The following is a 116662-nucleotide window of genomic DNA, read 5'->3' as shown; positions in this document are numbered from 1 at the left end:
GCTATAGTTGCATATCCAAATAATTCATCAAGTAACTCATCAACAGTGGGAATAGGGAAGGTATCCTTTATTGTGATGGTGTTTAGTGCTCTATAATCAGTGCAAAAACGCCATGTCCCGTCCTTCTTTTTAACCAAAAGAACTGGTGAACAAAATGGACTGGTGCTTGGAGTTATGATTCCCTCGTGCAACATTTCCTCCACCATTGTCTCAATTTGTGCTTTCTGACTATGAGGATATCGATAAGGACGAACCTTAACAGGTTTGCTGCCCGGAATTAAGGGAATAGCATGGTTGTGAGACCTGTCCGGGGGTAACCCAGTGGGTTTGTCAAACACCTTCCGGTAGGTGTACAAGAGCACGGACAAATCTGGATGAAGGTCAACAGGTAAGTCCAGCCATTGGTCCTGAGGGACATCCGGTGATTGAAATTGCAGGGCATAAAATTCTGCAATAGCATGGGTGTTACACATCCGTCTTATATGGTGAAATTGAGCTTGACTTGGTAATTTAGGTTTAAGACCATGCAATGTAACAAATTCTCCCTCCAAATAAAACTTCAAAGTCAGGGCACTATAGTCAGAAACATGGGGACCCAATGTAGCAAGCCAAGCAGCCCCTAAAACCAAATCTGCACCAGCTACAGTAAGCAAATAAACTGGCAACCGGAGAGTATGCCCCTGAACTGAGACTTTAAGATCCTTTAATAATCCTCCCGCCATGAGAGAATTGCCATTACCAACCAAGACGGGAAAGCTAGGAATAGGCTCAATAGGTAATTTCAAGTAATGAGCCAAGCGAGGTTGTAAGAAATTGTCTGAACTCCCACTATCAAGCAAGATTTGGACAGTCACACCATTTATAGAACCATGGAATCGCATAGTTCCTAATCCCGGGGATCCGTTCAGAGCATTGAAAGAGACATGATGCTCAGGGGAGATTTGAGCATCAGAGTCTAATACTTGGTCAGGAGGGTCAGATTCTAACAGTGGATCATCACCTTCATCCACCTGAAGTAGTAGGTATTGCTTGTTAGGACAACGATGGTTAAGTGAAAATTTTTCATCACATGTGTAACAAAGGCCCTTATCACGCCTTAACTGCATTTCAGCTGGAGATTTTTTTTTGATATTAGATGGTTTTGGTGGATAATTGAAAGGTTTCTGGGAAGGTGAGGGCAGAATGGCAGGTAGAGAGTTGGTTTTCTGGTTTGTGTTTAGATTTGCTGATGTTGGTTGATGTAGGTGTTTAGAATAGTTGGGGGTGAAAACGGTTTGGTGGAAGGGGTATATTTTTCCTCATAAAGCTTAGCAAGAGAAACTGCCTTAAGAAGAGAATGAGGACTCTGGGCAATCACATCACGCCGAATATCCGGTTTTAACCCACCAATGAAGCAATCTAAAAGAGCATCCACTGAAACTCCTGAAACTCTGTTAGCCAAAGCAGTAAATTCAAGATAATAATCATTAACAGAACTCAGTTGTGACAGCTTAAACAAGGTAGAGCGTGGACATTCAAATGGAGAAGGACCAAATTCCAACTCTAATGCACGAGTAAAAGCAGCCCAAGATTGGAATGGGCTATTCCGATTCACCATCTGAAACCAAGGAAGCACATCCTTGTCCATGTGCACTGAAGCAACTGTCAAACGTTGGGGATCCGAAGTGGAATAATACTCAAAAAATTGTTCAGCCTTGAATATCCATTGCAACACATTAGACCCATCAAAACGAGGAAAATCCAGTTTGATGTTTCGTACCTAAAAGGGTTGTGAGTTCCCCGCCGCTGATTTTGAGTTCGAGCCACCGATGGTAACTTTTTCAAGAGCTAATTCGAGCTGCATGAACCGTTCCGTATACACTTGATCCCGCTTTTCCATCAGTTCCAAAATCCTCTTGACATTAGAATCCAACTCCTTCAAGCGAGTATTCTCAGCCATGGTGGAGATGAAAGCACCAAATGTAAGGGAACCACAGTAAAAGGGAAAACAGATTCAAGCAACTAAGAACAAAGAGATCCTGTTTTGTATTGTGTAATCAGTATGGGTTTCTTACAATGTAGAAAGCTAACACTGATATGGTGAAAACAGATACAGAAATTAACTAACAGAGGTAAAGGAAAATAGACCAGTGAGGACAGAATAGAGAGAAATTCCCATAGAGGGCCAGAGGAAGAGGGAGAGGTCACACTTGTTCATTCCCCCTTTCTATTTCTCTCAATTTCTCTTATATATTTACTTAATTTCCCAAACATAACCCTTGAGTGCAGTGCTGGCCATTCTTTTTCTCCCACTTTTGCGATTCACCTTGATGGCCTCATCACCGTCCACGTGTCCCACTTGTGTAACAGAATTTGTGTGCACCACATTTGTCCCTCTTTGTTCTTTACTCGTTACACAAACCCTAATTTATTTACCCTTTCATTTATCAGGAACTTAGTCATGATGTTTACATTCTTCTTGGGTATATATAATTAAATATAGTGCTAGACCACATATATACCACCGTATGAGACTTTGTCCATTGGTGGAAGTGGAACTGGCATTAGATAGCAATTTCCAAAGGAAGATTAGAGTGAAACAAAATGTTGATGGTGAGAGGACATGACCACTCAAACAAAGTAACTCAATCAGAAGTATGAACCTTGACTCCACCGGTGTGAAGGGAGCCAGGAAGCTTCTGGATTGCAGTTGATTTGTCCTGGTTCCAGTACCATATATATCCACCATGAATGGCATGGTTAATAATAGATCAGTAGCAGATCCCACATCGGGTGAGAAAGCAAAGTGGTGAGGAGGTTTGGGTTATAAAAGTGAAGTGAGTACATATGTTTAACATAGTATAAATGAAAATAAATATAGTTAACTAATTTGAGTATTTGTATGCAGTTAGTGTTACATCCTTAAAATTTAATAATCCACCATCTAGCACAATTGGTAGATATCTAAAATGAGTAAAATCCTTAAGCATAATTTCTATGCCTTCAAATTTTAGTTGTTAGCGCTGCATAAGGGCAAGTTTCCGCCAAGTGAATTGCTTCGTGGATTGCTCTGAGGTGCATAAGGTGATCACAGCCAGTAGTGATGTCCATAACTATTGGCATGGGGAGGTGATTCTTTTAATTCAAGCAGTGTTAGCTAGAAACTGGAGTGTCTCGGTCACTCTTGTTCCCCGGGAACGAAATATGGTTGCAGATGCGATGGCGAAGCTAGCAGTGCAGGAAGGATATGATTGGAAGGTTTGAAAGCTTCCCCCGTCAATGGTGGTGCCTCTGCTTTGTCTAGATGTAGTTGGTTAGCTGTTTTTCTATTCCTCTTTGTAACAAAAAAGAGTTTGACTATTTGATACTATATATGGAGAATGATTTATTGAAAGAGATCTACTCATTTAATGTGATCTTCAAACCTTAACGAGATACCTTTAGAAACTAAAATCTAGTGATTCATGGAGTATTCTTTTAAACATGTATTTACCATTTTCTCTTAATAAATACTAACAAGAAACAAAAAAATCACAATTTTTTTTACCATATTTCTTAATTTGGGCCAAAAAATTTCAACCCACTTGCTATTAAACTTAATCATCAAAGTCAAAACGGTGCACTTCAATTGGTCTCTAAAGTCACACTATCTAGGGTTTAAAGCAGGTTGATCTCGCTCTACCTCGCAAGCAAAGCAAGTTCCTTTTTCCCCCAATTCTCTTCTTCCTCGCTTCAACTTTCGAGTTTCCTCTGTAATCACTCAAGGTACACCATTCTCATCATCGATTTTCTCACCACTGCAATCTTTCAATGTTAATCCACATTCGAATTTGCAGTAATCTGCGTTGATTTTGATTTTCTGCGTTAACAGCCGGCTGAAGAGGATCTTGGCCGTGCTCTCTGGCTCCCGCGCCGTCGTCGCTCGCAATCTGTTCCTGTTGCTGCCGTTTTGGTCTGTCCCGATTCGATCACGTCCTCTGCCCCTCTTTCTCTTTCTCTGGTCCTTATTTTTTTCCCCAAAAAGGGCCCTGAGTTTTCTCTTGATTCAATTCCGCAGCATTCACTTCCATTTCTTCTAATCTGCATTTGGAAAATTCGCAGTAGTAGATTTGTGCTTCCGCTCCGGTAAGAACCTTCAGCATCGTCAATGGGCATAACCGCAGGAATGGCAACCAAATTCGCGATTCTCAGGGGCAATGGGAGGAGCCTTTTAGGGTTCAATAGGTTGTTTCATTCGGTGCCTCCTTTAGCTGGAAGCATTGACATTGGAGTTCCCTCATCGCAACCGGTTTTGCCTGAGTTTACTTCCCCGAGTTTCTCTTTTGGTGATTCTATGGAGCTCATGGCTGTCCCCAAAAGGAAGGTAAGGAACCAATCTGACTTCACTGTCAATTTGGATTTCCTGAGATGTTCAATTTTACTGCTGGTGTGTCAATCATTAATGGAGTGTAGTGATTTGAGTGTGATAATCTGCACACTATATTAGCATCACCGTCGCCGTAATCGTTCTCAATATTGCATTTTGAATATATTTTTTATGGTTTTGTTTTGATGCAGATTTCTAAGTCTAGAAGAGGAATAAGAAATGGACCAAAAGCTTTGAAACCTATTCCTGTGCTTGTCCTGTGCAAGTAAGCTCTAGTCTGTTTCCTAATGATATTAGCTGTTATTGTTATGTTCTGGAAATATGCGGTGATTTCTCTTTATTAGTTATGATAGAGCTTGAGTGTCGAGTATTTGGGTGAAAAACAAATTCATCATAAATTGGTGGAATTGTCCTAGTCTTTTTTGTTTCCCCCTTCTCTCAAACCGACCTTTGTACCTATAGATATGTTGGATAGAAAAGAGAGGCTGCCAGGGAGGGGCGGAGTTTCTTTATTCTCACTCAGGGACTATGGTGAAAGACACTGTAGTCCATTGGCTCGTGTTAAGCCATGACAGGAGTGCAATGAAACGGTCGAGTTTCATATTTATGTTAACAAAGTGATGCTCATTATCACCATCGCCCTTGTATTCCTGCAATCTCTTCCACCATTAGTCAAACCTGCAAATAACAGTCAAGAAAAGAGAAGAATATGGAAGCATCCAGAGGCAGAGCTTCAGAGAGCCGCCTTACTGACTTCCCCAAGCTAATACTGTTGGGTTCTTGCTTGCTTGCCTAGTCACTCTTTGATCCTTAAATCTCACTAATTGAGATCCGTTACACATTGCTATGCCACATCAAAACAAAAGAATATATATAGTCACTAATATGCTATAGTTTTGTCTTTAAACCGTATGAAGCTATTTAGTCCCTAAAATTGTTTTTCTTTCTACTACTACTCAAACTATTCAGCGAAGTTAGAAATTTGCTCAGAATATCAACTCTTAATTCTCTGATACATATGTTGAAGGATGACTACATTTCTCGAACAAGTAGTTGTGACTTAAGATCGAAGTAGTACACTTACACCAGAGTACCTACATCTTGAAGGATGACAGCATTTCTTGACCTGGTAGTTGAGACTCAAGATTGAATCATTGAAGTAGTAGCACACCAGCACTTACACCACAGTACCTACATTTTAGTATTTAAGAACACTTTGATTTTCCCCATGTGTTGTAGGACAGTGAACCCTATTATTAAAAGAATCTTCCAACCAAACTGTTGAAAATTATAATCATTGGAAATATTGAATTTCGGAAGTGCTCTGTTTATTTTTAGTGTAGTGAAAATAGCTAGAAAACTGAGAATAATCAGAAAGATTAATTCAAAATGCACATGACCTACATTCGTAGGTTTACCCAGTATATGTGTATTAGATATGTTGTCTAAAGATAAATTCTTTTTCTGGTTTATATGTGAGCAATTAACTTCACTTCTTCTGCAGGGGTTGTGGTCGTGTCCGGCTTCCACACTACTACTGCTGTAGTGGGAAACCAAACCACGATCATACTGGTGAGCAGAATGGTCGAAACTGATCCACCTCTTTGTCATGGAGCACCATATGTTGGTTGATGGCAGAGCCACCGTATGTCTTGCTTATGATCATTAGTTACTTCATGGGATTAGCCATTTTCGTAGTAATGCTTTATTTCCATCTTGTATAAGCAATCCGATTGTAGGGTTGGAAGTTTTTGGCTTTAAAAGATAAATGCAATGGTGATGGGCAAAATTTATGAATTTTGAAGATGGTATTTTGCTTCCGTTGCTTTACCAATTGATCTAAAGGCTCACGTATAAATGGCATTGTTCTTTTGAAGCTGAATATATGTTGTTAGTGTTACTAATATTTGAACCAGCTAGATGTAGGAAATGAATCATATTTTCCTATGTAAACAAACAAAAATAGGAACCGCACCATTGCAAAAGCTTATTCATTGTAGGCTGAAGGACCTATATCATATTTATTAAACTCGATGTCCACCGGTTATTGGCAATTGCAACATCATCATTGCATGGGTGATGGGTTAATCTTAAAACCACTACCAGAGCTCATAATGACATGTGCAGCAAGGGTATATATCCTTGTCTAGTACCTCTGGATGGCGTATAAGAAAATTTGAGCTCAATCAAAGTCATCTATCTACATAGAACGAGTAAAACAGCATTGGTCCTTGAAAGTATAAAGTTCAGCTATTTTACTTCCTTAAAGAAGAAAATTTATTAAATGAAAGTTTTTTGAAGTATCAATGTAATGAACATGACAGTGATTTTCTTTCTCCATATAAAGATCAAATTGATCATAAAATTATACGACTGAAGATTCTTCAAGAACTTTTTTCTATGCACTTTCATGAACTAAAGTCTAAAATGACATTTTACTCGATAACAAAGTAATAAATTCTTTTCAAGAACTTCCTTTCCCTCAAATTAAAGAGAAATCCAGTAATTGCCAATTTGGGTTAGCGGTCTCAAACTTCGGGTTTAACTCTCATATCTCCATAGGTTGATAGTACGAACCCTTGCGTTTAGTAAAAAAAAAGGACAAACCCAATGAACGTCACACAAATCACTTCCTGACCTGAGTAATGGGCTATAGCTAAATGTTCCTCCAGCCAAAGTGGTCAAAGTTGTTCATATTCTCATGATGATCAATTTCAACAACACCTATCTCACAGTCTTCACTCTGCAACTTGCAATGCTGCACACCCTCGCACGCCTCATCATCCGCACCACAACCCCTCCTTCCAATGCACTCCTCCACAAAACCCTATCGACCACCGCGAAGGACGAGTACTTCGCCGCCATCCAACACGTAGCGAACATCGTCCGGCGCGACTTCTACCTAGAACGCACCCTCAACAAGCTCCGCATCGCCGTCACACCGGAGATCGTCTTCCGCGTCCTCCGCGCCTGCAACACTTCCCCCACCGAGTCCCTCCGCTTTTTCAACTGGGCTCGCACCCACCACCCCAATTACACCCCAACCTCCATCGAATTCGAAGAAATCATCAACTCCCTCGCCCGCGCCAACCTCTACCAATCCATGTGGTCACTCATCCACACCCACCACCGCATCCTCTCACTCTCCCCCGCCGCCGTCTCCTCCGTCATCGAATCCTACGGCCGCCACCGCCATATCGATCAAGCCGTCGAGGTTTTCAACAAATCCCCTTCCGTCTTTAACTGTCCTCAGGATCTCAACCTCTACAACTCCCTCCTCTTCGCCCTCTGTGAATCCAAGCTCTTCCACGCCGCCTACGCCCTCATCCGCCGCATGCTCCGGAAGGGTATCGCCCCCGATAAGCGCACCTACGCCCTCCTCGTCAACGCGTGGTGCTCCGCCGGGAAAACCAGAGAGGCGCAGCAGTTCCTCAGGGAAATGAGCGAGAAAGGGTTCACTCCTCCGGTCAGAGGCCGCGACCTTCTCGTGGAAGGGCTTCTCAATGCCGGGTTCGTCGAATCGGCGAAAGCAATGGTGAGGAAGATGGTGAAGGAAGGGTCAGTCCCTGACGTGGGAACCTTCAATGCTTTGGTGGAAACTGTTTGCAAATGTGGTGACAATGAGGTTGAGTTTTGTGCTGGTCTGTTTCATGAGGTGTGTAAATTGGGGTTGGTTCCTGATGTTAACACTTACAAGATCCTTGTACCTGCAGTTTCCAAGGTTGGGATGATGGATGAGGCGTTTAGGTTGTTGAATTGTTCGGTCGAGGACGGGCACAGACCGTTTCCTAGCTTGTATGCTCCTGTGATCAAGGCTCTGTGTAGGAGGGGTCAGTTTGATGATGCTTTTTGCTTCTTTGGCGATATGAAGGCGAAGGGTCATCCTCCTAATCGTCCGGTGTATACCATGTTGATAACCATGTGTGGCCGCGCTGGGAGGTTTGTTGATGCTGCTAACTACCTCTTTGAAATGACTGAGATTGGGTTTGTCCCCATTTCGCGCTGCTTTGACATGGTTACTGATGGGTTGAAGAATGCTGGGAAGCATGATTTGGCTCACAGAGTGCAGCAACTTGAAGTGTCTATCCGTGGTGTTTGAGAATTTTTTATTCAATTATCAATTGCGTTCGTACACTAGGTGAATTTCCTACCATGCCTTTCAAATAGCAATTGATTGTGAACAGAGAAAGCCATTCTTTCTCTCAGATGCAGAACCAGTTTTTTGCTCTCAAGTTCTGATGAGATGGGCTGTTGCAGTTCTGTGTTCTGATGATGGCATTGTGCTTATTAGAAAACTTTACACTTAATTGAAGTGAAGTTCAACAGCATCTTCATGGTAGAGATTGTTTAATCATCTTTGGAAGAGAAAAGTGAGTGAGCTGGTGAGAAATGAAAACTTGTAGAACCGTTATCTAGTTCATGAGGGGAGGAAATCATTTCTCGCTGGAAGATCATTCATATGTATCCATCTAAGATCCTAATTTTTAGCTCACAAGGAGGTTAGGCTTTTTGGAATTTCTGTGTTTTTCTCACAAAGTCAATCCACATGTAAATGGAGAGAGGCTGAATTGCAGATGAAGACATTATTTTTTCCATGTTAAAAAAAATCGATATTTTGTCCATGTGTTGGTGATTCATGCAAAGAACAGAAAAGGGAAACATCAGATAATAGAAGTATGTCTGATCATTATTTCAAGAGCAGCAATTTAGATTCTACTGGTGGTGAACTTGGTGCGGATGATACTATCTTAGGAGACAAGTGTTTGATGGAGGATGATACTGTGTCTCAATATTCAATCAGTCACATATCTCAACCTGATAATGAACTTAGCTTCCTTGATAATGATGGGTGGCTTGATTTTGGAAACTTTGAAGATATTGATAGGACGATGCTGTAAGAAATTCTCCTGTGTGACAAAAGTTTATTTGCCTTTTGCTTTGTATGAATGCCATTCAATTCATCATGATCATGATTTTCATAAATATCTGCATATATTACTTTGAAAATTGCAGAAATTGTGACTTAACTTTTGGAATGGGGAGCCTCAATAATGAAGAGGAGTTCTGCTGGCTCTCATCTTCACATGGAACTGAGGGATCTGATGATGCACTGAAATCTGACTTCAAGTTTTCATCTGCTGAAGCAAGTCCATTCAAAAGTATATCAGATAATAATATCAACCCAAATGAAAATATTGAAGGTCTGACAATTCATGATTGCAGCAGAAAGGCATCTCCTATTAATAAAAATCTGAAGTCTCAGATGAATGTCGACCATGATGCTGTTCCTGCTTCGTTATCAATGTTCAGTGAATCAGACATGATGTCCGGTGTTGAAGATGGCTTGGTGCATAAACCAAAGGTTGGAACCGTTTCTTTTCCTTTTTTTATTGTCAAAAAAGACTCATTTTACAACTTGGATTTCTAGTTTCTCAATTTCAGATTATATAGCTACAATTCTGTGTGGATTATTTAACCAAACCACACGGGTCGAGACATATATTCATACACAAAATGAACCTCCCAAAGGCATATGACACAATAAATTTGAGTTTGCCTCAAACCTTGTTAATTCTTAATGCCATTGAATTAAATTATTGAAGCATGGTATTACATGTGTATGCTATGATTTATGCACTAGACCTGATTGTGTTTGACATTTCAATGCTATATTGTCAAAATTTATATGTTTTAGAATTCAATTCAGTTGATATTTTGAAAATGTTAAGATCCCACATTCTCTAAAGATGTGACGAAATAGTCTAGACAAGGCTAAAAAGTCTAGATTTTTGGAAACTCGTGGGTAAAATAGCAATAAGTTATGTTGTAGGTTGTGATACCAATTAGAAGTTATACGGTCAAGTCTTTTAGGTATTGGGGGGAAAGAAATACACAGAATAATAAATTGAAATTGCTGTTAATGATATGTTGGATGTCATTACATGAGACAAAGTACTGACCTTTACATATACTAATTTATTATACTTTTAATCCTAATTAAATAAAGAAACAAATCATGAAATATAAAGAAATATGGAAACCTATCCTAAATATAATTGAAGATATTCTAAATTACTTTGAGATACAACCCAAATATGTGAAATGTTTTCCATATAGGTGCGTAGTAAAAAAATTCATGTGCGTACAGCCCAAATATGCGCGCAGTAATTTTTTAACATGTCCATCCATGCTTGGGCTTGACCTTTTTTGCTGTACTCAATTACGGCTGTTTTACCTTTTGGGTGTTTTGTTGCATTCATCTGGCTAATGCTTTATACTGAAGGTGAACTAATTTGACTGCCTGGTCTATTTAATTCAGGTGAACTTATAAACTGAAATGAATTGTCTCTTAATTTGTATGTCGCTTTATTGATAGATTGAAAGGAAGCTGTCAAAGCCATCAACAGGAAAGAGAAAAAACGGCTACCTAAATAATGGTGATTCTGATCACCCCTCTACTCATGTAGAGCAATATCCAAATCTGAAGCAATCCTTTGGAGACTCTTCCAGTGGAGTTACTTCTCAGGATAGCATCCACAAGCGCAGACCAAACACTGATTCTGAATCTTTAGGATGTATACAGATACAAACTCCCCTAATGAACGCAGAGTATAGTCATACTCATACTTCAAAATATACTTCCCTCCTTCCACCTTTTTCTGTATCTAGGTCTGAACATGATGGACATCCATCTCCTTCTTTCAAAGATCCATCATATGCATCAAACATGGACATTTCTCATGGTCATCCTTTGGAGGCTGCTGCCTTGAAAACAAATGATAACAGCAGAAATCCGTGTCTCTTCCATGATACAGAACTGCTAAGTGGGGGTTTCAAAAGTGAAAATATTCAAAGTTCTACGCCATTCAAAAGTCCAGGTCCAGCTCAGAAGGTAGGTCACCGGTTTGAAGATGAGAATGAAGGCCATAGTGAAGTTGGAGGAACTAGCATAGGGTTTTCACAAGAAATAGAGTCATCAAATGTGCAGGAAAATTCATCTATGAGCCCTGCACTGGATAAAGTTTCACATCAAACAAACAGCTTTTGCCAGCTGCAACAGATCATGGATCAGGTATTGGTGTCTCTTGGACTATGAAGTCAAAGTAACATGTCATACATCTAACTAATTTCAGTTTCTTCATGATAGATTTTCTTTTCTTGATTATGTTAATATTACTTCTCTAATCCTGCTTGGTCATATAAATGTTGTAAATATGGTGGTCAAGTCCTACTATCAACCAAAATTATGGTTTAAGGAGGATTTTATTAAGGGTGGTCCAGAATAAAGCCCGTTCTTTAAAAAAAAAGCTCTGTTGTGGTATTTGGCTTCCCCAAGTGAGGAGTATACCGAAAGGGAAATATATAGGATTATAAGAAAATCAACATTTGTGATTGTGATAAAATACATGCATGCATAATATATATATATGTATGTATATGAAACTGTTAAAATCTACTCTATTAACTTTCCAATCAATCATTGTAGCTACACACTTCTTTATTCTAAATTGCACTTCTCATTTTCGAGAAAACAATGTCCATGTTGCATGTTAAGAAAGTTCTTAGCGGGTATCCTCATTCCTGAAAATCAAGTTCAGTTTATTATACTCTTCTTTTGTTAAAATTGATTTTACTTGATTGCAGTTGGACATCAAAACCAAACTATGTATAAGGGACAGTCTATACCGTTTGGCTAAAAGTGCTGAACAAAGACATAATGATACCAATGCAAGTGGTCAAATGGGTGATGATGTTGATATGGCACAAGATGCAAACAGGTATTGCTCATTTTATTCATTTGTATATTTCTTGGTTTCTCACACCTCGACTACTAGGCAAAACCACCATTTACACATTGGAATCCTGATGCAAAAGAAAAATCATGTTTGCTAAACCAAACAAGTCCAAAACTTGGGAAAGGGGATCCTAATTACGAAAATTTATCCACCTTTCTCATCAAACTTGAATAAAGAATTGATTTGAATATTTCAAACACCCATGATTGCATTCCGTTGAAACTCTTGTTTTACACTTTCTTTTACTTGAAATAATTCCTGGTTCTTTCTTTAAGTTTGGTCTTAGAATGTGAGTCACCCTATGTACAACAGTTATTCGTGTGCACTGTTATCTACAAATTTTAATTCTTTTATCTAATAGTTGAAAACATATTTACCAATAACATTTTTAAAATATATTTTACTGGTACAATGGGCACTGAGTCAATTACTATTTCTCAATAGAAAGGAGAAGACAACATGTATTTTCATGTTTTGCACTTCATTCTTTGTTCTAGCTCTAGCCCATTATGGTTATCTATGGAAAATCGGTCTCTGAATTAATCCTTTCTGTTAGTTTAACACCTAGCTGTGTTCAGGTATACTGGATTCGCGAACATGGAAACTAATACAAATCCCATTGATCGGTCTATCGCACACTTGCTGTTCCACAGACCCTCAGTCAGATTCATCAATGTTGCCCATTAATGATCCTTTATCGTTCAAATCTAGTTCGACGGTATGCTTTCGTGAATAGCTAATATGCTTCAATAGTGTTTTTGCCCCCACTTCTATTCTCATTGGTTTAACTAACAGATGCATGGATTGGTGATCAACGCACCAATAATGACTGAGAAACAGGCTTGTCAAGAAGAATCTTCTGCTGGAGTAGAAAAGAACTCTTTAGTGGTAGCACCTAATGAGATCTGAATTTAACGTTGGCGTTATTGGCTTACAATGCTATGCTAAGCCACAAGATCGTGTTATGATGTGTAATTATTCAAAGCTTACTCAGATCCCTTAGTGATTAATGTTTTTGTATTTGATACCATTTTACTCATGTATAGTGTTGCTGATCATCTATTTAAGGTAGCGTATATGATGTAGATTGTAGAATAGAGGAGTGCTAGCAACACTCTCTTTTACTACATCTACCACTCTCTTTTACTACATCTACCACTCTCTTTTACTACATCTACAACTCTGCATGTAAAGATACATTTTTACCGTGCAGGCCGTTGATTAGTAGTCTCTTGTCAGCCTACTGAGTTTGTGGACATTTTCCAAAGCTGGGAAAATGAATCGATTCTAGAACTCGTATATACCATATTAGTTTTTCTTGTCGTGTAGGATGCTGTTGATTTCTTCTCGATTCTCCATTGGGTTTTCTTGAAACATATATGAAGCAGTATCACTCTGGATTAAGTATGACTTCTACACATACCATAAAAAAAGCTCTTCTACACTTTAATGCGATACACAAGATATGACAGACAAAAAAGAAAGAAACATGGTATCATGCTGTATTATCTAATTGGAACAAATTGAGAAATGTTAAAACTTTCATCTCTTTAATTTGGTTGAATAGAAAATAAAAAGAAAATGCCTATATTTGAAAACAATATCTCTACTAATTGATGAAAACTGCTGACAACAGAAAACAATAAAGACGTTTGGATAAATTAGCTAGTTTTCTCTCCAAAATAATGGAGAATAGATTTTATTTTTCTTTCATGTTATTTTCTTGTTTGCAACCAAACTTTTTGTTTATATTCAACAGCCGAATAAGATCCACTCTGACCAACACAAATCTAACTCAAATTACTAAAACAATATCGTTATCAGAATCGTATCTAGCACCTTGTACCTTGAAACTGTTAACAACAAATTTTGGCAATTTAACAGAAGCACCTTGTACTTCACCTTGTACTTCTCTTGAACTGTTGACACAAAGTTTGGCAATTTAACAACATAGTCCTAAACATCCACATGTCTCGCTATACCAGGTAACCTACACTGATAATGCTAATCAAACTGTTGCCTAAGGTGCATCTCTGTTTCACTCTTCCAGCTTGCATGAGATGATTGTCCCTTCATCCTTTTAGATTTTTCCTTGTCTTTGATAGTTGATCCTTTATTCTTAGTCTCTGTGCTAGGATCCTTTGGAGGGCGATCACCACACACAGGACATACCATCCCACGTGCATTGGAGAAGGTCTTAGGAATCCCACACTGCAAGCACATTCTGCAGAGAAACTGAATTAGTCAGACTCCAAGCAACAACAAAATATACATTACAGGCATATGAAATAGGACTATACTTCTTTAATATATTCATCAAGGTTACTCCAAGACCCGTTTGAAAGAACTTCTTTGAGCTTTATCTAATATCATAAATACTTAGGCAAGTGTTTGCAATAGCTTATGTAAGCTCATAACCTAATTGCTGTTTTTGAGCTTATTTTCATAAACTACTCAGATTCGCTTATAAACAGGCGCGTATACCTAACTATAATCTATTTTGAATTTATTTCAATAAACTTCTCAAATTAGCTTATAAATAAGAGCTTAATACCATAAGCGCTTAATTAAGCTGTTTACTCAAACACCCCCCAAGTCTGCACCTATAACAAAGGGTAATTGTAGTTATCCATTTGAAAGCTCATATCAGGTAACATTGCTCCAAGATACGCGAACTTGTGAAGGAGCTTTATGTACATACTACAAAAGTTCAGACAATACGCAGCACTTCTTGGTATTAAGAGTTATAATATTTATAGGTCTTTAATTACAACTCACTACTCACTAAGGAATAGATCATACCTCAAAAGATCTGCAGCATCTTCAGGAGTAGGATTGGTCACAGATGGCACCCGCTTGGTTTCTTCTGAGGTGCTCAAGGTAGTTGATGTTGGTGGTTGGCTACCATTGATATCACTTCTTACTCGCTCATGAATCCCAACTAGTTGAGGTTTTGCCTCTAACACCGCACCTATAAGAAATGTATCAATAAATACTATACTTTCAAAATGAATGGGAATGTAAATCAATACCCACTAACCAGATTAAACACAAAAAGAAGAGAAGATTCTTCTCTTCATTTTAATAAACTTCCAACTGAGTTAGCAACATCACAGTAATGTACTAATCCGTAAGAAAAAAAGAAGATTTAAACTGTCCATTTGGTTTCCCTGGTAGAAAGTGTATTTAACGAGTCAGCAACTTAAGCAATACGCCAAGAAGCATTTTGAAAGGGAAAGAGCCTGTTTAAATATGATCAGAAGCCATGCAATTTATTTATTAATTGAAAAAAGGCCAGATAATCTTCCTGAAAAAATCAAATTAGAAAAACGCAATGAGAAAAGAGCTATTCAATTGATAGTAATTCAATCCCTTAGCACAAGTTTGAATTTTTCATATTGTTGGAAGTCTCAACTCTCAATTGATGGGGAAAGAAAAACTTATAATAAGTAGGTTTCAAGGATTTTAAGTCTGATGTTCTTATAACTGACAATCTGTATATAAATCGAAAGGTTAATGCACTTGAGCTTAGGTATAAACAACAATAACGACAAAGTTTTTCTCACTGAGTGGGGTAGGCTACTTGGATGATATGAAGTCATAATGCTCTGTCATGTAGTAAATTTAAAGATAGGAATCTCAAAATTTCTCTTAATGATTTGACTTATAGTTTTTGCCTTCCTCCTCTACCTCGAGCTATAGGATTATCATCCATCTGGTCAACCTCCCAACTAGTGCATATGTGGATCTTCTAAATTACATGTTCGAACGACCTAAGGTGAGACTCTACCATCTTTTCTACAATGGGGTTACTCCAATTTTTGCTCAAATAATATTATTTCTTATCCTATCAGTTCTTGTATATTATCCAGTCATCCATCAAAACATCATTATCTCTGACTCTGGTTTTACTTATTTGTTGACAATCAGTTTCATACAACATTGCTTCATTTCTATCACAAATCACACCGAAGCATTCCTTCATTTCACCCACCCTGCTAGAATTCAATGGTTGACATCTCCCTCATTCTCCTGTCATTTAGTATAATATGATTTTATTAATTTTAAACCTAGCATTGTACATGACCAATACTTTAGGAGAAGAGGTCACCAATAAAAAAGTATGGCATTTCCAACATCTGTATCTTTTACAGCATTATCAGTTTTGTGTGTCTCATGGAGTGATCAATTACTGTACCAATCAACAAAGACTTTTATGATACGTATCATAAACAAACCTTACTCCTCCGTAATAATTGCACACCAGGAAATCATATCCACCATTCACATACATGATCATATTATCCTGGAGTTATAGCATGAGCAACCCCCATTATTTTTAATCCGCTAATTTAAGCCTAGCAACTAAACTTCTACAAGTAACAAATTAACAACCCAACAATCCAGAAAAAAAAATTCAATCAAGTGCAGAACAGCCACAGAGATTACCCTAGATACTCCACCTAGTTCTACACTACAGCAGGTTTTAAAGAGGCAACAAAAAGCTATCCAGAATCAGTCCCAGCACCCCATAAAAAGCTTGTAAACTTCCGTATTAATCCCTAAAACCCTTGAATATCAATCATATAAGTCCATAGACATCGGACACATTACTCTCTAAAAAGGACTAATATGGTCAAAAGAGAAATGTTTCGACGAATTCGGGGTTTACTTAAACAGCTTCATAACATTCACCATCCAAACCAAACATACCCTTTTACAATTAACACCACAAAGCCAGAGCTTAGTCATTGTATTGTACAAAATCATGAATGAATGAAAGAATACCTGAAGGTAAATCCTTCTTCACCTTGCGTTGCCTCCTACTGCCACGCCTCTCTTGTTCCTGTTCAGCTTCTTCTCTTACTGGATTATACTCCTCCACGCTATTGTTCAGGAACTGGGGTGGACCTGAAACCTCCATTACAGAAACAGAACAAAAATTATTCAAGAAAAAATAGAGCTCTCTACTGAAATTCGAAAGCATGCGAAAGGGGAATGAATGTTTATTACTTCGGAGAATGCGTCGAATGCGGAAGGAAGAGCAGAAGAAGATTGGGGGGGAAGGTGGTCGAAGATGGATCTGTCAGCAAGAGAGGGGTGGGCCGCCGTGGAGGGTTCACCGTCGCCGTCGTGGTCTTCGTCGGAGTTGGAGATGTAGGGTTGGTGGTGTTCGTCTTCGTCGGAAGAATAGCTTTGAAGAAGAGACAAACTCATCGTGTTTGGTACTTGTCACTGAGTAACACCAAACTCAACCCATAGCAGAAAACATAGGGCATTGTTGGAATGAAAATGGATCCATTCTTGAAAAAATAGAAGAAATTATCACATACAATTTTTATCTATTTTTATGTTTAGTTTTTTTGTTTTACTTCTTATATACATTTTTTTTTATCTCAATCCAACAATATTCTTTTGAGTGTTGAATGTTACATTAAATGAGTAGGTTAGTCTCGATTAGGGTGGAAATAAGTCAAGCCAAGCTAAGCTAGACTTTGCTTAGCTAAGCCTGACCAGCATTCTCTTTTTGTGGTCCAAGCCTAGCCTAGCCTGTAGCCTTTCAACGAGTTGAATTTTAAGGTCTGACTTGGTCTGTTATAAGGCTTAGCCTGACCTACAAGCTTACTTAAAAGCTTATTTGACATAAAATTTCAAATAAAGAAGATCAATTGGCAAACTGGCTAATAGGTCGAGGACTAATAGACCAGTGAGCTAATATGTCTTTTTATATATTATTGCATTTCATTTTCAAATAATAGACCTTGTATATTGCTCTCAAATAATATTATATAAACAAGTTGGTTGGTCTAGTCAAATAGGTTTTTTTTAATAGCTTGATATGATATTTTTAGTTTATCAAGCATTTTAAAAAGTTTATGTCCAACTTTTTTAATAAACAAATCAAGTCAGGTCAGGCCTCTGATGAGCCAAGTCGTAGGCCCCTAACAAGCCGCTTGGCTTGTTTCCACCCCTACTCTCGGTAAATAATTTTCTATACATACTACCTAAGATCGAACCTTGGACAAGGTGCTTAAGGAATCTAGTATCTATCAACCGTGCTAAATTTTATTGGTTTTTCTTTTTTTTTTATTTGATGAGTGAGAACTCATGAAACTATGATAAATGACTTTTTCATAATTCAAACTTGTATCAATATTAATTTAGTTTGTTTCCCTTTAGAGCAACATTTTATTGATTGCAAGAGATTTAATAAGATTGGATGCATTAATAAATACTTTGATTAATAGTTTAAAATATGCACAAATTTTATTTTACATCGAAAAGATAAATTATTACACCTTCAGGATTCATCTCTAAAGCTTCCCCTCCCATAAAAAGAATTGGATGCACCAAAAAATAGTCCAAAATTTAACCATTCAGTTCGATTAGCTTTCAAATTTTATTTCCAAAATTATAATGCTAAATTTCAGCAATCAAACAAAAGGATAAAAAAAATCCTCTTGTGAAAAAAAGTAAAAAAAGAAAAAAAAGAATTAGACGGCATGTTGGACTGAATTGACCTTTGAATACAGAGGTCCATTCCTTTGATTCATGATTTCGGTCTTTCTTCATTCTTCAACCAACCCCATTCCCTTCTCCGGCCACCGTACCCGACGGAGCGCCGTCTTACCCTAGCCGTACCTGAACGGCGGCTGCTTGGGAAGGTTTTAGCGAAGATCAATGGATAAAATCTTCAACAAGCTGCGCAATTTGGACGCATACCCAAAAGTCAATGAAGATTTTTACAACCGCACACTCGCCGGGGGAGTCGTCACCGTCGTCTCCGCCGCCGTCATGCTCTTCCTCTTCCTTTCCGAGCTAAGTATGTCCCCTCCTTCTCCAGCCTTTTTTTTCACATTTTTAGATGGTAGGATAGAACTTCGAATGCTTGCTGTTTTTCTAGTACCTGCTTGGAAATTTAGATGAAAGGATTTGAATTCTGTGGATTTTGACTTCTGGGGTGGTGAGAAAATCGTGTGAGTGAATTTATGCATTCTGCTTGGCAATTTTGCTGCATTAGATGAGGGAACTAAGAAAATATGTTATTTTTTTTGGATGTGTTGAATTAATGGTTGAGAGCATCAAGGAATGAGTGCTTTGATCCAATGTTTACTTTAAATCATGCAATTCATTGCAAGTTAGGGGGTTACCAAAAGGATGGGTTTATTTAGGCTTTAATTTGGGTGCTTTGGTTCATGTAACAGAGAATTTTTTTCTGATGATATGGAATTATGGACCCTGATATGTGATGTGATTAGTGTTATCAATTATTGGTGCAATGGTTTAACCAAACTCAATCAGTGATGCTCTGATTCTAGTGCTACTCTTTTATCCACTCAAGCACATTTTTCTGCTGTTATCGTAAGATAGGGTGATTTCTGTAGCTATTCATTTTTTTCTGGTTTTAGGGATGGAAGTTATAGACCTGATCTTAAAAGCATCACTAAAGTGATCTTATTTCTTATATGAAACATAGTGGCTATCTTTTCTTCATTACCTTGCTGAATATATGTTGACTACTGTCTTTCCCATTCAACTGTAATAATGTCGATGTATTGCCTTTTGATTGCAGGATTATACCTCTACACAGTTACCGAGAGTAAGCTTTTGGTGGATACTTCAAGAGGAGAAACCTTACACATCAATGTAATCATTGTTGTTACATTTGTACTGTAACTCTCAGTTTTATTCAGCTCTTCATATTCCAAGTCCACTCATGAATAATGGATTGTACGATATTATTTTATAACTAATTTAATAATTTGGTGATTTATTGTGGAGACAAATAGCATTAATGCCCTTATTCCTATTGATTTGTAAGGGTTTGATTGTTCTTCTAACTTCTTATTTCCTGTATGTTTGCCAGCATTAGTTTTAATATTATCTCAACTTTCCCAGAGTAAAAATTTGATTCTTTTATCTCTTGGACATGCAGTTTGATGTCACTTTTCCTGCTGTTCGATGTTCAATACTCAGTTTAGACGCAATGGATATTAGTGGGGAGCAGCATCTTGATATAGTATGTACCACTTTAGATTTGTTTTTTTGGTTCCAGTAATTCTAAATGTGTATGTATACATTTTGGTTCATTGAGTTGTTTCTTAATCTCTATCTTTCCTTGTCTCTCATGTTCATAGTATTCTTTTTAATTAGCATTTACACTTCACTGTTTCTGTTTGCAGAGACATAATATAATGAAAAAAAGAATTGATGCTAATGGTAATGTGATAGAAGTGAAGAAGGATGGAATTGGTGCAGCTAAGGTTAGCGTTCTTACTTAAGAAAGGAATGGCAATATGGATGATAGTATCATTGCGTATCAATGAAGCTCTTACGATGTGGGGAACTTGGGTTTAGTTTTTCATTGTATTGCTAAAGCTCTATGATAACTTTTCTTGAAAATTGCTTTCCTAACATCATATTTGTTCTCCTATGTCATTGATGTCATTCTTGCTGCTCAATGGTCGTAGGAAATTGAAGGTTCTCTAGCTTGAATGCTTTTGTTTGATCTGTGGTACATAAAAGCATACACATAGTAATGGATTGTCTGCTTTTGCAAAGACCATATGAGGCATTTGATCGCCTGATGTATTTGCTTTGATTAAAGTTTTCTCTTGAATATTTTTGTATGGTGGGCAAACTCTATTATATGAGGCTAGTGTTCTTGGAAACCTTGTTGTTTGATGGAGGAGTTGATATCCTTTTTATTTTCTTCATGTTTCTACTAATTCTTTATGTTTGTCGTTGAAAAGACAAAGGTTTATATTCAAGCATAACGAATTTGCTTTTTCGTTTCCTGCATATTTTTCCTAATGCAGATCGAAAGGCCCTTACAGAAACATGGTGGCAGACTTGGACATGATGAGAAGTATTGTGGTTCATGTTTTGGTGCAGAAGAGGTACATTTGATCATTTAAATCCCTTGATGTTTTGATTGATGTTAATTTAAATTCTTTTATGGAAAGGGGTTTCAGGGTTTTATTTGATAAAAGGAGAAATTAGTTTTCAAGGGATGTGGTGACAGAATTTGGTGAGCATAAACTACGAGAGAGGTTTTTTGGGATCTAAACAGGGCAGTCAAAGGTGAAAACTGCTACTAAGGCACTAACACGTTTTAATGCCTTTTGACCAGCACCATCCACATGCTCAAGCCTCACTGAAGGAAGGCATTTAAAAAGAATAAAACTTGTTACTCTTATCCATTAATAAGAGAATGTGTTTATTCTATTATCGAATCTGGACATGCAACAAAAAATGGAGTGTGTTTACTTTGTACATGTAACGGAAAACATAGTTTCTGCAAAAGAAAGAAAACGAATAAAATCAATAAAAATAAGTTATAAAGGCACCAAAATTGCTTTAGATTAGAAGAGTGGGTTGGAGAGTGATATTAAAGCCAAACAAGTATAGTATTTTCCTTTTGCTTTGACTGCATCACTGCAAAAGACAAAAGCAGAGTATGTTGTGGGTATTGCACCAAAATGATCTTCACTGTTATTTCTTTAACAAAAGGAATAACCATGATATATCATAATTGGACTGATTCTGTTAAATTTGTTTCTAGCCTAGGCAAAGGCTAGTACAAATATCCATGGAATTGCATGGTTGGAAGGCTGGTACATCAGTACATGACATTTTGGTTATCATAATAGCTGGGCATTTAAAGTCAGTAAATTCTATGTGATTGCACATCTGTAATCTTGTATAACTATTATTCTCTTCTGAGTTAGGATAGCCTAGTTGTAGATGACAGTTTAGCTCATTGTAGGGCCAACTGCCAAGTATCTGCTTGTATCCGACAATATTTATATGAGAATTCTCTAGCAGGAGTTTTGACTGCCATTTTCTGATTTTGACATTTTTCGTTGTATTCATGTACTTCAATACAGTTCAACTTACGCTCCCTAATTATTTCTTAATTTCTTACATGCACATGTTATCTCCTTCTCCCATGCAGTCAGAAGACCACTGTTGTAATTCTTGCGAAGAAGTTCGTGAGGCATATAGGAAAAAGGGCTGGGCAATGACAAATATGGATTTGATCGACCAGGTTGGCTTGATATTCTCATTCTATTACGTAATAAATAGTGGAAATGTCTGTGAATTCAGATGCCACACTTTGTCAACATTTTATTTATGTTATTGCTGTAGCATGTGTACTATACTTCATAAAAGCTTAAGAATGCAAGGAAGTGGCTAATAAATACAATGAGAATGTTCCACACTAGCTTATTCATCATTACCTTAGCTCATAATATAGTACCTTTTTTCGCTGAATGAATTCTGACACTTGTGTTAATTATATTTGATTCATGTACTTCGCACCCATGCTTGAATTTGCTTTGGGAATCTCCATGCACCATTCATCTTCTCGTTTTATAGGTTTAAGACTTGGGTTGGGTAAAAACTAAAAACTAGTTTAATTAATTGTCAACTGATTATTAGTTTGTTACCGTGAATTTTGTTTCATATTTTGAGTTTGATCTGAAGGTAACAGTCTAGTTTAAAGGAAAACTTTACCGCATAGTTATAAGACTTGCAATGTAGAATGAGATTGAATGTTGGGCAGTAAAAAACCAACAAGAAAGTAAACTTAGTGTTGCCAAAATAAGAATGCTAAGATGAATAAGTGGTTGCATGGGACAAGACAGGACTAAAAATACAACCGTCAGAGACAAAGTTAGGCTAGCTATCATTGTAGAAAAGATGTTATAGTCTCGTCTTAGGTGATTTGGACACGTGTGAAGAAGACCTATAGAAAGTAGAAACCCCAACAGGGAGGATTGGTCAGATGGAGGAGAGACCAATAATCAAGGGTAGAGGGAGACCAACTATAGGTCTCCTAAATTTGGGCTTGACCTAACTCAACCCTAAAAGCTAACGTAAGGTGAGAATTCTCTAAGCCTTTATAGGCTTTTATTTGGTTTTATCTCTAGTCAGCGTGGGACCTCAACACCCCCCCTCATGCCCAGGATCTGGAAAAGATGTGAGCTTCGGTAGATTTTTTTGAGAAATTCGTGGGCCCTGTAAATTGTGATGGAAAAGCTGTGGGTCCAAGTTGATTTTGAACTACTGTGGGTGGCCCAATGTTGGATATTTAGGATATGTTCTTAGACCACTTAAATTCGGGTTAGGAATTAGGATAGCTTTTGTGGTGTGGATTTCCCAAAGATTCTTATCAATTGGTATCAAAGCTTTCAGCCTATCTCTCAGCCGCAAACAAGCGGCGGAAGTGGTGATGCCTGCATTGGGTTCTCCAACTTCAACGATCTAGCTTTTGGGTAGAGTTAGACGGACTTAACCCGAATTTTAAGAGGGCCAAACCATTAAAAATGTAGAGGTAATTATCTATCTGTGGACTTAATAAATGACAAAACATTATTATGGTGTTTGATTTTGTTAGATGTGATATAAAATCATTCATGTGTCTCACCCAAGAGCCTATTGGACTTGAAGCATTGCCAAATGGCCAATACATAGTACCACTAACCTTGTGTTAAAATTCAACATTTTATTAGAATAATGGGGGCAACAAGGATTGAACTTCAGACAGCTCGGTCATAGAGGCTATGATAATATATCATGAACTAACTATGGCAAAAGCTTAAGCTATTGGGTGAAAACACATGGATGATTTTATATTATATTTCTAACAGATTCATCCAGCTGACCCTCCTAGTGGGAAAAGGCTTGGTTGTTGTATGGTCACAAATGTTGATTTGTTGCAGTTATGTGGTTTCTTTAATAGAAATAGTTAATTTCATAGATAAAAAATAGAAAGGGAGAGGACAATATAGTGGAAAATGAATATTCAGAGGCAGGGATATGTACTAGAGGGAAGGTTATACAGTTGTATAGTTGAATGAAATCACGTCATAATCAGCATCCTAATTTACACCAATTAATCACCTTTGATGTTAGAAGTCAAAATTTCCTTAACTCATAGGATGGTTCAATAGTTGTAGCAGTATAGACTTGCGCTTATAGATTTTGTTTTTCAACGATGTAAGTGTGTCCTAGTCTCCTAGGTTCCCTAATTCTTGATGATTAGTTGGAAGATCATTGTTTGTATTTTAGGAGTCTTCAATAGCACAAAGTCTTGAATTAAATAAAACAAGCATTTGAATTGTATATGGTGTGAAACATTTGGGTTTTTTGATAGGGTTTCCCTAATCTATAAATTGACTTTGCTGCATTTTTTGTCTCTTCTCTCTTTCTCGTTTTCTGTTTTGTTCTTTCATTAAGGAGTTGTTTAGGAGAATTCCTCATATCCTCCATTCTCTTTTTCTCTTTTTCATCTTAATGAATTTCTTCTTTTATCCAAATACAGGACACATTTTGTCCTTTTATTTGTGTGTGTGCGGTTTCTAAGTGGAAATCATCATTCAGTTTGAGATTGTTTGTCGAGCTAGACTATAGTTTTCTAACAATTAGTTTTGCTTTTAGTGTGAAAGAGAGGGGTTCGTACAAAAGGTAAAGGATGAAGAAGGTGAAGGATGCAATATCCATGGATCTCTTGAAGTTAATAAAGTGGCTGGAAATTTTCATTTTGCTACCGGGAAAAGCTTTCTTCAGTCAGCTATCTTTCTGACGGATCTGCTTGCTCTACAGGATAATCATTATAATGTATGACTGGATTTCTATCATTTCCCTGTTTGAATTTTTGATACTGTGAAACCTGTGATAAATTTCCAATGTTTTTCCCTTTGCTTGTAATCTCTTGATTAATTTTCTAAGTATGGTGTGTGATGCAGATAAGCCATAAAATCAACAAAATAAGTTTTGGTGATCATTACCCTGGGTTGGTAAATCCTCTTGATGGGTAATTTTCTTTCATCTCCATGAGAAGCCTTTATTTTCTGGTGACAAGGATTGCATAAAAGTTTTAACATACTGAGATTCTTGCACTTGGATCTAATGCCACAATGTAATTCTAATGTATGAAATAAACACTATAGCTAATAATAAATTTGACAACCAAGCTGTTACTCGTTGGATAGTGTGTGGCCAAATGACATTCTTACCCATATTCAGCCTTATTTGTTAAGAAAGGGAAACATGCATACTTTGGTGCAGCTTATCTTCAATTCAAATGTTTTGGATCCAAGATGAACCTTAAACTGGGCTCCACTAAATGAATGTGTTCTTCCCATTCTCTCAACATGTTGGACTGGACAAGGGTAATATAGACATTTGAGTGCATAAACATCCATTACCTTATAGCTAAGCTAATGAATCTATTAGGTTTTAGAGTACAACAACAATAACAATTAAGTCTTTCCCACTTGGTAGTTTGAGTAATAAATGCAAAACTCAGTGGGGAGTGCTTTACTCGAAATTATATTGTACCTAAAAATTGAATTTACTGAGAATTTTATATGTTATATACTTGATACATTTCTATTATCAAAACTAAGCTATTAGGTAAAGCACAAAATTGGTTATATATCCTTAAAGATACCCACTTATGCAAGAGTCTTTTGGAGTTCAAGTTTGGCTGAATGCATAGGTTCACTTAAACTTATACTGAGCTGTAATTGTTTAGTAGAAGAGTGGGGTTACTATGATTAAATTTCTGACAAGTTGGTTAAAGATGCTTTGATACTAATCTAGGACCAATTCTCCCAAATGCCTAAGCTGTTAGATTGAGGTATAAATTTGGCTTTACATCTCTTACAGTATGCATACTTTTGATGTAGCATTTAAATTTTAATTGCTATAGTGCAGTTTTGCAGCTAATATTTTGCAGAAATAGCAACTTTTTAATTTATTTCCCACTTTTTCATATACTATCCCTCAGTGATACTTAATTTGACCATGAGTGCGAAGTTATTTTGTCATGTATTGTAGTCACTATATAACAGCCTTTAAGAAGAAAATGCTCTGATCAAATTTTTTCTTGCCCCAACCATTTGAAGTCTCTTTCTTCTCCTTCTAATTTTTTGCAGGGTAAACTGGGTCCAAGGACCAACTCATGGCGTGTACCAGTATTTCGTAAAGGTTGGCACTATTAGGGAAATATTTTCCTCATTCAATTTTTTGCTTACATGTTAGTGTTTATTAACTAATTACTTGGTAGTGATTTTAAATCCAAGTAATATGCGTGTTTTTTAAATATGGTATTATGAAATATGTGCCTGATGATTTAGATGTTAGCTATTAGCTAAAGTATAAACTGTTAATTATTTTTTATGGAAATTTTAATAAAGTTATACACTTTATAATGACACTTCCAATATGAATTTCTATTATGTTATTGCCCTTGTCCCACTTGTAGTTGTAGATGCTGTTTTTGATGACATGATATTGATTCATTTCTTTTCCTTTTTGGTGAATATACTGCTTAATGCTGGCTTGTCTGTACACCTTTTTGTACTCTTTGCAGGTGGTCCCTACAATATACACGGACATTAGAGGTCGTGTTATACGTTCAAATCAGGTATTGTTAAATATCATAAATGTACTACTATTATTTGTTGTTGTTCATTGGATAATGCCTAAGTAGCATAACAAATGTTATTGCACAGTATTCTGTGACTGAGCATTTCAAGAGTTCAGAACTGGGTATTGCAATTCCTGGAGTTTTCTTCTTTTATGACATATCTCCAATCAAGGTAAACTACTTAATTTTACTTGTACCAGGAAATGAATAAAATTATCGATGTGTTTTCTTTTTCCCTTGACTGCACTGGAAGTTTGTTCTTTATACTTTTGTTTCATACTGCTAAGCACAACATGGTAGTTTTTGTCTTTCCAATAACATTACCTTCTGGATATTTCCTCACATATTGAATGAGGCACGTTTAGTTTGAGTGCTAAATTTTCTTCAATTTGCATGAATGGTTGATGTTCTGCATATAAAAGATTTTCCCATTGTACTATTTAATTATTGACCATAAATTGATTTGATTGCGCGTTATTCGTGATATTGAATTATTGATCTGATTGGATATCATCGAGATGTAATTTATACAATTGAATTTAATCTATTGGATTAAACCCCCCAAGAATTAATTGGAAATAGAAGAGAAATAAAACATCATTTTCCTGTCATGAACTCGTGCATTTCATAGTTGAATTCATCCCTCCTGTGTCATTCCTATTCTTAGGCTCTGTTTTGCACCTTTGAAGCGTTTGTTTATTTCAAAATTGTTAATAGAGATAGAGGACAGGAAAAGAAATATTAATCAAGGACAATAGCATAAAATATGCAGCCAGAGTCATATGATACATCGTCCCGTTCACCTCCATCTTGGAGTTTCATTTCTTTCTTAATTATATTATAACTATCATAACTAGATCTATCGATTCTATCGCACTATTAACAGTGGCCATTTTGCCAATGATCTCAATCATTTATTGAGGCAACTAAGTACAAAAGAGAACTGAAATAGTATAATGCTTCCACGGGTTATAGCTGAAGCACCTACCGTGATGTTAATGTCCCTAAATTATAATACATCAATGGTGATATAAATCTTTTTTTTTTTTTTTCGAATAGTAAGAGCCTAACATCATAATTCTGTTTGTGCATTTCATTCTACAGTTTAAAGAAAAATTGCACTTTGTTATTTGATCACTTGATAAATTGATATGCTTAATGTTACAGGTCAGCTTTAAAGAGGAACATATTCCATTCTTACATTTCCTGACCAATGTTTGTGCAATTATTGGAGGTACTTCCATGTTATTTTCTATCCACTACTTCCTGGGAAATCAACAAAATAAGGGTCACCAATTGTTTTCTTTTGAAACAAATGCATCAATATAGTTCTTGGTTCTGTGTTTTATTGCGATTTTTTTTTTATATTCTGGGTCCTAAGTCCAGATAAAAGAGGTGGGTTGTGTTAGGCAATCAACCAACTGAAACTTGGCAAAATAATTATGAATTGGATGGTTCAGAACAGTGTTAAATGAAAATAGTAGAATTAATATCTGGTATGAACTAGTTGGTATGTTAATCGTAGCATAACTGTTTGCTTAATCATTTGCTCACATGTGCTTGTGCTGTGACATCCACTTATCTGTACATTAGGGACATCTAATTTTTTACTTCATGTAACTCACTGAAAATGGATTTTCAACATTTCTGCGCAGGTATTTTTACTGTTGCGGGAATTTTAGACTCATCAATATATTATGGTCAGAGAACAATCAAGAAGAAAATGGAAATTGGCAAATATGGATAATTTGGTCACTGTTTCCTACATGGGTGCTCTAATTTCCTGATTGAGTTTGCTTATAACGTACTTGGTTGGTTGCTTTGGTGTATTGAGTATCCATTCATAATGTGATCGCATACGCATTGCACATAACGCTACGATTAGGCAGAGCTCTAGGTTCAGTTGGAGTGTATTTTTTTGGAACTTGAAAAGATCAGAGCTAAAGAGCCATGTTCATGGAATATCAAAGAATTTGAAGCTGTTTAAGTTAGTGTTCTAACATTTTGTCCTGTTCCCTCTTGTTTCCTATCTCCTCAATTGAACGTTCAAGATTCATAAATATTATTGGCAGTTAATAGAAAAAAAATTCTGCTTTTCTGCACATTTAATTTAGTAAAATTTGATACCAACTGAAGTTGATGCTAGGATATTGCTGGAACACCCAGACTGATGTGTTTTGGTGTTGGACTGGTTGAATTGATAAGACAAAACTAGATGTGAATTTCTAATCTAAAATTGAAAAACCTAGTAGTAATTTCATCTGGAAATTGACAGTTAAATACAAGAGAAGTTCTTTACCTGATGCAAGTCTGGAAAAAAATTGGAATATAGGAATCTCCATTATTCATCATCCTGCCAATGTTTGGTAGGGGATATGCGCAGGGACAGAACCAGGAAAAATATGTAACAGATATTTAACCTAATAAGCAAACTAGCAATGACTAATTAAAATATGCAGTCTAAATTTTTTGAAGGGGGGCAAATACCACATACTATTATATTAAGGAATTTATTTTATCTCTTGAGGGCAACTTCACTATTTTGTAACACCTAGTTCTGAACCTGAAAATGAGTCTTTTGAGAATGCATTATTTCGACAAATGAAGTCCAAATTTTGGTGCACTTATAGATATCATGTCCAATCTAGAAATAGTTGACTCTTCACCACGATGAGGTATTTGAGATATCACCACATTGGACAACAATATGACGAAATTAATCTTCCCTTATAAAATTTCTTACAACTTGTGTGTTTCCTCCATTATGTACTTGCTTCCCCCTTTTTTCTCCAAGCTTTCTCTTCCTTTGGAAGATAAATTTGGCCTCTATTTACTGCTAGCTTGTGGGATATGATAGTTGGACTACCAAACATCTTGGTCCATGGTTTTCAGTTTAAAATAGTATTTGGAACATTTTAAATCAGGATCAAGGTTTTTAATGCACATTCACTCAACGAAATGCACTTGTTGTACTGAGCGAAGTTGCTTTCACATTCACCCAACGAAAATCCAAACAAAGCAAGGTGACCATGTGAGTAGATCTACATTCCTTCATAATATGTCCAGTAAACGATTGATCTTCTACTTTAGAGGGAGTTATGTCCTAATTTTGGTGCACTTATAGATATAATAACAATCTAGAAATAGTTGACCTCTTCACCACAATGAGGTATTTGAAAGAAAGAGTCATCCCTTAGGTCGAGCTCACCTACGTACATGCATGAGCCCAATTTTAGCGCACATAACACCTCTATGCCTTCCGTTTGTGAGTATTGGTTCCTATGAAGTGTCTCTATTCTCTGTCGTATCTTGATTTTTCTTTTATAAACACTTCATGTTGATCGTAAGCTCTCTTAATACATTGGCTCTCTTAATACATTGGCGTTATATTTAGTTTGGGAGGAGTGATTGTGAAGTGAGAATGAAAGGAGAGAAAGTGGTTAGAAAAACAATAGATTTTTAGATTTTCTTTTGGCAGGAGAGAAATAAAAGAGAATGAAGAGAAATAAAGTGGTGCATAGTCTCTCCTCTCATTTGGTTAAATAGAAGATGGAAAAATAGTCAATTATAAATATAAAGATGTCATTCATATAAAACTGTATTATTGATATGTTTGCTATGAATATATCATATTTGTATAAATTTTTCAATATTATTCTTTAAAACTTCTTAAATTTATTTATTTAATTATAATTAATTGTTTTAACACAAACACCGAATGGATCTCATATACTAGTAGCTACTTAGAGAAGGAAGAGCATCCAAAGTTTGAAACATGTATCAAGCATTGAAGAAAGACACTCCCTCCTGTTTCAACCTTTGGAGTTTGGACATACAGTCTTTACTAGCCATTGGTGTTAAGAAATAACAAACAAACAAAAAATTCGAAAGAAAAAAACTCATCAGTGATAGAGGATAAAACAATAATATGAGAATAATTGCTCAAATGATAATAGAAAATTTCCTAAAAAAAAAAGAAACAAAAATCAATAGACATCAACATTGGCTGACCAGACATACTGGGAATCTGCTAGCATAAACTGCTATTTAGTCTCTATGAGAACCTGAATTCCTCCCTGAGTTGCAGAAACATTTGAAAGCTTCAACTTGACAGCTTCAAACTCTTCATTTTCCATCTCCTGGCTAGTTAACCAGACAGGTAAACAGTGATCAATCAAGTCCTGCCCGCAGGGTGAACCTCCCTTAAAATTCCGGGTTCTCCCAAACCTTGTAATTGTGGCTAGGTTAGAATCAGAAGGTTCCTCAGCATAACACTCCAATATTTCCCTGATGGCATTGCACCAGATAGGCCTAGCTACCTTGAGGAAATCATGCAACACTTGTACTGGAAGGTTCACACTTCCTAGTTCAGATTCATTGTGGCCTCCTCTGGCGTGATAATCTGACCCTCCGATCTTTAAAAGCCCGTAGGTGTCAGCCAGGTCACTATAAGCTGCACAACAAAAATTAATGCTGATATGCAAGAACAAATTAATAATAAGATCTTACATCTATTTGTACTTGATCATATAATTTCCCATCACACAATTTCACCTCAGGAGATCTAGTTGGGGGGATTTAACAGTAAATGAATGCTTTCACAGCACATATTGTTAATTTAATGACTACATATGGATAGCCACAGCCACATGCTTTCACAGTATGATGTAATATATGATTCATAATTATAAAATTAGCTTGGTGATTTGATGATCTCACATTTGATAGGTTCAGGTGGAAGACGGGCGGTACGCAGTGCACTCTGAACACTAGTATTTCCAACATATGTTTAATAAATTAGGATTCAAATTCGTAGGACAATTGACAGAAGTAGATCTACCCTACTTTTGGTTTATAAGGAGGTTGATAATTGTAAAGTCTAAAAACTAGGTAATAACATCATTTTGCAATTAATTAAACAAATGAGTAAATTAGCAATTGAGCATGTACCTGCCAACCTTCCATCACTTTTGTAAACCTCCATCCCATGAAGGCCAGCTTCTTTTAACCTCTTGACAATTGGAACCGGATTTTTCAATGCCCATGGATGAGCCAGAACAGCAACACCCCCAGTATGACAAATCATTTTTATTGCTTCCTCTACCACAGGTTCACTTCCCCTGAAACACAGAAGTCATAACCTTAACCATTTTTCTCAAGAATACATATAGTTACAACAAACAAGAAGAGCAAGCAACAGAATATTACGTGGAGTACGCGGGTCCACCATCAAAAAGATACCGAGCAAATGCCTGTTTGAGATTTTCCACACAACCTGCCTCAACCATAGCACGGGCAACATGAAGCCTTCCTGGGGCGACCCCTTTGCCTGCGATTCGGCAAACATGCTCCCACTTAAGAGGCAGTTTGAGTTTGTTCAGTTTTAAGACCATGTTCTTTGCTCGAAGATAACGTCCCTCCCTTATATTTGATAAAAACTTGTCCAGCTCCTCAAACCTTGATGGTCCAATACTGCTGTAATATGCTAAAATGTGAACTGGTTCCTCTGCTTCAGAGTCTCCACTGCAAGTGAAAATTGCACACATCAGAATTATTGGAGATAAAAGGTGTTAAACGCAATTGATTAAGACAATTTAGTTTAAACACAAGTAACTTGAGATTAGTGCTAATCCAATTAACAAGTATAAAGAATCTGAAATTTAAAAATTACCCCGGATAAAATATTGTACTAATTTCAACACCAGGCATTATCTTGATGCCGTATTTCCGAGCTGCCTCTACAGCCTCAGGGATGCCTGCCATAGTGTCATGATCTGTCAGAGCAAGAACTTTCACCTGTTATGAGCAAATGGTATTAATTAAAATTGAGCCTAACACTAAACATGGAAATCCTATTCAAAATTTATGCCTTAGGAAATCATATTTCAACATCATGTTTAGAAGGGATTTCAAATTAATTAGAAAATGCAATCCTTAAACATTGAAATGGATCTTCAATTTCAGCTGCACTCATTTTAAAGGCCTCTTCAATGTTGTTAATTTTCCATCAGCCATGCTCATACCATCTCTAAAGTAACCTCATAATCCTAATACTAATAAAAGGAATATTAGAAGACATCTCAATTCAAAATGCACTTGTTTCAAAGTAATGGTTTACATTTCTGATGAGAAGTCAAGCATACATGAGCCTGTTGTTTTTTCAAACCAAGAAAACCATCAAGAATCTATAAACATTGATCCATGGTCTGAATTCTTATTTGCAGATAATACAAAAAATTGGCAAAAATTGAAAGGTTAATACTAACACAATGAAATACTGACACAACCAAATACTCATTGTTAAGGATTAAACAGTCTCACACCCCTAATGTAGTCCTAATCCATGCAACTTTAATTGAAAAGTGACTAACTCAAACAAATTATATGCAATAATAGAATCAGACTTAAGAATCAAAACCCAACTTTAAATTATCAATAAAAAAAAACAGAACAATCTTATCAAAGCAAAGGAAGATTGAAACTTACGCCATTGATGTGAGCTCTCTCAACAAGCTTAGTAGGGGACAAGAACCCATCACTGCATTTGGAGTGTGAATGCAATTCAAAGGTTACCTTCTCTCCACCTCTTCCCATAGCTTTCTGCACCCCAAAATCATCCACAACACAAGAAGAAGCAGAAGAAGGAGAGGGTTGATCCAAGAACACCCATTCAGTCACAAACTTGAAGGCAAGAAGCTGCTCATGGGTCATCTTCTTCTTGCTACTGCTACTACCACCCCTGTTCTTGTTCTTGTTCTTCTTTTTCTTATCCTTGTTCGAATTGTTCATGCCCTGAACCGTGCAACCATCACCCATCACTGGATTGAGCTTGTTGCGCAACGCAGTGCAGAAAAGATTGAATTTTTGAAGGAATTTTTGGTTTTTTTTGTCCTTAAGCTATTAGGGTGAATTTGTTAAGGTGCATGCCCTTAACCTATCTGCTAACACAGAATAATGAAATATATATAGAGAGAACAGGGATATATATATATATATATATATATATAGAGAGAGAGAGAGAAGAGAATTGGGTAAAGAATTGACTCAATTGAGAGAGGGCTACTTACTTACCCTTATACTGAAGGGCAATTTTAGAGTCACAGGTGTCCTCATCCTTCTGCAAATGTCATTATGCCTTGACAGGTGTACTAATATACAATTAGGGTTAAATATGTTTTTAGTCTCCCTTAAAATAAGGATGAGTTGAATTTGATTCCTCTGAACTTTTTTAAGGACCCAAACCAAATTTTACAAATTGTATAGGGTCCAAAACTTATTTATCCTAGAAAATTATCTTCTCGACTCAAACAACTACAAGAAAACACGCAATTACCGGTTGTTTTCTTTTACCGACGACCTGAAAAATCGTCGCAAAATCTTATTGTAAAATTTGGTGGTAAACAATTTTTTTGACAGAATTAGTTACCGTCATATAATTGAAGACCAATAATTTTGGTAGTTAGTGATTTCTAAATTTGAATTTGTTGTCACCGATAACGGACTTAAAAATAATTTAGAAATGAGTTACCTACGGCTAAAGCTGTTAATGAAATTTTTTTAGGTTACTGATAATTTTGAAAATTGAAATCACCATCGGACGGTAATTTTTTAGGTTACCTTCTCATTCTCTTCTTCTGATTCTTCTAAATTATGAATAATGATAGTTTTAAAGCCCGCAACATGTATCTTTTAAGAATATCACTTTATAGAAGAAACTTTCATAAAGATAACATATTTATCTGTGGCTAAGGAAGTTTTTTCTTTTCTTTTTTGAAGACCAAATTAATTATTGACGGCCTAAACAGTTAATAATTATAGTTTATATTTTTATTCGCAAGAAAATAATTGCACATACCAAATCAATTACTAACAGACGACGGGACGACCTAGACCGTCGATAATTACTTCTGAAATCTAATCTTTTTTCTCACCAAATTTCTATGCTCATCCCATCAAAAAAAAAAATCTATGCTCATCCTCTCTCTTATTTCATAATCAAAAAATAACTTATATAATAAAACACATAAGTATATACATGCTTTAAATTACGAGTGTCGACACATGAGAGACTTAGACCATATACAATAGGGTAGTTGAATCCTTGTTTCAACTGTTGAATAGCTGCAATGGAGGTGTTGAAAGACATGTTTAATATTCAACCGGTTGAATACTTTCAACATGTTGAATGAATAGTAAGTGAGTCCACTTAATACACTTGACAAAATGTCATTGATGGTTGTAATTTTCATATTTTTATCTCATCCTAATTATTTGGGGTCAATTATTTCGTAGTAAATTAATTTTTTTTTCACCAAAATTCATCATTTTTTTTTGTCTATAAATGGAGACTTGGTTCATTTGATTTGGACACAGAAAAAAAATGACATTTTCCCCCTCTAGTTTTTCTATTTAGCCTCCAATAAACTCTTATTTGTAGCTCTAAACATCTTTTTAGTGAAATGGATCCCAACAATAACCTTTTTAACACCAAAAATTCTGTCAATTACCCTTTCAACTACCCAAATCTCAACAACTACATAATTCAAAATGAATATTCCAACCATCAAGGTCCCCAAAATATACCAAGTTATGAATTTTCTCCAAATTTCATCATGCCGTCATCTAATCCAAATTATAGTCAATATTATGGATCAGTGATGTCTTATTCATCTCAAACACCCCCTTGTTATTCTTCTACTCCAATAAAAAATGAAAAACATAAAAAAAATAAGAATATGAAATAAAAGTGGTGGGGTGAGGTGTTGAATTTTATTAAACAAAACCATTGTAGATTTGTAGTGAGTAAAAAATGAATGTGTGTTGAGTTATTAGGTAGGAGAGTGAGAAAATGATGTGAAGTGTAGAAAAATGAGGATGTTGAATCTTAAAACCATTATTCTTATATTAGCTTTTGTGTGTGAGAATTTGATTTGACAGCTTTTTTTCACAGTGTATTTAAACGTGCAAGTATATAACTTTGCAACTATTGAGCTTCGATGAAGCAAATACAAACACGTACGCACGTAGTAAAGAGCTTGTCCTCTTGCAATGTTGCACGGCAACCTTCGCCAGTTTTAGCTATGTCGTTTTCCTTAAGGACACTGCATTTCAAGATCTGGTTTAATTTTGCAGCTTTTTGTTGTCTATTAGTGACAACCAAATTGTCATGATTTTGTATAGCCACAGTTTTTGTCAGTACATCATTTTCAACCCCCACTCTTATTTGATGCTCTGCTTTCTCATTCAACCTTCACTGTACGTACTTCCTTTGGAGTCAGTTTTTTTTAATGGAAACAATTACAAAAATTTCTATAATTATTTTCATTAATTCTATAATCAAGTATGAAATTAAAACCAATTATATATATGAGAATTTCTTTGTGTGATAATGATCCGGAGTGAAAGAAACCTATGGGTATGATGTTTTTCTTTAAAGGATGTATATTAATTATGATGTTAATTCATATTATTGAGAAGTTCACATCCGCAAGATACTGTGCAGTTTAATTAATTGCTGCATCCTGAGTTCATTATTCATCAGTGGTATAATTATTGAAGGGAGTACAGTGTTTGGTCGTTTTTGCTTTTCCAGTGTATTGATGAGTTCCGTACATTGTAGCCTCTCCCTTTTGCTCTTTCTTATCCTCTTTGCAAAAGAGGCTCTTTGTTCTTTCTCTTTCTCATGTCCATACAAACCTATTAATGCATGCATGCCCCTCTTCCTCTTTTAATTTGTGGACTGCAACAATGTTGCTTGGGTCTGCCCCTCTTCCTCTTTTAATTTGTGGACTGCAACAATGTTGCTTGGGTCAAGGAAATGCATGACACGTTAGTCTCATATATATTTTCATTATGAAACTACTGCTAGGAACTTAATTTGCTATTGAATTTATGAAGGGGACTGCTCCTGATTTCCATGATAAAAGAGTTATAGCTTGTTTGATTGAGGAGCCTATAATTAATCACTTTTGGAGAAAAGTCACCAACAAGTTTAACCTTTGGATTGGTGCAACCACCAATCCAACCAAACACATACTTTGAATGAACTCACTAGCTTTCAATTGTTTTGTATTCTGTACTCTGCAATCTTCAGAACTGTGCTTGCATTATTTCCACTTTCTGAAAAAGATTAGTACAACCCCAATTTTTGGCTTAAGAGGAGAAAGATTACCATTTCAACTCATAGCATGTTTGGTTTATTTTACTTTAAGCTGTACAACTTATACCGATAGTTTCTCTGAGGCCAGGGTAGCAGTGGCCTTCTTTTCCTTATTGGAAAAATATTTCTTTTTTTCAAACCATAAGAATTCGAGTATTGATTCATGCTACTTCACTTTTTTTTATCTCATTTAATTTTCACTCACCTCCTCTTTCTATTTCTCTCTTCTGTTTCTAACACGTCATCCATCATATCTCTTTCTGTTTCTCACGAGCGTCAACGAAACATTATTTCAAGAATCTCATATATAAATAGATAAACAAACAAGGCAATTTCTTTCTTACCATTCAAAATAGAAGGCTACCCTTTTACTCTATTTTGCCATGATTTTAAGTGTAATAATTTTATTAAAAATACAACTGAGTTTTTTTATGGTCTAAAGAATGAACTGTAGGATACTGAATCATCTCATTTTTAGAGGGTACTGGAGCAATGATCAACAAATAATACACTTCATTTTTTCTTTATCCCGTTTATATATATATATATATATATATATATATATATATATATATATATATATATATATATATATATCACATTTTACATAATTCATTCTTTGCAAAGGCATCCGCCACTAAATTAGCTTATTTCTAGATGTACTTCAAATGAATTTGAGAGAAAACATTGACCAACCTTTAGATCTCTCTGACTTTATGTCTACTTAAAATTACAACTATAAAATGTGTACTCAACATTTTTCATAACGGCAAAGTTATGTGGTATCCTGAAATTTTTTTGGGTACGGTACCCCGACTAGATGAAATTGTAAAATTGAAGGGTGAAGAAAAGGAGAAGTTTAGACCTTTTAACTTTTGTTGGAATCTTAGAAGTCATGCCGGTTGTTGCAGCTCTTTTTAAGTTAGAATCTAGTGGTGGAAGTGAAAATGTATACGATGTTAGAACAAGAGAGTTATTGACCACAATATGGGTGAGATATGAAAATTGGTGTCTGGCAAACGACAAGATAATGAGATAATCTACTAAAATGCTCATGAATGATGGTGCTAGAGGCTTTTAGAAGTTGAAAAATTGAAGATAAAGAGGTTTTACATCATTTAAGGTATCGTACCCTCATTTAAATTAAGGTACCACAACAAACACCTTTCATAACATATAAATATAATTAAGAGTTCTATTATATATCAATATTGACTCATCCACATACCCAAATCGCAACATTACGTTTGACATATGCAAATTATGTGGAGTGTATTTAAAAATACATTCATGCAGCTTGGAAATGCTAGAGATCTCCCCAAAAGTGTTTATTAGCGAAGGGTAAAAACCCCGTTAAACACTTCTTATTAGGGCTGGGCAACGGTCGGATTCGGACCGAATCCTCGGATGTGGGCGGGTAAAATTCCTCCATTTTATCAATCCATTTCCGACCGAATTTAAGCAACGGGTAATTCGGATTTGGGTTGAACGGTCTCGGGTTAGGAGGGTGGGTTATGCAGGTTTCAGAACAAACAAAAAATTGATTTTTTTTCAGAGGAAGCAGAGAAGAGGAGGAGGTCGGAGGTTCCTTCCTCATACGCAGTAACCAACAACAAAACTTCATTACGAAAGGGAAGGGAGTGTGGAAACCTCGACCAACAACTGAGCCTGGTGAGGGACATCGCGGGCGGAGAAAGAAGGGGATATGTCGCCGTCATCGTCGGATCGCGAGTCCTGGATTTTCTGTGCCTGTGGAGGATCTTGGATGACGACGGGAGGGGAAGGAGGTCGCGGCGGTTCCGGTGGGGTGATGACGGGAGGGGAAGGAGGATTAGGGTTTCCCTTGTGCTTGTTGTGTGGCTGTCGTCAGCTTTGGTTCTGAGAGAGAGAGAGAGCATTAAGGATTTAGGGTTGTTACTTTTTATTATCTATGTGCCTATGGGCTGGGCTTATGACCATTAAAAAAAAATTATATATGGGCTCGGTCGGGTCCGGTCATCGCTGGACCAGGGTTTCTTGGACCGAACTCGACCGGTTCAACCTGTTGAACCCGATTTTACAACCCGATGGCCCGTTCACCCGTTTTGGTCCGCCTGTTTGCTGCGGATTGGGCTCGGTTTGGACGGTTTCGGTCCGGGCCGGTTTTTTTGGCCAGCTCTACTTATAGATAAAAGATGCGCGCATTCATTCTCACGCATTTTTCTTTTTCATCCCATTTTCACTTATTTTTTCTTCCTATTTTTTTTTTCTTTTTTTTATTACATTATCTTTTATATCTCTCTTTTCTTCTTATCTCATTAGGTGGAGGTGAGATAAAAATGTGAAGATAAGTTTTTCCCTATGTTTAATCTTCTGTTGTTTAGTCAAAAAAAAGTCCTCAATATCTGTACGGGTCTCTTGCAGCAAGTTATTATATCTAATGATAATAAAGCTGGAACCTGTGACGCATGTTACTTACAATGTTGTGATGTGAGTAAGATATCCATAATGTGTCAATTCTTAGTAATTAGCATGACAGGGCTAGAATAGATACTAGAGCAATGAAAGGAATTGATCACGAATTGGTGCAACACTTCCATGTCAGGGACAGTTATATGCAGGTAGTAGCTATGTATTATTAAGAGAGGAAGTGTACATTTTATTTCCCTCTGGAAGAAAGCATGCATCTGTTAAAAAATGGAGAGGGAATAGATCGAGAGGACATTATTGTTACAAGCTAGCTTTCTTTTGTAGGCAAGGCACCTGACAGAAGTTCGTTGCATGTGAGGATTTTGGAAATCAGTCTGCATTTGATCTGTGTATTGATCATATCAGCATTGTTTCCTGTGAGAATTTGTATATATGCATGTGGATCTGTTATTCAGTACAGTTCCATATTTAAAACCCTGCCCAAGCAGCTGTATCTTCACAACAAATTTCTATTTCACAACAATAATGAAATATATAGTCCGGGGGCTCGCAAGTTAAACCGGTGAGGGACAAATATCAAAACTAGCTCATAATACGGGTACGAAAATCAAATTTAACCCTAATTTAATTATTGAATTAACTTTTATTGAAATGAATTTAACAAAAAATAAAAAACAAAAATTCATGGGTTAAGATGTTTTTTTTATAGGCGGTTTAAAATGTTTTTAGTCCCTCTAAAATCAGGATGGATTGAAATTGGTCCCTCCATCAATTTTTTTATAAATTTAAACTCCAATATTAATAAATTATATGTGAAATTAATCATCATCATTAGAGTTCAATATGTTATCCTAATTATCTATTGTGTAACCGTACCCTCTTATTATAATTAACTCACCGCAAAGTTATTGTTAAATGTTCTACACTAACTAATAAGCAAACATCATCGTAAGGTGATCAGTAAAATAGACATGAAGTACATAGAGGTGTCATACGGATATTTCACTATGTATACATAGGAAATCGGAATATATAGAAGTAGGCATAAAACCTCCGCCAAGAGCGATCTATTCTTAATTCCCTATACGCATTCTAAATTGTTGATTCCATAATTGATTTCCCTTGATTGGGTTAGTAGTGATATGATTAGCTACGCCATATAGAATTAAGCATATAAAAGAGAAACACAATCATCAATTATAAAACTTCAAATCATATCATATATCGCAACCTCGAGAGAGGACGTTTAGCCAAGAATCATATACATCAAATCAAGCACAAATTCTAATCCAGGCTACAACTAGGGTCGGAAAATGAAGCATAATGTATTAAAATAAATGTATTGGCTTTGAAAACCAGGAAGGAGATCAAACAAGAAACCGATCAAGTGTCTAGTCCATTTAAAGAAAAATTCAGAAGAGGTTATGAAAGTAACTTATAAATTATGAAAATTAAAATAAATGAACAAGAGAAGCATTTAGCTATGATAATAACTTCAAAATTATGAAAATCAATAAATAAAACAAACTTTAAGATATGAAAATAACTTACGAAAATGAAAGTAATCAAAGACTCTGGACCACATAAGCCCTTTTTTTTTTTGTCAAAACAACATAAGTCATTGTACCTTCTAGATTGACGCTAACTGTTGAACAATAAAACTTTCCTAAGCGTGGCCCATGACTGAATTAATCACGAGCTTGGCCCATCTCTTCTATCAAAGGCACTGTAGACTGATGATTCTACATAAACCATTGTCTATTGAGTATTGACAAAAAAACAAAAAACTATTGTCCAGAGGTAATTGACTACTTTGCCATAGAAAAAGGATTGGTTGGATTAACAATTGATGTGGAGTTTGGAAAATCTATGTTCAGTGTCCGTATACATAGATTTTACCTTTTTCATGAAAGCTAGTGTGCAATTGGAAGAATTTTAAACACCTCCAAAAGAGAATAATGGGGCAAGTAACAAAGGAGAAGGAGCCCATGATAAACAAGAAAAACCCATCTATGTTGACGGCTAAGATATTTCTAACGAAGTTAAAGAAAATAACATCATAAACAACCAAAACAAAGCTCTAATATTGATTAAGACCTTTGGAGCCAAGTAGCCTACACAATCTTAAGATCCTTCAAGTCCAAAAGAAACAACAAATAGCAGGATTACTATGCTACTTCATAGCTTACTGCGATGTACCACAAGCATTCAAGAGTGAAGTAGATTTAGATCAGAGGTGCCAACATGTAAGAACAATGACAGAATTTGCTGCAACAAGTTATACTAGAAAACTGGCAAAGTGGAGTTCAATCATCTCTAATAATATCCTCATATCCTACAACTTCTTAAATGTCATAATGGAAACAAGAGTCAACCGCAAAGAAAATCCAGATTCTGATAATTAAACCTACATCCATATTGCATTCTGACCTCCAACATCTCCAGTGAAATCCAAGCAAAAAAAAAAGGACGCGATATTTTACCCAACTCATCTAGTGGTCATACAAGAATGTCTAGTCAGCTGAGCAGTCGTAAGAAGATAAGTTTAGGGTATTGGAGACAAAGTAAGAGTGGACTAATTGAGAAAAAAGATGAATAGAATCATGGCTAAGATGGTTAGGTCATGTGAAAAGAAGACCAATAGAAACTCTAGTAAGAGTAGATTTGACGAAACTACAAAGGCTAGCTTGATAGCCTAATAATTAGAAGTAGAGGAAGACAAAGAAAACCTCCTAGTGAAACCATCAAAGAGAACAATAATACCATCCTTCAGGGATCCTACCTCTAAAATTCCAAGAAATTTCTATTGCTAATAGCACAAAATACCTTATGTGTATAATATTCATGTCCTCCTTACCTCTCTAACTTTGTTTTCAATGGCATAAAATTTGCCAAGATAACAAAGGTAAATAGCATCAATAGTATTTAAGCGTCAGCCATCCACAACCATCAAATATACCATGCTAGTACACAAACAGCTCACATGCTCAACAACTGAGCAAATGGAACACAAGACCGGCCAACTAATCACAAATTGCATTGAACCAAGCAGCAACATATAAAAGTAAATATAACTTTACAATTAGTAATCAAAGCAAAATTTAACAGACTTCAAAGACAAATGCACACTGGGGACACAATATATGTTCCATAGACCAATTTATGCCCTTGTGCTAAATACCCTTTGCAATATATCATGTATTTGAACATCTTGGATATGTGAAAGTGGTAAAAAATTAAATGTGTTCAATTAGTGTATTGGTTTTTTAAAAATGCATACATTCCTCCATATTTACCCTTTGTCATTTTCTCTCACTAATTAATGGTAAGTGGTCATCAAAACTTGGGAATTGAAAACATATAATTAATGTGGAGGGTAAAAATGGAAGAGTACAAAACCTTTTGTTAGATTATTGTAACTAGGTCTTATATTTAGGAACTTCAAAATTTTGAAACTAGGTCTTATATTTAGGAACGGAGGGAGTACTATAGTAGTCCTTATCATATTGTCAATATCTTGATCAGACATAGCAACAAGTTGAATATATATAGGAACCCTAAACTAACCAAAAATCCATAAAGATAATACAAGAGAACCAGATTTTGCCGCAAACATTGACAATATGCATATAGATAGATACACAGTAACTTAATAACATTTGAATAGTGAGCAAATTATTCACATTAGCAAATCAAAACAACCTAACCTGACCACTATACTCTAGAGAAAATAAAAGCTCCATCAAAACTAACTATGAATCATAAAAAAAAACCTCATTCAACTTTCTCAATCTTGACAAGGTACTACTATAACATTTCACACCACACAGAAATAGCACAACCACATGCATTACAATAAACCAGGGGCACAACCAAGGCACAAGATAATTCCATCAACTAAACAAAGTTAAAACAGGTTGCTATCGCTCGGTAAAAACATTTATAACTTAAAATCTATAAAAGAAAAGCAATAATAAAATCCAGAACTATGAAGTTTCTATAATACAAAATCAAACTCTGCTTACAATCACAATATCCAGCTGAAAATGGTGTTGAACTGCTGCTACCCATAAACTATACAGCACAGCAGCAAGGACTCACTTTGAGACCAAAAGTATTTCAGGTTTCTTGACTTTGGTAGGGGTGTTGGGATTTGTAGCTGCAGCGGCGACTTTCGCGGCGTCCCTGGCCCTGTTATCAAGCTGAATGAGACTCCTGGTGGCAAGAATAGCCTGAGGAACCAAATCATGAGAGGCCCTAGCATACAAGCACCTAACAGCAAAAGATGCAGCATCCTTAACCTCTTGAGGGTTCAATGGGGCAAACAAACAGTGCCCCAAGATCCTCAACGCCGGTTGCAGAATCTCCCAAGGCAAAGGGATCCTATCCCCTTTGGCCAACCCATCAGAATCATGAATCTGCACCTTCCCCATCATTTCTCCAACACTCTCAATCTCAATCTCACGGTCACAACCGCCATTGCTACCACCACCGTCACCGTCGTCGTCAAGGGTCAGAGTTAAAGTGTTGGATGGGACGCGATCGAGGTCTCTCCGGCAGGGGCAGTCCTGGCCGGCCCATCCGGCGAGGAAGCGGCAGAATTCGAGCTTGGACCAGGAGGGCATATGAGAGATCTGGGAGAAGTAGGACTGTAACGCGGCGCCGACAATGGAGGCGCGCTTGGTGGATTTCACGGCGAGGAGGGGTTCAAGCGGTGGTGAGATCACAGCGACGGAGGAGGGAGCGTTAGCGTTGGAGTTTTGGGGTTTACGGAGAGGGGAATGGTAGATGGAAGGGAGAGAGAGGTCGGGGACGGTGGCGATGAGGGGTTTGCCGTTGCGGGATTTGGTCTCGGCGGCGTAGAGAGCGAGGAGAACAGCTTCGAAGCCGGAGAGCGAAGGCGGATCATGGTGGTTGTTGTCGTCGTGGCGGTGGTGGAGGCGGGAGAGGTAGAGGCCGGAGAGAAGAGGGAGGAAGGAGAGGACAACGAGGCGGAGGTGGGGGTCAGAGGAGAGGAAGGTGTCGTAGAGCCAGTGGCAGAGGGGGTCGGATTGGGAGCCGGAGAGGGAGGAGGAGACGGCGGAGTAGGCGGCGAGGGAGGAGAGGAGGGAGAGAGCGGGGCGTTCGGAGTCGGCGAGGGAGGAGAGGGCGGAGGAGTGAGAGTTGGGGAGGATGGTGGCGAGGGAGTGGATGCGGGAACGGGCTTTGGAGACGGATTCCCACCATGAGTGCATTGGGTCGTCGGTTTTTTGAGGGTTTGGGGTTCCGGCGGCGCTCATGGAGGAGGAGTTTGATGACGACGGAGATGAGTTGTTGCGGTGGAATTCCATGCCGTGTTGCGGTTACTGTTGTGATTTTTATACTCCTCTTCTCCACAACACACACACTGTCCTCTCTCTCTCTCTCTCTCTCTCTCAAGGGTGAATTGAATTGCAAGGCATGTGTAGTCTAGATCATGAACATTTAATACCTAAGGCTAAGTTAGCCTAGGGATGGCACCCGCGCGTGACGATGGCTTTCGTCCCAACACCCCTCCTTTGTCACCGTCATTGTTTATGGCGGAGTGAATTTTGTCTTCTCTATACCCTTCGAGTCCTCTCGGAGACCATGAGTGAATTGTGAAAAAACACTCTTAAGCTTAATGCCTATGGATGGCACATGCGCGTGGCGGGGCGGCTGACGTCTCTGCACCCGTCCTCTATCTCTGTCATCTTCTGCGGCGGGGTGAATTTTCGTTTCATTCGTACTCTCTGTTTTCCGACAAGTTTCCGTTGAGACTCCGAGCGTGTCATTGAAATATAATAAAATTGAAATTAAATATATAATTCAATACAAGCGATAATGCAATTAAATCTAATTCAATTACAAAAGTTTAAATAACATTAAATGAAGTTAATCACATAATAAGTGAAGTTTACGAAACAAGCAATTTAAAATATAAAGCTAATCGTTCAACTAGAACGTATTGAATTTAACACTTAAAATATTTTCTCAGACATTCAACATATCCAAATTGTAAAGTTTTCATTACAAGTGAGCAATTTCTCGCATGAGGTATGTGGTTGGTTCCGATCAGTGTATACATCACAATGTAAGGATAGGTCACGTGAGGGATTAAAAAGGTTATAATCTCACTCTTTATTATCTAATAAATCAATAGCAAAGATTTGGAGTAAGTTTTTTAATTACTCCAAGAATCAATGGATAAGGGTGGGACATCGAGAGGCAGGAAAAATGATCTCTACCCTCGTCCTTAACTTTTTATTGAGATGATTTTTGACATCATTCTCATCCGCATAAAAAAAATTCTCAAGAGCCCTTAACAAGGCATCATTTAGGAATCCTCAACTTGGAAATCGAGATTGTTTCCATCTGCATAAGAAAACTTCTCAAAGCCCTTAACAAGGCATCCCTGAGGAATCCTCATCCCATAGCGAGTCTTGTTGTTTTTTTTTAAGTTGCTTACTCATCCATAACTCCAATACTAACCTAAACTCTACCTTAACAAAAATATAAACTAATAAGACTCGCTAAGGAAAGATAAATTTACAAAAATAAATATAAACAAAAATATACAATTTTTTTTGAAGTTCTTTATCCCTGATGCACCATCTTTCCTTGGTCGGCCTCTCCTCCGACACTCCATCCTTGGAACCTGTTCCGCAACTACCAGGCCCTCGCCCAAAACACTGCTAGCCATAGAAAGGGAAGGGCAAGGACAAGGGCACGGAACCCCCTCACAACCACCTCCAATAAAGCCAATAACAGCGAGCTCCATGCTCAGTTCGAGAAAGAGAACCTCGAAGGGGATCCTCCTGTTCTTATAACCCAAAAGGGCAGCGCCTCCCTTGCAACCAGTGGCAACAGTCTCATGGAGTTTTCCTTAAAAACCTTGAACAATATGGGATAACCTTCTAGAAACTTCCTCCACACTTCTCCAAACTCCTTAAAAATAAGCTCATTTCGAGCTCCCCACAAATATCAAGCATCATACCAAAAAACAAACACCAAGGAGATCCTTGATGAAAGAATTTAACCTTAGACAAATTTACCGGCAACCACGACTCTCTCTCTCTCTCTCTCTATATATATATATATATATATATATATATATATATATATATATATATAGGGGAAACTAGTTGTATTTCTGTAGTGTTTCTGATTCAGGTTATGGTTTTATTATGACTAGGATGAATAAGTAATTCCATCGAAGATGGATTCCCCCGTCGGTGGAGCTTAATTTAGATGGTTCCTTTAATCCTTTGACTAAGCATGCAACCTATGGAGGAGTTATTGAGAATCATGATGGAGCTTTTAGTTTGTTTTTCAGCAAAGCTTAGTGAATACTTGATTTTGCAGGCTAAGTTATGAGGGCATTTTACATGGTCTCAAATTAGCTTTTGACATGGGTTTTATTAATGTTTTTGTGGATTCAAACCTAGAAGTGGCTATAAGTCTATTAAACAAGAGATGCTTGGACTCTCACCCTCACCCTTGTTATGCTCTAGTGAAGGATATTAATAGACTACTCAATCAAAGTTTAATGGTTTATTGAAAGTATATATACCCAAAAGCAAACTCAATTCCATACACCTTTGCTAAGAATGAGTTTAATAAGTTTTCCCCTTTTAAGACTTTTGATTCTCTTCCTACTTTTAGCTCGGTTGCCTCTATGTTTGATGCATGTAACTCCCTCTAAACAAGACAAGGATTTATGGTCTTTTAGCCCCATATTATCATTATTCATTACAAAAATATAAATCATTTTTACTTAAAATTTCATAAATATTTTGATATTATAAGACATTTCTTCCCCCCTACCTAACCAAGCCTTTTATAGGGTTTAAAGCTTTTATCTTTTTTTTTTTCACCTAAAAAATTGTAAATGATGACAAGAGAAAAGTGAGCTAATTTAATTTTCTAGTTGAACAAACAACGTTGGAGACTCCGTCCATGAATGAATGCAAACCTTGTTACCTTCGCCAATGTAATGCCCCCATCTTAGATAACAATAAACCAATGTACCCACAAACTGCATTTACAACTACCCTTTTCAACAGTGTAGAGTGAAGACCCAAAGCTCTTCAACAATGGCCGCCACTGCATTCTCCAGCACCACCATCTTCCCCACCTCTCCCACTTTCCCTGCTTCCCATTCAGACCCCAAATCTTCATCTCTCAGATTCCCCACCTCAAGATCTCTGCCCCTTCTCGCCACCGCCAGCAAACGACGTGTCACAACATTTTGTTCATCAGAATCTGCTGATGTCCCAAAAGAACAAACCCCAATTGAATTAAGTATGTCACATGATTTCAGCTTCTTTTCACTTTCCCTTTTTCTCATGATCTGATGGTTTTGCTGTTGTTGCAGGGTATCCTGCATTTCCAACCGTATTGGACATCAACCAGATTCGTAATGTTCTGCCCCACAGGTAAAACTTTGGTTTTCTAGTGGATGTGACTGCTTTTTCTTTTACCCCATTTTTTTCTTTCTGAGTTTAAATTTTGTTGTTGTTTTGGTGTGGTGTCATTCAGGTTTCCATTTCTTCTGGTGGATAGAGTGATTGAATACAACCCTGGAGTTTCTGCTGTGGCCATAAAGAATGTGACAATCAATGATAACTTTTTTCCTGGGCATTTTCCTGAAAGGCCAATCATGCCTGGTGTTCTCATGGTTGAGGTAACTAAAGACTATAATGAGGCCATCCTTTTTAATGTTTCCTTTCCATTGTTGCGTGCGTTTGTGAATATTTGATTGTGTAAGTATACAATTCTTTGCCACATGGCCTGTGATAAGCTGTATTTTTTATTGGATTAAATGTCTGCTGCTTGAATGAGTGTGTTTCAGGCCTCAGGGTGGTTTTGTTTAGTTGTATAGAGTCCGTTTCGATGCAGATCAAAGAGCACTAATTCGAGCTTATGTGTTTTTTTTCTAGTAGATACACTCCAATAAGTGCTCTTTAGTGAGTATCCAAACGGGCTTATACTTGGATAAAGGAATTGACTAGGCTCTGCTGCTTCATTTGAAACTTTAAAAACACATTCTAGATCAGCTTTTTTTTATAGACAAGATCTCTTGAATTATTGAAATGTCGGTGTGATTGCTTGTATTGAAATTTTGAAGCAATAGCAAGCGATTTTTCAATTATGGTTTCCAACCAGTGGCTAAGAGACGGTTATCAACTTTTCAGAATGTCTGGTTGTGATTAAAAAAAAAATATGTGCTCTATATCTATATATAAAATGTTAGGGACATCTATAATAGATGTTCCTGCCTAACTTTTGTTGCTTATATATGCATGATTGCTTTTGTGGTAACTGTTTGTAGTAGCAATACTACAATTATAGGATGTAGTTTTTCTTTATCCCCTCATTTTTCAAGAACCAATTTTCTCAGTACTAGATTCTACAACATGTAGTAAGCTCATATTTTGTTGTTTTCTTTCCTTTGTTGAAAAAGTACCCCTAAACTGAGGTTGTTTGTATGGTGAGAAAGTAAGGGAATTTCCATCCTTGGATTTCTGTGTACAAAAATTGCAAATTGCAGTATACTTTAAACTAAATCAACTGTTGTTAGATATAGACTTACTTGCTGACTTTATAGGAGTCTTATGCATATGATTATGAAAATCAGCATAGGCATAAGTCTTTTCTTTCACCTGTTAAAGGCAGTACACTTCCTCTGTGGCATTTCCTATGTTGGAGTATCAAGTATGGCAGTTAAACATGTATCACATTCCCATGCCTTGGGCCCTCATCTTTTTACTGGTCAAAATCAAAACCTGGTTTATTCAACAAAATTATAGTGAAAACCATATTTTGCATGATGTATTCTTTGACATTTTTAGACGTTTGAAGAAGTATGGTAAGATCAACTAGAGGGCAAGATAGAACATAGAAGATTACAAATCATCGCGTTTGCTTAACTTCCCATACCCTTCTAGGTTTAAATATCATAAAATGAATGAAATTGCTATTTAAATTTGGAACGATGTGTCTGGACTCTGGACCACTCGTGCAAAATTTGGAGCTGGAGATTGATGCAGTTGTAATAAACTTAATGTTTATAGAATCTCAATTGGTAATGAATCAAATATATGTGTTCGGAGGTTTTTGCTTTCGATGTCAATTTTCCTTCATATTTTATTTACTTGTCTTTCATAAGCATAAAATAACCAGGGATGCCTGCCTTGGTGTCTAGCTTAGGTTTGTTTGAAGTGTGGGCTGATTTGAATGCAAGAAAACATCGGTAAGAGTCCAATATCTGTCTGGTCTCTTGAGCTAATATTGCGCCATCATCTTGATTGGACCATGTTACTTAGTTGCATTCAATTTCTCTGTAGAATAATAGGCTCATTTATATTCAATACCCTGCTGCTTATAAAAAGAGTTTGTGTTGAGACAGAAAACAAAGTTTCTGCAATTTTCTACATTAGCTGATAATTTTGAGTACCTTGTTTTGTGCAAAATGCAAATAAAGGCCCAGTTCACCAGCGTTTTATAAATAAAAAAATGTCTACAGTTTATATTATAACAATCTCATAGAAATGAAGGGAAAATCTTACAAGGTTTCTGTTGAATCTTCTCTTGAAGTGGTGATGAATGTGAGTGGGTCTTTTATGCAGGCAATGGCACAAGTCGGCGGTCTGGTTATGTTGACACCTGAAGTGGGAGGTTCTCGTGAGAATTTCTTCTTTGCAGGAATAGACAAAGTGCGATTTAGGAAGCCTGTGATTGCAGGAGACACCTTAGTCATGAGAATGACACTTATCAAACTGCAAAAGCGATTTGGAATTGCAAAGATGGAAGGGAAGGCATATGTTGGAGGTGAAGTTGTGTGTGAAGGGGAGTTTTTGATGGCTATTGGGTCTGGAAGCGAATAATTTGAAGGGGAAAAAAAGATTTTACTGCATTTCTTTTATGCTTCTAGCATTCTTTGTGTTGTTTAACCCTGTGTTATTTTTATGGACAAACATAGTGACAAATGTGACCTTATGTACTTCTCATACTAAGCTTTGTTGCCTAGAATTTATTAATGGCAATCCAAGCTTTCAATTTTTTCCAATGTTACATGAGTATGACAAGATAATTGAAACTTTGTATGAAATTGGCTACATGTGAACATGTCCAACATGAAATTTTCAAGTATCCTCATTCCCTTTAACCCCAAGTGGTTTGGGAATGAAAAATAGCATGCTTGATCTTAGCTAAATTTAGTCTTTCGAGCTTATCGCTATTTGGAATGTAAACTCCGTCCTTGATCTTGCTAGCAAATCCCAATGGGAAATTTCCCCTAGGGTAGCCTTGATCACTAATAGCTTCTCTCTATCTGCAACTCGCACCTCTTATAACATGTCCAGATCGGCTTCTCATTCTTAGAATCAATTCTAAAACTAAGATGCCACTGAAGATTCTTCGCATAATTGATTGTGATTTTAAAATCATATGTAAAATGGTTTCTTAATATGCATGCTCATGCTCCATAGTGAACACTAGAGGCAGAGTTTCTGGTGGAGCCTTTCCAAAAACCTCTATTTGCTCCCTGTCCCATACTGCAATTGATTCCTTCCATTTTGGCTAAAAGTCTCTCATTCTTGTAGAAAATGTTTCCATAATGGTTATAATTCCATTCTTTGATCATACTCTGAAAAGTCTCAACAGCTTGCTGCCATGCTATCACTCCATGCCTCTGTCACTACATTAGTAAAATATTTGCCCACAAACCGCGAGGCCATGAATTGAAATGGTTTGTCCAATGCTCTAGTATCAGATTCTCCATTCTTAACAAAAATGCGTTATGAATTTATGATCAGATTTAGGCTCTTGTTTGTTTTTCCGTTGGTGAGAGAGCCAATGGACTTTCACGCACATTCCAAAGCATAAAAAACAACGGATATAAGCATAACAGAAAACGGATATAAAGGGTTAGATTTGGCAAACGCCATTCACAGTCACCCAACAAATTTTCAGACACACATGTTGGAAGGTGAGTAAGTGGGGATTTGGGTTTAACACCCCACCCATTAGGCCCCCCGCCCCACCTTGGGGGGCGAAATTACCAGAAAACCAGTTGATTAAAAACGGTAAATAATTACCCGACTCTATAACGGGTAATCATTTACCGATCGTGTTTAAAACATATAAACACGACAGTTTGGGTTTTGAAACCCATTATTTCAAAACCCAAATTTCCCTCCCTCAATCGCATCCTCTCTCAAAGCTCGGTTCCACCACTTCAATCATCTCAAAGGTCGGTTCTAATCATCATCAAAGCTCCCACAAAGACCCATTCCATTACATTCAAAAGGTAAGTTTTGATTTCAATGATTTTCACATTTGAAGTTTGAATTAGGTCAATGGTTGAACACTAGGGTAGTTGATTGATGATTAGAGGTAGGTTTTGTTGTGTTTTGTTGCCTGAAATTCCATGAAACGAGTACGGGCACGAGTGGGGTGCATTTGGGTCTGTTTCTGGGTTTACTGTAATATCGGAAAATCAATTTCCGATATGATAATGGAAAATGATTTTCCGATATGGTAATGGAAAATGATTTTCCGATATGACAGTATGACAGTGCAGACTTCCAAAATTTATTTCCAATATTTAACCATGGCATGTATTTAGCTTCCAGGATTACTTTGCTGATTTGTTGAGAATTGGAAAAGATCAAGATAGATTTGATGTGTTGTGATTAGGAAAGTTGTTTATTGTTTATTGGAAAAGATTAAGCGCTCAAATCATATGCTTCATGTGTTGTAATTAGGAAAGTTGTTTATTGTTTTTGTTTGCTTGTGATGATGGTTGCTTGACCTTAACACAGCTAGAAATTTAATTTAATCACATTCACATGCAAACTAACAACTAATTCTCTATATTTTCCTTTTCCTATGGTTAGTTGCTAAACGATTGATTGGAAATTTCCTGATTAAGTTAAAAAATGACTCAAATGATATGCTCATATGTGAAAATGCTTTACTTATTATGACAAGTATTGTTAAATTTGTTTGTTTTGCACAGATAGCGAGAATGAAGGGCGGGAGGAAGAGGTCACGACATGCTTCTACTAGTGAGGATCCAGCGGATCGACACGAGCGCTTGCATGCTTCTACCAGGCGCGGCGACCATATTGCAGCCACTCAGGCGGTAGAGGCTTCAGCTCCGTCTCCATCCCCATCTGCGACTCCGGTCGAGGCTCCGTTAGCTACCCCGGCTCCATCTGCTACTCCGGTCGGGGCTCCGTCAGCTACCCCCGCTCCGTCTGCTACTAGGGCTCCGGCTGAGCTGGACCCTGCTCCGTTGTCTCCGATGGCTGAGTTACCTCGTCAGGAGACATCTTCTTCTGAGCCTAGTGGCGAGGAGTCTTCTTCTTCTTCTGAGCTTAGTGGTGAGGAGGAGGAGCCTCTTATTCTGCAGGAGGAGATTGATGCTGCTGATGTTATGCCAGATGTGGTGCCAGAGGGCGGTGCAGAGGGCGGTGCGGATGACGACCTCATCCAGAGGGTGGCACCGTTTCCCGGGGGGCCTGAGGATCTGTCGCTTCTTGCGCATTATCCTGACCACAAGGCTCCTTGGACGTGGCAGGCACTTCTTCGCACAGACCCGCGGTACGTGGACCGTCAGACATTGAGGGTGGCCACTGTTGGGGGGAAGGTATGGAACCTCCCCTGTGATGGCGACTCAGAGGCCCACACACATGTGCGACAGCTGCTGCAGCAGACGGGTTTGTATCACCTGCCTTGGTGCGGGTTACCAGAGACAGACCCAGCTGTCGTACTGGCCCTTGTTGAGAGATGGCATGAGGAGACGAGTAGCTTCCACATGCCGTTCGGGGAGATGACTATCACCCTGGACGATGTGTCTGCTCTTCTCCATCTTCCCACAGGGTCGAGGTTCTACACTCCGGGCAGAGGGGAGCGAGACGAGGTTGCAGCGCTCTGCGCCCAGCTCCTGGGAGGATCTGTTGCTGCTTATCTGGCTGAGTTTGAGGCGGCGGGTGGCCAGAACATTCGGTTCATTACTCTGAAGACCATGTACACGTCTGCTATGGATGGTATGTCTTAATAATTACTTTATTAAGTTGTATTTATTTTTAGAGTATTATTAATAACTGTTAACTTAATTCATTTCATTGTAGGGGGACGCTATGAGGATGCTGCTAGGATCTGGCTGGTGAACCAGCTTGGTGCCACCCTCTTTGCCAGCAAGAGTGGTGGTTACCACACTACTGTCTACTGGATCGGGATGCTTGAGGACCTCGGTCGCGTGTCGGAGTACGCGTGGGGTGCGATTGCGCTGGTTTCGTTGTACGAACAGCTGAGTCGTGCATCCCGCAGGAAGACAGCGCAGATCGGTGGGTTCACCTCCCTCGTGCTGTCATGGGCGTATGAGTACATATCCAGCAGCGTCATTATCAGGACGGAGGTCCCCGGCTACACACAGGACCAGCCTAGGGCGCAGCGGTGGTCCACGTCTCGGATCGCGCATTCCGGACTCGATGAGAGACGAGTCATGCTCGATGAGCTTACAGTGGATGATATCACATGGACCCCTTTTGAGGACCATCGAGATGTTCGACCGCGGGATCCCAGGGCCCTCTATTCCGGCTACATCCGGACACCTTACGGCCGGTCTGTGAGCCGACATCTACCAGAGCGGGTTATGCGCCAGTTTGGCTTCATACAGGACATCCCTCGACACCCCTCTGAGATCCAGACGACGGGGTCCCTTGCTGAGACCACAGATGCTGCCTATGCTGAGTTTGAGCCGCACCTCCGCCCTCAGGGGATACCTGCTACATATCCGGGAGAGGCGGTGGAGGGTTACATGAGGTGGTATAGCAGAGTGTCACATGTGTTCATCATCCCTGAGGATAGGAGGGAGGAGCTTAGTGCCGTGGTAAGTTTGGATTCTAAACTTGTATATTATTTTTATTCATTCAATTGTGATTTTTGTTAATGAAATTATTTTTGTATATTATTTTTATGCAGTCTGCCATACGTAGGGGTGTGGAGTTGTTGGAGCAGTCCCTGGAGGTGCCAGGTGCTCTTGCTCCAGGGACACAGCCCCGGATCCTCACGGAGAGGGCGCTCGATCTCTTTCGACGGAGTTCCTTCGTTGGTACCCAGGGAGTTGCCTTTTCTGCTATTCGAGGAGCCGCAGCTGCGGGAGGCAGAGCTCGTGGAGGCATAGCTCGTGGAGGCAGACCCCGTGGAGGCGGAGCTCGTGGAGGCAGAGCTCGTGGAGAGGGTGATCCTGGAGAGGGTGTTCGTGGAGGTCGAGCTCGTGGACCCAGAGGTCGCAGGGGGCGGGGTCGGGGAGAGTGATTTTATTACACTTGTTATGTGGGATCCATTATTATGTATATGTTAGGACTTTTTATGTTATGTTATGACTCTTGCCTCGTTTTATTTACATGTGTTATATTTTTAGTCTTAATATTATGACTCTTATAATGAAAAAAACAGAAACAACGACAACATATAAATAATTCAAAGCATGTAGTAATCCATGACAATAAGTTAAACGGTTACACAACCAAATTAAACATAAGCAACACCGAAAACAAAATTATTCCTCTGTGATATCGATGAAGTCATGGGGTCCGCAATCTTTTGGGAATACCTTCACTAGGTTGGGCAATGTTATATTAAGATAACAAACAGTTCCTCTAGGTGCAAACACAGCAACCTGCATGTGAAATGTATACTTTAATTAAACCATGCTTAACTGTCCAAAAAATGAAGCAAGTTTCATGTTTAGGTTTCAGACCTTTTGGAGAACGAGAACATATCCAACAGTTATGTCATTCGCAAATTCACTGTGAGTAAATGCCTTGCGGTGGATGCTAGCATCAACAGCACCCGTGGGGTCCTAAATTTTTGAAATCGTTTGAGAAGTAAATTAGAACGGTTAGTCAAGGGGGACCAAAAACAAGGCCTTACAAAAGCAAGGACAAGACATACCTTGAGGGTAACTTTCGCATCTCCAAACCCATTGGGAGTGCAAGATTTGATAACAGCAACAACATTCTTCATCCTCTCAACGTTCGCTGTCAGAGAGCCCAGCGGAGTGGCTATTCCCCACTCTTGCAGGGCTGATAGCTAAGCATGTGAGTTGAAATCAGGATCGGTTTCGGTTGATCCATGATCTAGCACACGCCTCACGATTTCCTGGGTCGGAATGAGTGGTGTGTTAGGGGTGGATCTACGGGCATACATGGCAGCCTGGATGGCGCCAGCCGGGCCAGGAATGAGAGGACGAGAGCTGCCAGAGTTGTTGCTTTGACCTTTGCAATGGCGGAGGAATGGATTTGGGTCTTGTTCCATCGTGTAGAAAGAGGAGTAATAAGAAGAGGCAAGACACAATAGACAGGAAGATGAGGAATGAAGAGTAAGAAGAAGAGGCAAGACACAACAGATATTTATAGCTCAGGCGTGCGGTCAAAACATTTAAGGTGTACTGGTGGATGGTAGAAGAGTGGTTGGGGCTGGTGGTTGAGAGTAATGTCAGGGTTGGTGGTGGAGGGTAATGAAAATGAAAATGACAATGACAAGAGTACATCAAATTAACATTACCAAAAGTGCATCAAATTAACATTACCAAAAGTACACGCATGAACCTGCCAATCTACGATGATGTCTAGATTTTCATCATTAACAACAACCTGTGATAAGGGCCACATTCTACCAAATTACAGAGAGTTTACAAATTAATATTACACAATACAAGAACATTCAATCTGTGGTGATGTCCACATAGTCCGCATGACCACTAAAAGCACCAAGCCAAGCTTGGAATTGTGCATCATACATGCCTAAACGTGGACCATATAGGTTGCGCCAGTATTTGGAGGCAAGATCATTGTGCCATTCCCACTGGGGAGCAATAGTCGGCATAGGATGTCCAGGAGTTAATTGGAGCTGCATTTTAGAGAATAACCATAAAATTAGATAACTTCCACATACAAAAATTAATCGACAAGCTAGTAGGCAACTAAAATATTAGTGTATTTGGTCAAAATATACCTGTACCCAGTGATTTATCACATGTCCAATAGCTATAACAGAATGCTCATCTCGTGGGCCGGCTCCTATCAGTGGAAAGTATGTGTTACAACCCATAGAGGATAAGGATACGAGAACCAATTGGTACTTTGTGGCAACAAGGTATCCCATCTCTGGCAGTTGAAACCATTTGTCAGGGGTGGCCGGGTCACCAATAGGAAGAGTGAGACGATTATGTAAGTCATAAACAACATCTGTGCCCCACATCCTATTATACATTACCACATTGGTCTCAAGTTCTTGTATCAATGTAGCCCTAACCCAAGGCCAACCGTCCTGACCGGCGGAATGCCCCATTAATGCAGCAATGGATCTATAGTCACAGTTACCATCATCCTCAACATCTGTAATTGTGCCAATATATGGATGGAGAAAGGCTGGAAAGTTACACATGAAATGGCTTGTATCAGACTTCTTCACGCGCTTCTTCCTCTTTGCTGGTTGTGAAGACTTCTTTTCCTCTTTAATCTTCTTGTCTGTAAGTTCAAACGCTGAAGGATCACGAGTCAAGGATCCTATTGCTCGACCCTTGGGTTGTTTGCTCTCTTTCAACTTAGGAGTGCGGTTGGACTTTATCCGAAGCTCAGGAGTACATAGTGTACTCCTTTCAGGACAATATATCGCTTGAAGCTTCCTCCTTACCATACTCTGCCCTCCAGTATCCAAAGAATGGAAATAACGTGCCAGTGCCTCAACTTCTGGGTGCATCTCTCCATGGTTTAGTCCGCAAATATCTGAGCTGCCAGTATCTGCAACAGGTACATGCTCCCAACTTAGGCTCTTCCAGAATGGATGAATGGCCTCGTACGGAATCCTCTCATAATCTGCAAGTTCACAGACATGTTACATTGAATCACAAACATAAATAATTGGAAGTAGTTGAGAGGAGAGTGGTTGACCGGTAACCTGCAAGTTGACAACCGCAAGGTAGTCCATGAGTCTCTCTCAATAAGCAATCGCATCTGCCGCCGCAGGCTCGCATTCTTGTCAGTTCAGCATCAATGAGTTTCAGGCATTTGATTGACACAAATCCCCTAATATTTGTGTAGAAAGGGGTATTGAAAAGGTGATCAATTTTATTCATACTGCGCTCAAACGATGCTACTATCTCAGTGTGGCGATTGGTGGTCAAACTATGCGACGCATTCCATGATGTGGCCAGGTCACCCTTACTGTTCCGCAACATCAACTTCAAGCTGGCATGTGCACCTTCAGCCCTGCAAACCAACAACGCACATGTAAGAATTAATATTGTAATAATCTATGAAATGAAATACATATAACAAGTCATAACATAATTTTTGTACCTGTTACTTGTTGTTGTTCCAAAATGCATCACATGATTTGTCCATGCCTTGGCAAATTTCTGCTTGTGGACCAACCATGTAGTAGAACAATAAGTGACAAATTTCAACTTGTGTTTATGCTTGCACATGTTAAACAATTCAATCCAATGAACTTCAAATTCTGGAACTGTTGGAGCATCTACCAATTCGGCCCACTTGTCCATAACCTCTTGAGCAAAATCATCCGTGCCAACATACTCTTTGCACTTTGCCAAAACACACTTGTTGATGTGCCACAAGCATAGTAAATGGGTGGTGGTGGGAAGGCTTTGTGAAGCAGCACTCAATAAAGCAAGATCTCTATCCGTCACAATCACTCTAGGCAACCTGGATTGGTCGGAAATCAGAGACTTCATACACTCCAATGCCCAAATGTAGTCCTCTGTGGTCTCACTGCCAATGTAACAGAATGCTATTGAGTATGTTTTATCCGTGGAGGTCAGGTCAACAATCTCGAGCAAGGGTAGTTTGTATTTGCTGGTCTTGTATGTGCAATCCATGATCACTACATATGGGAATGTGTTGAAAAGTTTGACGGCATTCGGATGAGCCCAAAATATATCTCTAATCACTTCCGATCCGGGTTCATTTCGTTCGAAGTGAACATACTTCTCACCGTCCAACTTCTTCAGCAAGTATTGTATCTCTGTCAGTGACCCACGAACGGATTGTCTGAACCGCTTGCAAACACCATAAATTTGTTGGATGGTAGTTAAGTTTGAAGGATCTTTTTCCTTCAAGGACGCCAACATCTTTCTAGGTGGAACCCAAGTCTTAGCCTGATTTATCACGTCCTCCTTCGCCTCACTATTCAGTCTACCAGCGTAATTGTGGCCAACTAGTGACTCAGCTGCGAGATGGATGTGTCTACCGTCCATCACCTTCAACCACCAACCTTTATCATCTTTCGTACGTCGTCCTTTTAGCCTAAAAGGACAACCTGTCTTTTGTGTTGACGTTCCTTCAACAAGATCCGGTTCTCTGTAGGGAATATACGCACCATGCTTCTCACACCCCAAAATGACATATTCTTTTCTTCCCTTCGCACCACTATCAGACTTTGTTGTCACCAAAACAAAATTATTTGCCATAGAAATGTCGCGAACCCATTTCATAAGATCATCTTTCAAAGGGAAACGCTGTTTCAGGATAAACAAGGCATAAGGCATAAAACAAGGCATAAACAAAGCAAACAAAGCATGCAAAAATTTGTGCAATGAGTACCTGATCAGTATGATACAAATGAGAGACATCTATAGATATAATCGGAGGTTCAGCTAGTGATGGTTGCTCCTCTGGATTATCATTTTCCAATCCAGCAGCATGTATCAATTGTGATTCACCAAAGAAAAAGGACTCTGTCATCCCTGGAACAAAAACGGTAAATCAATAACCGACCCTATAACGGTAAATCAAATTCCGGTATAATAACGGTAAATCATAATCCGATACATTAACGGCAATTCATTTACCGATTCGATTCACGATTCAGCAGCCTAAATTACCAACTTAACTAACTAAACTAACTACTTAAACTAACAACTAACTACTTAAACTAACTATAAATAAAGTACCAAAGCTAACACCACTTACCAGAAGTTAAAAGCTTTCCCTTGGTGGTGGTGGTGGTGGTGGTGAAAATGTGGAGATGGTGGTGGTGGTGGGAAGGTGAAATGTGAGGGAGGAGTGGAGTAATGGTAGAATAAGGTAGTTTGGGCGAGTTATGGGGGGCTGGTGGGGGGTTGTTGGAGGGAGGAGTAATGGTGGAGGGGTTGGTGGAGGGAGGAGTAATGGTGAAAAGGTGATCAAACTGCCAGATTACCAATCGGTAAATGATATACCGATATCAATATAAGAATCGGTTAATGATTAACCGATATTGTTCTTCGTGTTCTGGGTAATGGGATAAAGGTGTTCATACTGAGGAACAATAACGGTAAATCATTTACCGATTGTTATCTTGACATCGGCAAATCATTTACCGATGGGTAGTTTTGGAATAAAAAAAAAATGCTGGGGCGCGTAGCCTAAAGGGTGGGGTGCCAAACCCAAATCCCTGAGTAAGTGGCATCCTCAAACCTCAATTGGCAACAATATATATGAAAGCAACTGGCTCAAATAAGTCTTGAGTCGTTTTTTTTATCCAACTGGTCTTAGGCCTTCTTTGGAATAACTTATTTGAGCGTATTTTATAACATAAACGTTTATATAAGTATTTGAGAGAACTTATGTAAATAGCTTATAATCTACCTATAAGTTGTTTTGAACTTATTTTTATAAGTTGTTTAGATCAGCTTATGCATAAGAGCTTATATTTACCAATAACTTATTTCAATAAGTTTATCAAATTAGCTTATGAATAAATACTTATCACATAAACACTTAGTGTCATAAGCGCTTAACTAAGTTCTTTATCCAAACACATCCTTAGTCTTTTTGGCTTGGGATTATAGCATGACGGATCAAGCCTGTAATCTGATATAAACGAAAGAGTGAACTTTAGTTGTTTGAAATATTAAACTTATCATAACTTAAAGTTTATTTGATTATTTGGTAAAACTTAATGAAAAAATAAAATGCAAGTGAGATGAAATTATTATTAATATTATATTTTTTAATCTCTCAACAATCTTACAAAGTAATTATATGTCCACACATTGTGTATGTCATATTTTAGTAATTTATTAAATCTGAAACTAAGATGTGGACATGCCACATAAAAAACATTCACTCTTTTTTATTTCATGTCACCTAAGCAATTTTAAACTGTAAGTTACAAATATGACAATCACTATAAGAATAACGTGAATTACTGTTGTAAAAAAACCTTCGGCAAGCCATAAACGTCATTGTTTAAGAGAAATTACCAACGGCCAAAGATATGTCAGTATTAAAATCCTCGGTATTATTTACCGACGGTTTTTGAAAAGTGATCGGTAACTTAGCATCGGTCATAACCGTTTGTATACGGCATAAACCGTCGTTAAGTTATCGACAACACAGATTGTTAAGCCGATTCGAACAAAAATAAAAAATAAAAAACCTTTACTAGAGATGAAAGTGTTTCATTGGTTGAGAAAATTTAATTTTTAATTTCTTGCACTCTTCATAACATCATAATAGAACTCATTTATAGTTTGATAAAAATTACCCATATTATTAAATAATATAATATAAATGTAAAGGCTTTCATTCAATTTCCATATTTAGTCCTTTTATAAATCAATAAAATAATAATATCTACTACATATAAAATTAGAAAAATGAAATATTGAACATGAGAATTATTTAATCACAATTGTAATTATTAATAATTATTCAATAAAAATATATCAATAATATGTAAGTTATTTTACACACACACATATATATATATATATTTATCATATTTATAAATAGAAATTCAAAATATTTAGACACTTCTAGATTATCTCATAGAATCTAGGTTTTCTCATTCAAGAAATGCATGTTTATATAACACACTTAAAATGTATGTTTACATAACAAACATATAATACATGTTTACTATCTATACATGTGTTTATCTATATAGTATACAAATATTCATAACATTTTATCTTATGAAATGTATATTTTTTTGTATATATTTAGTAAAATTAAAAAATTATATTATATTTTTTATTTCTAAAAATTCTTATTAATGAATTAATTAAGTTTTTTTTAAACAATATATTTATGTAGTATGAAAAAATAAGTTACTTGCATGATTTATTGTTAGTTCTATTTCTATGTAAGCTTTTAATTATTAGTAAATCCTATTAGTATTGACCAAATTAATGTTTTAACTTACTATTTTATAACTCTTAACAATTCATTTTTGTTTTGAAATATATTTAAATTTTACTAAAACAATTCAATATATGTCTGCGCAACTTGCGGGTCCAACATCTAGTTATAGTAGAATCCGAAGCCCTTTCCAAGATTTTACCATCAAAATACAGAGCAAATAAAAAAGAAGAGTCTCACAGTCAAATGTTAAAATTCATTGAAGGTAGCCCACCAACTAGAATACAAAATGCCTTTCAAAAAAAAAAAACTAGGAACACAAAATTAAAATAACCATATAGCTGATATTAGAGCCCGTGTTTGACAAAATTAAAATACAAAGCATTAAGCATGCCGTTACATATGTAATGAGATTTTCTACTTTTCCTACCTAAAGACTTTATCGGAGGAAGAAAAGTGACACGAATTTTATAACTATTGGAGGTAAAAGAAAGTGAAATCAAAGAAAGTTTTAACCTAAAAGAAAATAAATTTTTGACAAAAAAAAAACAAGAATATTTTTATTAAAAACGTTATTCAATTTCCCATACAATTATAATGCAAGTTTTTGTTTTTTTGGCAAACTAGAGTATCTTAAGCAAGTTGGTAAAGACAATCAATCTACATGCATTAAAACAAAATGCATTAAAAGATAATCGGAATTCTATATATAATTAAAAAATAAATAAATCCTAAGCCAAATCAAGATTAAGGAGATCATATAGCTATTGCTTAATAGTTTGAATTATATTGTTTATCCTTTCGGATAGATTTACTACTTATATTCAAAGCTTTCGAGTCAGGAGATTAATAGTCTACTACTTATAAAGCTTTATATTCAAGAGGCTCTTTAAGAGAATATAGTGGTTAAAAATCTAAAATGTTATCATAGTGCGTTAAAGGGGTAAGCTCGTTAACATTGAAGTTCTCATGGGGACCTGCAACCACAAGCAATTAATCTTTTTCACTTAATATTGTTTTTCGAAAAAGCAAAGATTTATTGAAATGAGAATGAGAGAAAAACTCTCATGAGTAGTACAACAAACAATACAAGGAAGAGCGAAGACATTACAACAAAGAAAAAATAAAAAACACATAATCATGCCAAGTCACTAGTAAGGAATACAATGACATCTAAAACATGAAGCGGAAGAAAAAACAAAAGGTAGAGAAACCAGCAAAGAAAGGAGACGTCAGAAGCCTTAAAACGATGTCAATTCATATAGAAAAATCAATAATCAAAGTGGAAAAATACACAGCCACAGTCATCGACAAACAAAGCATAATACCTATTATTGCATGAATAAACATGATATCAGAGTGTAATTCAGTTTTGAGGGTTAGTTAGATTTTAATAAATCAGTAAACATGCATTAGTGACAGCTCACTATAAATTGCAGTGTGACATACTTGATTTGTTGTGAATAATACACTCAGAATATTTTCCCACATCTTTGGTTTCCATTCTCTCTCTTTCCTCGAGTGTGTGTTTTCTCACCGTGTGAATACACTGCCTAGGTTCAGTGTTTCTGAGATACAATATCATCAACAAAGAAAGCACAGTACCCATGCAATAATAAATGGTCCACAATGAAAAACTCCTAAGGCTCCCAAAAGGGCATAATAGTTATAACTCTCTATAAGTACATCTAGAATTTAACTCCAAAATTGTCGAACAAACATCTGATACTTCATTAAAACTAGAGCTACTCCATCTATCTCTATGTTCCCTTCACAATTTGGTTTCCATCTTCACTGCTCAAGAGTGGTCAAATCCACCGACCGGGTCTCCTATACCATCTGATTCAACTAGGTTTCGTAGTAACAACGACAATGTTCTGTTTGTCCTTAATAATCTAATATGAGTATTTGAAATGTGCCGAGCAAGATGATTTTGCTAGGAGTTTCAAATTTGAAGCGACAACTCTACATTGCGTGCTTCAAATTCTCTCTTTATATATAGATAGATAGATTCTCATTTATTTTAGCGGGCAGAGATGGAGTCATGGAGGCGTAATGCTTGATGTATTTGGGCCCAGACCCCTCTCTTCTTCGGGCTTTGTCCCGTTTCGACAGAAAATAAAGATGAAAAATAACTTACAAAATGAAAACAGAACATTGTTTGTTTGTTTGTATAATAATCTTAAGTATGAAAGGTGCATGTCACCTAATTAATACACCAGTGTCGCCATCTACTTCAAGTATGGAAGAGTTTGAAAATAATTAACTTTGCCATATATAAATAAAATACACATAACACAGGGAAGTCCAAAATGAGCTCAGCTTTTCCATTTATGATTGTGGGGAGTTGCAGGTTGAGAAAGCAATAGGTTAAAATGACACAATTGATGTCCAGAACCTAAAGTTCATTGTATGCCTTTTGCATTTTTAGCATGCCATCATTGTCAACACATGCATGTCTTTTCTCTTTTGCTTTCAGAGGCACGCCACAACACATGGTATCATTAAGTGTTGTTTGTTCCTTTATGGCGAGGATTGTGGAATTAGCTTTTATAATCATAATTCTCATTATGCATGTGCTTCAGAATCCGAATCCCATGTACATATATAAGATTAGTCTAAATCACTTTAGCATCTAGTTTAAGGTTCGAATCTTGTGCAATGTGTATAGAAAAATATTTATTAGGAGAAGTCTACCAATTTAATGTGATCTTAGAGTGTTAGAGAATTAATCTCATGGCGACCAACTGTGAAATACCTTAGGGAAAAAAAACTCTAAAGCTTAGGTGGCCAATATTTTTTTTTGAATGGATGGATGGAATAATTGGCCCAATATTATTTTAACATGTGTGGTGTTGAAATTTTATAAGACACGTGTAAAATATTATTGGTCCAACTAATTAGGGAATATTACCCCATATTTATTTGGGGTTATTTTTATATAATTCCTCTTAACAACTATAGAAATAAATTCTACTTGTTTTATATTCATTTCATCCCTCATATTCGACTTTCCTTGTATGGAGAGGTCATGTATTTCAAGAGGCTAATTCAGTCGTTGGTGTCTTATCTAAGTATAGTTTTGGTTTTAAGTTTCTTGACTTTCTTCATGATTCAGTAGTTGTTTTTTTTGCTAGATAGTGCTTCTGCAATCCTGCTATCTATTATAGAGATCTTCATCCTAGGTTTTTAATTTTTAGTTCTTAGCACTATTCATGCGAACTCTGTCACATGTGTTTAAGCAATTATTTGCATATTTTGCTCAAACAATGAGTTTCAGTTCTTAGCACTATTCATCTGGGCACACAATACCATTATATTAATAATATTTTTTATTTTCATATATTGATTTAAATTTAAATGCTAACTCAATACTTAAATTAAATGAGTTGTTGAATGAGAGAGAAAAATAATTTTTTATACTAAGAACTTAAAAAGTAAAACTCCTTATATAAGAACTAGTTCTTATTTTTAAGAACTAAGAACTTCATGTCAGCTCCTTCCAATGGTTAAGAACCCAGTTCGTAACTTGTAAATAAGAACTAAGAACATTACATTGAAGATTATTTAATTGAACCATATTAAGGGCATGTAGTTGCGTTTTTTTGCTTTCAAATTTCTTTGGCACCCTATATAAAATTAATTAAAAGTGAGTAGGAGGATTAATGCTATGTTTGGTTGGAGGGAGGGGAAAGGAAAGGGAAAGAAAACACGGAAATCGAGGAGTGAATTTGGACTAAACCTTAGTCCAAATTCACTCCTCGATTTCCGTGTTTTCTTTCCCCTCCCTCCAACCAAACGAAGCCTAATAGTCATTGCACCCACCGGACCCAATCTCATAATTATATTGTGCATCTCAGCTGTTCAGATATTCTAGAACATATTTTGAAGTTTAAAACTCCCCCATGCCCCAATATATAAAATAAGAATAAGATTCGATGTAGCAACTAGCAACTCCACTCCATAGGACATGTAGCATGTTTGGAAAACATTTTAATTGGGGACCAGGACAATTATCATTGATGATCATCATATAGAACGGCTCATGCTCAGCCCATATCACTTTCTAACCCCTTTATTCTCTTTATTTTCAATAGAAAACAATTATTCATATTTGTCCAAAGTTTAATTGTTTCTTCAAGTCAATATCAATAATCTTTATATTTAATTTGTTTACTACAGGGTTTATCGATGTATAAACAATAATGTGTTTATTAGTAATTTCCTAAATTTGATCGGGGCATCATCAAATTATTGACCTCCCTACTCAAGTTAATTTTTTTTTTGAAATATAATGAGTGTATTCTTGTACTGTTTTAGGTATATCAAAAATCACTATAGCTGTTGAGGCTCCAAAAGTCATCAAGTTTAATTGGAAAAAAAGAAGAAGAAATACTAGTTGTCAGTTAAAATGATTGCCTCAGCCACGTATTGGCAGTTTTGACTATTGACTAACTAGTATCACCTGTTCTCACGAGATTAGCAATTGGAACTTGGAGAGCCCTTTCCACCGTGAAAATCATGCAAATTGGATGTTTAGAAATTACTACCTCTAATTCTATTTATAAGGAAAAGAAAAAATAATTAAAATTTGATACTATCAGAGCATAGTAATAGTAGTACAAGTTTGAAAATCAAGACGAGCTAAATTGAGGTGAATGGAAGCAATTTCAGAGCATGCATAGTAATAGCATGGTTTCATTTTATTCCTCACCATTCAATATCCAAATATTAATTGTCTCTTAAAGCAAGATATCAGAACGCTTACTGTCAGAGCATCACATATCACTCCACCTGTATGGTGTGATGGTGAAACTTGGAAGGTGAATTAACTTCATGACACGTGCATTTAGCATTTTTCACCCCACCAGATGCCGTGGCCAGATGGCAAGGTAAAAAGACCACCACTTTCTCTCCACAATGCCTCTCTACCCTATGCAAAAGTTGCAAACTTTTACTTGCCTACCCAAAAATCAAAAGATTCTAGTTTTGCCGCAAATATGCATAGTATTAATTGACATGAGATTCTTATAGCTTAAACAAATATCTTCAGCTTGAGTCCCTCTAAGCTCTATTGTGTTAAATATTTAGCTACCCATAATAATTTTTATCTACCTTGAATAAGATATCTCATTAGATTATCCATGTAATTTTTTTTATTTTAATCACAAGTAATTTCTTGAAGCAATCTTGTCTCATATGTGTCTAGTAAATGACAAAAATCTTTTTAAGAAGTAGGACAGTTAAAATCAAACTCCTAAAAAGCTATAAAACTATTGTGACCAATATAAGTTAAAAAAAAAAAAAACTGTTGTGACCAATATAATACATCTCATCTAAAATATTTTTTTTTTTACATCAGAATTGAAATATAAATTGCACCGAATAGAATACATCTTTAGACCTCTTCTGCACCAACATTTCATAACTCTTACCACTTTACCTATCATCAGGATATCTAATCTAAAACATCTCATCTAAAATAGTAATCAAATTTTAACATAATACATTTCAAAATGAAAAGCAAAAACCCATGATTTCCACTTTTCCACGCAACAAAACTACTTTACTTCCTTATTTAAGACCCTTCACCAACACCACTAACCTCAAGTCGTTAACACATTCCTCCTCACACACACACACTCTTGCACTCTCATTTCACATTCTCTCTTTCTCTCTACACAAAAATGACACCAAACCTCTCACTCCTCCTCTTTGTTGCAGCAATCTGCACCGTTGATCTCACACAAGGCGCCACACCACACACTGCCCCTGCACCCTCCGTGGATTGCTCAACCCTGGTGTTAACCATGGCGGATTGCTTGACCTTTGTCACCAACGGCAGCACCACCACCAAACCGGAAGGAACATGCTGCTCCGGCTTGAAGTCGGTGCTCAAGACTGCTCCGTCGTGTCTCTGTGAGGCTTTCAAGAGCAGTGCTCAGTTTGGCGTCATTTTGAATGTTACCAAGGCTACCTCTCTTCCTGCTGCTTGCAAAGTCTCTGCTCCTTCTGCTACCAAATGTGGATGTGAGTGTCTTCTGCTTTTTCCTCTTTGATTCTCACTTTTTTTTGTTTTCTTTTTAGTGTTTCTTTGTGAGAGATTTGTTTTGGATGAAGTGTGTTGTTGGGATGGTTTTTTTTTATCCTGGACCTCTCCACCCAACTCACATGTCACATAACTTTACCACTTAAGCTATCACTCGGGACGAGATGGTTCTGTTAAAGATAGTTTTCATTTGTATGCATTTTTGGCATGGATTATGCTTATTTTGCTCTTATTAAGTAATGTGATGACCAACACAACACATCTTGGCAAGTTGGTAAGGATGAAACATTTCTTCTCAGAAGATCGTGTGTCCACTTTTCTTAAGAAAGTTGTGTGTTCGATTTTGTATATTGATGTGATGGCTTTGTTGGTTGCTTGGTAAGCGATCACCTCTCTAAGCAGCGACATGTGGTTCAGGAGGCATGCCTTGACCGTGGTGGTCACTTGTGATTCAGGAGACATGCCTTGACGCCTGTGGTGGTCACATGAGGCTAAACCGACTGAAACTTTTATTGATGGAAAAAAAAGTAATGTGAAGCCATTAATTCTTGTATTAAGAAAGAAATTTACAAATACACTATGCTAGTAGGATTTTACATTTTTTTATATTAAATCTGTTAATTTTGCTTGCCTTTGTACTAAGTGACATATATACATGAGATGATCATAGTCCTAAATTAGATACCCTTTGAGTTTGTGTGAGTGTATAACATTTGATTTTGACTTGTGTATTTCACTAATTCATGTTGATTGAGGATTGAATGAGTTTTCTCCCTTTCTTGATCCATGTCATTTAATATGGCTTTTGTTGTTTTGCAGTGTCTGAAACTGTAACCCCTGCTTCTGCTCCTGGTATGTTTCTCACTTAATAGTTATTTTTTCCTAATTTATGCCATTTAAAAATCATGATATTTAGTTTTAAATATGTTGAATTTTACTCCACATTACAAGGGGAATCACATGCTTAGAATTATGTTTAGACCCTGAAATAGAAAAAGTTCAGAACCATATTGATTTTGTAGTTGTTGTCTACAGCCTTTGCAGTTTACAAAACTCTGTCCCTCTCTGTTTAACATCATTGGGTCTACAATAGCTTGTGCTACTTTGAATTCTGCAATATATGTTTCTGGCTTAAATAATTGTCAATAAACTATAATTTTTTTCTTATTTAGAGACAACAAGATTCTCATTTGGCTTTCTGTAACATTCTTTTACACATGCTTTTCATGCATTAACACTTTATCATCATGTGAAAATCTTGATCAAGCTAATATATGGTGATTTTTCTAATTGAATTATTATTAATCATTTCTTTCCAGTTGAAGGCCTTTCTCCACAATCTTCTGCATCTTCTCCTACATCTTCTCCTGCAGCCTCTGGGTTGAACCCTGCAAGTGAGCTAGCTCCTGCACCAGCACCATCTGTAGGGAACACTGCATCATCCCTGTTCCCCATTTCATTTGGATCCTTGCTTGTTTGCCTATTGGTAGCTGCAATCTCAGGCTTTTGAGATGATTGAGTTTCATTTCCTTTTGAGAGTAGAGACATCAGACATGACAGGGGGGGGGGGGGGGGGGGGCTATTTTGATGTTTTGTTTGGGTTTTACCACTAGAGGTATCCTCATTACGTGTGACATAAAAAGTAGATAAAATTCATTATGTGAGTGACTCAAACCTATTTTGAGGTTGTATCATCTTATTTCTTATATGTCTATTTAATTATATTAAAATGAGTAGCATTATTCTTACACACGTATAAGAATTAATATGCTAAAATGGAGTTCAATATATATAAATCTCTATATGGGATCATCCCTCTATATGATTAACATTCTTTTGTACTTTAAAAAGTAAAACAAATAGATCTATACCAATTTTTTTAACTAAATATTATATTAAAAAATATGTATTTATCATATTTAATTATTAAAATAAAGAGTTTAATTTTGATACATGGCGTAAATTTTTTCTCTAAAATAAAATGCATAGTACTTTTAAGATAAATTGGTAATAAAAGGAATGAATTATATTAGAGGGCATACTTGTATATAACTCTAGAAAGTTAACTATTTTTACTCAATTAATTTCAAGCCACTCTAGTAGATGACTTGTGTTCTTTAAAAGTTTGATAATAAATTGAATGAGTTTGAAAACGGCATATACTTGTAAATAGCTCCATAAGGTCAACTACTTTGAAGTCACTCTAGAAGATTAGAAGTTACCCTCTCTAACTTGTTTTCTCAAAATTCATTTGGGGATTGAACCCAAATTTCTCCCTAGCTATTTAATTGTGATTTTACCTAATTAAAATTGATTCTAATATTGCTAATAAGGAACTAGACATACAATAAAAGCATTAAAAAAAACACAAAACTAGTATATCTTCTGAGAGTAGTTGCATTTGTGAAAGAAATTGTTGTTTTTTGACTTTTTTTTCTTCTTGTGAAATGTTGTGTGCACTTCCGTTTGCAAAACTAATAATGTCTTTCTCAAATCTCAATCATGATCAACATAGTGACCACAACAACTTTTATTTGCAAAATTATTATGAAGAGAAGGGTATAGGTCCTAGTTCGAAGGAGGATTAGGTTATGCTCAACAATCGCCATCAAAGTTTTTGAGGTTTTTGAGACCCTAACGCGATTGTGATTGCAATTGTCACGCTTACATTTTCTCACAATTTTTCACAATACGAATAACTGGAATGCGACTATGGTACCATCCGTTACCGCGGCGCCATGCAATTTAAAACTTTGATGACACTACATGCACATTAGTTGTACCTACAAAGATCTACTTTTCAGGACTCAAATGATCTGTTCACTAGCATTATATTGCTGTGCCTTTTATCTTGGCCGAAAGGCATTGATGCATTGATCTGCTTTCTACTTTTCGGCGCGTGCATGATACTAAAAGATAGCAAAATGGAATGCAAGAATTTTTTCCACAAAGCATTAAAGGAGCCATTGCTTATTAAACTGGTCAATGCAAGAATATGTGGCATCATTGTGTTGATGTTAACTATTTTGTGGTCCAACCTAGCACCGCATAAACTAATTAATGCTGTTGCTATTGAAAGCATCTATTTGTTCGGTGCGTCAATTTCTGCCGTTGGTGCGCTCAATACTTGTCTATATTTGATTTTTTGTGTGATAATTGTGATTGTTTCAAACCCTCACAAATCATTCCTTTTATATTTTTTTTTACTTCATTTAAAATTTGTCACAAAATTTGTATGGGAAAATCATTTATTTCTGAAATACATTAAAGTTTAAGGGGAAGAGAGGTGAAAGCTATTAAAAAGACATGTGACCAGGAAGGGTGGAAATAGATTCCGAAAACACAGGAATTAGGAACAAACAACCTGAGCAGGGAATCACAGGGTAAAGTAGACAATAGTATATTGAAAGAAGGGTGGGAGGACACGTCGTCTAAAAAGATTAGTAAATCACGGTACAGTAAAAACACCCGTGAACACCGTTATTTGTGGCGGTTTGAAACGGCTATAAAATTGTGAAACTGCCAATAAATGCATTTTTTTCAAGGTTGCAAATTTGTGGCAGTCTTAAACTGCCATAAAAATCGGTGTCTGAACACCTTTTGGTGGTTCAGGAATCACCACCGTACATCGCCTGATTGTTGGTACGCTTGTAAGAGAAAAGAGACAACAACACCACAAGTCCACAAGACTAAACTTGAAAGTAATTGGGCCAAAGTAGTAAGAGCCCAATTGAGATAATAAACAGGGCTAAGAAGAAGAGAATGTTTGTTCTCTTGTAACCACAAATGGTTTTGACAAAAAAAAAGAAAAAAGGTTAAAAAGCATTTTTGGCCCCTGATGTTTCAAGTTTGTGCAAATTCTGCCCCTATCTATTTTTGTCGATGTTTCTACCCCTCATGTTTTTAAACAGTGCACCGTCTACCCAGACGATGCACTGTTTGAAAACATGAGGGGTAGAAACATCGACAAAAATAGAGTAGGGGCAGAATTTGCACAAACTTGAAACATCAGGGGCCAAAAGTGCATTTTAGCCAAGAAAAAACCACGAATGGTCATTGTAATAAATAGTAACCTTTTGTTAGAACAATATATTTTACGATTTTAGCTTCAATAAGACCCTTTCAAAAAAGCTTAAATAAGACACCTTGCCTTATCATTTTTTTCTTCCATATAGAGAGAAAAAACCTAGAAAAGTAGGAGGGGTAGTAAGAAGCATGAATAAAAGATGACACAGCTTGCATTGCAAGGATTTGAATCTCAATGCTCTCCTTATTATACATCAACTCATGCAGTTCCATGCCACAAATTGAACAAATTTAGCTTGAGTCTGATACTTAAATCATGAAAGAAAAATGATTGGATTTTCAAATCTGAAGAATTTTTAAATATGTAAGTTAATTTAAATACTTTTACATAATCATCTAAGCTTGTGCTGACAATCATTTGATAAATGTGATTATGTTAGTAATCAGTTGAGATTTCAAACTCATCAAAAAATATGACAAGGGATCAATAGATGTAAGTGTAAAACACTTGCAAATAGCATAAAAAGTTAAATTCCTACTGAACTATTGGGAATTGTATAAGATTAAATGGTTGTTTGCTAAAAGAATTTTTACATTAATTTGCTAAAAGAATTGTACATGAAAGAATCAATTGAACATTATGGTGACATTAATAGCAACAAACTCAGACAGAGCAAAAAAATTAGTTCTTGTTTTTCATGTTCTTGTCTTCATTCTGCTGCTCCCTGATCCCCCTTTCTGTCCCATGCGTCTGCGAGACCTTGTCTTCAAATTCAAATCATCAACCACAAGCTCCTGCCACATATTTCTCAATCCCTCATCCCTAATAATATTGGTTTCACTTCTGAAATCCAATTCAATTTCACTGTCATACTCTGCTCTAAGCAGGGGATTTGACAGTGCCTTGTAAGCTTCATTTAGCTGAACAAACATCTTAGTTGACTCCTCTTTCATGGAAGGATCATGGCACACATCAGGGTGGTACTGAAGAGCCATTGATCTGTATGCTCTCTTTATCTCATCCATGGCACTTCCGGGTTTCAAGGACAAAACTTTGTAGAGGTTTCCATGGGTGGTTTCTTCCTTTAGCTTTGTAGCTCCTCTGCATGAAATAGCAAAGTTCACCTGAGTAGTTCTTTGCTGTTTACTAGAGTGTGGAAAGGAATGAAGTGGCTTGGCAATGCTTAGGCTTGAGCTTAAGGATAGCACATACATTGCTTTAATTGATTGATTGTAGCAATCTTTGATTTGTGAAAATGTGTGTTGAAACTTGAGATTGGGTTCACTTACATTTATATATTTGACTTGTTAAGAAGGAAGGAACCTGGATGTTTCACTTACATTTATGTTATTAAAATTTAAAGGCTAAAAAACACTTTTGGCCCCTGATGTTTCAAGTTTGTGCAAATTCTGCCCCTACTCTATTTTTGTCGATGTTTCTACCCCTCATGTTTTCAAACAGTGCATCGTCTACCCCTCATGTTTTCAAACAGTGCACCGTCTACCCCTCCGTTTTCAAACAGTGCACCGTCTACCCCTGACGGAGGGGTAGACGGTGCACTGTTTGAAAACATGAGGGGTAGAAACATCGACAAAAATAGATAGGGGCAGAATTTGCACAAACTTGAAACATCAGGGGCCAAAAATGCTTTTTAGCCTTTAAATTATATTAGACAGAACACCCGACATTGTTGTGTGTAGACTGAAAGTTTTAGATATGTTGATTTATTCAAACTTTATGCACTCTCCTCATGGTGTGATACTTAAAGATAAGGAAGATAGAATTGTTTGTTACCATCTATCTATTTTTTTGACGGGAGTATGCTATATCCGGTGATCGTAAGACTAATCATTCATTTCATGTTCAGTGCACAAAGAAGTAGAGGTCTAACTAATGAGTTTTTTTTCATTTACAATGGTTTGGAATCGAACTCCAACCACTAATTACTTAAGAAATGAAGTTTTGAACAAGTATTTAATTTTATTGGTTATCTATTTTTTTAATGTTTTTCTATCTTGCGTAAGATGCATTAAAATAATTCATCAATCATTGATCTATTTAGTATAATAAAAGAAATGACTAATGAGCTCTTGGGGCCAGTCAAACCATCATACATAAAAGAACGACTGCATATGTATACCTAACATATGATTCATGAATGAATTATGGTGTTGGATTCGGTGGTACGGCTAAAAACTGTTCCACGGTGGTGCAGTTTAAAAATAGCCACTGGATATAATTATTTTAAAATTGAACGGTTGGGATTGATTGGAATCAAAATGTTAATTTACAAAAATATCCTCTTTACATATTACTCATCTACCCCATTGTTTTGATCTGAGGCCTCCTTCTCCTACCTCGGTCACCATGTTCGCTGCCAGATCTGGCTCCATCTCCCTGGGTTTGTGACGAACCCATCAACCACCCCACCACGCTGCAGCCTCTTCTTCCCAACAACCCTTCGGCCACAGCAAGGTCGAGGGCTCACCGTAAACCTCCTCCCACCACCTTCCATCACCCATTCCAATACTCAATTCAACACTACACCACCATTCCCCTTTTCCCCCAACCCTAACTAGCTAAATTTCTTCGCTCCCAATAACGAAGAAGGGAAAATTCGGGTTTTGCATAGCACGAATTGGAATACAGTGAGGGATGTGAGAGTGAAGAAGAAGAAGAAGAAAAGGGAAAATGGAGTCCACAATTTCAATAGGGGGTCGATTTCGTTTCAATTTTGCAGCAAAATCTTTGGAAAGTTTCAATTTTTTATGTACTCCTCTTAAGATGACTTAAAGATTCCTTTTTTTTTTCTTTCCCAAATGCCCTCAACGATGTTCAGATTTGAAAGCAATCTGAACCAACAATTTTAATTATGAGAAGAAAAAAGGGGAGTTTACTTTTTCTTACCTCAGTTTGGATAATTTAATCAGGGTTTTTTCTTCCTTCTGGTTTGGATAGTTTAATTATGTTTTTTAGAGTTCAAAATTATTTAGATTCTGGGCTTTTGCTGGAGGAGAGAAATGGAGATTATGAATTCATGCCTCTGGGCTGTAATTGAGAGCACAGTGCAGAGAGCAGGTGAAGAAGATGAGGATATTAATGTCCAAGGAATAAATAAAGTAAGGGTATTATTGTCACTACAATTTAAAATATCAAGTGTAGCACCGTGAGTCAGTTTTTAACTGACCCACGGAAGCCATCGTCGAAAGAATTATGAATAAACAATGAAATGTTAATTAATGTATAAGCAGCCTTGTTTGACTGTTAGTTATTTTTCCCCTTCTGAATTTTGCATTGTTCATCGATAGGTCAATGGGTGCATTTGATTTTATTGGATCAAAGGTAACATGCATTATTTTGAACTGTCTTGGAATATTGGAATCCCTTTAAGATAGCTCGTGACATTGAAACTTCCGCAAAAAATCAAAAGGAAGTTATATGTACACTTCACTTAGATCACTTCTACGCAATAATATTGATATTTGAAATGAAGGTTGCTATTCGTCAAGCATGTGCTTGAAAAGTGAGCAAACATATATATCTCTAAGATGTCAGGAACTAAGACACGAACTAGAATTTAGCACACCAATATAATAATATAAATTGTGTATCTCTTGAAAACACACAATGAGACTTGTCATCACTTGAAAAATTTACATGCAGTGAGATGCCATGCACATGTCTGCATTTTAGGATCATGAACTTCCTTTCTCCTTCTCTATAACTATAAGCTTTTGATAGAAGATTGTGCAGGTAGAGTTCAAGAAAGGAGACAGACCTGTTAGATCAATCAAGTCTATTTTTTACTCCCTAGTCTTAACGTTCTTAAGTTTTGATGATGATAAAAGGAGAAGTTATAAAAACTAATGCTCTTATGCTATTCAAAGTCTCTTAATTAGATACAAGAAGAAAAAGATCATATGTTGAGAAAGAAAGCATGCACAATTCTTAATGTCAAAGTCATATCAACTGACGTTAAAAAAATTCATATCAATTGAAGAAACGTCTACACTCTACAAGATCAAGCAACAGAAAGAAGAAAACTCGAAGTTCAGTGCAAACTCAAAAAGACAACACAAGCAGACGAAGATCCAAAAGCTTTATCGTCTGACAATGCTACAGAATCAAAAGCAAGAGGGGGAGTTAGAAGGATGAATAAAAGAGGACACAACTTGCATTGCAAGAGTTTGAATCTCAATGCTCTCCTTACTATACATACACTCATGCAGTTACATGCTACATTACAAACTGAACAAATTTAGCTTGAATCTGATACGTAAATCATGAAATAAAAATGATTGAATTTTCAGATTTGAAGAATTTTCAAATATTTAATTGAATTTAACCTTGATGCTAGCTTGAAATACTTAATCATCTAAGCTTGTGCTGACAATCATTTGATAAATGTGAATGTCAGTAATGGACTTGAGATTTCAAACTTACTAAATATTATGACAATGGATCTATAGATACACTTGGAAAGAGCATAAAAAGTTATATTGGGAATTGTATAAAGTTAAATGCTTGTGTGCTAAAAGAATTGTTACAATTGGGATAATGCTATATATGTGGAAATCACCCATGCTCAAACCCAAAGGGTGATATAATTACTAGAGTTAAATGTACATATGTAACAATCGTTGCTAAAACTAAACCAATTTACTTTTTGACATGAACAACAACAAACTCAGACAGTACAGAACAAGAAAACTAGTTCCTGTTTTTCATGTTCTGTGTCCTCATTCTGCTGCTCCATGACCCCCCTTGTTGTCCCATGCGTCTGCGAGACCTTGTCTTCAACTCAACCACTTGCTCTTGCCACCTACTTCTCAACCCCTCATCATCATCACAAACTTTCATTTCACTTCTGAAACCCAAATTAATTTCACTGTCATACTGTTCTCTAAGCAGGGGATTTGACAGTGTCTTGTAAGCTGCATTTAGCTGAACAAACATCCTTGTTGACTCCTCTTTCATGGAAGGATCATGGCACACATCAGGGTGGTACTGAAGAGCCATTGATCTGTATGCTCTCTTTATCTCATCCATGGCACTTCCGGGTTTCAAGGACAAAACTTTGTAGAGGTTTCCATAGGTGGTTTCTTCCTTTAGCTTTGTAGCTCCTCTGCAAGAAATAGCAAAGTGAACCTGAGAAGTTCTTTGCTGTTTACTAGACTGTGGAAGGCAATGAAATGTCTTGGAAATGCTTAGGCTTGAGCTTGAGCTTAAAGTTAGAACATCCATTGCTTTAATTAATTGATTATTGTTACTGATTTCTTTGACCTATGAGACGATTTGAGTGTTGAAAGCAGAAATGGGTTAATTTACATTTATATATGTGACTTGTTAAGAAAGAGCCTGGATGTTTCTCTCTGTAAACACGTGATATTATATTAGTGGGCAGAATGTTGAAGCTTCAAAGCAATTGAACGTTTTAGGTGCATGTATGTTGAATTAGTCATAGTTCATGACTTCATGCACTCTCGTCATGGCGTGCATATAATTTTGTTGGAAAATGACTTGAGAAATGCCATATATGATGGGTGTGATATGATTATAAGAATAGTAGAAAAAAAAAAACTAACTACTTGTAATGTTTGAAAGTCTAAGTATCATTATAATTTTTGTTTCATTTTTATTTAAGCTTATATGTAATTAATAGGGGCAGTTTCAACTAATGCTGATCTTATTAGGTGAGTTAAATGTAAGTCTTTTATAAATACATATTAAAGCCGGCCGACAGTTTTTCTTATATTAGATTAATGCATTCGTCCCCCTCACCCTAATTTTTTTTTTAGAATAGTTTGTTACTGATATATATTGTTTTTAATGTCTCATCAATCATTGAACAATGTGAGTATAATAAAAGAAAAGAGACCTGTTTTGGTCAGCCAAACTAAATCATCATACATAAAACTATAGCATATATGTATATGTAACATTTGATTCATGGATAGAATATGAATAAAAAAATCAAATGTAAATGTACAAGCAGCATTGTTTGACTGTTAAATTTGCATTGTTCGCCGGCGGGTCAAAGGAAGCATTTGATTTTATTTGATAAAATAATCAATCATATATCCCTTGGCGTTGCAAATAATAGTATATAGAATTTCTTTATAAAATGCACACCAAGTCAGGTACTTTCCTAGGAAACAGCCATCTTTCACGACCAATTAATATATCGAGGTTCCTATGGATTAATTTCAATTTTTTAAAATAGAAAATAGTTTTTAAAAATTGTAATCAAATAAACTCTTAATAAATCTTATTTATAAACTATTATTTTAGCCTGAACAATACACGAAAACATTTTTGTTGAACATGATTACTAATCTTATTTTTTGCAAACTAATCTTATAATTTAATTTTAGTCCACCGGAAAAAAATAAAATTTTGTGGGGTCATTTTTATAATTACTATATGTGTTTTACAGCCACTACGTACACGTCATCTTTTCATTAAATGACTAAATTAAACCCGCTTAGAAAATCATGAATTAATTTACCTATTTATCCTTAAAAGAAACTATGCTACGTCCTACGCAGTCCTTACAATACCCACTACTCACTCACTCTTACACATTAAATACACTCCATAATGAGCTATACACTCTGGCTAAAAAGTACATTAAAGAAGTTATATGAGGGTGACCATGACCACCTTGGGTCCTTGCAGGGGCTCAGCCTCTCGTTAGTGTTATATTGCTGTTAGAAGAATTAGGGTTTCTTTTAAAAAAGAAGAAGGTTCAGAAAGTAAAAAATACCTTCAGAATTAAAAAAAACGGAGTTATTAGTTGTGGACATTTTTAGTTTTTTATTCTAGTTGAGAGTACTATTGGTTTTTCAATTATATTATTTGGGGGTATTTTGGTATGTAAGTATACATATAGGACGAAATAAAAAAATTATATGCCCACATGCGTAGAGTGCATTAAACTTTGAATAATTATTCAACACATCTAAAAGACTAAAACTCTCAGTCAACACACAACAACTTCTGTCCACTAGTATAACATATAATAATGTAGTAGTAGTTGTTGATGTTGTCACGTGTGTCCAGAGAAACATCCTAGCTACTTCTTAACAAGTCACAAATATAAATGTAACTGAACCCATATCTGCTTTCAACACTCAATTCCACAGATCAAAGTTTAGCTACAATTAATTAAAGCAATATGGATGCTCTATCTTTAAGCTCAAACTCAAGCATAAGCATTTCCAAGCCATTTCATTGCCTTCCAAACTCTAGTAAACAGCAAAGAGCTTCTCAGGTGAATTTTGCAATTTCTTGCAGAGGAGCTACAAAGCTAAAGGAAGAAACCACCCATGGAAACCTCTATAAAGTGTTGTCCTTGAAACCCGGAAGTGCTATGGATGAGATAAAGAGAGCATACAGATCAATGGCTCTTCAGTACCACCCTGATGTGTGCCATGATCCTTCCATGAAAGAGGAGTCAACGAAGATGTTTGTTCAGCTAAATGAAGCTTACAAGACACTGTCAAATCCCCTGCTTAGAGCAGAGTATGACAGTGAAATTGAATTGGATTTCAGAAGTGAAACCAATATTGTTAGGGATGAGGGATTGAGAAATATGTGGCAGGAGCTTGTGGTTGATGATTTGAATTTGAAGACAAGGTCTCGCAGACGCATGGGACAGAAAGGGGTATCAGGGAGCAGCAGAATGAGGACAAGAACATGAAAAACAGGAACTAATTTTCTTGCTCTGTGTCTGAGTTTGTTGCTATTAATGTCACCATAATGTTAAATTGGTTTAGTTTTAGGCAATGATTCTTTCATGTATATTTTCTTAGCAAATTAATATAGCAATTCTTTTAGCAAACAAGCATTTAATCTTACACAATTCCCTATAGTTCAGAAGGAATTTCACTTTTTATGCTCTTTGCAAGTGTTTTATACTTATATCTATTGATCCATTGTCATATCGTTTGATGAGTTTGAAATCTCAACTCATTACTAACATAATCACATTTATCAGATGATTGTCAGAACAAGCTTAGATGAAGCTTAGATGATTATGTAAAAGTATTTTGAGCCGGCATCAAGATTAAATTCACCTAAATATTTCAAAATTCTTCAGGATCTAAAAATTCAATCATTTTTATTTCATGATTTAAGTATTAGATTCAAGCTAAATTTCTTCAGTTTGTAATATGTATGTATGTATATTGTATAATAAGGAGAGCATTGAGATTCAAATCTTCGCAATTCAAGTTGTGTCCTCTTTTATTCATCTATCATACTCCCCCTATTGCTTTTTTATGCCTTTTCTCTTTACAGGGAAGACAAAAATTATAAGGCAATGTGTCTCATAAAAGGTTACGATTTGTTTCAATAATCATTTGTGGTTACAAGTGAATATATATTCTCTTTTTCATGGGGCTTTTATTCTCTCATTTGAGCTTTTTTTACTTTGGCCTAATTACTTCTTTGTTTTGTCTTGTAGTGTTGTTGTCTCTTTTCACTTACAAGCGTACCAACGGACATGCGATCTGTCCTCCCACACCCTTCTTCCATACGTACTATTGTCTACTTTGCCTTGTGATTTTCTGCTCCATAGTTCTCCTGATTCTTTTTTTTTGGATTTGTTTCCTGTTTACAGTCTCTTTTGGTGCCTACAATTGTTGACAAAAGGGAGAATAAGGGGAGGAGCGAGAGGTAAGAGAAGAGTTTATCCCCTAATAGGTCTTGTGAGCCTGCATAGACTCGAGTGAGTCTCAGGATACCTTGGTTTGAGAGTGATACAGCGGAAGTCGTACTAGGATTGCAAGCACAAATTCTAAAAGAAAAAGACTTCTGGAATCCACCAGAAAGGGAGATAGCCAGCGCTAAAACCCTAGAAAATAATCTGGAATCCACCAGAGTTGATAAACTGGAATCCACCAGAGTTTGAGAGAAATCTCATTTTTTTAATAATCAAAAACTTACTATGGCAGTATGGCTCATGCCTTACAACTGCTTAAATGGAGAAATAGGAAAACCCTAATGAAACTAAAAATATTCTATTCTAAAATAAAAAGATCCTATTCTGAAAATAAAAAAATCCTAATATGAAAATAAAAAGATCCTAATCAAAAGTTAATAAAATATACAAATTAAAAGACCCTATTCACAGAATAAAAAGATTCTAACCACAAATAAATAAAATTACTAAAATACTAAAAATATCCTAAAAAGCTCCTACATCACTCCTCTTCTTGTGAAGAACTCGACCCCGAGTTCTCATCACGATAAAGGACTTCAGCTGCCTCAAAATACCAGGATCAAAAGGCTTTCAAATTAAACCAAGGAGAGTGAGTGTTGAAAATCTAATAAAAGCACATGGAAACGAGTGTGGAGACTCCTGTTTTGAAACACTAGCGTCCATTTTGTTGATGCCAGGATCAAATTGTTTTCGCCGAATACCATGAAATTGAAAGAGTGTGTTTTCTAGATGAATAAGCAGTAATTGAAACAAGTTGGATTGCACTTCCTCTTGCTCAGGTATAATTTCCAATTAAAAACACGTGAAATATGGTCGAATAAAATAACTTTGTATTTTTTTTCCTTCTATTTTTATCATGTGGATCTCTACCTGTACATTGATGAATACCTGACATCTCATAAAAATATATTTACCCACTTTTGGAGCACATGCTTGACAACGAATACACATAATCAAACATTACAAAATGAAATAAAATATTCTGTGGACACCATTAAGTGAGTGCATAAACTTTGACTAATGCAACACACCTAAAACGTTTTCTGAAGATTCTAAGTTATGGCCACTAATAACATAAATAAAATATACTAGTAGTTGCATAAACTTTACACATATATAAATGTAAGTGAACCCAATCTCAAGTTTCAACACACATTTTAATTTCACAAATCAAAGATTGCTACAATCAATCAATTAAAGCAATGGATGTGCTATCCTTAAGCTCAAGCCTAAGCATTTCCAAGCCACTTCATTCCTTTCCACACTCTAGTAAACAGCAAAGAACTTTTCTGGTGAACTTTGCAATTTCATGCAGAGGAGCTACAAAGCTAAAGGAAGAAACCACCCATGGAAACCTCTATAAAGTGTTGTCCTTGAAACCCGGAAGTGCGATGGATGAGATAAAGAGAGCATACAGATCAATGGCTCTTCAGTACCACCCTGATGTGTGCCATGATCCTTCCATGAAAGAGGAGTCAACGAAGATGTTTGTTCAACTAAATGAAGCTTACAAGACACTGTCAAATCCCCTGCTTAGAGAACAATATGACAGTGAATTGGGTTTCAGAAGTGAAATGAATATTAATGTTAGTGATGAGGGGTTGAGAAGTATGTGGCAGGAGCAAGTGGTTCATGATATGAACATGAAGACAAAGTCTCGCAGACGCATGGGACAAAAAGGGGGATCATGGAGCAGCAGAATGAAGACACAGAACATGGAAAACAAGAACTAGTTTTCTTGCTCTGTGTTTGAGTTTGTTGCTGTTCATGTCAAAATGTTAAATTGGTTTACTTTTAGCTTTAGGTGGTTGACTCTTTCATATTTACATTTATTTTTTTGAAATGTCATATGTACATTTAACTAGGACCGAAAGTTTTTGAGTTTGATGGGTTATTTTTTTTTACTAACCACGTACAGTATATTTTACAAAATGTGTGCTTACATTTTAAGTATGGTGGGAGACTGGGAGTTTAACAAAATAGATTAAAAATTGTTAAGTTTAACAACTACTCCCTCCTTTTTTTAGAAAATACGTACCATTTATAAGTCATTTATAAGTTATTTTATAATATTAATAAAATATTCAATATTTTTCCCCAAATTTATTCTCATATTTAGTATGAAAGAAATAGTACAATGTCGAAAAAAATTAATTTGAAGAGAAATTCATCATTAATCTATGAAAGCTAATAAAAAAATTTACAAATTTATTTGCTAATTACTACTTTGCTTAATGGTAGAAAATTATGTAAAAAACACTTATAAATGAAGTGGGAGGGAGGGAGTGATTATTAATCTCATCTCTAAGACTCTAACATGAGAAAGAATAAGCAACTTTAAAAAAATTATAGAAAATGAATTTAATCTTGCTAATAATTATTTTCATATAAATTGCGAGTATAAATGACAAAGTAGCTAGCTACATTGAGCTATCCTGTTAAAAGAGACACGATGTGTTAGTCCGATTTATAAGGGGTTTGGTAAAACCAACCCGTCTCCCGGTCCCGTTAGTGGGTGAACTCATTTAAACATTAAGGTGCAAAACTTGGCAATAAAAAAAAGGCTTAATTGCAATTTGGTCCCACACATGTACCTTTTTTCACAATTTTGATCCCCAATAAAAATCAATTGCATTATGCGTCCCCGACGAATACCTCCGTTTGTATAATTGGTTTTCCATCCAAATTTTAACGGTTTTTCATTAAAATTTGGATGGAAAACCAATTCTACAAACGAAGGTATTCGTCGGGGACGCGTAATGCAATTGATTTTTATTGGAGACCAAAATCGTGAAAATGATATATATGGGAGACCAAACGTGTAATTAAGCCTAAAAAAAATTTGAATTGGATGTACATTCTTTCTGAGCAAGTAGATTCTCTCAATTTCTAGTACTGTTGTTCGATTTTGGATGAACTTTACAGTTGTGGGCTGAGATGACTGTAGTGCTCAAGTTCGTGTATGAGAAAAAAGATAAGAACTCAAAATTTTGAAATAACATTGGATTAGTAAAATAAGTGATGCTTAGCTTATATAATTAAACAATCAAACATGTATTTATATAGCACTATGTGACTTGTAATTGAGGCGTTTTGCCTTAGCGGTTCTTTGAGTAAGACTTTCGCGTTAAGGTAGCCTTTAAATGCATAATGAGCATTTCATTTTACTCGGTTGACTGTTGAACGAGTTAAAACCTCACTTTGGTTGTTCTGACTTACCTACATGAGCTGTGTGAATGAGAAATTAAGTTTGAATACATGTTTGATTGGAAAAATTAAGTTTGAATTTAGATCTAAAAAAATTATATTATGAACTAAAATATGAAAAATGGAAAAATGAAGGGGGCTAAAGGTGTTTTCTCTTGCTCATACTTTATCATCAATATATAATAATTTATTCATTCTGGTATGTATGAATGATCTGGATCATCAACCATACTTAACTAAAGTGTGGCCCTTAAATGCACGGGCAAGATCCTCTGCCGAAGTCGCAATGAAATTGAAAAGGATATGATACCTTACATCACGTGTATTTCCCGTGCACTCTAACAGACACAAATAGAGGGTAAGTAAGTACCACTTGCTATATATGTATGGTTCCCTGATGAGGTACTTAGTTGACTTCTGATTTCTGAGTCTTCTTTCTATTTTTAATTTTTTGAGTGTTTAAATATTGGCCATTGCATCCATTGCTTAATCTTCAGGAGACAGACTCACTGGACTGGAGTATAAGATATATGCTTGTTTGCTAAGCTGCTTATTTCTCTTTGGTTTCTACTTTCTAAATGAGGTGAGTGATTCTTTCTGTCTTTCTTTTTTTATATGACCTCTACTCTTTATGGTAAAACCAATTTCTGCTTTATCCCTTGTTCCTGCTGTAGGCTTTTCTGGACTTCTTGTTTCTGGTTTAGTTTTGTCATTCTTTGCATGTTGAATGGTGTGTGACACATGTTTGGACTAGCTTCTATTTTTCCAGAATCAATTTTGGCATCGAAGCTACACACAGAAGCTTCTCCTCATAATTGATTTTGACTTTAAAATTAATTGTGGTTCTTAATTTGAATATTTGCTTTTTCACATAAGAGCTCTTAGGCTTTGGTGGCGGTTTTGTTTTGGATACAGAAGGACTTTGCTGGTAACTTATGGAGAATGTGTTGGATATTATACTTGGCTAGAGTTTTTTAGAAGTTTGAGAACTTTGGTGGCTTCTAGTAAATGATGTGGGAAGTTTAATTATCTAACATCCTCCCTTAAACTCAGCTTCACCATTTACTAGAAGCCACCAAGACGAGGTTCTCGAACTTCTAGGAAACTGAAGCCAAAGTTTAAAATCCAACATAATGTATTCCCTTTGCTTGATTGTTATATTGAATAATATCTCTATATTTTTCTTCTTTTTTCTTGGGGATGTAACTTTTTTGTGATAGTGAAAGAGTGCCAACCATGTGTGATATGAGGTTTCCTTAGAAGTTACAACTTATGCTTTATATATTAATGGCATATTGATGTGTATGGTAGATTGCTTGCATCAGTGCTAAAAAAGATTTATGGAAAGAATTAATGAATATTAATAACTTGTTTGTTCCAATGTGATATCATACAATAAATAGTCACTGTTTACATAGGATTTACTTGCAATTTTTCTGTACCTGTTGTATACCCTTAGTCAGACATGGAGGTTCAATTCCAATTCATCAATGCAGTTTGTTTGCTGTGTGCTAACAGATTATCTAGAATGATGATGGTCTTAAACAAATTTATCTTGGAAGCTTGAAAGCTTGGTTTTGATTCAAATTTGAAGAGGTCTTAATGGGGAATATACTGAGTCAGAACAGTTCCAAGACTAGATCTAGTAGTTCTTTTGAGGTTTTGCAAGGGGAAGCTTGCAAGAGACAGAGGTTGTTATCAAGCATTCTCGACGACAACTTGAGAATAATTCCGGCACTTCCTAATGAGGTATCAACTCAGATTCTAGCTAGAGTTCCTCGAATTTATTACTTGAATCTGAAGTTAGTTTGCCGCACTTGGAAGGAAGCTCTTGAGAATTCTGAACTATTTCATGTGAGAAAAGAGCTTGGAACCACAGAGGAATGGCTTTACATACTAACAAAGGTCAAGGATGACAAGCTTTTATGGCATGCCTTAGACCCTCTTTCCAGAAGATGGCAAAAGTTGCCACCAATGCCAAAAGTTGGCTTTGAAAATGAATCAAAGCAGGGTGTGTCTTCCTTTCCCCTTTGGAGCATGGTGAGTTCAAGCATCAGAATTGCTGATATTATAATGAGCTGGCTCGGCCGGAGGGACGCGCTGGACCGGATGCCATTTTGCGGTTGCTCAATTGGAGCTGTTGATGGTTGCATCTATGCAGTAGGAGGATTTTCAAGAGCTTCAGCAATGAAATCTGTTTGGCAGTATGATCCAGTGAAAAACACTTGGACTGAGGCAAGTCCAATGTCTGATGGAAGAGCCTATTGCAAGACTGGTATATTGAATAACAAGCTTTATGTTGTTGGAGGGGTTACAAGGGGTCATGGTCATGGTGGACTAATCCCCCTTCAATCTGCAGAAGTATATGACCCCATTACAGGTATTTTGCTGTGAAGGGGTCCCTCACAGTTTTGTGGCATGGGGGGGGGGGGGGGGGGAGGGTGTAACATCCGGCCCGGTAGTCACCAATCTCTGAGCTCGACCCAGGATTTACACATAAGAGATTTCCTGGAGCATCCAAGTCTGGAACCAATAAGCTACTAGCTGGTACCAGACTTGTATGCCCAAGACATTTAGCCTCAGGTTGTGGGAGAGGTAAAATATTCGCTTGAGGGGGTGAGGAAATATCCTACGTGTACATCGGGGAAAACCCAGAGGTTGGTGACACTCGAATGTTACAGAGGACACCACATCTATTGTTGTGATATTGGGGGGGGGGGTCACTTTTGTGACATGAGAGGGGGCATTGATATATTTTATACATCACATTGGACAAAAGAGGGAACCACACTAGTGAAAGGCAATTGAGTGTATGATTTGTTTCATTTATATACTTCATTTTCATCCAATTTGAGACTACTTCTTGATTTATTTTTATTTTTATTTCTTACTCACTTGAGAATTCTCAACAGGTATATGGTCCCAATTACCTAGCATGCCTTTTGCAAAAGCTCAGGCTCTACCAACTGTTTTTCTAGCTGGTTTGCTCAAGCCTATTGCCACTGGAATGAGTTCATATAGGGGAAGGTTATTTGTCCCTCAAAGCCTGTATTGCTGGCCATTTTTTGTTGATGCTGGTGGAGAAGTTTATGATCCAAATGTGAATTCATGGCTTGAAATGCCAATTGGCATGAGTGAAGGTTGGCCTGCAAGGCAAGCTGGAACAAAATTGTGTGTTGCTGTCAATGATGTTCTGTATGCTCTTGATCCTTCAGATTCTCTTGACAGCACTGCAAAGATCAAGGTGTATGATTTTGAAGGTGATGCTTGGAAAGTTGCTGCAGGGGATGTTCCTATTCATGATTCAGCTGATCTAGAATCTCCTTATCTTTTGGCTGGTCTACTTGGAAAACTTCATGTGATAACTACAGATGGTGATCATAACATTGTAGTGTTGCAGGGTGACATGCAAAATGGTTTGGCTTTCTCCAAATTCAGTGAAGATGGTGAATCATCAGCAGAAACTGAGAAAGAATTTTGGAGGGTTCTTGCAACTAGGAGTGGTAGATCTGCTGAACTAGTTAGCTGTCAAACACTTGAAATTTGAAAAATTTGAGAATATAAACTTCTCTTATAGTTAAAATATCATAGTATGTCTTTGTTGGTTAATGTGATTGCTTTTCTGAATATGTGGGAGTCCTATGGGCTTATGAAGCTGAAGTTTTAGCCATCTTTAATATACGTTAATAGTAAATGTTACATTTACATTTTGAGTAAATCACTATCTGACTATCTATTCTTTGTGCATCTGTATCTACACTCTCTCGAGTCTACACTGGATATTTAAATGTGAATTTGAAGTTATATCTTAGTTAAGGATAAGCTAAATAAATGTATCGCTCTCTCTTTTGAACTTCTAGCACCATTTTTGTATTTGAGGGTGTTATTTCCATTTTATTTTGCGTTCTGCCATGTCTAAATTAACTTATTAGTGGAGTTCCTAATGTAACAGAAATGAGCAAATGAATAAAATCTCTCATTGATCAAAGTATGATTACAGGTACTTATTATTAGAAGTTAGTTTCACAAGTTTATAGTTCAGTTAGGCAGTTTACCTTCAGTTTAGGGATTAATTGTAACTGTAACTGGTTTTCTCTTCACATGATAGTCAGTTAGAGTTAATTATGCCTATTGAGCTGAGATATATATTAAATGTACATATCAGGTGCAATCACTTTTGAAAAGATAATGAAAATTGAGAATTTTCTTTCCTCTCAATCTTGGTTGAATTTGCAAACTCGATTTGAACAGAGAAATGGCCCTCGCATTTTTCAGCTGTGAAAGGATCTCATGCATTGTATGCAGGGAACCCTCTCTATATGTCAATACTACACTAGGATCAAAGACCTTATGGGAGGAATTGGCTCAGTATAGGCATGTGGATCATTGTCATTGTGGTAGTGTTCAACCACTCATTAACCATTTCCATAATGAGTATGTTTTGACCTTTCTCATGGGTTTAAATGAGTCTTTTTCGCATATTCGAGGTCAGATTCTGCTCATGAGGCCTCTTCCTGCTATTCTGATGTTTTTCTCTCTAGTAATTCAATATCAGAAGCAACATCAGCTTGGATATTTTACAGAAATACTTGGTGATCAGTTTGCTGGAGCAGTTCCACACAACAATGTTATTTCTGGAGCTTAACCTACTCAATACCAACCTTCTCAACAAGGTTCTCATTATTCTAAATCGAAGTACAGTTAGAAAGATTGACCTGTGTGTGTGTGTGTGTGCTCATTGTGGTGTTTTGGGTCACACTAGGGATGAATGCTTCAAATTGCATGGTTATCCCCAAATTTATTTTCAGCAAAAGGCTGCTACTCAATCAATGGTGAATTAAGTTTCTGATGAAGCTAGGGGGAGTAGCTTTTCTAGTGGATAATAATCATTTGAGAAATTTCATATATATGGATTTCATAATATTAGCTTATAAAAATCAAATTTCTATAAATATATCCAAACATAAATTACATCACTTTTAACTTACTTTTATTCAATTTTTCCACAATCAATTTTGACAACTCTGATCAAAACATGCACTACAAGTAGTTTTAAAGACACAATCAGTTATATTATGGGAAGAAGGTTCTATGATAACGGTTTACATGATAATTCTAGTCAGATATATGTGCCCACGTGTAATTTTAACATCATCTTTAGTCCTTTAAAATTATCTTTCATCAAGTTTACTCATTCTCCATTTTCCCCTCTTCTTCCTCTTCTCATACTTTAGACTGATTTTGTATCATGAATTTTAAAATAACAAAATGCATCAATTAATTAATTACTATATATATGTGCAAACCTTGCAGCTGGCTTGCTGCCCGTAATAAACATACATGCTAAACAATAATGTGCAGTTTTTATTCGTGATTGAAAATGGTACGTGATATATCTACTTATTGATATAAGTATTTTTTTTTAAATGACTTATTGATATAAGTAGAGTGGAACGAGATTGGGTGTTATTTATTTATGGAAAAAATTCAACATTAGTGTCCTTAATATTTTTAATATTTCAATCAGAATTAGATTTCAATAAAAGAAAATATCAATAGCAAAATGAAATAATTGTAGCTATATATATATATAATTGAATTCCTATTCTTAGAATTTTACTGTCTCAAAAGGACCATCCACTAGTCCACCCATATATAAATTATAAATATGTAAACTAATTCAAATGTAAGGTAACTTTGTGATCTCATTCTTCAACCATTTTGAGCTACTCTTAAGCGCTTTATCGTGGCGGGAAGGAAACCTTTTTCACCTTTAGAATGGATTTAAGGACCTCCTCTGGAGCAATGTGACTCATCACTGTCACTTCCACATTCCGGTTTTCTAAATCTATTTTGTACGATATAACTCCTGAGATTAATTTAGTTTTAATCAAAACTGTTAGAACCTTTTACTCCAAGAAGAAATATATAAATTTTAATTTCTCAGGTTATAAAAAATTGAAATATATATTGTGGAATAAATTATATAACTTGATTTCAAATTTCATCATGTGAATATGAACTTAATTGTATGCATTTATGAATATATACCTTCCGTCTTCCCGATCTGTTTTGACAATTTTTTATAACATCCATTACAACTACATGCACTAGAAACTTTCAAGTTTACCTGCATTTAACACCCTTCAAAATTAGAAGCAATAGAATTTCAAATGTAAGCGTGTATAAGTGCATGATTGAAGTACTGAAGTGTATAACTTTTTCAATCCCTTTTGATATTCTTTTTAGAGGTTTTTTATGTCACATGCAATCTGAAAGAGATATAAATAATGAAAATGAGAGTCCATTAATGCAAGACAATTCAAATTATTACTCTAAGGCATGCATATGGAAAGTAGAAAGAAACAAGAAAACATTATAAAAAAAGAGTAAAAAAATAATTAATAAAATTGATGACAAAATGACAACTTCATCTCCACCTAGCCAGTGAAGGAGAACATGTGAACTTAACTGACCTGAACCCCTTCTTCATCATCATCACTTAGTTGCTTGTTTTGAGCTGAATGGAACTTACTAGTTGATCCCATTTTTTTCAACCAAAGTTGGTTACCACACAGATTGAGAGATTTTAGAGAGAATGTGATAATAAGGCAACAAAAGAGGGTGTGAAAAATATATATACTTATTATTCCAATGCAAACGAATGCTGGTTTTGTAACTCGTGGTGAATGAGAGAAAATGATCACGAGTGGGAGAGACAATAAATGTTTCATGACATGCAATGCAATTATTATTTAATAAAGATATAAGCATGCTATGATTGTTCATTAGAAGAAAGAGCATGCAATATATTTTTGTAGACTTGCGATCTGCAAGTTAATTTCACACTTCATTGTAATTGATATTTAGCCTCTTACATTTTTTTTTAAACTAGTCTCTAACAAAAATTGAACATATAACAATCATATCAATAAAAGACGTTTGTAAACCGAAAAAAAAAAGTAATTCCAAAAAATATATCAATAATAGAAGTTTAAGAATGAATTAAGATTAAATTCAAAAAAAGAATGAATTAAGATTAAGTGAAAATTCAGGGTGCCTATTTACATAAGGCACAACAAAATTTAGGAGGATGGGATGATTTTTATATGTGAGAAATATTTTCTACAATTAAATAATATAATTGAAATATATTGTCTATGAAAAAGGTGATTTTAAATTTTATCCATGCTTAAAAAGAAATTTCTAACGAAATGGTTTTCGCACTATAAGAAAGATTTGATTTAGCGTCGGTCCTGACTCTGACGTTAATTTTGGCTATTTAGCGTCGATCAAACCGATGCAAAGCCGACACAATGCGTTAAAAAAGTTCTACATTACTAGTGTCAGCTTGGCCCGACTCTAAATTGTAAATGGTCGACACTACTTTATTTTTCACATAGCGTCGGCCAGTGCTAAGCTGAAAGCCAAATCTTATGGCCCAAATGTAGTGTTAGATTGGACCGATGCTAACACTACAAGAAATGCTCGTTTTGACATAAAAAAATTAGCATCAGCCTCAACGTTGAAGTTAATTTTCACTCTTTAGCATTGGCAAAGTCGACGCAACAAGTCAAAATAGGAAGCAATGTCACTTAAAGTTAGCGTCGTCTAGGCCGATGCTAAGCTTAGGCCACTCAAGTTTATTGAAATTCTGACGTTACGTGTTTTTGTAATAGTGTTTGCATAACTAACACTAATTGTCATTACAAGAAAACAACTTTTTGCTTCCGATCCATAAGCCATAGGTAACTTGTAAGTAACCGAGTTTGCAAACGTCGGTAACGGTTTTTCATGAAAAATAAATAAATAATCGTCGGTAATTTGGCAGAGGATTTTAGAGTGTGAGATATCGACGGTCCAAGTCGTTGATAAATTATCGACAGACCAACAATTTATGCCTTTTGGTGAATTAGTGTGCAAATTTGCTAGGACAGAAGAATTGGCCGCCAAATTACCGTCGGTAAAGTATAAGTAGTAGTTCTATAAATCGTCGCTAGAATGCCAGATTCGTAGTAGCCTTCACTCCCAACATCTTTCAAGTTAGTATTTCTTACTCTTCATTCACCTTTGTTGTTTTTGTTGTAGTATATTATCTTAGTATGTTTTATTTAATTTTTGTAGTTTAGTGTTCTTGTTGTAGTGTGAGCATCACATTTTTTTGTTATTTTTATATATAATGTTTTATTTTTTAAAATTAAATAGATGTCGTCATCAAACTCATCTCCTCGTAGAGATTTAGATCGAGGGAAGGGTAAAGTTAACGGGTCTTCTATGAAGAGAAAGTCGAAGACTAATTTTTTCAACAATGGTGTTGTTATTAATGAAACACGACTCATTATTGCTAATGATTCTAGTTCTAAAAATGAAAGTACCTATGTTTGGAGAAACTATGATAATGTGTCGCCTCCATCATCTTCGTGTCGCTCTTCTCACCCCACATTGTCGGCAGGATCCCCCTTTGTCGTGACATTATTCGCCTCTTTCTCATCATCGATCTCTCTCCCTCTCTGTGCGACCATGTTACACACTCTCTCCAAAGAAGGGGAGGAACAGGTTCATGTTTCTGGACTTGGGAGAGTAGGGTGTGAGGGAAAGGGGATGAAGTATTTCTAGATTTGGGAATTTGGAGAAGGTTGTTGTGGTGGAAATATGGCTAGTCGAGGGAGGAGAATTTTCTTAGTAGAAGATGAAGAATGGTTTATGTTTGAGGTCTGGATAGATCCTTGTTGTTTAGAGTTTCCGGGTTTTGGTGAGATGATGGAAGCAAAGGGAGATGGATGAAGATGATGGGGATGAAAATGATGACGATGATGAAATAAGGGATTATGGTTAAACAAATTAGGATTAATTAGTGAAATTAGGAAAATTGTAATTTTAACATTTTCATTTAAATTTTAGTTAAAATTATAATTATAATGTTTGACATATAAGCTTCACTAAATAACGTGGACAATATCACATGTCATAAGCATTCACCGAACACACGACATTTCACATAAACTCAGGTGAAGACTAAAATCAGACATTTTCCTAAATTAATTTTAGCCTCATCATCTCAATTCTCTTAGTGAAATGTACTTTTCAACCATTTGCATCATTATTAACGTTGATTATTAACTAATACTCCCTCCGTTCCCAATCTTTTGTTGTTTAAGGTTTTGCACACTGTTTAAGACCTAATCATTGAATAAATTTTTTGACAAAAATACCCCTAATTATTTCCGTCCATATTCTTTTGTACTCCACAATTTTCCATGAAATCCCCCATCACTACAGTACACTTCTCCACATATCTTATACCGAAGCATTTATTACTACTCCATCCACACCACCTTCACTTTAAGTTTGATTAGTCTGTTGATGTTCTTAAAAAATAAATTCAATCAAATGCAAAACAACAAATATGATGGTTGTTTACAATGTTTCGTTAAATTTTTGGCTCCATCCAATTTTTCTTTCCCGCTAACTCTTGTTCATTTCATGTTTCCCACTTGAAGTTTGCCAAAATTTGAACTGCAAATTCTCTTTTAATTTCACAATCCTTCATGGGTCCTCAACTCTTTCTTCAAAAGAATTCACATTGACCATTTTCTTCAGGAGTAACTTGCATGATTTAACTTTAGGAACTCAATTTATATAGGGAGGGATTTCAGTTGAAATTGTTTGTGACGTTCCCTCTCTAACACTTAGGAAACGTAAGGGAGATAATAAATTTTGTTTTATTGAATAGAGTGATAGTGGGTAGGAATTAGCGGCTAACAAGGTAAACTAGGTAGTAGGTTAATTAAAGTTAAATTTACAAGTAAGGTTAGAAATTGAAAAAAAGCGAAAAAGATGCATTGGTTATGTAAAACAACAAAAGTTTTGGAATATGAAGAAAAAACTAAAACAACAAAAGATTGAGAACGGAGGGAGTAATGTCTTAATAAAAGTTATTCTTTCCCGTCCTTTTTCTCTCATTACAAGATTTGAAGCCATAATCAAATAAATAAAGAAAACGAATCTGCTCCTTAGATCCATTGAAATTGTGGCGACCCCTGATGATTCATGAACAGAACATTGCATCTTTCCACTCTAACCATTGTTCTCATTTTTGCTCATATTTAATTGTTGGGTTTTCTAACTTATAACCTGATCCTAAAGGGACCTAGAGCATTATTTATACAATTTCAAGTAAAAAACTGATTTATGTCATAATCCACTTATTTTAAATATTTTTGTTTGCCTAGGATGAGATTACTTAATCACATGGGTAAGCTATATAACACCATAATTATGTTTTACTTGTCACAACAAAATATCATGTCCTCGGGTTTAAAAACAAAATTATGTTATTTTCAGGGGTTGTCTAAATGACCCATGATAAAGTTTGGGTTAAATAACTCATCATCCAATCACATTAGAGATAAATGAGAAAAAACAATATTAATATATTATGTCCTGCCTCTCATTTTTGTTTTCTCTTTTTCTAATTATTCATTGCATTACACTTTTAATCATACATGTCACTTTTATCTCTTCCATTATTTAGGGTTCTCACATTTGAGATCGAGAGACGTATGCAACCCGTAGATGGTGGTGAAATTTAACACTAGGAGGTTTCAAAAGGGGCTAAAGATTAAAAAAAATATAGTTCGCATATACATGTATCACATGTAAGAAAAAAAATTAAAAAGCTAAGGGTCACGAATAATATTAAATAAAATCTGAAAATATTTTTTTTAAATAAATCTGAAAATACTATACATGTTTTGTTTAGATAATAAAGAGAATTATTAGATTGGATCATCAAGACCGTACAAAATCATTCCTAGTTTATCAAATGATGTTCACTTGGATTTTTCAATAAAAATGGCAGCCACAAATCATTTATGTTGATCCAGCCAAAAGAACTCACAAGATCATGTTGGGATTTGGACTCCCCTCCAGCTAAACTTCAAAAGATCGCTGTTAGTGAAATCACATATAGCAAACCCTTTGCCATGCAACATTTGTGTCCAATTTCTTTCAATGAGTGTTGTGTTGTGTTCTCTTCTATGTGACTTGCCCTGCTTTGTTTTCTTCACTAGTCTTTTTACCCAATTCTCAGTTTTCACTCTTCACAATGAGGCTAGACCAAAGCTAGCCGCCACAATTCCCTCACATGATTTAGTTACCCTCTCATGCTGATTCTCAGTGCTGACCCTTTATTCCAATTTACAAGAAAAATTCAACCAACAACAAATCATCATTAATGCAATTTTTTATATGCACTGCAAGTTGAGCTTCCAAACAAAAACAATCACTCTTCATGAAACATGGAAAAGTTTTTTCATTGTTTCACGGACTAGTTTAAGCTCCACAACTTGCTGATCAAAACTACACAGAGATTCCCTCCCATGTTATTTTCCACTTTGTGCCAAAACCAACTACATATAACCTGGTCTTACTTCTTTCACTCAAATCAACCATCACGGGTTGCTACAAAACAATGTGTTATTATTATTAACATTTTGTTAATTTATGCAACTTTTCATTTTCAGCGCCTTCTAAGATAGTACATATAGCTGAGTTAGATTCATAACAAGCAGAAACACCCCTTTTGCTTCTTTTCTTTGTGCTATAGTCTTAAGGGTCACAATGCTCTGTTCTGAAAACAGAGCACCCAAATGCTCTGTTTTGCTCTGCCTCTTGACACTATTTACCACCATTTTGTTGAGTTGTGGCCTGGTTTGGGGTCAAACAACACCCAATTTCGCCTGCGATGTTGCGAAGAACCCGGCATTGTCGGGGTACGGGTTCTGCAACAGGTCATTGCCGGTGAATGCGAGGGTGGCGGACCTTGTGGGGAGGTTGACATTGCAGGAGAAGATAGGGAACTTGGTGAGTGGCGCGGCTATTGTGAGCAGGCTTGGGATTCCAAAGTATGAGTGGTGGTCTGAGGCGCTTCATGGAGTGTCGAATATCGGTCCCGGGACGCGGTTTTCCAATGTGGTTCCCAGAGCAGCCAGTTTTCCTATGCCTATCCTCACTGCAGCTTCTTTCAACACTTCATTGTTTCAAGCCATTGGAAAGGTGACGATTCTATTCTCCTTCTTATCTAAAGCATGTTTTTGAAGTTTTCACACCTCTTTTATTCTGGTGATAGTTCTGAAGGGGTTCCTATAAAAAATGGGAAATGTGGTAGCTTTTCCTTGTTTGTTGAATGAAGAAAGCTATGAACTTGAGTCATTTAAGCTGACAATTCTTTCAATAAGTCTTATGATGTTTGGTTGAAATTTTATTGTGCATGTTTGAGTATTATAAGCCTTTATGGAAGGTTATTGCTACTTTTAGAATTTTCTTCTATTGCATTCATAAAGCTTCATCATTGATTTAATCTAGTGAAAGCCAAAATAAGTGCCAAATTTTACTGGCTTTTTTTTTTATATCAATGAGGCTGAAACTTTAGATTGTTGATTAGAAGGAGTAGTCTGCAAGCTTTTTCAATTTGGATCCTATGCAGCAGAGGTTCTCTGCAGCTCCCTCCTGCAGAATTATAGGCCATTGATTTTTGTAATCAATTCAATGGCCAGGATGAATCTTAATAAAAATAGCATATTAAATAAAAAAGTTTATGATGATTTATGGCCTGCAGAGAATCTGAATTCAAGTTTTTTAGGTACAAATTCTTCATTGAACTATAATAAATCAAACAAAATGCAGGTAAGTTCTTAGTGGGAATTTGCAGAAATTTGATGCATACATATTTTGGTATCTAGTGTTTCATATTGCTGCAGAATGATCAACTGTGTAAATAACCTATACTTACACTCAACACATAAAAAGTGTTTCAACTTTCAAATGGTGTTTATGGCTAATTTCTGCTCATCACAGGTAGTTTCAACAGAAGCCAGAGCAATGTACAATGTAGGTTTGGCTGGTTTGACATATTGGTCACCAAACATTAACATATTCAGGGATCCAAGATGGGGAAGAGGTCAAGAAACACCAGGGGAAGACCCTGTGCTTGCAAGCAAATATGCAGCGGGGTATGTGAAAGGTCTGCAACAGACTGATCATGGGGACCACAACAAGCTCAAAGTTGCTGCCTGTTGCAAACACTATACAGCATATGATATAGATAACTGGAAGGGTGTTGAGCGTTACAGATTCAATGCTGTGGTAATGTAACATTAGTTGAAAAATTTAAGCATAAGTTCATGTGTTTATTTGGATTCTCTGTCGCAGAGATTCTCTACAGCTCCCTCCTACAGAATTATGGACCATTAGTTTTTTTAATCAATGGCTAGGATCAATCTAAATAAAAATTAGTTTATTGAATTGAAGATTTCGTTGCGATTTATTGGCAGGGGCTGCAGAGAATCTGAATGTGTGTTTATGAGGATGGGAATGTGAAAGGATCATTTTCATCATTTTTTGTTGTTTTGCTTGTTGATTTTTGTTAGGTGACACAACAAGATTTGGATGATACATACCAACCACCATTTAAGAGTTGTGTGATTGATGGAAATGTTGCCAGTGTGATGTGTTCCTACAACCAGGTTAATGGAAAGCCTACCTGTGCTGATCCTGACCTCCTGAAGGGTGTTATCAGAGGCCAATGGAAGTTAAATGGGTATATTTCAACCCTCATTTAAGTTTGGAAATTTATTCGTGTACATCCGCATAGTACAACACCCAATAGTCACCTAGAGTGAAAAAGAAAGAGAAGTGAGAGAAATACTGGATGTGATATGATAAGAAAAGAGAGGTAGATAGGAAAATAGAGTGTCTATAAGGTGTTTAACTGTTAGGTTGTCTAAGTATGACTCTTAATGTTTGTCCTCCTTGTTTGAAGTTATGTTTTCTTTCACAATAACATGAATATATTGGCCTATGCAGATATATAGTTTCTGACTGTGACTCAGTAGAAGTGCTTTACAATGCTCAGCATTACACCAAGACTCCTGAAGAAGCTGCAGCCATATCCATTCTTTCAGGTAAACTAGGTGTGAAAAGACTACATAATCATAGATTCATAAGAAACTGTTTGAGTTATCAAGTGATTGTAACATTGTCAATGGCAAAAGTCTTGGATTTTGGATTGGTTGGAATTTTAGTTAAATTTATGTAAATGTTTATGACCTACCTATATGAGTTTATTTCTTAAGCTACTCAAATCAGCTTATGAATAAGTGTTTTACATATCAATAATATATTCGTACTTTATTTCGATAAATCTTTCAAATTAGCTTACGAATATGTGCGTATGCGATGAGCGCTTATTGAAAAGTGCGTAATTAAATTGTTTACCAAACACACCCCAAATGTATTAACTTAACTTTGTTGTGGACAAATTTTGACATTGCAGGGCTGGACTTGAATTGTGGTAGTTTTCTTGGCAAACATACAGAAGATGCAGTCAAGCAAGGGCTTGTACATGAAGCAGACATTAGCTATGCCGTCTCCAACAATTTTGCCACCTTGATGCGTCTCGGATTCTTTGACGGCGATCCGAGGAAGCAACCTTATGGAAAACTTGGTCCGAAAGATGTCTGCACTTCAGCAAACCAGGAGCTCGCCCGTGAAGCTGCAAGACAAGGAATTGTGTTGCTTAAGAACAGACCAGGATCACTGCCTCTTAATGCCAAAGCCATTAAATCATTGGCAGTTATTGGCCCCAATGCTAATGCTACAAGGGTAATGATTGGAAACTATGAAGGTATCAACATTTCTTCCAACTCTTAATAACTTGTTTTGGCATGTTGTGACTTAGCCATGAGGACATAGACTTGGGAGACATACTGAATTGGTGATTTATCAATTATTTCTATGTAGAAGAACCAAATTTATTAAGGAGCAAATTCTCATTTGGAACATAAATTTGGTATTCAAAAGATTGTTACACCAATTTTTTTCTATTTACTAAGACCAAATTGATGTTATTTAAAGGTTGGTTTTCCAAAGGTTCTAAGACTAATGTTTACTCAATCATTAACTATAGTGTAGGGAAAATGTCACAATGCTTGCTACTGCTAGAAATATAATATAGAACCACCATGTGTTAATTATCCAGCAGTTTGAACTTTGGAATAGTTGGTTCATGACACGATATCAGATCCTCTAAAACCTAATGATCTATCCTTGTTGCCCCATTATTCTAGTAAAAAGTCGAAGTTTAGCACAAGGTAGGTGCTACGCTATCCGCCATTAACAACCCTGGTTCGTACATTTACCCAACAACTTAAGCATTTGGGATAGTTGGTTCATGACATTTACTAGAAGTTGAAGCCATGTTATGTTGCCTTTCTACTTAACATCATATTCAACAAAGTTCTAAATTTTTTGCAGGCATTCCATGCAAGTATATTTCACCCTTACAAGGTCTAACAGCATTGGTTCCTACAACCTATGCTGCTGGCTGTCTTGATGTGCACTGTACCAATCCAGTACTAGATGATCCCAAAAGGATTGCAGCCTCTGCTGATGCAACTGTGATTGTGGTGGGTGCAAATCTAGCAATAGAGGCAGAGAGTCTTGATAGAGTCAACATTCTTCTTCCAGGACAGCAGCAACATCTAGTCACTGAAGTTGCAAATGCAGCAAAGGGACCTGTTATTCTTGCCATAATGTCAGGAGGATGCATGGATGTGTCTTTTGCCAAAACCAATGATAAAATCACAAGTATATTATGGGTTGGGTACCCTGGAGAAGCTGGTGGAGCTGCCATAGCTGATGTGATCTTTGGTTTCCATAATCCAAGTAGGGTTATTTGATTCTTTTCTAAGTAGTTTTCTGAATTTAAAAACTGTTTTTAGAAACATATATTAAACTTGATTTTTAAAAGAGAAAAGAAAAAAAGCTGTTTGAAAGATATGTTTTTCAATGTTGAAATACATGTGGCTTGAAAACTAAAAACAGAAAAATATATATCGTGCCTTGTTTTATTCCCTTCTCAGTTTTTGAATTTAAAGCCTAATTTCAGAAACAAATTTTACAACCTGTTTTTCATGAGAAAAGAAAAGAAAAATAGTTTGAATAAGATGTTCTGCAAAGCTGAAAGACTTATGACTTATAAACTAAAAACAAAAACTGAAAACAGCTGTGAGGTGTCTTGAGATTTTAGTTTTAAAAAATGAAAATAAAAAGTTTTAAGAACTGTTTCACAAAACAATAATCAAACAGCCACAAAATCATTTTTCCTCATAGCATATATTTTCTTAAGAGTTTGGAACTAAAAGATGATTTTTTTCCTGACTCAGGTGGAAGGCTTCCCATGACATGGTATCCACAATCCTATGTAGACAAGGTACCAATGACCAACATGAACATGAGGCCTGATCCAACCACAGGCTACCCTGGCAGAACATACAGATTTTACAAAGGGGAAACTGTTTTTTCATTTGGAGATGGATTAAGCTACTCCACTATTGAGCATAAGTTAGTTAAAGCACCACAGTTGGTTTCTATTCCCCTAGCTGAGGATCATGTGTGCCATTCCTTAAAATGCAAGTCACTTGATGTTGCTGGTGAGCATTGTGAAAACTTGGAGTTTGAGATTCACCTCAGCATCAAGAACAAGGGGAGAATGAGCAGTGATCACACTGTGTTCTTGTTCTCTTCTCCTCCTGCAGTGCACAATGCACCTCATAAACACTTAGTGGGATTTGAGAAAGTTCACTTGGAAGGAAATACAGAAGCATTGGTTAAGTTCAAGGTGGATGTTTGTAAAGATTTGAGTGTGGTTGATGAACTTGGCAACAGAAAAGTTGCATTAGGACAGCATTTGCTTCATGTGGGTGACTTGAAGCATGCTTTGGGTGTGATGATTTGAATCAAGCCTTCAAATCATTTGCACTGAGTCTTTTTTCACACCTCACTGGTTTCCTTATAAAAAATTTAAGGTGAACCAGGAATAAGGTTTGAGGTAATTCTGTTATTGAAACAAATTTCTCTGACTTTGTTTTTATTCAAACAAAAAATTGAAATCAAAATCAAGTTAAGTAAAGCCTGCGCAACTTTTTTATCTGAAAAATATGTTTAGAGATGTTTTTACATCATTTAATGTAAGTCTGTGGATTTATTTGGGTAAATGGCCTAATCAAATTTTTATGTCAAACAATACTTATCACGTAAGTCTTAATTCATAAGTTTATTTGATGGTAAAAAAGCTATATTTATTTATAAGCTAATATGACAAACTTATCAAAATACTGTTAAAAGAGTTTGTCCCCGAAGAGTTTATAAGTTTACTCTTTTTCCACACCTCACTGGTTGTCGTAATTTTTTTTCAGCTTTTGATTTGGTTGTATTTACTTTTGTTAGACACTGGTAATTCTGTGACAGATTTTCTTGCTTGGAACGCAAACCACCTGTTTTGGATGGAAGAGGTTCTTTTAGTTGTGTTTCATTTCGTGAACTCTGATGTATTTTTTCTTTTGCCTGTTCGCTTTTAATATATGATAGCTAATGTGTGTGTAAACCAAAGCACGATCAATAATCAATTAAATTCCCAGCAAATAAGTAATTCATGCATAGCTGCAAGGAATTCCACCATTGACAACATCAGAAACTCCTATGAAATCCAAATATCTGAGAGTCCAGCCCCCATAATCGTTAACAACAACACCAAAACCAGACTACTCAATTAGAAGAAACATAGAGCACAATATATGCAATATGCATGGGTATGCATTTAAACCCTAGAATTATTACTTTCCAGTTTTAACAATATCCCTTCTTACTCCTAGACCCTGTGGAGTTTGGACTAAAAATAAAAAATAAAAACATATTTCGGTAGTTAGTTCTCTTAAAAAATTAGTCAAATTATATTCGTATCTTCACAATCGGTATGCATGAGACTAATCTCTCACTTCACGACCAGCTCATTAAACAGTTGAAGTTTTTTCACTCATAAGAGGGACGAAGTGCCAAACAATTACACTAACTTAGTTGTATGAATCTTTCACCAAGTTATAATAAATATATTTTATTGTATGATAAAGCTTGAATAAACTAAACCTATTTTTGAGTAATATGTATTTTAAAATTGGAACATATTTTGATGACATCGTTGAAATTAACCTGTTTTTTAAAACAATGTCTTTAGAAGGAGTCACTAAATTTGTGCAAATGAACCAAAAATACAAACCAATCGAGCGTCAATGCCAACCAGTACATAGGACTTTCTTTTTAAAAGATAGTGACAAATAGGGTTAATCATCTACTTGGTCCCTGTTTTTGTCTCGCCGTCTGAAGTAAGTCCCTCCCCGAAAAATTTGCAAATCTAGGTCCTCTTGTTTGCAATTTGTGTGGAGCAGGTCCTTGCCGGAGCCCGGAGCTCCGGCGAGTGATGAATGGGCGTGCTGACTGGATAAATGAGGCTGACGTGTCAAGAAAAAAAATTAAAAAATTAAAAAATATACAAATCAATTTTATTTAATTAACAGTCCCTAATTAACCCTAAAAACTAACTAATCCTAATTAACCAATCTATGCAAACAGAACCCAGAAATTTTTTACTTTTGGAATGTTCCAGAACTGTTTCTTCAACAAAACTTGTAAATCCAGAAACACAAATCAAAATCCAGAAACAAAATAGCTTTTTTTTTTTGGTAAGCCAAGTTTATATTAGAATATGCACAAGAGGTGCAAGTAAATTACACAGTACAAGGAGTATACAAAAGAAAGAGAATAGACAGGGGGAATAACTAGCAGCAGCAAGAAACAGATAGAACAGAAACATGAAATAGTGGTGGAAGAAATAGGGGAGCACGGGTTCAGATCAGAGAAGAGTGACAGAACAACAACATCCTTCATATTAAATCCTCTTCCCCATCATCAATCAAGCAGTCGAAACCCCCCACAGCAACAAAATCACTCACTCCCAGAAACAAAATCACTCACTACCGCTACCCATCCCACACACACAACACGCACCCACCGTCCAAAAAGCAAGGCACCTCTCCAATCGAAACACCAATGGAGGCAGCCCGTAGAATTAGTGGCGGTGGCCAAGCCGTGAGTGGTGGTAGTGGCCAAGAATCTCGTTCGCGAATCTCGTTCTCTGTTCCTCTCTCTCTCTCACACCGTCTTCTCCTTCTCCTTCTCTGATAAACTCAGATCCAAACCCAAAATTTTGGATCCGAACTCAGATTATTAGAACCAACTCAAGCTCTTTGTTGTTTCTTTCTTTCTTTCCCCTTTCTGGTGTTAGATTAGGGTTGGGGTTTCGGTTATGGGTGGGGTTCAGGTTAAGGGTGGGGTTCAGGTTATGGGTGGGGTTCAGGAGTGGGGGTTTTGGATTTCGGTTGGGTGGGGTGGGGGTTGGGGTTTCGGTTGAGGGTGGGGGTGGGTGTGTATGGTGGGAGAGGGAGGAAGAGGAGAAGATGGAAATTTTTGTTTTCTGAAAAGAATTGGTGAATGATGAAGAGGGTAGAAGACCTCAGTCAGGAACCCTAAATTGATAGAGATGAATGGGAATTTGGGGGTAATTTCAGGAATTGAGATTATTTGGGGGGAAATGAATTTGTTAGTTAATTATGGTTTTATTTTGATAATTACATTAAAAAAACTGACATGTAAATAAATTTATTTATTTATTTATTTTTTCCTTGCCACGTCAGATAAGTAAATCCAGTCAGCACGTCCATTCATCACTCGCCGGAGCTTCGGGCTCCGGCGAGGACCTGCTCCACACAAATTGCAAACAAGAGGACCCTAATTTGCAAATTTTCCGATGAGGGACTTACTTCAGACGGCGAGACAAAGACAGGGACCAAGTAGATGATTAACCCTGACAAATAGGCATAGTTATACAAAAAAAAAAGGCTATTGAAAGTACTGGATTCCATTATTGACTATTTGTAAATACTGTACATATTAGTTACCCTGGACCCTGGTTAGTTTACCTTTGGTTCCTTGGTTAACTTTACCACAGTTAGTTAGTTAGGTTGTTAAGCTTGTTAAGCTGATTAGTTAGGTAGTTAGTGTTAGTTGTTCAGCTATAGTATAAAGCTCCTCACTACTGTGTAATTCATCATCAATTCAATTCAGTTGTTCAGTTTTCAATTGCTCTCTTCTTCTTCTACCTTCCGCATCAAGATTTGTTATGGTATCAGAGCTCTCTTAGAGAGAGAGCAGAGCTCTGCTGCGCACTCCCATGGCGGTTCCAACCCCAACCCCTTACCCTTTCACCGTGCAAGATGCACAGGTAGCCTCACATGCTCTCTACATTCACCCTAACGAAAGCCCTTCAACTGTTCTCGTCTCTCCACCATTATCAGAGGGGAACTATCATAACTGGGCTCGTGCAATGAAGATGAGTCTGATGACCAAAAACAAGCTAGGGTTCGTCGATGGCTCAATCAGAGAACCACCGCAAGATCACCCTGTTCTTCCCTTCTGGCAGCGATGCAATATGATGGTGTTAAGCTGGCTCATCAAATCGATGAATGTGGAGATTGCTCAATCCATTCTCTGGCGAGATAGAGCTGTAGACGTGTGGAAAGAACTCAGAGAACGATTCTCACAAGCAGATCTGTTTCGGATTTCTGAATTGCAAGAAGAAATCTTCAGCCTCAAACAAGGTGATTCTTCTGTTTCCAAATTTTACACCAATATGAAGACTCTTTGGGATGAATTAGATATCCTCAATCCCTTGCCTGTTTGCACATGTAACCCTATTTGTGCGTGTGGTGCGATCAAGAAGATCGCTGATGAAAGAAACAAGAACCAAGTGGTTCGGTTTCTTCGAGGATTGAATGATCAATTCTCAGGTGTTAGGTCTCAATTGATGCTTCTGGACAATTTACCCAATGTCAATAGGGTTTTTGCTTTGATAGCTCAACAAGAGCGTCAATTCTCTTGTGAAAATGTTTCTGGGTCAAGGGCTTTGTTAGCTTCTGGTACTGAATCTAGAGGAGTCCAAGGTCAGGGTCAATCTTGTGGTCCATCGGGTTATGGAGGAGGAAACAAGTACAACTCCAAGAAATGTTCCTATTGTGGAAAGATGGGTCATACGGTTGAAGAATGCTACAAGAAGCATGGTTTTCCTCCAGGTTTTAAGTTCAAGAATCCAAAGTACAAGTCAGCTAACTTGGTCCAGACAAGTGAAGATAATCAAGATGGTGATGAGGATCATCAGGATAAGCATGTGGCTGGGAAATCTGGAAATGCTTCTGGAACAGCTTCTTTTGGGCTTACAGCAGATCAATATCACCATCTCATGGCACTACTCCCAGCTCAAGATCAGAAGGATTCCAGGACAGCAAGTGTGAACTCTTGTGTGCAAGAGATTCCAACTCATAATGGTATATTTCTTAATCCTATTTGGGTCTTGGACACAGGAGCCACAGACCACATTTGCAATGATCTCAAATTTTTCAGTTCTTACAGGCAGGTTGCACCTGTAAAAGTTTCCCTTCCTAATGGTGTTATCGTTCCTGCCACTGTCAAAGGAACCATCAAAATCACATCCTCATTTGTTTTGCATAATGTGTTGTTCTTGCCTAGTTTCCAATTCAATCTAGTTTCAGTTCATAAACTAGTCAAATGTTTGAAGTTCAAGCTAACTTTTGAAGATGATGATTGTATTATACAGGATTCCAGTGCTTACAAGAGGATTGGCACAGCTAGAGCAGTCAAGGGCCTCTATCTTCTCATGAAAGGCAATCCAAAATCCACTACATCAGTTACTTGTAACTCTGTTTCCCCTGCCTGCAATTCAGTTTATGTTTCTGGTTCTGATTCCCCTGTTGTAGATACAAACTTGGCTTGTAATTTCATTCCTAGTATGCAAAATCTGTGGCATTTTAGACTAGGACATCCTTCCTTTGTAAAAGAGCAATCTATTAGAGATATATTTCCTTACATTGTTTGTAATAAAGAGCAAGTTTGTGACATTTGTCCTCTTGCAAATCAAAGAAAATTGAGCTTCCCTTTGAGTACATCATTTTCTTCATTTGCTTTTCAGTTAATACATGCTGATATTTGGGGTCCTGTTTCTACAGTATCATTGAATGGTTTTACTTATTTTCTTACTATAGTAGATGATTATACTAGGCACACTTGGATTTATCTCCTTAAATCCAAGGCAGAGGTAAGACCTCTTATTCAGGATTTTTGTGCTCTAGTAGAAAATCAATTTGCTAAACAAGTAAAAACCATAAGAAGTGATAATGGAAAAGAATTCGACCTACCTCAGTTTTATGCCTCTAAAGGGATATCACACCAAACTAGTTGTGTGGAAACCCCTCAACAAAACTCTATTGTTGAGAGGAAACACCAACACATCTTAAATGTAGCTAGGGCTTTGCTTTTCCAAGCTAACCTTCCAACTTTGTTTTGGTCCTATGCTATATCCCATGCTGTCTTTCTCATCAATAGGTTGCCAACACCAATACTTGATCATAAATGTCCTTATCAACTTTTGTATGAACAGATACCTGACTTGTCACACCTTAAAGTCTTTGGCTCTCTTTGTTTTGTTTCTACTCTCACAAGTCATCGAACCAAGTTTGATCCTAGGGCCAAGAAGTGTCTTTTCCTTGGGTATAAAGCTGGTACAAAAGGGTTCATAGTTTATGACCTAGGTACTAGAGCTATCTCTATATCTAGGAATGTTGTTTTCCATGAAAATGTGTTTCCTTACAAAGTTCCTACTTTATCTACTGACAAAACAGATAACCAAGCTTTGCCTTTACCCAATTTATTATCCAATGAACCTTTTGATTATTCTCCTATTGTTCCACTTGTGACACCTACTGTTTCACCTGCAACACCTACCATTTCAGCTCCCAATTTTCAGGACAAACCTAATATCCAACAGCCATCACAAAGGACCAAAAGACCACCATCTTATCTACAAGATTACCATTGTAACTTGGTTGTTTCTAGTGTTGTGCCAGACTCTTCAAGTACAGGTAATCCTTACCCACTTTCTAGTGTGCTTTCTTATAAGCATTTGGATCCACAATATCATGCTTTTGTTATGAATATCACCACTTCTGTTGAACCAACTCGATACTCTGAGGCTGTTAAGCATGAGTGTTGGAGGAAGGCTATGGATCAAGAGCTTGAAGCACTGGAGAGAAATCATACCTGGATACTAGTGGATAAACCTCAGGACAAGATCCCCATTGGCTGTAAATGGGTCTATAAGATCAAGCATAAGCAAGATGGCTCTATTGAAAGATACAAGGCTCGATTGGTTGTGAAGGGCTATACTCAGGTTGAAGGGATAGATTTCATGGACACTTTTCCCCAGTTGCAAAGATGACTACACTCAGGGTTCTGGTTGCACTAGCATCTTCTCAGAATTGGTTCTTACATCAACTTGATGTAGACAATGCTTTTCTTCATGCTACATTAGATGAAGAAATTTACATGACACTTCCACAAGGTTTGCCATGTTCCAAGCCAAATCAAGTATGCTTGTTGCAAAAATCCCTATATGGTCTCAAGCAAGCCAGTAGACAATGGTTTACTACTCTTAGCCATGCTATTTCACAACTGGGCTTCAAGCAAAGTGCTGCAGATCACACTCTCTATGTCAAGAAGACCTCTACCTCATTCACAGCCTTACTTCTCTATGTTGATGATGTGCTTTTGACAGGAAATGATATGTCTGAGATCAACTCTGTCAAACAATCTCTTCATGCTCAGTTCAAGATCAAGGATATAGAAGAAGCTAAGTTCTTCCTAGGATTGGAGATTGCTAGATCAGCTGCTGGCATAGTGCTTAATCAGAGGAAATACACTTTGGAGCTCATTTCTGATTCAGGTCTTCTGGGATGCAAACCAACTTCTACTCCCATGGATAATTCTCAGAAACTTGGTGCTGCTTCAGGCACACCTCTAGAAGACATCAGTTCCTATAGAAGACTGATTGGTAGGCTTCTCTATCTAACCACTACAAGGCCAGACATAGCCTTTGTAGTGAATCAGCTCAGTCAATTTCTGTCTTCCCCAACAGATCTTCATGAGGCAGCAGCTCATCGGGTTCTTAGATATCTCAAAGGTAGCCCAGGATGTGGTTTGTTTTATCCAGCTAGCTCCTCTTCTGTATTGACTGCTTTCAGTGACTCTGATTGGGCAGGATGTGTGGATACCCGCAGATCCATCACTGGTTATTGTGTGTTCCTTGGCAGTGTTTTGGTCTCTTGGAAATCAAAGAAGCAGATGACTACTTCACGATCATCTTGTGAGGCAGAGTATCGTGCCATGGTTGCAATAGTTTGTGAACTACAATGGCTTGATTATCTCCTCTGTGACCTGCGAGTTTCACATCCTACTCCTATTTCTATGTATTGTGACAACCAGTCAGCAATGCATATTGCTCACAATCCTAGTTATCACGAGCGTACCAAGCATATTGAACTTGACTGCCACATAGTTCGTGAAAAACTCCAGCAAGGTCTTGTTCATCTACTGCCAGTACGTTCATCTCTACAGCTAGCTGACATCCTCACAAAGCCGTTGACACCTGCCCCATTTAGAAGTATATTCTCCAAACTGGGAATGTATAATATACATTCTCCAGTTTGAGGGGGACTATTGACTATATGTAAATACTGTACATATTAGTTACCCTGGACCCTGGTTAGTTTACCTTTGGTTCCTTGGTTAACTTTACCACAGTTAGTTAGTTAGTTAGGTTGTTAAGCTTGTTAAGCTGATTAGTTAGGTAGTTAGTGTTAGTTGTTCAGCTATAGTATAAAGCTCCTCACTACTGTGTAATTCATCATCAATTCAATTCAGTTGTTCAGTTTTCAATTGCTCTCTTCTTCTTCTACCTTCCGCATCAAGATTTGTTATCCATTGCTTATGATTAATCAAAGTCGTTGGAAGATGCTGACATGCACAAACCTCGACAAGTTGCCAAGGTGGAGTTTCCTACAATAATTTGATAATATAGTAATAATTGAACTAAACTAACTCACTCTTCCTTAATATAAGTATTTTTTTAATTGTTTTCTATAGTATAAGTCACTTTACAATATTTATGCATAAGCAATATTAATTTTTTTCTATTTTTACCTTTATAGTAGCATTAAAATAAATTTTCTACTTTTCACCAAAAAAAATTGTTTCCAAGGGCACTATCATTTATATCTAAAAATAGCTCAATTGGTAAGAATTGAGAAACATATGGGTTCAGGAGGGGAAATTTGGCCGATAAAAAATAAAATAAATTATATCTACTTCAAAAAAAAATTAAAATTGCATTTTTTATTGATAGTGGGAGGTTTTAGATATAGTGAAACATGAACATGGAGAGAGAATAAAGAAGTAAATAATTGAATTCATAAACTTTTAAATGAGAATAATTTAGGAAAAAAGATATATATTTATTGCTACCAACTAATTTTAATAACATTTCTCAATCCTAGAAAAGTAGGTAAACGTGACTTATAATAAGGGATAAATGGATTTCTTTAAGCTCTATCTTCTTAAACTGAATCAAATACAGAAACAGGCGAAGAGGTCAGTACATCAACCATAATAAAGGAAATAAGTTCCGTCAGAACTTCCTTAATCCAAACAAATTTGATCACCACGAGAAAAAAGAAAATTTGGTTAAATTATCCACAACAGAATTACCAATTTTACGAATAAAAGTTAAATCAACAAAATCAAAAGATGAAACTAAACTCAATCATTATTCAATATTAACTTAGGGGACATTTGGGTTGGATGGGGGAGGTTCATGAATCAATTTCTGGATGGTGCAATTTATCTTTCTGATGTATAAAAAAAACTTATTTTGTCTTAATTAATGCTATTTTTCCGAAAGAAGTGAGTACTTATTAGATTAATGTTTTACTTATATTTATTTACAATATGTGCAACATCCATAAAACGTAATAACCAATAAAAAATATAATTGAACTTAATTAAATTTCCTTTTATATTAAATTTATAAATAAAAGTACTTTGGTTATGTTATGAATAAAGGGAGGAACTAACATAAGCAAAGAGAGGAGAAGCAAGTAAAGAGGGAAGAGAGCAAAAGAAGAGAGAATAGTGTGAATGAGGAGTTGTGGCTACTTGATGCAGCCTCCTTTATTTATAGAGCTAGGTTAGCACAGAGAAACAAAATACATGGGCTTGGCCCATTGACCCATGATGGTCATTCTATTTACAACACTCTCCCTGAATGACCATCCTTTAAGAATGTGTCTCGTTAAAACCTTACTAGGAAAAATTCTTTGAGACAAAAACCTAGTGAAGGAAAAAGAGTACAACATTCATTAAAGGAAAAAGAGTACATTGCATTTCAGTTGAGGTCTTTGAGTCGACGAACTCCAATGCTCGTACAAGTCTTTCAAATGTTGTAGTTGGAAGAGTCTTCGTAAATAAATCCGCCAAATTATCACTTGAGCGAATTTGTTGGATGACTTTATCACCATTCTTTTGTAGATCGTGAGTGAAGAAGAGCTTTGGCAATATGTGCTTTGTGCTTTGGTCATCCTATTCATAACACCCCCTCTGGATGACCATCTCTTAAGAATGTGTCTCATTAAAACCTTCATAGGAAAAACCTCGTGGGATAAAAACCTAGTGAAGGAAAAAAAGTACAACATTCTAAGGTATATCACTAAACATTGCCTCATTAAAAACCTCACTAAGAAAAACCTAATGGGAAAAAAACTTAACTAAGGAAAAAAGAGTGCAATGAAATATAATTGACAATCTTTCTCTTTGGAACATGTTATATATTTTTTTTCTATGAATCTTCTGGTTTCATAATTAGAATGGAATAACATGGTTCATCTATGAACGTTGGAAATAACAACTTACGAATAACCAGTATAATTTCACTCTTCTTTTTTTAGAACCATGTTTGAATCTTCTGGATTGATAGCTAGGGTACATCATATATATTATGGTCTTATGAACTCATTGATCATATTATGCGGATCTTCTGGATCCATGGCTAGACAGCATCATACTATGGTTCTTCTGAACTCATAGTTTATATTATACTATGGATCTTCTGGATCCATGGCTAGAGTACATCATACTATGGTTATTCTGATGAATCTTCAGGATTCATAAAAAAATTGTCTTCCAGATCTTCTAATGAGTCTTCTGGATTCATAAAAAAAATTGCACTACGAGTTCTTCTGGACTGGTAGCGTTTATAAAAAAAAACTTGGAGAAGATGAGCAGAAGGAATATAATATTACTTTGATTCTTGAAGGGAATTGCTTGATTCTTGAGGAGATCAATGAGCGGCTTCGTGCTGATAACATGTTATGAATAAAGGGAGGAACTAACATAAGCAAAGAGAGGAGAAGCAAGTAAAGAAAGAAGAGAGCAAAAGAAGAGAGAATAGTATGAATGAGGAATTGTGGCTACTTGATGCAGCCTCCTTTATTTATAGAGCTAGGTTAACATAGAGAGACAAAATACATGGGTTTGGTCATTGACCCATGATGATCATTCTATTTACAACAGGTTACTAATTTTCCTTTTTATTCTGCTTTGGTGAAAATGGAAATATATTAAGAATGAAGTATATAGAGAAACTTATTAATTATATATTTCCTTAAATTTTTCAAATGACTAGATAAACTAAGATTCTTTTTGGTAATACAGAGCTTAAAAAACAAAACAAAAAATACTACAGCACTAGCGCCTCATAAACAAGGTGCCGCGATAGTCCTCCGCCAACAAAGGAATGGTGGCATGAGGAGGAGCCTCCAGAACTAAAGGTGATATTAATTAACCTTTTGTCGTAATTTCAATTATTAATAAAAATGACAATAATGGTAAAAACATATAATGTAATTAATATTAAATATGGCTTGATTATACCAACAATGTGTAGCACAACTGGTAGATAGTTGGGCTCCTTATCCATCTAGTCCAGGGTTCGATTCCTGGACGGTGCGTATGGAGAAGCATTTGTTGGGAGAGGCCTACCCACTTAACGTGATCTCAGAGTCTCGAAGGATTAGTCTCATGGCTGTCGGCTGTGGGGATATCTTGGGAAACTAAAAAAAAAATATGGCTTGATTATCACGAAATTTAGCTATCAAATTGACAAATTTTCCATTCAATGAGCTTGATAAATTCGAGTATGGTTTGGCAAAATGGTTTATTTGAATGCCAAGGGACAGTGAAGAATTTTGATTTTTAAGTTTTATTAGTAAATAAATCCAAATAGGTTCTTCAATATTGTGTATATAATAATGTAGAGGCTTTGCTTTTGAGTAACACCAAGAGGCAATCCAACAAATTGACCATTTGCCAACCTAATGTGATTCCCCATTGTTGTGAAAATGATCGATTACTTTGGCTAGAATGTTAATGACTATATTATGAATTCAATTCATTTTATATTTAATTTCTCTTTCCTCGCTTTTTTTTATCACATGAAAAATAATCACGAAAATTTGAGAATTTGTTGGAACCCAAGTGATGATCCTTTTGATAAGGTCTTTTCAAATTATGTATTATGATTAGTTAATAATCAATAACTAGTGATGTAACTCATCATTTTGCTTAAGTTTATGCGAAGAATACAGAAAATAAGTTTTATGAGGATCAAGCTAAAAGGCAGAATGGCAGAACATGTGAATTAAATTTGTGAAATATATCATTTTATTTTCATGAAGATGGCCTTAAGTTCTTTAGGAGCTACAAGTATGAATTACTAGGATGATGGACAAAAATCGACGTACGTTTAATAATTCCACTAGTCATAAAGATCAATTATATATTTACATATGTGTGTGATAATTAATAGTTTTGATAATTGGATATGATTTTCTTGTTTTATTTATTTTTTTAATTAGAAAGAAGGTACCAACAATGTGGAAGGCAAAACTAGCTCCTGGTAAAGGTGTGGTCTCAAGATCAAATTTGGAAAAGTCATTTGTTGAGAGAGATAAATAACTTGTAACTATAATTAAATTTGATGCCATCTTAGCATTAATTTTTCATTAATAAGCCAGTGTAATCAATAAAAACAAGCAAGTGTGTTGGGAAGGATCAGAACCATGTGGGAATGGGATTGAGATGTTTCTTTCGTCCATATTTCCAGGAGGAAAATAATACACCGGATATCTTAGCCCATCAAGTCTCTCGGGAAGGATATCAGCATCGCACTTGGAGGCTGCCACCCTCCAATTTGGTCGCGTCTTTATATTATAATGTAGTAGCTTAGTCTGTCTTTATTAGTGTTTTGTTTGTACAAAAAAAACCAGTGTAATCATTAAAAACAAACGAAAAGAGTATGAAATTCTTAATCTATATATGAAGACTAGATGTAAAATTAAATGTGTGAAAAGCACACTTGATTAAAATATTTGTAGACTACTTTCATTATTTAAAAAATTATGTCAAACTTTTTTAGTAACGTATATTAGTCATACTTATTAATTAAATACAAATATTCTGAAAAACAAATTCTCTAATAGTTTTGTGATGTGAAAAATTTGTTATTGTAAATTAGTCTCATGTTGTAAAACTATATTAGAATATATAACTAGAATATTACAATAATATTCAACATTAGGTTACTTGTATTAGGCTCTAATATGTTATTTTTTTATGAAAAATCCAACACTTATATGAATAAGCAGTGGCGGATCTAGAACCCGGGGTCAGGGGTTCAAAATTTTTAAATAAACACATCGATAAAAATATAACTAAAAACAACTTTAATATGTTTATACATCAGAAAGTATACAAGTCATAGTTGATACAAATAGGTGGGTTTTTGGTGCAAATAGGTGCAAAACTTAGTCTACTAATATAATTTAAAATTTTCAGGGGGTTAAAAAAAAATTATATAGGAAAATAAGGACAAATTTTTTTTTGTTCAGAGGTTGAACCCCCTAAACACAAGGTAGATCCGCCCCTGTGAATAAGCATATAAGGATTATAGGTAAAGATAAAATTCATTTCATAAAAGAATTCTATAGATTTGGGGTACAATAGTAGTTGATAAAGTTCAAATTTATAAAGTGTTGAATAGGAAGTTTTCTGAAATAAGTCTTTTATTTATCAGAACATTGAGTGTCTAATAAAATAGGATAAAAATAAATATTTTCAGTGACAATGATCATAATATAGAGTTCGAAGACTTTTCTTTTTACATAAGTCTATATTTGGAAAATTTATGGCATGATGAGCACCTAAAACTTGAAGAGAAAATTATAGAGTTGAAAAGTGTATGATCACTTAGCAGAATTGTGCATTTCAAAAGTAGCTATTCTTGATATGCTAAATACAAGAGCAAACATGATGTAACACATTAAATTTGCATAGAACCAAAGTTGAAAAATATGCTTTAAAAAAAAGTAGAAAAATATGCAATTATACCGAGGTCTCTAATTTGAATCTTATAAATGAAAAAAAAATCTCATTAAGAGAGTTTATCTTCTCATAATTAAATGTTTCGGACACGAATAGAATAACCTCTATTGAGCATTTCCAATGCTAGTTCTTAATAGTACTATTCATGTGGGTCCGTATTGCCACATGTGCTTAAGCAACTCTCAAGCAATTTTGCTCCAGCCATGAGTTCTTAGTTCTTAGTTCTTACCACTATTCATTTGGTTTCACAACCACATTATTTATACTTTTTTATTTTCATAAAATAAAATACAAAACTCATAAAGTAATAAAGTATTTTGGATGAGAGAGAAATAATTAATATTTTAAGTTAAGAACTCAAAAAGTAAAACTTCTTATATAAGAATAAGAACTGGGTTCTTATTTTTAAGAACTAAGAGCTTCATGTCAGCACCTCTAATGGTAAAGTTCTTAGTTCTTAACTCAAAAATAAGAACTAAGAACCTTGTTTGAGATGCTCTGGAGTTTTGCTTTTTAAATTCTTAGCTTAAAATATTAATTATTTCTCTCTTATCCAAATTACTTTATTACTTTATGAGTTTTGTTTTATTACTTTATGAATATAAAAAGTATAAATAATGTGGTTGGTGAGACCAAATGAATAGTGGTAAGAACTAAGAACTCATGGTTGTAGCAAAATCGCTTGAGAGTTGCTTAAACACATGTGGTAATACGGGCACACATGAATAGTGTTAAAAACTAATAAATAAGAACTAACATTGGAGATGTTCTTAGATGACGCCTCTAATTAGAAAAGAAAAATGCAAAAATATGCAAATGACAATTATTTATATTTATAAAAAAATTAGGAGTAGAAGAGATTCTTATTATTATTGCATAGTGGGGTACTGGATCCAGGAGCGAGGTTGTGGCGTCAGCATTGAATCTCTAGAGGCTATCCCACGTGTATTGATTCCTGTTATATCCAATCAGTAGACGACGCGTGTCTATAGTTTCCAATTATTGGGATCACGCACCCGCTGCACAAACTCGAGCCGCAGCGTGCGCTGCAAAGGGCGTTGAAAACCTGTAACGGTTGCGTACTTGTTGACTGTTGTGATCGCACGGTTAGGTACAAAAATTAATGTCCACCTAACATATATAGATCCCTAAAAAGAGTAACTTTGGTGTGTACTTTAGAGTTTAGATTGAAAAAATGTGGAGAGAAGTCTATTTGTCAGTGTGTGTTTGGATTAGCGTTAACAGAATTGGATCTGGCCAGAATTGAATCTAGAAGAATTGGATCTGGTAAACGTGAGTTTGAGTGACGTGATTTATGTTTGGATACATTTATCAGGAATTGAATCTGATAGACTTGAATTGGATCTGTAAAAGGGTGAGGGGACAATTGGATCAGCATTGATGCTGAAGCAACAAATTGTTGTGTTAGGATGGATAGCATTTAGCATCCAAACATCAATGGAGATGGGAAAATCACGTTTGAGGTCTTTAAACGTGGATCAGGCCTGATCCAACGTGCATCCAAACACACCCTCAATGGATTTTCGAATAGGGATGGCAATGGGTCCGAGATCCAGTGGGTACCCGCAAAAAATACTCACGATGGGTAGGGTAAAAACCCGCTATATGGGTATGGGGCTGGGTATGAATAATTACCCGCAAAATTGAGTGGGTACGGGTGCGGGTATGGGTACTATGGTACCCACCCCGCCCCATACCCGCACACATTATATACATATAATATATATATATATATATATATATATATATATATATATATATATATATATTAATAAAACCTATATGCCGGTAACTGTCAAAAAAAAAAACATGTATACCGTAAAATTTTCTCTTTAAATTTAAACAATGCCTTTAAATTTTTTTTAAATTTGTTGAGTGTTGACATTTCAAAATTTATTATAAAGAGATAAATTATTTGAAACTGAAAATTTGTTAAAAATTGCAAAGGATATATTAGCCATCCCAATTTCCACATTTGCTTCAGAATCTGCTTTTAGCACAGGAGGAAGATTGTTGAGTCCTCATCGTTCTAGACTTCATGAAGATACATTGGAGGCACTTATGTGTGCACAAAGCTGGCTAAAACATGATAATGAAGGTAAGAAATATTGCATTAGTATATTTTTATAGTTAATTTTGTATCAAGCTTCTTACGCATACTGCCTTGCTAGAAATATTCCCTCTCTTATTTATTTTCTTCTATTTTTTCTCCCTTTATCACCACTTCACTTTCTAAAATAGAGCTTGGACACCCTTTTGTATGACTACCCTGTTTCTTTATATTGTTTTACTTGGCAAAACTAGAAAACTTAATAAACTTATGTTCTTTTTCTCGTTAGTACTGTATTTGTTTTATGTTGGGACCTCTTTAATATATAATAATATATCCTCTTTGATTCTCAAAATGATTCTTAAAAAAACTATAATTTTTATCTTTTTCTTATGTTGCAGTTTCTATTGGTATTACTGGACCAAAGCAATATTTAGATTTTAAAGATAAGCGACTGCAATCTTTTGGGGAATCTGATTCTGATGATGAGGTAAATATGATATAATTTTTGTTATAATTTTTTTTTAAAATTTGTTCATGTATATTGACTTTGCAATATAAAACTAATTTGACTTAATTTATAATTTTTAACAGGTTTTGGAGAGCAGCAGCACAGTCCATACAAGTTAAATCTATTTGAAGACTCTTTAGTGTTTTATTAAGTTATATTTTGAGACTAAGGTGTTGAATTTATACTTAATGTATTTGGATGATGTTTTATATTTTTAATTAATGTTTTTCCATTTTATAATAGCAATCATATATTTTTTTCATTGAAAATGAAAATACGGAAAATTATATTTTATTTGAGCAAATTGCGGGTATTGGGTACGGGTACGGGCATATATGTACCCATAGAGTACGGGGATGGGCACTGAAGTTGTTACCCACGCGGGTATGGGGACCGGTAGGGGTAAGTTTTTAAAACGCGGGTATGGGGATGGGTACTATAGTACCCTACCCAAACCCTACCCATT

At 36.2% G+C, this 116662-nt stretch overlaps 18 protein-coding genes across 24 annotated transcripts; 12 read left to right on the top strand and 6 right to left on the bottom strand.

The window, feature by feature from the left end:
- Positions 1–3600: 3600 nt before the first annotated feature.
- LOC130711817 (uncharacterized) lies at positions 3601–6142 on the top strand. Of its 7 annotated transcripts, none has more exons than XM_057561571.1 (5): positions 3601–3744; positions 3851–3931; positions 4084–4342; positions 4537–4610; positions 5850–6142. In XM_057561571.1, exons 3-5 carry the CDS (start codon positions 4127–4129, stop codon positions 5938–5940), a joined length of 381 nt encoding a protein of 126 aa, XP_057417554.1. In that variant the 5' UTR covers positions 3601–3744; positions 3851–3931; positions 4084–4126; the 3' UTR covers positions 5941–6142. The 7 variants fall into 7 exon arrangements, with proteins under 7 accessions (XP_057417554.1, XP_057417553.1, XP_057417557.1 ...); XM_057561570.1 differs by having other exon boundaries at positions 4081–4342; XM_057561574.1 differs by having other exon boundaries at positions 4037–4342.
- An 825-nt stretch (positions 6143–6967) lies between these two features.
- Positions 6968–8454, top strand: LOC130711815 (pentatricopeptide repeat-containing protein At5g18390, mitochondrial). The gene has a single exon (XM_057561568.1). It carries the CDS (start codon positions 7047–7049, stop codon positions 8442–8444), a length of 1398 nt encoding a protein of 465 aa, XP_057417551.1. The 5' UTR covers positions 6968–7046; the 3' UTR covers positions 8445–8454.
- A 45-nt stretch (positions 8455–8499) lies between these two features.
- On the top strand, positions 8500–13290 carry LOC130711814 (protein LNK1-like). Its single transcript, XM_057561566.1, has 6 exons — positions 8500–9239; positions 9359–9707; positions 10722–11417; positions 11990–12123; positions 12720–12859; positions 12937–13290. Exons 1-5 carry the CDS (start codon positions 9022–9024, stop codon positions 12826–12828), a joined length of 1506 nt encoding a protein of 501 aa, XP_057417549.1. The 5' UTR covers positions 8500–9021; the 3' UTR covers positions 12829–12859; positions 12937–13290.
- Positions 13291–13917: 627 nt separating this feature from the next.
- LOC130711816 (uncharacterized) lies at positions 13918–17452 on the bottom strand. Its single transcript, XM_057561569.1, has 4 exons — positions 17155–17452; positions 16930–17059; positions 14944–15112; positions 13918–14365 (listed from the first exon to the last, which is right to left on the bottom strand). Exons 1-4 carry the CDS (start codon positions 17356–17358, stop codon positions 14146–14148), a joined length of 723 nt encoding a protein of 240 aa, XP_057417552.1. The 5' UTR covers positions 17359–17452; the 3' UTR covers positions 13918–14145.
- Positions 17453–18642: 1190 nt separating this feature from the next.
- Positions 18643–28688, top strand: LOC130711711 (uncharacterized). Its single transcript, XM_057561428.1, has 13 exons — positions 18643–18964; positions 19715–19788; positions 20078–20161; positions 20325–20405; positions 20961–21041; positions 22100–22192; positions 24589–24768; positions 24897–24964; positions 26091–26142; positions 26528–26581; positions 26670–26756; positions 27752–27818; positions 28240–28688. The coding sequence occupies exons 1-13, from the start codon at positions 18823–18825 to the stop codon at positions 28329–28331; spliced, it is 1155 nt and encodes a 384-aa protein (XP_057417411.1). The 5' UTR covers positions 18643–18822; the 3' UTR covers positions 28332–28688.
- Positions 28689–30366: 1678 nt separating this feature from the next.
- LOC130714988 (uncharacterized) lies at positions 30367–33543 on the bottom strand. The gene is made up of 5 exons (XM_057564975.1): positions 33071–33543; positions 32256–32380; positions 31793–32107; positions 31535–31704; positions 30367–31037 (listed from the first exon to the last, which is right to left on the bottom strand). The coding sequence occupies exons 1-5, from the start codon at positions 33398–33400 to the stop codon at positions 30628–30630; spliced, it is 1350 nt and encodes a 449-aa protein (XP_057420958.1). The 5' UTR covers positions 33401–33543; the 3' UTR covers positions 30367–30627.
- A 9442-nt stretch (positions 33544–42985) lies between these two features.
- Positions 42986–44601, bottom strand: LOC130712054 (uncharacterized). Its single transcript, XM_057561884.1, has one exon. It carries the CDS (start codon positions 44480–44482, stop codon positions 43250–43252), a length of 1233 nt encoding a protein of 410 aa, XP_057417867.1. The 5' UTR covers positions 44483–44601; the 3' UTR covers positions 42986–43249.
- A 2508-nt stretch (positions 44602–47109) lies between these two features.
- On the top strand, positions 47110–50244 carry LOC130714041 (uncharacterized). Its single transcript, XM_057563897.1, has 4 exons — positions 47110–47453; positions 47527–47587; positions 47691–47835; positions 49781–50244. Exons 1-4 carry the CDS (start codon positions 47246–47248, stop codon positions 50036–50038), a joined length of 672 nt encoding a protein of 223 aa, XP_057419880.1. The 5' UTR covers positions 47110–47245; the 3' UTR covers positions 50039–50244.
- A 993-nt stretch (positions 50245–51237) lies between these two features.
- LOC130712151 (uncharacterized) lies at positions 51238–52967 on the top strand. Its single transcript, XM_057561990.1, has 3 exons — positions 51238–51462; positions 52174–52876; positions 52960–52967. Exons 2-3 carry the CDS (start codon positions 52183–52185, stop codon positions 52965–52967), a joined length of 702 nt encoding a protein of 233 aa, XP_057417973.1. The 5' UTR covers positions 51238–51462; positions 52174–52182.
- Positions 52917–54591, top strand: LOC130713964 (protein MAINTENANCE OF MERISTEMS-like). The gene is made up of 3 exons (XM_057563789.1): positions 52917–53206; positions 53291–54051; positions 54144–54591. The coding sequence occupies exons 1-3, from the start codon at positions 52975–52977 to the stop codon at positions 54477–54479; spliced, it is 1329 nt and encodes a 442-aa protein (XP_057419772.1). The 5' UTR covers positions 52917–52974; the 3' UTR covers positions 54480–54591.
- A 118-nt stretch (positions 54592–54709) lies between these two features.
- Positions 54710–55655, bottom strand: LOC130713965 (uncharacterized). The gene is made up of 3 exons (XM_057563790.1): positions 55119–55655; positions 54925–55026; positions 54710–54843 (listed from the first exon to the last, which is right to left on the bottom strand). The coding sequence occupies exons 1-3, from the start codon at positions 55188–55190 to the stop codon at positions 54724–54726; spliced, it is 294 nt and encodes a 97-aa protein (XP_057419773.1). The 5' UTR covers positions 55191–55655; the 3' UTR covers positions 54710–54723.
- An 11255-nt stretch (positions 55656–66910) lies between these two features.
- LOC130714577 (non-specific lipid transfer protein GPI-anchored 31) lies at positions 66911–69091 on the top strand. Its single transcript, XM_057564484.1, has 3 exons — positions 66911–67342; positions 68181–68213; positions 68681–69091. Exons 1-3 carry the CDS (start codon positions 67000–67002, stop codon positions 68869–68871), a joined length of 567 nt encoding a protein of 188 aa, XP_057420467.1. The 5' UTR covers positions 66911–66999; the 3' UTR covers positions 68872–69091.
- A 2849-nt stretch (positions 69092–71940) lies between these two features.
- On the bottom strand, positions 71941–72659 carry LOC130713657 (chaperone protein dnaJ 20, chloroplastic-like). The gene has a single exon (XM_057563440.1). The coding sequence runs from the start codon at positions 72600–72602 to the stop codon at positions 72084–72086; it is 519 nt and encodes a 172-aa protein (XP_057419423.1). The 5' UTR covers positions 72603–72659; the 3' UTR covers positions 71941–72083.
- Positions 72660–75870: 3211 nt separating this feature from the next.
- Positions 75871–76690, bottom strand: LOC130713482 (chaperone protein dnaJ 20, chloroplastic-like). The gene has a single exon (XM_057563247.1). It carries the CDS (start codon positions 76630–76632, stop codon positions 76099–76101), a length of 534 nt encoding a protein of 177 aa, XP_057419230.1. The 5' UTR covers positions 76633–76690; the 3' UTR covers positions 75871–76098.
- A 1817-nt stretch (positions 76691–78507) lies between these two features.
- LOC130715843 (chaperone protein dnaJ 20, chloroplastic-like) lies at positions 78508–79234 on the top strand. Its single transcript, XM_057565975.1, has one exon. The coding sequence runs from the start codon at positions 78566–78568 to the stop codon at positions 79088–79090; it is 525 nt and encodes a 174-aa protein (XP_057421958.1). The 5' UTR covers positions 78508–78565; the 3' UTR covers positions 79091–79234.
- Positions 79235–81250: 2016 nt separating this feature from the next.
- Positions 81251–82021, top strand: LOC130715842 (chaperone protein dnaJ 20, chloroplastic-like). The gene has a single exon (XM_057565974.1). It carries the CDS (start codon positions 81316–81318, stop codon positions 81844–81846), a length of 531 nt encoding a protein of 176 aa, XP_057421957.1. The 5' UTR covers positions 81251–81315; the 3' UTR covers positions 81847–82021.
- Positions 82022–83733: 1712 nt separating this feature from the next.
- Positions 83734–87038, top strand: LOC130714727 (F-box/kelch-repeat protein At1g22040-like). The gene is made up of 3 exons (XM_057564663.1): positions 83734–83903; positions 84839–85700; positions 86233–87038. The coding sequence occupies exons 2-3, from the start codon at positions 84923–84925 to the stop codon at positions 86865–86867; spliced, it is 1413 nt and encodes a 470-aa protein (XP_057420646.1). The 5' UTR covers positions 83734–83903; positions 84839–84922; the 3' UTR covers positions 86868–87038.
- A 7231-nt stretch (positions 87039–94269) lies between these two features.
- LOC130711591 (beta-xylosidase/alpha-L-arabinofuranosidase 2) lies at positions 94270–100292 on the top strand. The gene is made up of 7 exons (XM_057561270.1): positions 94270–95377; positions 96179–96466; positions 96751–96920; positions 97187–97284; positions 97656–98006; positions 98636–99046; positions 99547–100292. Exons 1-7 carry the CDS (start codon positions 94943–94945, stop codon positions 100116–100118), a joined length of 2325 nt encoding a protein of 774 aa, XP_057417253.1. The 5' UTR covers positions 94270–94942; the 3' UTR covers positions 100119–100292.
- The last annotated feature ends 16370 nt before the right edge of the window (positions 100293–116662 follow it).

This window comes from Lotus japonicus, chromosome 4 (assembly GCF_012489685.1).
Source record: "Lotus japonicus ecotype B-129 chromosome 4, LjGifu_v1.2".
NCBI classification, from domain to species: domain Eukaryota; kingdom Viridiplantae; phylum Streptophyta; class Magnoliopsida; order Fabales; family Fabaceae; genus Lotus; species Lotus japonicus.
Note: the sequence above shows the minus strand (reverse complement) of the source record. Positions and strands in the feature narration are given on the sequence as shown.

Excerpts from the sequence above, each read along its gene's own strand:
- LOC130711817 (XM_057561571.1), top strand. The coding sequence starts at position 4,127 with ATGGGCATAACCGCAGGAATGGCAACCAAATTCGCGATTCTCAGGGGC. Across the intron at positions 4,343-4,536 it reads TGGCTGTCCCCAAAAGGAAG|ATTTCTAAGTCTAGAAGAGG; the intron begins GTAAGGAACCAA and ends GTTTTGATGCAG. Across the intron at positions 4,611-5,849 it reads CCTGTGCTTGTCCTGTGCAA|GGGTTGTGGTCGTGTCCGGC; the intron begins GTAAGCTCTAGT and ends CTTCTTCTGCAG.
- LOC130711815 (XM_057561568.1), top strand. The coding sequence starts at position 7,047 with ATGATGATCAATTTCAACAACACCTATCTCACAGTCTTCACTCTGCAA.
- LOC130711814 (XM_057561566.1), top strand. The coding sequence starts at position 9,022 with ATGTCTGATCATTATTTCAAGAGCAGCAATTTAGATTCTACTGGTGGT. Across the intron at positions 11,418-11,989 it reads TGCAACAGATCATGGATCAG|TTGGACATCAAAACCAAACT; the intron begins GTATTGGTGTCT and ends ACTTGATTGCAG. Across the intron at positions 12,124-12,719 it reads ATGGCACAAGATGCAAACAG|GTATACTGGATTCGCGAACA; the intron begins GTATTGCTCATT and ends AGCTGTGTTCAG.
- LOC130711816 (XM_057561569.1), bottom strand. The coding sequence starts at position 17,358 with ATGAGTTTGTCTCTTCTTCAAAGCTATTCTTCCGACGAAGACGAACAC. Across the intron at positions 15,113-16,929 it reads GAAGAAGGATTTACCTTCAG|GTGCGGTGTTAGAGGCAAAA; the intron begins GTATTCTTTCAT and ends CATTTCTTATAG. Across the intron at positions 14,366-14,943 it reads GATGCTGCAGATCTTTTGAG|AATGTGCTTGCAGTGTGGGA; the intron begins GTATGATCTATT and ends GTTTCTCTGCAG.
- LOC130711711 (XM_057561428.1), top strand. The coding sequence starts at position 18,823 with ATGGATAAAATCTTCAACAAGCTGCGCAATTTGGACGCATACCCAAAA. Across the intron at positions 19,789-20,077 it reads GAGAAACCTTACACATCAAT|TTTGATGTCACTTTTCCTGC; the intron begins GTAATCATTGTT and ends TTGGACATGCAG. Across the intron at positions 20,162-20,324 it reads GGGAGCAGCATCTTGATATA|AGACATAATATAATGAAAAA; the intron begins GTATGTACCACT and ends TTCTGTTTGCAG.
- LOC130714988 (XM_057564975.1), bottom strand. The coding sequence starts at position 33,400 with ATGGGTGATGGTTGCACGGTTCAGGGCATGAACAATTCGAACAAGGAT. Across the intron at positions 32,108-32,255 it reads AGTACAATATTTTATCCGGG|TGGAGACTCTGAAGCAGAGG; the intron begins GTAATTTTTAAA and ends TTTCACTTGCAG. Across the intron at positions 31,705-31,792 it reads GGTGGACCCGCGTACTCCAC|GGGAAGTGAACCTGTGGTAG; the intron begins GTAATATTCTGT and ends TCTGTGTTTCAG.
- LOC130712054 (XM_057561884.1), bottom strand. The coding sequence starts at position 44,482 with ATGGAATTCCACCGCAACAACTCATCTCCGTCGTCATCAAACTCCTCC.
- LOC130714041 (XM_057563897.1), top strand. The coding sequence starts at position 47,246 with ATGGCCGCCACTGCATTCTCCAGCACCACCATCTTCCCCACCTCTCCC. Across the intron at positions 47,454-47,526 it reads ACAAACCCCAATTGAATTAA|GGTATCCTGCATTTCCAACC; the intron begins GTATGTCACATG and ends CTGTTGTTGCAG. Across the intron at positions 47,588-47,690 it reads CGTAATGTTCTGCCCCACAG|GTTTCCATTTCTTCTGGTGG; the intron begins GTAAAACTTTGG and ends GGTGTCATTCAG.
- LOC130712151 (XM_057561990.1), top strand. The coding sequence starts at position 52,183 with ATGAAGGGCGGGAGGAAGAGGTCACGACATGCTTCTACTAGTGAGGAT.
- LOC130713964 (XM_057563789.1), top strand. The coding sequence starts at position 52,975 with ATGCCGTTCGGGGAGATGACTATCACCCTGGACGATGTGTCTGCTCTT. Across the intron at positions 53,207-53,290 it reads GTACACGTCTGCTATGGATG|GGGGACGCTATGAGGATGCT; the intron begins GTATGTCTTAAT and ends ATTTCATTGTAG. Across the intron at positions 54,052-54,143 it reads GGGAGGAGCTTAGTGCCGTG|TCTGCCATACGTAGGGGTGT; the intron begins GTAAGTTTGGAT and ends ATTTTTATGCAG.
- LOC130713965 (XM_057563790.1), bottom strand. The coding sequence starts at position 55,190 with ATGAAGAATGTTGTTGCTGTTATCAAATCTTGCACTCCCAATGGGTTT. Across the intron at positions 55,027-55,118 it reads ATGCGAAAGTTACCCTCAAG|GACCCCACGGGTGCTGTTGA; the intron begins GTATGTCTTGTC and ends TCAAAAATTTAG. Across the intron at positions 54,844-54,924 it reads ATGTTCTCGTTCTCCAAAAG|GTTGCTGTGTTTGCACCTAG; the intron begins GTCTGAAACCTA and ends TTTCACATGCAG.
- LOC130714577 (XM_057564484.1), top strand. The coding sequence starts at position 67,000 with ATGACACCAAACCTCTCACTCCTCCTCTTTGTTGCAGCAATCTGCACC. Across the intron at positions 67,343-68,180 it reads TTCTGCTACCAAATGTGGAT|TGTCTGAAACTGTAACCCCT; the intron begins GTGAGTGTCTTC and ends GTTGTTTTGCAG. Across the intron at positions 68,214-68,680 it reads AACCCCTGCTTCTGCTCCTG|TTGAAGGCCTTTCTCCACAA; the intron begins GTATGTTTCTCA and ends ATTTCTTTCCAG.
- LOC130713657 (XM_057563440.1), bottom strand. The coding sequence starts at position 72,602 with ATGTATGTGCTATCCTTAAGCTCAAGCCTAAGCATTGCCAAGCCACTT.
- LOC130713482 (XM_057563247.1), bottom strand. The coding sequence starts at position 76,632 with ATGGATGTTCTAACTTTAAGCTCAAGCTCAAGCCTAAGCATTTCCAAG.
- LOC130715843 (XM_057565975.1), top strand. The coding sequence starts at position 78,566 with ATGGATGCTCTATCTTTAAGCTCAAACTCAAGCATAAGCATTTCCAAG.
- LOC130715842 (XM_057565974.1), top strand. The coding sequence starts at position 81,316 with ATGGATGTGCTATCCTTAAGCTCAAGCCTAAGCATTTCCAAGCCACTT.
- LOC130714727 (XM_057564663.1), top strand. The coding sequence starts at position 84,923 with ATGGGGAATATACTGAGTCAGAACAGTTCCAAGACTAGATCTAGTAGT. Across the intron at positions 85,701-86,232 it reads AGTATATGACCCCATTACAG|GTATATGGTCCCAATTACCT; the intron begins GTATTTTGCTGT and ends AATTCTCAACAG.
- LOC130711591 (XM_057561270.1), top strand. The coding sequence starts at position 94,943 with ATGCTCTGTTCTGAAAACAGAGCACCCAAATGCTCTGTTTTGCTCTGC. Across the intron at positions 95,378-96,178 it reads TGTTTCAAGCCATTGGAAAG|GTAGTTTCAACAGAAGCCAG; the intron begins GTGACGATTCTA and ends TGCTCATCACAG. Across the intron at positions 97,285-97,655 it reads AGCCATATCCATTCTTTCAG|GGCTGGACTTGAATTGTGGT; the intron begins GTAAACTAGGTG and ends TTGACATTGCAG.